The sequence below is a fragment of the Primulina eburnea genome, chromosome 4 (assembly GCF_022965805.1).
Source record: "Primulina eburnea isolate SZY01 chromosome 4, ASM2296580v1, whole genome shotgun sequence".
NCBI classification, from domain to species: domain Eukaryota; kingdom Viridiplantae; phylum Streptophyta; class Magnoliopsida; order Lamiales; family Gesneriaceae; genus Primulina; species Primulina eburnea.
The window spans coordinates 6,612,769-6,756,947 of NC_133104.1; the positions used below are offsets into that span (position 1 = coordinate 6,612,769).

At 37.7% G+C, this 144,179-nt stretch overlaps 2 protein-coding genes and 1 long non-coding RNA gene across 4 annotated transcripts in view; all 3 read right to left on the bottom strand.

Annotated features, from left to right (window-relative positions):
• LOC140830030 (uncharacterized) overlaps positions 1–1,628 on the bottom strand; it is a 1,716-nt gene extending 88 nt beyond the window's left edge. Inside the window, exon 1 of the mRNA XM_073193309.1 lies at positions 1–1,628. This exon is cut by the window's left edge and continues 88 nt beyond it. Coding sequence (XP_073049410.1) covers positions 1–1,628 — 1,628 coding nt within the window.
• A 3,901-nt stretch (positions 1,629–5,529) lies between these two features.
• LOC140830806 (uncharacterized) lies at positions 5,530–101,431 on the bottom strand. Its single transcript, XM_073194296.1, is given in 66 exon segments — positions 5,530–6,256; positions 6,513–6,800; positions 7,165–7,323; positions 18,467–18,823; positions 19,449–19,670; positions 20,044–20,170; positions 20,404–20,551; positions 20,631–20,803; positions 20,962–21,193; positions 21,196–21,497; positions 22,394–22,523; positions 22,526–22,577; positions 22,672–22,824; positions 23,524–23,610; positions 23,715–24,168; positions 24,997–25,073; positions 25,199–26,014; positions 26,176–26,682; positions 26,777–26,892; positions 27,336–27,390; positions 33,314–33,520; positions 33,622–33,891; positions 33,979–34,159; positions 34,245–34,408; positions 34,501–34,659; positions 34,773–35,091; positions 35,196–35,903; positions 36,220–36,304; positions 36,459–36,754; positions 38,382–38,485; positions 43,553–43,768; positions 44,126–44,731; positions 44,817–45,092; positions 52,596–52,739; positions 52,815–52,923; positions 53,487–53,671; positions 54,917–55,030; positions 55,123–55,254; positions 55,429–55,752; positions 55,852–56,262; positions 77,878–77,946; positions 78,146–78,289; positions 78,372–78,470; positions 79,494–79,590; positions 82,214–82,323; positions 82,450–82,677; positions 82,767–82,976; positions 83,051–83,171; positions 84,978–85,045; positions 85,179–85,274; positions 86,452–86,565; positions 86,725–86,865; positions 86,867–87,074; positions 87,330–87,422; positions 87,727–87,882; positions 91,896–92,053; positions 92,723–92,923; positions 93,054–93,155; positions 93,490–93,607; positions 93,750–93,853; positions 94,451–94,501; positions 95,142–95,189; positions 95,296–95,391; positions 96,295–96,398; positions 99,810–99,891; positions 101,176–101,431. Coding segments are annotated over 66 exon segments (12,654 nt in total). The 5' UTR covers positions 101,191–101,431; the 3' UTR covers positions 5,530–6,100.
• Positions 101,432–107,696: 6,265 nt separating this feature from the next.
• Positions 107,697–109,554, bottom strand: LOC140829744 (uncharacterized). Of its 2 annotated transcripts, XR_012117511.1 has the most exons (4): positions 109,106–109,554; positions 108,996–109,019; positions 108,691–108,757; positions 107,697–108,085 (listed from the first exon to the last, which is right to left on the bottom strand). It is a non-coding gene; the product is annotated as an uncharacterized lncRNA (long non-coding RNA). The 2 variants fall into 2 exon arrangements; XR_012117510.1 differs by lacking the exon at positions 107,697–108,085 and having other exon boundaries at positions 108,361–108,757.
• Between the last annotated feature and the right edge of the window lie 34,625 nt (positions 109,555–144,179).

The window sequence follows — 144,179 nt, forward strand, 5'->3', positions numbered from 1 at the left end:
GGGACATGCCCAAGCTCCCCAATCCTAGAGTTTACCGTTCTCGAAATCGGTCTGCCTGCTTCCAGATAAAGCATGTATTCCTTAATATCCTCATTCTCCAACTCTCCTGAACATGAATCAGTCAAACAAACCTCCAAAGGATCTTCACCTATCAGTACCTGCAAACTACACTCAACAAGCTCGTTAGTAGCATCAATTCTAAAACAATCAGATATATCATTAGGATATTTGATGGACTGAAAAACATTAAACACCAAACTCTCATCATTCAGTCTCAACACCAACTCACCCTTTTGTACATCTATCAGAGCTTTCCCAGTGGCTAAAAATAGTCTTCCTAAAATTAGAGGAATCTCACGATCCTCTTCCATGTCTAACACAACAAAATCCACTGGAAAAATAAACTTGTCAACTTTCACCAACACATCCTCTACAACTCCCCTAGGAAATTTAATTGATCTATCAGCTAACTGCAGAGAAATTGTAGTTGGTTTCACTTCACCTATCCCTAGCTTCTCAAAACATGAATAAGGCATCAAGTTAATGCTTGTACCTAAGTCACACAAAGCTTTATTAAAATTTGAAGTTCCAATAGTGCAAGGGATAGAAAAACTACCTGGATCCTTAAGCTTCGGAGGGAGTTTATTTTGTAAAATCGCAGAACACTCCTCCGAAAGCTTAACTGTCTCAAAGTCAACCAATTTCCTCTTATTTGATAAGATCTCTTTAAGAAATTTTGCATATGAGGGCATTTGAGTTAAAGCTTCTGCAAATGGGATATTTATATGCAGTTTTTTGAAAATCTCCAGAAATTTCGAAAATTGAGTATCCAATTGCAGTTGCTTAGCTCTTTGGGGAAAAGGGAGTGAATTAATATCAATATTGGAGTTCAAGTTTAGGGACTTACCTTTCTCCTTTGTGTCATTGGATCCTTGCTTTGATGACTCCTTCTCCTTCGCATAGTTATCGACATCAACCACCTCTTGCTTTATGGGAGACGTCACCGTGACTGCATTGACACCTTTAGGATTCTTTTCCGTGTCACTAGGTAGTGAACCCGGAGCTCGTGTAGCCATCTGTGTCGCTAGCTGCCCTAGTTGAGTCTCCACTCTTTGCATCATGGCATCATGATTTTGCCATCTCATCTCATTCCCTGCTATGTACTTTGCAAGCATGTCCTCAAGGTTTGACTTGCCATCTTGTGGCTTGAAACCGGGTGGCATAGAGGGTCCAACACCTTGTGGAGGCTTAGGTGGTTGTTGAGGGGGCTTTTGCTGCATAGGATGTTGTGGAGGATTAAACTGTAATGGCACAACAGCATTTTCTGACGGTCTCCATCCGAAATTTGGATGATTCCTCCAGCCTGGATTATACGAGAAACTGTATGGATTGTTTTGCTGACGCCCCTGGTTTCCCAAATAATTTACTGAATCTCCTCCAAAACACTGTATTTCCTCACAAGGCATATCCGGCATGAATGGCATGTCACAAGGTGGACCACCAACTATTTCAGCATTTCCTTGGATCTGATTCACTGACTTGACTGGTATTGACTTCTGCGCTTGTAACTGTGCCATCTGATGTGTCAATCCATCAAGTTTCGCTGTAATCGCTGTCAAAGCATCCATCTCAAGGAATCAGACCTTCTTCTCCCTTCGGTTATCTTGCCAACCCACATTGCTTTCCGCCATATTAGAAATGATTTCAAGTGCTGCGGTTGGCGTTTTCCTGTATAAACTCCCATTTGCTGCCGCATCAAGCATAGATCTCACAGAAGGATCTACCCCATAGTAAAATGTCTCCACCTGCTGGCCTACCGAAAAACCATGTCTCGGGCACATTCTCAACATCTTTTTAAACCTCGCCCATGCTGAATTCAGTGATTCCCCATCTCTCTGTCTAAATGAAGTGATTTCATTTCGCAGTTGTGTAATCTTAGTAGGGGGAAAATACCTGTGCATGAAGAACTCAACTAGCCCATCCCAAGTAGTGATAGAACCAGCTGGAAGGTCGCGAAGCCACTCCATAGCTTCTCCTTGCAAGGAGAATGGAAATAGTCTGAGTCGAATGGCATCAGTACTCACCCCATTGCACTTAATCGTATCGCAGATTGACAGAAAATTCTCCAGATGTGCATCGGGGTCTTCAGATGGTGCTCCACCAAACTTTACTTGCATTTGGATCATCTGGATGATGCCTGGCTTCAGCTCGAATGTATTTGCCTGAATCGTAGGGCGGATTATACTAGACCCATAACCTTCGAATGCTGGTCGATGAAGCTCCATCAATGTACGGTTATCCTCTTCTCCGGCCATTTCCTCAACTTCTGGTTTACGATCTATTTCAGATTCTGCTTCAGATTCAAATTCCAGAGTCAAGTTGTTGTTCCTTCGGGCTCTGCGGATACTGCGGAGAGTGCTTTCAATCTCAAGATCAAGTGGCACTAGATTCCTGACGTCTTGAGCACGGCTCATATAACACGAGCTAACCCCTGAAATCAAAAATTTAAGTGTACGATTTAAGTTCCACAAGAGTATAAAAGCTGAAATAAAATTAATTAGAATGCTAAAGAAAGAATAATAATAATAAAAAAATTTAAAACTAAGAACAAAAGCCTAAGCATCAAACAAATAATTTATCCTAATATCAAATAAATAGTCCCCGGCAACGGCGCCAAAAACTTGACCGACGAATTCGGTTGGGATTAATTCTAGCAAGCGGACTAGGTCAAGTTATAGTAAATGGACAGACGTCCAAGTATCGATCACACAGAGACTATTATTTAATCACTAAGATTCAATTATTTTATTTAATCTGGGCAAATAATAATGAGTGATTTGATTTTTATTTCAACTACGTGGATTTTAAACTAAGTTATGCTAATTTAATGACTAGATCAAATATCAGAGAAGTTGGGACTTGGGATTTTCAAATTTAAATAAAATGACCGGGAATACACGACGGTAACAAACTTTAATTATTATCATGCACTGGAATTATTTAACCACAAATTATTCGATATCACGATGCAATTCCCTAATTTAATCATAAATCTATTTCTAGAATTTATAATCCTATTTTTATTTAACAGTCCAATGATTTCTAATTGAATTTAATTAAACAAAAACGCATTTATCAATGAAGGAATTACAGCTGTCGCCTGAAATCGCACACTGAAACCGAATACTATTTCTAGTCGGTTTAACCGCGTGTTGATTAATATTTTCGAAGCTAAATTCAATCTATTCTCTTTCGAGTCAAGATTTAACAACAAACATGCAATTAATTGGCCAAATTAAAAGCAATAAAATTACGCAAATATTAATCAATAACAAGAACTAATTTCATAAATCAAACAATTCAATGAATAAACAAAAATCAATCGTTTGTTCCTATCGTGGTCCCGATCATAAAAGAAAACTACTCCATAAATTCAAAACTAAAATCAAATTTAATAATTGAATTCATGTTTGACAATGAGAAAATAAAAGGGAAGAGAAATCTCAATGACGGTGTGCGGATCTTGCATGTAAATTACGCTGTCTTGTCCTCTCGTTTTTCCCCAGTCGTCGCCGTCTTCCCAAAGTTTCAAAGCTTGCGCCTTTTCTCCCTAAAAGTCGCTGCCGTCTCCAATATTCAACCCCCTCCTCCTGTTAGGTTTTTTTTTTCCTTTTTATATCTCCAAACTCACGAACAAAATCTTTGCCAAATTCTCGATCTGATATTGCGTACACGGACCCCGTGCTTGCATCCGGGAAAGGGTCCGTGTAGACTCTGCCTCAAAATTCTTCCGGAACACTGGGCACGGACCCCGTGTAGGGGTCCGTCTCTGGGTCCGTGTACCTACTGGATTTTTCTTCCTTCGGATGCAAGTGGACACGGACCCCGTGCATGGGTCCGTCAAGGGGTCCGTTGAGCTTCTGTAAATTGTGTCTCGGAAAATGGCTGGCACGGATCTGTCTCCGGGGTCCGTGCCTGGGTCCGTTGAGGCTCTGTATTTGGTGTCTTGGCAATTGAAAGGCACGGACCCGTCTCCGGGGTCCGTGTCTGGGTCCGTGCTTCCTCGGCTGAATTCTTCTCTTATTGTTGAATGACACGGACCCGTCTCTGGGGTCCGTGTTTGGGCCTTTGTCTCCAAAACTTTTGTGTTTGCTCCTATTTTTTCGGGTATTTCTGATGTGGCGTTGCGAGGCTTGACTTTTCTTTCATTTCTTTGGTTTTCACCCTCTTTTGGTCAAATCTGCAAATAGCCATAATGAGACGAAATAAGCGCAAAACTCGGAATAAAAAATGCCAGATAAGCACGAATACGACAAAATAAGATCCCTAAAATGCTATATAATTCGTGCTTATCAATCACATTCTCAAATTTTGCAAATCTCTTATTTTTGGACAGAATTTGCTGGAAGAATTTCTAGTACCCAGTAATCTACTACAGAAGTTTAACAAAAGAGATGCTGTTTGAAACTTCAAATTTCTTACGTAAATCTTCCAAAAATATTTTCTTAAATTTCTTGATATGAAAACAATTATTTTCAAGGCAGAGGTATCACGGCTCTGATACCAAATGTTAGAATTTCTCTCAAAAATCATGTTTTTACGTATATATAAACATAATAAATAATATGTGTAAGCAGATCAAGCATTACCTCCAACCATCGAAAGATTTGTAATTTTTCTGATTTCTTCCGATTGATGCCTGCTAAGCACTCAATACACTCTGCAGATGATGTATATTTTTCTTATGAGGTATGTACTTAAGGACCTCAATCACCTCTATTTATAGACGTTTTTCATGTCATCAACGAGAAACTTCGGGGTCTGAATGTCAAAAGAAGAGGTGCATGCAGCCTCAAATGTCAAAAATTTAATCAACTTCTTTCAAAATTTGAAATGACAGAAATTGAAAAGTTACAACAATTTAAAGTTGGAAACGCTTAAAATGTTAATATGTCTACAAGACTGATTTGCGGCAAAAAAAAAAAAAAAACAGACCTCCAAAACCATAGATGATTTTGCAGGCTCAAGTTCCGAAAAAGATCCCGAGTATTCCAAATATATTTTAACAAATCGTGATGGATTTTAAATATTTAATATAGAGATCAAGATTTCATTTATATTTATCTTTTCATAAGATGTACTTTATCAACTCAAGGTACTTAATAAAAACAATTTTTTTCTACCATCTGAAAAATATATCCATATTAGCTTCGAGCTAGGGCGGTGACCATCTCTGATCTCCAATTTTCTTTTGTTAGCGCGAGATGTTCTTTTTTCATGCTTCGACTTTCGCCAACGCGCACTGGGACAATCAAAAAGTACCACCCTAGCACACTTCCTTCTGCCCTAACAATCCAACATCAATCAATAACCTGAAACCGGTTCGATCTGGCTCGGAACCGGTCCATTCACTACCGATATGCGTAGTGGATGAGATTGGCTTCAAGGTAAATACCTTGGAACTGGAACCGCTTCAGAACTGGACCGGTTTTCACCGGTGAACCGCTAAACATGCCTAAATCCCTGCACTAACAGTACTAATGTTTGCCAAAAAATTTATATAGTATCATTACAGATGCACTGATCCTCATATATATCATCGATATCCAGGTGCTTGCCGGGTGTCCGAACAAAAGTATATATACACAACAATTGGTATTCTCATCTTCAAAAACCGAAGTGAAAGAACTTTACCACAGCAAAATACAATAAAGATGATAGATATCTGCACGCTTGCACGGGGCCTCAGCATACATCACTAAAGGAAAAGATTTTGTTCCGCCGGGTCGCCAACATTTCCCATTCAGGAATGCTTGAGATCTGTCATTTCAACTTTCTAGATACCCATCCACAAATTTTCAAACATGTCTGCTTGAAACGGTGGAAGAGTTCGGTGGGAAAGAAGCATGATATCAAATATACTGGACATATTCATGCGCTGCTGTCTGTCTATTCGTGGTGGAGCTAGAGAAACATGACACATTTGATCTGCAAGCTCGTTGACGGAAGTACCTTCATATTTTGCATCCCTCATAATTGGTTAACAATAATGCTTACCAGTTACCACACTTAATAGCAGAGCTAATATGTGTCCTATATGTCAATCATTGTTCACCGCTCCAAGAGTAGAATTTAAAGTAACAGATGAAGGCATCTGGTGGGTAGATAAGATGTAAACTCCCTTGTTGTTAACTTCAGAGCTAGCCTCGTCAATCACAGGGGAATATGGTTTCGTCACTTTCTTCTTCAGCAAGGCCTGGCACAACGCAGTCAGGCTAAAGCAATAAGCAAAACACGGCTTCTCAAAGTTTAGAAACAATCAAGTTGTAGAGGTGTATTCGCTTGTTAACTTGTGATGCTAACTTATCCTCATCAATTCTTTTTTAGCATAAAAAAAACCTTTACTCTTTTAATCCCCTACTTTTTTAAATAAGTTTCATCATAAGAAAAATTACAAGGAAGAAAAAAACATTGAATTGAAAGAGAGATGATAAGATAGTTCAAGACCCAACCGTTAATTGTGCTGATCCATAAGCACATCTTGCTTGTTCTATCGAAGAATAAACTTCAAATGCTTGATTAGAATCACGGTCACACTTAATTATTCGAAATTGATCCTTTGCATCAAATGATCTACTCTGTAAATATAGAATAATACGTGAAGGTGGACCATTTGGATGGTCTTTCTTTCCGTGAATCAATTCCATTGTCACTAAGTCATCCCACACAACATCCCATAGCACTGAACATGGATCTCTGGCTGGGTTGAATTTTTTCTGTGCGATGAGGTTAGATGGTTGCTGAAAACAATATACAAGGAACTGTGAGTCCGAGTGCTATAAAATGAGTGGAAATTGCATTTACCACCTTTATGAAATATCGAAAAACCATAAAATCTGTATGTAAAATTAAAGATCTTTCCAAAACCTATGTTTTTAAAAGTCGGCACATCTGCCCCATTTGCATGAGGTTTTACGCCTATTTTTTTATAGAGACAGGTTTCTAAAATATCATTAATATCATGTAGGAAGTAATGTGTTTTTTTGGGTTTTCATAGAAGGCTAAATATATCTGCCTTATAAGATCACTAGCATGAAGACAATTTGTTAGGCTCGTCCCTTTTAACAAAGGAATTATGTTCCTAGTCAAATTTAACCAACTCACTTGCAACAATACGACTCTCCGATGAGTAACCAAAATGATTTTTCCCTTAGGAAGAGCAAAGTGGTCTTCATAGGCATCTGTTAAGGCATATTTCCCACGTACTTTGAACAGATCAACTTGAATAAAGAATGATCCAGATTCTGCCAATTGCAGTATAATCTTCATAATGGATAGACAAGTAACAACAGTTGTCAGTGCAGTTCTAGCAAGCATAGCGCTATAATCGAGAGCAAAATTAACAATAAAAAAAATATAATAACACTGGCAACGAAATCATGACATTTTTTAACACCACATCGAAACTGAAAGGAGGGACTAACTAACATTTTCAGTATTTAATTAATCATTACTTGTATAGACAAACATATTTTATTTTCTTCTATTTCATGTAAGGTAGTATTTGAATTGATGGATTTGATTTGGGCAGAAGGATTTGATTTAAGAAAGGATTAAGCATGGAATGACATCCAACATAGATTAATTTAAAATTCATCACAATTACTGTTGAAAATGCTTAAATTGATATAGATTCAATTTGAAATTCACTTGAATTTAATCAATTCAAACAAGTCAAAAAATTTGAATTCAAAGATTTAAAATCTATACGGGAATTACATGACTAACACATTTTTTGGGACACTAGTCTAGGAAAGTTCCCTCTAACTACAGCTCTACATAAAACATGACAATAGCGAGTTTGCTTACTAACTTGTCAAAAAAGTTTTTGAGGTACTCTTTCAGTGACAACATCTGCAATATGTTATCTAGTAGGAATATAAAGAACATAAATCAGTCCCGTTACAAGTTTTTCCTTGATAAAATGGTTATTAACTTTCAAGTGCTTTGTTCTATCGCAAAGAGAACGGATTAGGAGCAATAGAGATAGCTACCCTATTATCACATTAAATCTTTATGAGATATGGATTTGAGATTTTTAGTTCTTCCAATATACTTCCATTAACTTCCTAAATTCCATGAGCCATTGATCTAAACTCTGCTTCAGCACAATTCCCAGACACCAAGTTTGTTTTTTGCTTTGCCGCGACAAGGTTACCTCCAATGGATGTGTAGTAGCCAGAGGTCCAGCGCCTAACCACTCCCCACCCAATCTACATTAGTATAAGCTTCAACTTGTAGGTGATCACATTTTTCAATAACAACCCTCTTATAGGAGTCCCCTTCAATCATCTTAGAATCTTAAATACAACATCAAATTGCTCTGGTCCAGGTGCCTGCATAAATTGGGTGATCATGCTTACATCAAAAGCTAAGTTCGTATGAGTGTGAGATAGGTAAATTAATCTTACAATGAGTCTTTGAAATTGTTCTCTATTGATTACTTCATTGCCCTATGTGAATGCCCTACGAGAGTTTTTTGTAATAGAGATATTCGGCAATTGCGTGATTAGGAAATTTGTACGTGTTCAGGAACCTTTTCTAATTAAAAGAATATCACAATATGACGGCGCATTGGAGACAGACACAAAAGGTGGATAAGTAGTCAAAGGATCTTGTAAGAGTAGAAGCACCTATGTGAATCTATGCCCCAGTTGCAGAAGATGTAGATTGATCAGGTCCTTGAATCAAATACGGCGGTTGACTACTTCGACGGAATTTTTCGTACTATACACATGAAGCTAAGTGTTAAGATTTCCTGGATTGATGTGCAGTGTCTCCCCCATTGTAGAATCAACAAAATTTGGCACCGTTTGACCATAATTTCCATTATTTTCCTGATTTTGTGTTTTGGGAACAATGATAGCATAAATTGCTGCTCGGTGTAGTTAAAATTGTATTTGGTAAAGGAACACCGTCCTACAAGTAAATTCTCTATTTCATACTAACAAAAACTTTCTATGTTTGAGGATTGAAATATTATATCCTTTCTATTTGGTGCATACACTATGAAAAATACATTTTTCGGATCGAGGATCAAGTATCAATTTAAGATTGTAAGGAATATGAAATGACAGCAACTGAAAATTTTGAGGGAAATCAGAATTCAGTGATATACAAAAAACTATTTATGAAGTGTGCCAAAGGAATGCTATATTTAAAAATTTGTAGGCAGTCTATTAATCAAATAGAAGGCTGTCAAATAGCTTCACCCTAGATACATTTGGCAACATTTACTTGAAACATTAAAGCAAAAACAACTTCAAAATGTTTATTTTTTCTTTCAGCAATACAATTTTCTGGCGGGTGCCCACACAAATAGGTTGAATATGAACATCATGTTTTTTTGGAAAATGCCCAGATCTTATTAAAATGTCAAGTTCCATACTCAGGAAGAAGGATATTGATCTTATCTGAGACAGAGTTGAACCATTATGTAAAAACCTTTGATCAAACTTGCAACCTCGGATATTTCATTCACAAAAAAATTCAGCATAAACAAGTACGATCAAGTTCTAAAATGCAAAATTCTAGTTCATCCTTTAGCATACCCTTTTTTGTTTTGGGTACAAACAAACAGGATGTCTAGTGCTCTTGTTCCTCAATTCACGAACCATCAATAATTGATCTAGAGTGTCACGCCCAGAGTCCGAGCCCGAGCCCATACAAACACGATCGTACAATGAGCTCCTATAGCAATTTCGTATCTGTCATCACTCTACGAAAAATGGTTAACTCAAGTTTCTATAAGAGTACATTGTACCTTTTACAAACTATGTTAAACTTTCATTTTCAACCAAGAAAGAACAAGGTATTACAATCATTCCTCCTTCAAAACGCTATGTCCTCGTCTCAATTGACCCGTTGATCCACCAAAGTCGGGAATCAAGAGGTGGCTCTTTAGGCTTAAGAGGTGGCTCCTGTGAATATAACACTTTGTCCCGCATCAAAAGGTGACTCTCATACACGCAACACGTTTTCCCACATAGCTATTACTTCCCGGAATTCCTACTAGTGACCGTTTACAATACCATTTAATTTGTTACGCCTCGATCTCGGGCCAGCGCTTACACCACCGAACCATGGGCCCCTAAAACAACTATTTCCTATCCGTCCCCATTTTAAGAAATTTCAAGTTGCTATAGAATTATATTATAAAATTTCAAAAATGCTCTCTCCCTCCATGAGCCCGAATCCAGTCGGATTTTTCTTCAGCTTACCCAAAACCTTCATCGCCTAAGTCTCGTCGGCAGAGTTCTACCACTTTCACCGGCGACGGCCGTCGGCCGTCGGCGGTCATATCTACTCAACCACACAGCTTCAAATTTCAAATTTCAAATTTTCAAATTTCCAATTTCTTATTCTCAGCGCGAATCCTATCTTTATGTTTCGCATCACTTTCTCCGTCGATCGATATTAACTGTCGATCGGTACCCGTGACCGGCTGCCGACTCTTCTTCCACCGTTTTATTACAATTACCACCGGTAGTCTCGTCGACTCGGATTCGTTTGGCTACCGTCTTCAGGAATCGCATAATATGAATATTGGTACTGATTTGAAGCCGAACTTCACAGGGAACAAGCGGCACGTTTCACTTGATCCACAGGTTCGAAAATGGGAAGAAACGGTTAAGATCGAGTTCAAAATTTTCTCATTAAGGTTAGGGAATGTGGGTAGATCGATTTGGTGGTCTGAGAGAACAAGGAAATCATGCTATATGATGGACTTCGACTTCGACGAGGCTCGTTGGATCGGCCATAGGTTTAAGGATTATCTTCAATCGAATCATACAGGGTCCGAGTTCCATCGATACAGAGGAAGGAATGCAGTTTTTACAACTTAGATTTTCCATAACAAACGAGGTAGATTCTTAGAGCTGTCAAAATATAACAACCAGGGTAGAAGAAATATTACAATTGTACCTAGCGGGTACAAGTCAGAGGGGTGGATCAAAATTTCAAATGCATTGGATAAGCTGTTGACAGGGAATTTCCAAAGGAGGAATACAAATCTCAAGTGTGATCAAGGAGCTGCCCAGGCAATGCCAAAGATAAATCAGAAGGTTGAGAGTGGTTTGGGGAAGAATTATAATAGTGGGATGACTAGAATTTCGGAAGAATGTAATAAGGCCAGATCGATGAAGACATGGACTGAATCAATCATTGTTACCAGAGATAGAGTTAATTCTTCATGGGAGCTAATCGAAAGAGCGCTTGGGAAAGCAACAAACCGGAAAATTGAGTTAATTCCATTTCAAGCCAATAGAGCCTTATGGTGGCCCTACAATTCGACAGAGTTCGATTTTTATGTTAGAAAAGGGGATTTTTTGATTTCGGAGTAGCACGGGAATTTGAAGGTTGGTCACAAGATATCAACATGATGGAGTCGGTAGAAAGTTGCTGCAACAGTTGGATACGGATTAGTGGTTTACCTTGGGACCTGTGGACGCCGGCTACATTTAAATTGATCGGCGAGCATTGTGGAGGCTTGTTGGCCATTAGTGTTGACACTCTACACTTTCGAGTACTCGAGGCTGCCAAGATTAAGGTGAAGGGGATCGAGGGAGGTTTCTTAAAAACAAAGATGGTGATTTTGCTGGAAGGGAGGAAATTGGAAATCAGAATTAGGGTTGAATCCTTCGATAATAAGGGTTACGAGCAGTATGAAAAGCAGACCTATGCTCAAGTGGTAGTGAATGGGAATAAAATCTTGGCGGGTTGGGGTAATAACAACATCTATAAGGCAATATCAACGATGGAGGATCAACTCAGAAAACCCGCTGATGGCAATTCTATACAGGAAGTAATACATGGACAAGAGAATAAGGAGACAGACCTAAGAGTACAACGAGGATCAGAAAATTCAGGAGGGAAGTTCGATGAAACAAGCGCATCAAAAAGAGTATATGAACATCAACAATTAGGAGGACAAAAAACAGCATCCTTGAGTCAAACGAAGGGTGCAAAGGTGATCAAGATATTGAGCAAAGTTGATCCAAAAGACGAATCAAAATTCAGAACAAACTCCATTCAATCCATGAATAACATGCAGAATGAGGGCCAGTGTACCACGGCTGAAATCGAGAGGAATCACAAAGATGATAATAGATTTTGGAATACATATTGCCGAAGAAGCAAAATGAAAGGACGGAAGGAGGAAATGGAAGCTCAACTCTGCAGGAATATGGAAAAAACAAATGCCAAAAGCAACGGGATGATCGGGGATTTCGAAGATGTTCTGTCGGAAGACTTAGAGGACATGGAAGTTGACGATTCTCAAGATGAATTCAGAGATGTGGAGTTTGTGTCTACGGAATCTGAAAGCATTGGTTCGGTCAGTAATGATGATTCTGTTACAGCTGAAGATGAATCAATGGATCTGAACGGGCTTTTCGACTCGACGGTTGGAAAAAACTCCTGCCACTTTCTGTCAGATAATTCGACACCTAATGTGGGACAGGTATTTAAAGGTACTCAATCAAACAACCCTTCAAATTCTTTCTCGCTTAATGCAACTTCTCCTTCATCCTTCTCTGAGTTGGTTTTGTCTAGTGGTCTGTTGGGAGGGGGGTTAGGTAGGGTTGATGGAAAGCGTGGTTGTGACAGAGATACAAGTACAGGGGCTGGGGAGGAAGGAGTGATGGGTCAGGTTGGGAAAGGGGATGGTCAGAATATAGATGTGAAATGTCCAGGAGGGGAGACAGTGACAGACGATCTTTCAAATAAGGAAAATATCAGGAGTAATAGTGGAAGAAGTAATGACATAGGCAACAATCTGAAGGGCACCAGCATGGTCTTATGAAAGTGCTGTCTTGGAATATTAGAGGTGGAGGGGCAGCGAGGAGAAGACAATTGGTAAAGACAGTTATTCGACAAGCACAACCGGACATTGTGGTTCTTTTAGAAACAAAAAAAGAAATAATGGATCGGAAATTCATTGCCAGCGTGTGGAAGGCAAGATTTGTTGAATGGGTGTGTCTTCCGTCGATTGGAAGGTCAGGGGGGATACTTGTCATGTGGGATCCCCGACAGGTATTAGTCACTAAAAACTTGATTGGGGAATTTTCTGTCAATTGAAATTAGTCGGAGTGATGGGACAGCTTGGTGGTTCTCAGCTATTTATGGACCTGTTAGGCCGCGGATTAGGGAATTATTTTGGGATGAATTAGCGGGGTTGAAGACGATCTGTGGGGAAAATTGGTGTTTAGCAGGGGACTTTAATGTGGTAAAGAATTTGGGGGAAAAAGTGAATAGCCAATCATTATGTTACGTTCTCGAGCAAAGGATCGTGTAATAGGCCTTTCGATGGTGAAATCCGACGAATTCAGATTCCACTTGGGTTTATTGGATTTTCTTCCTTGTCGCCCAATTGTGCACGTTGTGGTAAGGCTCGAAAGAGAGAACCTTGCGATCTCGTTACTTGTAAATTTGAAAGATTTTTGATATCCTTTTATTCAACCAACCATCCATATAAATACAAAAGAGTCCTATATCACTTATCTCTAAAAGCGATAACATGAAGTTGGAAAGATAAGTCAGAATCCTAAAGATCAAATCCTAACAGCAACCAAATCCTAAATCTGATAAACAACCAAATCCTAACTACTAAATCTGATAAGGGCAGGAACCCTAATCGCGATGCTTGAATATGCCGTGTGTGTGCCTTTTGTACACCTTGATATCTGGGCCCGATGATGGGCTCGTGACACATTAACTGCAAGTATGTGTTGCTTCGATGGTTTGATAGAAGAGTTGGAATTACTCGATCCACCACTTCTCAATGCAAAATTCACTTGAACAAATTTCAGAGAGGTGCCTATTTGCTCTAGGCTTGACAGATTCCTTTTCTCGGGGGGTTAGGGAAGTTTGTTTCCCACAATAAGACAAATTGTTTTACCAAGAATCACATCGGATCATTGTCCGATATTGCTTGATACAAATAAGCTGAAATGAGGACCTACTCCTTTTCGTTTTGAAAACGCTTTGTTGTCACATCGAGATTTCCGAGACCAAGTAAGAACATGGTGGGCAGTTGGGGATTTCCAGGGGTGGGAAGGCTATAAATTCATGAAAAAGCTGAGGTATACCAAGAAAAATGTCATTATCTGGAATAAACAAGTGTTTGGACATGTGGGTGTCAGATTACAAGAATTGGGAAGCAAGATTCAGCGGCCGGATGGGATCGAGGCAGGAGGTCTTTGGTCAGATGAGTTAAATCAAGAAAGAAGGGAACTGAGGTGCGAGTTGGAAACTTTGAATTTCAGAAATTTTCAAATACAAAACCAAAAAGCAAGAGTGAAGTGGCTACAAGAAGGAGACCAAAACTCAAAATTCTTTCACAGGTTACTAACTCATAGAAGAAACAGATCAATGATAGACCGAGTGGAAATTGAAGATGGTTGCGTTGTCACTGATGAAAAACAAATCGAACAAGAGATATTAAAATTTTATGGGAACTTGTTTAAGAGGTCGACAGGTGATGGTGAGAGCAATGAAGAATTAGGGGTGGGTCTTAATGGGTTGAATTGGTGTCCCATAACGAATGTTGACTCAGAGGAATTGGAGAGACCTTTTGAAGAAGAGGAAATCAAAAGAGTGATTCAGGACAGTGATGGTTCTAAAGCTCCTGGGCCGGATGGGTTCACAATGGCTTTTTTTCAAGCTAATTGGGAAACGCTGAAATTGGATTTGTTGAGAGTGTTTGCTGAATTTTTCCAAGACGGGATTATTAATGGGATTACCAATGAGACTTACATATGTCTTATTCCAAAGAAAGAGGATGCGAGTAAGATCAACGACTTTAGACCAATTAGTTTGATTACGAGTTTATACAAGATATTGGCTAAGGTGTTGGCAAATAGATTGAAGAAAATTTTGTGCAAAACAGTGGCGGAGAACCAATGCGCTTTTATTAAGGGGAGGCAGATTTTGGATTGTTGCCTCATAGCAAACGAGGTGGTGGAAGAATATCGTCGAAAGAAAAAAAAGGGCTTCGTGCTTAAAATAGATTTGGAAAAGGCTTATGACAAGGTCGATTGGAAGTTTCTTGATCATGTTTTACGCAAGAAAGGTTTTGGGGAGAGATGGAGAAGATGGATTTGGGGTTGTGTATCTAATGTGTCATTCTCCATCATTATTAATGGAAAACCATGTGGGAAAATCTTAGGGGAAAGAGGCTTAAGACAAGGGGATCCTTTATCACCCTTTCTTTTCAATTTAGTGGCTGATGTGTTGGGAAGGTTGGTGGATAGGTCAAGGGAGGCTAATGAACTTAAGGGGTTTGAAGTCGGGAAAGATAAATTGGAAATATCACACTTACAATTCGCTGATGACACTTTGTTCTTCGCAAACTCAGAAAATGATGTGGTGGTATTGCTGGACATAATCAATCGGTTTGGCAATGTCTCTGGGTTGAAAATTAATTTGGGGAAAAGTGTGGTGTTGGGATTGAATTGCGAGGATGAGGAGGTTAGAGAGTTGGCAGTAACTATTGGGGCAGAAAAGAGAATTGGCCTATCAAATATCTCGGGCTATCTTTGGGAGGTAATCCCCACAAATTGGAATTCTGGGAAACCGTTTTATCGAAAATGTCCAAGAAACTAGCAAGCTGGAAAAAAGGATTTTTATCGAGGGGCGGCCGAACCATCTTGATTAAATCTGTTCTGTGTGCTTTACCATCTTACTACATGTCGATCTTCAAAGTTCCGGTCAAGGTGGCAACAATGATGGAGAAATTGATGAGGGATTTTTTGTGGGATGGAGCTGATGGGGAGAAACACTACGTGGTTGGATGGAAACAAGTTATTAAGCCTAAGGATAAAGGTGGTTTAGGTTTGGGGGATATTTGTCTCCGTAATAAAGCTTTGCTGGGTAAATGGTGGTGGAGAGGGTCGGTGGAAAGGGGGTCCATGTGGATTAAGATTATCAAGAGCATTTATGGAATACACGAAAACGGTTGGGACTTGGGTCGGGCGGATAGAGTGACATCCAGAAGTCCTTGGAAGTTCATTTCTCGATCTTACCAGGCTTTCCATCAACTAATTAGGGTTGTGCCTAAGCAGGGTAATCTGGTTCGTTTTTGGGAGGATATTTGGGAGGGAGAGGTCTCATTTAGGTTTAGATTTCCCTCATTATTTCGTATTTCTGTTTTCGTCAATAAACCTATCAGTCAGTTCATAGAAGTTGTCAATGGGGAGGGAGGTTCATCTTTCAATTGGGATGTCAGGTTTAGAAGAGATCTTACGGAGAGTGAGTTGGGGGAATTTACAATTTTATCGGGTGTACTTCACAATACAACATTGGATATGAGTGTTGAGGATTATAGAGTTTGGTTGGGAGATCAGTGGTTGTTTTCTGTTAACTCTTTTTATAATTCTTTTTTCAGTCTTTCCAATTCCATTGCTTTTACCAGTTTCGATAATATCTGGAAAATAAATGTCCCACAAAAGATTAAGATTTTCTCGTGGATTGTGGCATTGGGGAAGCTTCCTACGTCCGACTCGATACAAATAAGGTGGAAGAATTGTTCTATGTGCCCACAGTGGTGTTGTTTATTCAGACATGCAGAGGAGAACCAGGATCATTTGTTGTTGCACTGCTCATTTGCTACTGGTATTTGGTACAGAGTTTTACAAGAGTTGGGATTTCAGTGGGCTGTTCCGAGGCAAGCAAGAGATCTATTCAACACAATTTCTGGAAACATGTGATGACAAGCCAGGTCATAACAATAGAATATTTTGCATCCCATGATTTTTTATTCAGGTCGAATGCTGGTGCCTTTATATTGCTAGTAAGATAAAGGAAAAATGAGAAAAACATAAAAAATATCATCATTTTAGATGAATAGTTATGATCTGAACATAATGAGAATCATTGTTCGACTGATTTTTATGGAAGTTGCAGACTCGGTGTGAAACAACAAACATGTTGGGCAAAGAATTTGTCAACGGATGTTACATTTTTTGAGTCTCAAATATACTTTAATACTCCTCTTCAGGGGGAGCATAGACTAGAAGACTCATTACTCGATATGAAAATTTCAAACTTTGTACCCCTTGATTGTTTAGAAATGGAAGCTATTAAAACTCAACCTAATGAGTTGCCAATAGTTGATATTAATGTTAACACTAGTAACGATACTTGAGTTGATACTGGACGATTTGGGTAAGTCTATGTAAGGAGACGTTTTCCAAGTGAAAAGGACACCACACTCCTGCACCACCATGATCCTGACCCAAAAACAGATATGCTTCCTACATATGTTTCGAATCCAGGTAACAAATCTGATCCTCCAAATGAATCAAATTCTTCAAAATCTTTGGATCTACTTATAGCCCTTAGGAAAGGTACTAGATCATGTACGCAACACCCTCTATCTAACAATTTATCATATAAGAATATGTCTAACTCTTGTTCTTGTTTTATCTCAAAGTTGTGTAGTGTGGACGTTCCTAAGAATGTATAGGAAACTCTAAAGGTTCTGGAATGGAGGATGGTTGTTCTCGAGGTGCATCGGAAAATATCGAACATGGGAAATCATGTACACACCAAATGGGAAACAGACAGTGGGTTGCAAATGGGTATTCACTGTGAAGTTTTATTCAGATGGGACATTAGAATGTTACATAGAATGTTACAAAGAAAAGCTTGTTGCAAAATGGTTCACACAGAACTACGATATTGATTATCAAGAGACCTTTGCTCCAGTAGCAAAGCTGAACATAGTAAAGATACTACTAATCTAGAGGTTGAAGTATGTATGGATGCTCCCTAATTACATTACTATGAAACAGGAGTTACAAATCTGTAGGTATTACACAAGAATTAATGATTATATCAATCCCAAAATATCTCCGAACTGTATACATGATTTCCCAATATAGGAAAACAAATATCTCACACATAATCTCCTAATATTCACTAATAATTCACCAAATGTTCCAACAACTTATTATATGGCTCAGGTAGGAAGCAAAGAAATTAAAATCGATGTCATGCACCACACACATTAGGTCAATATAGCTGATCTTAATCAGAATGCCAACTATTTTTTGACTTGGGAAATTGATGAAAACATAATATTCACTAGCAAAATAACAATTTTCTTATTTGTTAGCACTATTTTGAACGTCTTGATTGTTAAGTTCAATATTTCAAGTTAGAAACTGGAAAATTGTGGCCAGGGAATCATATAGGTTACAGCAGAGATCAGAATTTGTCGTCACAAATAAATCCGAAATGTAAGATATCCACCACAATTTCAAGAGACAGAAAAACTTGGAGAATACTTATCCATGACATCAAAATCAATGGGTATCCAACCAATAGAGATTATGACCAACCAACCTGGAATAATACAGCAACGGAGAGTAGAAATTTAAAGGCATAGTGTAATGAAATATTGTACCTGTCCCTGCGCTTTGTACTCATCATAAGGCCTGAGTAAATTGTCACCACTAATAACTCGCGGTAGTCTCTTGCGAAGGAGTTGATCCTCAGAAGCAATTGCAGATGCTATCTTCATCCTCATTGCATTTGCACCTTCAGTAGTTTTTGACAAGAGATCTAAAACCCCACTAACAGGCTGTGCAGCAGCACCTATCAAACCCTTCCCAACACCCTGAACGAAACCCTCAACACCAGATGCTTTTGCACCTTCAAGAGGCTTTGTTAAAATGCCAGTGACACCTCGGAATAGACCTTTTGCAAAGGCCCCGCCCCCTTCTCGAATGGCATCACCAAAGTCCTCTACACCTTTGTTCTCCTGCAAGAAAGAAACTGCATTACTATAAAAAGACATGCAGCATTTAGTCAGCTTAATTGCACATGTAAGGTAAAAAAGAAGCTATGCAATGGGAAAAACATGACACGATTGAGTATTATTGAAGTAGAGAATATAGAAGGGATATCCACAAAATTTTGGCTGTCACAAAGATATTTGAGCTTAAGTTCCTCAAAGTTCGAAAAAAATTTATTCTCTTTTGAAAACCTTTAGGCAGAAGTGGAAAAACAGAGAATATAGGCGTACCCAAGTTTTATAAGAAATTAATCAAACTGCAATCTGAAAGTTTGAGTGAAACTTAAGTAGAATCATACGTCCACTATAAGAACTATGCATTCAAAGGTGACATCTTAAGAGTATGCACGAGGCTGCCTAGTCAATGGAAAGATAGCACACAAAATAAATAGGTAGCAGACAGGTGCGCTTACAACAAGAAACATGCTTCCAGCACTTGAAGCTCAATAAAATCTTTATTTATAATAGAAAGAAAATCAAGAAAGGTTTTCGGCACAACCCATTAATATCTTTATTTTAGATACAACTCTGAAAAGGCAACTAACAATAGCATGACGTATAAATCATAAAAGTTGAGAATCTTTGCAGAAACCTGTCTTTGGCGACTTTGCATAAATTTCTTATCCATTGACAAGGCAGCAACACCTTTGCTCATATGTCCAAGTGCACTACTAGCATTGCCCAAAATATCAACTCCAGAAAGCAGCTGAAGAGGTTGACTGAGAATATCCTTTTTTATGTTTGAGAGAGCATTACTGACAAGAACACTATGTCTCATAGAAACATTTTCCAGAAATCTCTGATTGATCCGGACCTGATTAATCATATCATATAGTACTACAAATCACACCACCAAGACTTGTGATAATACAATAATATTTATCTGGTAAAAAGGACTAGAATCAAAGGGATCACTAAGATTTAACTAGATGAAATCTATCAGGGTACTCAATAGCCAAATTGGGTTCAGCTAGTGACCAGAAGAATTCAATGAAATACCAATGACTGATCATCAGTGTTTAGTTAGGGACTTGTGGAAGTGCATTTTGGCTGGACAAATGACCCTTCATTTGTCTTTCCCAGAAAACTTACCCACTGTATCCCATATTAGTATTTGAAATCAAATTTCAGGTGAAACATTTAAATCAACAGTATAGTCTACAGAATAAATACTGAGTATTGCTTACGGGCATGTTTTCAGTATTTCCAAGTGCAGTCATTAAGCTTGCCCAAAATCCAAGGACACCCACTGGCCGTTGAGTAGGGGACATAGCCATGGTAACTTTGAAACGAATCTCTGAAAGATTGAAAACACTGCCAAAGCAAGAGTACCATTCATTAACACAAATTTCTGAAAAGAAGGCAGATGGATAATGCTAAAGGTTTCATTCAATGTATCGTACATCGATATTTACATAAATTATATCTTGAGATTTTGTATTCAATATATGACGAGATTTTGACAAATTTAATTTTTCTATTGATTTTTTATGACGTAAGATTTGATACACATGTCGCATCACTTTAAACAAATAGGCAATGCATACCCAATCTGCATGATGGGATCAACCGAAACTGAAGTGGTCTGTGAACTAAACATTCTGGAAATATTTGTCTGCTGGATCAACCCATGAAGGCGCCAAATGATGGGTTCATGGATGTTAATCAAAAATGCAGTATTTTCAGGGTCCCTAACAGAATATAATTTAGATATTTCTCAGCATTAAATATAAAAACCTAATGAAGTAAAACACATTTGCTATACTCACTTGCAAACCTATATAAGGATATACACATAGATCTAAAGAACCGGTTGATTGCTGTGTGACAGAAAGCTTCAAAATATAATCAGTCTCCTCCCCAGCTCTTTGGGGCCGAAACAGAACCGGCATTGGAGTCAAAGGCAACTGATTATCCACCTGAATTGCCCCCATTCTAACTTTTAACCTGAATCACAAAACCCATAATTCACAAGTGAAATACATTATCAAGTGGTTAAATTGAGTGAAAATTAAAGTAATAATTAAAAGTTACAACTTCCATACAGACTACTTAAGACAAGCAATTGATGGTCCACTCCTTAGTTATGTAAATAAGAATATTACCGACTAATTCCCGAGCCCAATCCAAGTGAGTGTGAGAGCAAAAAATTTTGCAATGAACAATACAGTATCTCTTCAGGTGTATGATCAATAATGGATAATCCAAGGTCTGCAACCTCGACAATGAGATGAAATTCACCATATGAGGAGCATGTTGACTGTTTAGATCGATATTTATTGTCAGAGATTTGTAGTAAAGAAGAAAGACTTCGATTCAAAAGTCTAGGAGCTTCTCATCTGGCATCCAATCGCTGATTTGGACAACATTTACTTTCTCTTCCCTAAGTATGGTGACTCGTAAAGGCCTCCCAGGGTGTCCAGAAACCGGGATGGGTTGATGATCATTAATCTCATCTATATCATATATCTGTGATGTCGAAGGGTCGTCACCGTCTATCAGTAGTTCCAAATATCGTTGTCTACCAAGATCTTCCCATGAAAAAGGAGCAGCAGCATTTGGAAGTAGAGACCTCCAAGAGTCCTTTGAACCATTGACTTGCCGATATTGTATTGGAAGAAACAAAGAGCGATTTTCAATCCTGAAATTGCTTTCATTAGAAATATAGACAGTGGGGATGCAAAAAGAGAAGTGAAAGCTAGTACACAAAAAACGGCTTTTGAAAAGAATATATAACAGAAATCTTAGCCAACCATGATCACCTTCGGAAGACAAAATAGTCACTCATTCTTAGCTAGTGATTTATATTCTTTCTAAGTCCACATGACCAACTTCGTAAGGCTCATAAAATAGTCACTCATCAAACCTAGTGACGATTTTTGACACATAGCTTAGGTGACAATCTATCAACTATCAGTCTGCCAATTCAGTAGAAGATTTCTAAGCTTATATAATCAAAATCACAACTATCCTACACTCATGTAGACATTTCAAATTTTGGAGCATCTTAGTAACATGTGAAAACTTTTATTGCATCAAGTACTTCTAGGTTCTGGCAAAATCAAGAGAAGTCAAGAGAAGCATAAGAGCAAGGCTAACATGCCTCCCTAGTTTTGAAAAGGTGATGACAGATTATTAGCAGACCAAAGAGAGAGAAAGAAGAGAGAAACAATCTGTAGAACTGTGTGCTATATAACACACGTATAGAGAGATCTAGAGAGAACATAAATCAAGAGAGTTTGTGCAATTGAAGCAGAGTTAACTTTTGTATAAAACAATTTTGTAAGCTATCATATGAAAGAATCAAATAGTGACAAAGGTGTACTAGACAAGGACAAAAGAAAGCAATAACAAAAGTCATTATGATAACGTGGATCACAGAAGAAACCCTTTCTGGATAAAAACCCTTGCTTCTCCAACAAATCATCGCATATTATTATTACATTCTCTATGTTAGATTTCGATACCAAGGTGAGACTAGTTGACCAATTGCCAAGGAAAAGAAAATCATATAAGAGAGCATGATCCTACAATCACCTGTAGGGACTCGAAACAGATTTGGGACGGAATATAACTTCATAGCGAGAGGTTTTAGTTCCACCTCTTACTTCAACTGAAATATGCATTTGATCACTTCCTGATTCATGCCTCAAGCAAATAGACATAAACCTTCTGTACCTATTGTGAATGGTGCGCTCCATTGGTACCCATCCATTTGCAACTTAAGTTGGGCACACAAGATGGATAAAGAAAGTCATAAATCTTTTCAGAAAATATATGCATCGTTGGAAAATGGGTGAACTTATGACACAAACCTTAAGCAACTCAGCTTTTCCAGACTGCCATCCAAAACGTTTGGGAGGATCAGCTGGATGAAGCCATTCCATCATTTGAGTGTCACACTGTCGCATGCATATGCTAGAGCCAGCTCTGTTAATGAACATTGTTTGTGGTTGAAAATGCACAACCTACAGATACACGTGGGCCTGATTCAGTCATCCATTTACATGATAGAATTCATTTCACGTCAAAACCACTCAAGATATTGGAAATTTCTTTCCCATACCAAGACGGCAAAAGAATAAGAAATAATGATCCCACATCTCCTTAGTTGAAAATTTCAGTAGCTTATATTCTGAATGTGAGAAAGGCAACTGACAGAGAGGAACAATATGACAATCTTTTACACAATATGAAAATCTTTTACCAGCAAAAGCAACACTTTATCAACTTCCGACAAAAACTAACATGCTTAAAGAGAAACTATAACCTTAAAAATTGCTATTGTCAAGAGCATAGATGTACTTTTCCCTTATTTATAGAGGATACAGGTAAAATTCTCTCGCATTAAACCAACCCAAGTGATTATCGGAAATCTATACTCCCCTCCGCTTAATAGAAACCCAGGTACACAAAAACATATGCACAAACAAGTGGTATTTGTAAACTTCACATTTTAGCCAATCAATTTATCTCTATGCTGCAACTTACCCTATACCTAGGCCACTATAGGTGATTTTCAGACTCTTCTGCTCATATTCCATATTCATTCTCGGAATGAATCATGTTAGTCAGATATTACATAGGAAAGAATAAGTAGAATGAAAGATTAAAGATATAAATTTATAAAACAAGTGAAACTGCAATTACAAGACTTCAGTGAATACCTTCGTTCTATCTGAAGTCATGTGTAGCACAGCTGAAAGCTTATAATAAGTTCCATCCGAATTGAAAGCTACAACATCAACTCGTTGCTGAAGAGAAGTCAAGTTCAGGCATATTCAAAATTGTAAGTCTCATATACATAACGTGAAAGTCTTACATCATCATACACAATGTATTAAACTCTCCATATTACCTTTTTCTCCAGCTCAAGAAGTGATACTCCAGGACTGAAATGTTCAGAACCTTGAATAGCAACAGCAATGCCCACCCTGGGTGACAGATACGCATCATTCCGTGAAGAAAATAGCATCACACCACCACGGCCAATATAGTCTTGTGGAGAAAGCATACTAGGTATTGGACTAGTATCTTCAATAGCTTCAAGTACTTGAATGTTTTTCCTTCCACCAACCTGTCCTCCAACTAATGGAGTAGAAGGATATTTCGAGGCTGATTTTGCAGATTTCACTGCTTTCGAGACTAGAAGAGAATCCACAGAGTTGGTATCCAGTGGTTCAATTTCCACAACTTTATATGCCAATGGCAGGACGGTATCATTATTTATCCAGTAGGGAACAAAAAACCTAATGGTTTTTGGAGCAGCTGCAGTCCCTCCCATGTCACGCTCAACACTGACCCTTAACCTCCTGAGTTAAAGGCATCATGAGTTAAAGGCATCATCAAGAAATAAAACAAAATAAAATCGGTCAAGCAAATTAATAATTGTCAATGCCAGAGCATAGCCCCTTTTCTTAATCAGTATACAAGTACAAATTTTGCGGCACAAGGGATGAAATGAACCACCCTTAGGTTGATCTTAATTGCCATTGCAACAAGCCTGGCAGCCTAGGGAGAATACATTGGGGTGATAATGTTTGAATCAAGATTCCTATATTTTTCAGAATTTGAAGAGATCCAGATATCAACCAACAGGTTCATTCTATTTCACATGGCAGAAAATATCTTAATAAGGCAGGCAAATCCACCTTGGGAACATAGGCGCACTTCCCCTCATGATGCTACAGTATATGCATTATCTCTTCAACAGAGTCAGTTATGAAGATGAAATAGCAATTTGCCATCAACTCGACAGTTATGAACATTCCTCTCACCCTCTTTCTTATTGTCAGTTCCTTAGCATCATGAATGATTTGAAACTTTACTATATTGCCTGTTGCCATTACATGAATGACTTGAGGGCAAATATATTAAATTATGCCAATGATATTTTGGTGGCTGAATCAGATGCAGACAAGGGTACATGGTGCATAACCGTCTGTGGAATCTATTACAAATACAAATATCAGAACTGTAGAAGCCATTACATTCTAGGCAATAAAGACTTCACGAATCAAGACAACTCATGCCAATTATAGTTAATTTCGCACATCAAAAGCAATGAGGAAGAAGGGACAGCTTATAGACAAAGAAAAAACAAGAAATATCCGAATACGTAAAGAATCTGAGACTTTTACCTTTTTCTCTGCTGGTGAAGCATCCAAAATGATGAAACGTGATTACCATTTGTCAGATCCAAAATAAGAACTGGATCCTGTTTCACCAAGAGCCAAAAAAAGGATGAAATAATTAAAATTTATTTGAAATAACTATTTCCATGCACATTTTTATACAAAACATGCATGTACTTCTCATGCATACTCAAACTGACAATTTTACCTTATCCATAGCCCAACCACCTTGAACAACTAACATGACATATATAGGATTTCGAATATCAGCAGAATATATGTGAACAGTTTCACGTGATGATACATAGCCATGATGTCGTTCTATGTTTTTACCATCTTTCATTCTTTCCCAGATTTTGAATTCTGCAGCACACGGAAGTCTGTTCTCCAACTTCAATGGAGAGCTGATGGATATTTTCCAATCATAAACGGGGGTATTAAGATCTGTATGAAGAATTGATGTGTCTGTACCAATGGTGAGCCAAAATAGCCAACCATTAGAACCAGGGCAACACCAAAGAAGATCCATCTTCTCCAACTTATTCAAACTAAGTGGAGAAATAGGAGTCTTACTCCCTTGCTTCAAGGTATTTTGACGAGAAAGTATCCCCGGATCAACAGATAATGGATCCTTCTCCACGGAAACTGGACGTCCCCAAGCATAACAAATTTGAGAATGATCACCGGATGGACGGATTCGTAGACATTGAGTAGAATCCTTAGACATGCTTCCCCACGGTAAAACCGTAGAGCGACCAGGATTTATGATAGTGTCAAGATAGTTTTTATCTGTTATAGACATTGCAACACACTCATCAACTTGTTGCCTTGTGCGGGTCCAGCGTCTTCGACGAACTGCATCACGAGTTGATTTGGTTCCTGATTTGGAAGAATTTGGGGGCCATTTTACACTTTGATAGTCAGGACCACAAGCCCAGCCATTAGCATCAACAAAGTGAGATTTATCAACAGTCCATGATGATGCCCACATCCATCCAGGTGGGAGAGGAGGTTCAAAAAATTCCTTCAAGGAATTTAAATGGGTACAATTGTAAAATCTCATAGATGTTAAAACCAAGATAAATGTATTCTAAATATTTGAAAATTTAAATGGGTACAATTGTAAAATCTCATAGATGTTAAAATTACGATAAATGTACTCTAAATATTTGAAGAAATACTCACTTTGGATGAATATGAGAAGTCTCTGGTACTCCAATGTCCTGGATCCTCATCTCGTGAACCAGATTCATTGTTACACCAACCAGAGACCGGATGATATTTTTCATTTTCAAAAACCTCTTCAATAACACAGTTATTACTGAGTAATGTGGAAGTGGCTTCCTGGCCATGAATCATCGAAACAGGGCATGTTGAGATATTTAATTTGATGTCTGAATCATTTGTTACAGTCGCAAGACTTCTGAAGAGTGCATGCTTCTTGCCATTTTTCATAGAAACTTCTAAAGCCACAAAATCATCTTTCAATTTCTTGGTATTCACTGATAGTGGAAGTAACGAGCGAAAACCATCCCATGGACCTTCTGGACCAACTGAAACCCAGAAACCCACGTCAGCACCAGCACCTTTTCCATCTCCTCGACCACTTTCGAAGTCAGAAACCATGCTCTTCTCAATGTAAGAAGTGGAAATGAATAGGCAACCACGAGGATGCACTTCATCAGTGTGCCCCTGAAAATTATAACATCAGCGGCATAACATCAAAAGAACAGAAATTTCAATCATATGTGTCAAAAAGACATAATTAATCCCTAATTACACATACTCTACTTTTCAAGGGATCCACATCCAATGTTTGATAGAGCTTTTCAAGTGAAGCTATCTTTTTCAACATGCTTGAACCATGCTCGATGGAGAAGGAACATGCACCTACAACCTCACCTAATAATTAATCGAATCGAAATGTTAGATAAATAAAAGAAAAAAATCAAACATGAGAATGACACGTATCTTCCAAATGCAGCAAAGCGGTGCGCCAGGTCAAATTATCCCCATATTAGAATCATAAGCATCAGCCAAAAGGCCATTTGACCAAACAGTATAAAACTTTCTCGGATGAGAAAGGTCGAGGGTTCAACCCTCCAAAATCCCCTCCCTCAATGCTCCAAAAAAGAAAACAATTATAAATATTAGAAAACATAAACACAACATTTCAACACGTAGAGGCTTGGGTCCTTTTGCACTATACATACATGCAACAATATGTTGACGTCAGTACTATGTTGTAATGCACCTTTAAATGCTGAAAGAAAATGATCAAAGTGAACCAGGTACTCTGTATTAGTGTGCATGCGGGGGCGGGGGGGTAAGATCAGTGTTAGCACCTTTTCCGGCTTTTGCAGCAAGGTTTGTCACTTCCACTTCCAATTTAGCCACTCCCTGCAATAAGGACGTGCAGATAATTTATAATGGGAGGAAGAATTTTGCACATGAGCTTAAGGATTATCTTGTAACGCCTTCTTGAAGTTGCCTGATCCCTTACGATCACAAGTCATGTACCAAATGTTTATTGTGGTGAATCAATCCTCAGCACAACCTACCTATAAACCAACTTCCCTAAAAAAATTTGGGTTCGGAACTCCTCTAAACTCCATACATAAATACCTTCGGAACCTAAACGTACTACACACCCTACAACCAAAAATATTTGGTTGCACCGTGTTCATTCATAATACCACTCCTACCCATAGAAACTTGATTTAAAAGACTTCAACTGTATTTACTTTCCCACTCAAAAAGCTATATTTGTTATTTCCCTGTGTTTCTATAGGTGTCACATTCTTCGAGTCTCAAAATATATTTCCAATGTCCTATCCTAGGGCACTGCAACAAAACATGCCAATTTTTTTTATCTAATTAATTATTTATCTGGCCTTTAAAATTTTGCTAATTTGTAGGAATTGTGAATATTTGTTTTCATTCTCCAACAAAGTGCCTTCATTATTTTGGTTAAAAAAATTATTTTAGCATTTCTGGAATCAAATGATGATGAAACTTTATCCAGAAAATGTTTTATATATCGAATATGTTTATAGACTAACTAAGATTACATTACTTGTTTAATAATTCGAAAATAGACCCATAAAGATTTTAATATTTAAGTTAATATTTAAAATGTATTTATTCAATACTTTCGTTTTTTTAATCAAAAGCTAGTTTTTTGAAACTAGAAAACTTTTATGTTAACTTTTCTATAAAAATATATCTAATGAAGGGTTCCTATATTATTTTGTTCAAATTATTTTATTCTGATACTCTTGGAATCAAAATATTAATGAAACTTTATCAAGAAAATCCTCAAGTTCATGTGAATAATTACTTATGTTTTAATTATGTGAAAGTAGTTACAAAAGATTTAAATATTTATGATATTTTTAAATATATTTATTCAATATATTTTGTTATCAAAAGTTAGTCTTTTAAAAAATTTCAAATGGTTTATGTTGAAAATGTTAAAGTTTTAAACCTTAAAAAAAAGTTTTTAAAAAAGATGTATACAAAAATATCCCTTCATTTTTTTGTTTCAAAATTTATTCTAATATTTTTTTAAATCAAAGTAATAATGAAACTCTTAATTTATACATATTGAACAAGATTAGTTTTTAACTTAATATCAAATTATTATTCATTTAATAATCTGTAAACAGTCCCATAAAGATTATAAAGAAATATGTTATCTTTAAAATATATTTATTCAACATAGTCCAATACATGTTTTAAAAAAATAGATGAAAAATATATAAAAAAATATATATATCAAAAGAATATGTTGAATAAACTTTTCCATGATTAGAGAATGGAATAAATATTTTACAATCCCTAAAAATTAGCAAAATTTTAAAGGCTAAGTAAATAACTAATTATAATAAATTTTGACCTCAGTCAAAATTCAATTGGTGTAGGAAATATAGTGTACTTTGTGCAGCAGAGGATTTGAGGTCTGTAACGACAATATAAAGGAGACCTAGAGTTTGATGTAAAACCAATTATAACTAGAGAGATCCTCACCATACAAGATACAAAATGATACTGATATAATAGTAGATTTGAACATTTCCGTTGCTTGCAGAAAAAATTATCTTATCACAAGTTGTGAAAGGAATATCAAGCATATGTGACAAAATCAATTGGAGAAAAGATCCCACAAGTTATCCTGGAAGCCTTAAAGGATCCCATGCACTCAACTACAGTTATGAACGAAATGCAAGTATCGGAAACAATGATACATGGCATAAGGTCAAAATGGGTAGACATAAGAAATTAGTTGGTGCAAGGGCATATTTACCTTAATGTTTAATTCCGTGAGGTTAGTGGCTAGGGTTATGCCCACAAATATGGAATTGATTATGAGAATCATCAGCACTAGTAACCAAGTTGAACTCTATTTGAATCTGTGAGATTGTGTTGATATTAGTGTGATTTGATTTAATCTTGCATTATGGAAATATAAATCTTGCAGATTATTTAGTTATATATTGAATATTTTATCCCATATTTTGTAGGGATCATATTACCATATTGAGTTTGAAGATTAGTACTCTCAATAATAGTACAAACAACCTGATGTGACCTTGAACTCTGATCATTAACAAGAGTCTCAGTCATATGACGTCGTTCAAATCCTCTCTCAATAATACTTCTTAATTTATTATATATGTTGAAATGGGTACACCTGTCATATTTTCTACAACAACCATTCCCTTTGAGTCTTTCTTGAAGTCCAATTTCAAGCGCTTTGCATTCTTTGGCTGTAGAAGATCTATGAAAGCATCTTGATATAGTTCAACCATATACGCCTTCAACGTAAATGTAAACTTGTCATCATCCCGCTTCAGAATATTAAGGAGTTCAGATATAGCTCATGGTGTGAATCCATATTTGCTCTTGGATCCATGAATTGTAAATGTCTTTCTAGATCTGGAGAGGATCTGAACGTCATACGACTGGAACTCTTATGAATGAACAAAGTTCAAGGTCACGACTGGTACTCTCTGTTATTATTGAGAATTCTAATCTTCAAACTCAAAATGGTTGTCGATGGATATTTACCGTCAAATATAAATCAAATGGTAGAATTGAACAGTATAAGATGAGTAGGTTGGTGTATACTCAACTAGAAATAAATTAGATGCAGAAGATCAAAGAGGATGTGTAATGCCTGAATTTTAAAAAAAAAATTAAAAAAGTTATTGTTCATGAGTTACTGTTATTTTAAAAGTTATTTTAAAAAGTTATTGTTCAAGCGCAGAGGCGCTACTATAGGCGTTCGAGCTGCGGCAATTGTGGTGTTGAGGCGCTGTAAAGTGGTGCTGAGGTGCTACAGACGCGAAAAATCAATATGTAAGCCCACCTTCATCTCCACCAATCATTTTCCTCCTCCTTCACGCAAACCCTCATCCATCTCCTCTCCATTTTCGAACTTATTTCTCATTTTTTGGGTGATTCACTCAAGAAAAAATATGAAATGAAAGTAGATTTATGATCCTCTCATCACGGGCTTCAAGATGATGTAAGTATTTCCCAATTTTAATCAAGTTTGGAAATAGGTTGAAATTGAGAATTTATATTTGAGATATTAATATTTTGAAGATGTTGTATTTGAGTTGGTTTGAATTTAAACATGATATGAGAATGGTTTCTTGTTTAGTGCAAAGAACAGTTTTTACACTTGTATTTCGTGTATATGGGATAGCTGTGTTTGGATTTTGGAGTTAGGGTCCTTCGTCAAACTTGTAGATCGTCGAGTTAGCTTCGATTTGATTCTTGAATCACTCAATTCTAGGAAGAATTGAAAGAGATACGTGATTTTTACTAAAACTTGGTATGGAATTCCGAGTTAGTGCGGATTTGTGTACATGTCTTCTGTTTATTTGAATTCTGGGATTTATTATTTGTGATTCATGGATTTGATGTTCCAATGAAAGTTATAGAACATTGTCTTGTCTTCGAAATGATACCAAATTCGCTTGATTCCATTGGATATTGAGGAAGTTATGCTCAAAATACTAAAATGTGCCAGAAATGTATTGACGCAGAATTCGTGGGAATTATGTTGGATGTTTCAGATTATGAACGACTGGGTAAATCACTTTATTTGAAAAAAATTTGTGAAGAATAATTGTTGGGTTTTGAGTTTTCTTGCATATCCAATTTGCGGGATCTTGATTCGAAACAATATTGAATTAATTATGAATTTTATACAAAAACTAGTCTGTTTTGATAAATGATCCGAATTCTTGAGTTATGGTAGACTTCAGAGGTTCAAGACTTCTCAACTACACATTTCGATCTCCTTTTGGTAATATTTGAAAGGTATGTTAGGTCAGTAACATACGAAGTAAAAGTATCATTTTTATTTCAAACTGAAAATTCTATAGCTCGATGAATTAATCGTGATTTGATGATAATTGTTGTCTTGAGATTAGTTTATTGTGATATTGAGATGATGATATTGATTTGCATAATTACATTGCATATTGATCCACTTTTTCATATTTGATATGGCGGAAGTCGCCTTGATTTATTGATTTGTTGGACGTATGGGGCTATATTTGAGTTGGCATGGTGTACGCGGAGGTCGCTGCTATGGCCTGAACACTCTCTATAGGTGCACTATAGTCCTGGGATTGTAGAACAGAGCAACCCACCCCGAGCGGATGAGTCGGTGGATGTTGTTGGGGATTCTCTTCTTTTGGGTATCCTATGATCAGATGATTCACTTGATCTTGAGATTTATTGATAGGCCACAACTTCTGATCATGCATCGCATTATGTTGCATCTTTATAGATTTTATATGAACTAGTTGTCATTTTAATTCTCATATGTTATTGTTTGTACCATATTGGGTGTATACTCACCGGCACATCGGTTACCTCTTGTTTTCATTTGCTTGAACTTTGAAGGTAGGTGAGGCGAGGCTTGGAATGCCAGAGTCCAGCTCCAGGCAAGGAGATGCGAGTTAGATTGGGATTCTCGGGTCTTAGGAGCTATTTGATGGTGTTTGGATTACTTTGGCTCACTAGTTATTTTGACATGTTAAAACTAATATTTCAAACATTTGAGACCTTTAAATTATTTTGACGATGTTTATGTCGAGTTGTGAACCACAGATTATGTGTTTTACTAAATCGTTTGGTTTGTTACATTTATAATTATTAATATTAGATGTCGGACCCGGGGCCCCACATGATGACCCTCCGGTGGACGGAGAAATGTATTAGAGAGTCCATCGGGCAAGTTGATATACTTGTCACTTACTAAGCCTGATATCACATATATGTAATTATTGTTGAACTGTTTACGCATTCTCTCAATAAAAGCACTTAGGAGCGGTACATTAGATTCTTTGATACTTAAAAGGTTCTCTGATAGAAATCTGTTGTTTATGAGGACTTAAAACAAATATGTCGAAGGATTTTTGATGTAGATTGGATAGAATAAGTCGAAAATACAAAGTCAACTACTGGCTACTAATAGAAAGTCGAGAGAAATATACTCACACAGAAAAGTAAGAGCAAAGTGTAGCTTGGAAAAGTAGTGTTGACGCTAAATACAGAGCTATTCCTGAATGGATGCGTGAATCAATTTGGATAGAAAGATTTTTCAAGGATATTAGATCCTGTGGCCCATGAAACTTCATAGTGATAGCAAGTCTACTTTATTGAAGATTGAAATTGAGCCAAACATAGTGATAGCAAGTCTACTTTATTGAAGATTGAAATTGAGCCAAATGTTAGCAAGATGGGAATGTACAAAATTCATTCACCAACTTCAAAGAGAGTATGGAAAATCGACTTCAAATCCCCATAATTATGTAATTAGGACACAATTGGAATTATTGAAGATGATAATTGAGTCCAATGTTAGCATGATGGGAATGCACGACATTCATTCACCAACTTCACAGGGAGTGTGAGAAATCCACCTAAAATCCCAATAATTAAGTAATTAGGAGAAAATCATTCCAATAAATATGTTGTGTTATTATTTGTATTTTTTTCCTTTTATATATTATATATAGATTATATTTGGTTATTAGCAAAGATTGGGCCTGTTGTTACTGTTACATGTTAAAACCCTTGTTTTGCTTGCATAGATATAACAAGATTACTTATTTATCTGTTTACATATGCATATGTTTTATATATATTACCATCCCATTTCAATTGATGGCTATCCCCCATTCACAAACTGCATCCTTCTTTCTTCATTTTTCAGTTACTGAGTGCATGTTGGAATGTTTGGTTTCTATAATTTCTTTCAGGAGTGGGAGTTAGTGGCAGGGTTTTCAGCATTGCATACCTTCCGAGGAACTTCAAAAATGAAGAGTTCATTCCACTTAGCTGTGCCTTCATCCAAATCGTTCGCCCTAGAAGTTGATGGCTTAACACATCTTGTTCTCGCACTCTGAGGAAAAAGCTTTTGCTGATTTGCATCCTGATTCTCGACAAGCAATCGCAAGGCACAGAAAAATTTGTGACTATTTCCATCATCAACAAGAGGTAAACCCTACATGGTACATAGAAAAAAAATGAAAAATTAAACAGTATTTTACATTACCCTGAAGTGAAACAGTGATAAAAATGGACAATTAGAAAATGGATAATAACCTTTGCTTCAACAATATGAATTCCAACATAACATCGAGGTTCCCTTGATTCATCCGCAACATTTAACCTGTCAGAATACCTTGGAGGTGGGACCCTCAAGGAGATACAATCACCATGAGGCAGCGAGCTGACAGTATCAAAATTATGCTCATTTTTTTTCAGGTATATATCACACCCAAGATTATTTTCCACTATCACAGTCTGAAATTCATCTTCATCCAATGCCAGGTGAGTAGATTTTTTGTCAGGTGCATCAGGACTTGTAGCTTCCTGTGGAAACTTATAAGTTGTGAGGAGGAACAAAACAAGATAAGAATCTGGAGTGCATTTATAGAAAAGATAAAGATTCTCTTTAACCTGCATTAGCATGAAAGCTTTCTCTTCAAGTTCCCTGAGCTTACTCCATGAATCCATGGCTTGTGCTACGGTATCCATGTTCGCTGCACTCAGATTTATATTCAGAATGCTGGTGGCGGCAATTCGCATTCGTTTACCTACTCTTGACAGTTGGGGTAAATTGGTATCATATGTTTCAAGCCTTCCAACGGGAAAAGAGTTGAATCAATCATAATGTCAACTATATCATAAGACATATTAAAGTGGTGGAGACCTAAATTTCTTACTTGAGTATCCCATCAAAAGGCTCAATAAGTGGTTCCCAAGATTCTAAATGAATATTAAACGTTGATGCTGCAAAAGAAGAAATCAACACAGCGTTCAATGCCTCAAGTCGACCATGTGTTGCTAACTTGATGTTGGTAATTGTTGCATCAAAAAGTGGAGTCATCTGTAAAGGAAACACAGAAAACATAAACATAAAATCAACAATAAAAAGTATTAGTCATAGTGGAGGGGAATATTTTCCAATAAGGTGTTAACCATTCCACCCAAGCTGTCCAAAACTGTCAGAGAAAAGCATCTTAATTTCATCTCTGCTGCTATGTTGTCCCTTGTCTTTGGCTTCACTAAGTCTCCAATAGAAAATGCTAGTCTGCTTGATGGCTTTTTAAGGTCTGAACGAGCAAGGAATGTACATGCCTAAATAAACAAGGAAGTAAAGTTTAAATAAACTTGATACTCATCTATACAAATACAAGGTGACCAAAATGCAGTGACAAATAATCAAATTTAACGCCTTTTATTAATTTGACCTGATTCTCAACTTTCCAAATACTCCAGCACTGAGATGATTTCAAATTTGAAGATCTTGAGATTGGTATCTCAGCAATGTTAGCTTGGCTAACTAAATCCATCCTTGGGCAGCAAAAAGATTCCACGCAAGGTGCTTCATCTTGTCGGGTTACTACACATCCCAAGGAAGCATAACCAGGGGGGGCAATGGGATACCAGAAAAAAGCTTCTTCCAGACCTTTCTTCCCAATATGTGCAACTTTTGTAAATTGGACAGGTTTCGCAGAAATTTCAGGGTCATTAGCCTTGAAAATGATGCCCAGTGGAGGAGGTTCCATGCTGTGAAAAATTAGGACAAGTTACACGATGAAAAATAGCAATAAAACAGTACAAAACATTTATTGAAAAAATTACACAAACAAGAAACCAGGGAAGATTCCAACCCATCTGTAATGCAGTCACCCAAAACAGCATATCCAGAACGAGGTATGGGTCTCCATATTGAAAATGACCGGCGAAGATCACCACCTCTGTCCCACCAGATTCTCTCAAAGCTTGGGATTGACATACAACATGAGGTTGCTTTAGAAATCGACCTTAAAACATCCCAACCAGAAGATGTTGCACTCTCATTACTAGTCTTAGGGCATTCATTTTTCAGTTCAGTACTCATATCCAAAACGGATTGACTTGATAAAGACTGACGCTGGCTTGAGTTCAAAAGAAGAATATGATTTAGGTCAAAGCAACACTCTTTGGAAGGGTAGTCAATAGATGGCTGCACATAAAATGATCCTATGCAGTTGTCCAAACGCCATATACTAAATCCATATTCAAATGAAAGATTACTAGAAGTATTGAGTATACACTCTAAATACATGGCAGACGTCACCAAATCAGAACGAAGACAGTGAACAATGTGATTTGGAGGTGGTTGACTTCCGATATGAGCAACACACCCTAGTGCCAAGTAGCCAGTAGGTGCAATGGGAAGCCAAAGAGAACAATCACTATCAATGTTTGAACAGACTCCTTTGTTCTCTCGTCCTCCAATGCAAGAAAAGAACCCAATGAGCTTAAAACCAAGGGGCTTCCTTACTCGACCATATGTATTGCTCACAGAGAAGACTGATTGTGAAGGAGGATTTGGCCTGAAAATGCATGAAAATAAAACTACCAGTGCATAAATTAGCATATCTAAAGAGAAAAGCAATACCCACAAGTAATAAGTCAAAGAAAAACACTTGCAAATGAAAAAGAATCTTTATTATGCAGCGGAAAGTCCACTGTGCTCACCAACATCAGAAGAATCATAAACAGAGACTAAAATATGCATCACTTTGGTTAATAAGTTACACTAAAGAGCACGAGGAAGAACAATGCAACAAATTGTTCTAAAACGTTTCCAATAAGAAATCGTGAGCTAATGAAGTCAGAGGTAAGAATGCATTTGTATTCTACAGTTACCTTGATGTCACACAATCTCCCAGAACAACATAGTTGGATGGAGCTCTAGGCCTCCAAAATGTGAAATTGCTGAGACGCCCATTTTCTACAACAAATTGGTACACAAATTGCCCAAGTTTAATTGAACTCTATTAATAGAGGAGCGGGAATCAAAACATAAACAATGTCCATTTGTTTGTGGGGGTGGGGGGGGGGGTGTGGAAGACCAAACTAATGAAACTATAGAAGATAACAAATACCTTTAGGTGACACCCAGATTCGATCAAAATTCGAACATGGGGACAGGGGGTCAGCATTTCCAAATAGCATTGTTGTAGATAACTGAGTTTGCAGATTAAGCAAAAGGGAAATAACACCCAGTGAAAGATGTGCATATATATCCGTAGACATGAGTGATATGTTCGTTTTATCTTTCACGGAGGTATATCCGCCAGAAATATCCACCGGATCGAGAACAACAAGACCTGAACCAGCCTCCACAGTCAGATCCTTGAAAAGACCTCTTATCCATCGATCATCTTCTTTAGATGCATACCTATTGAACACAAATGAATGATAACTATTATGATGATGATGAAAAAATGGAAATCAAGAGGACTGTTTCTTAAAATTTGATTGGTATTTACTTGTGGAATTTACTTGACACGTTGACCACAAAGATAAAGAATCTTTACAGGCAGAGATATTTAAATCTATAACAAAAAACAAATATGAAACCCTAACATTATCAGCAAGACTCTAATTGTGTCTGACAACTTTAGGACCATACATCTTTGTGCTGGAATTATATCTCCACCAACACTTACCTCAAACTAAAGCATGGAAATATCATTAGTTTCAGCTACCTTGGGTAAATATTATAAAACAAAATCAATGTGGAATTGTTACGTCTTGCAAGAATGTAACTCAATTCAACATATGATGAAGAATAATAAAACAAAAATGTAGATTATGCTCAATTAAGAAAGTGAATCTGTACACCCTCAAGATTTCTTCCTAGCAAGATAAGCTAGTAACTCCCTCAACAAGAAAACAAATATCAATGCATCATCACTAACTACCCCCCCCCCCCCCCCCCCTGCATACATGTTATATCCTCCCTCACGTGTTTTCTCCCTTTTTTTCTAGAATATACAAATATAATCTTAGCCTTTTTATTTTCTTTATTAACTGTGCCCACTAGGCTTGGGCCCGTTGGGCTTGGGTGGCTTTGGTTCATAACAGGAACTACTCCCTCCAATAAATTGTTTATGTTCTCCTGAGCACAAGTATCATACTCTTCATTTAGTCTACTACCCCTAGCATTGATATCCCAAATTGACCACCCCATGGAACGTTTGGTCAAATAGGTTGTATAGTAAATTTAACTGATGCTACATGTCGGTCATCAAAATAGACCACCGCCCACAATTAATACTAGCTACTTAATCATATATTATTTATTCAGTTCATTACAGATTGTCAATTATTCAACATTCAATCCTGCCAAAAAAATTATAAATTTTGTTATTCTCCACCATCTTTCGATGCTGGTTATAATCTTCAACACTTTTCCATTCAAAATCGTTGATGAACAAATTCAAGTCTTGCCATATGCCTTTCAGGCTATTGAAATATCTCGTCACACTATTCCCCCTCACTGAATCTCTCCAAGACGCAACTGCAACTCATAAATCTGTGACTGGTTGCCAATATCAGAATACATCCAATAGATATTATACCAAAGCTCTTTGGCAGTGGGGGAACACATGTTTTTTGTAGGTGCTTTGGTTTCACCAGTGAGATATCCGATCTTTCTACTCCCACAAATGTACATCCTAACTGATTGAAACCACCTCAAAAAATTACCTTCATTTGAGTCGGATTGTGTTTTTATGAACATGATGAGAATCCATATGAGAATTCTTGTTTCAATGATTTTAGAATTAATTGCAGGAGAGGTTCACAGTAAAAGAGAACTTCTATAGAGCAAAACCAACACCCTTATGTACATAGTACATATATAAAATTCTATATCCAATTCAAAAAGTAAATTCCAAATCACTCGAACAAAAAAAGAAGAGAGATACTGGTGAATCGATTCAATAGAAATTGTCCACCATAAACTTTTAAGTTCCACATAAAGAAAAAAAAACACTAAGTAAAAAGAAGCCACGACTTACATGAAGCTAAAATCTGTTTTCGCACGTAGAAGCTTTTCGCCAAGTGCGGAATCATCTAGGGATGATTTACCGCTGTCATAAAAGGTAAATTCAGGAGAAACCACCTATCAAGAGTAAGAAATTAACCAAGTGAGATTACACATGCTCGTGGTAAAGAAAAGCGGTGTCCAACTATTAAAGAGAATTGACGAATTAAAAAGAAACAAAACAAATTTAAACTCTTTTACCAAAATGGTGGAGATATTAAACATTGTTTGTTATCATGTCAGGCAATTTAGAAGTGCAAAAACGCATCATGTTTGGAAATTACAAAAGCGCATCCTGTTCTTGGAATGCGGACTGCACAAAAAATCCCCAACCCCTCTTGTTAGAGACCCTTTTTTGCGATAATATTGAGTTTCCAAACTTTTCGGGTCGGATGGGAATGAAGGCACATATTTCTACCTTCTATTTTGTCGTAAATAGTCTCCATAGCATCCTCCCACTCATTGTAGTGGAGGTGCAGTTTAAATATCTAAATTATATTATTAAGCGATCAGAGTGAATAAATTTATTACTTTTAAGTGTGCTCACAACAATATCCTTTCACTTTATGAATAAAGAATTATGAGAAAAATCTTTAATAATAAATTATTCAAATTTATTCATTTATCTTACAAACCTCGGACTACTCATACAGCAATTATCTCATTCTCTATCACTTCAATATTATAAATAGCTTATTCACCAAATGTTTACAACCACAATTTATTTTAACACTGAATTGATGGAATAAAACAAAATAAGGAATATACTCAAAAAAAAAATTAAGGAATTGAACCAATGAGGTTTAGTTTAAGAAATATAGTCCTAACCCTAATTGGCTTTCAAGAAAGTAAACCGATTACTGAGTACGCCGACAAACTTCAAAATCTTTGACAGGAACTTGATCACTATCAGGTCATTGTGATGAACTGTCCAGAAGATGCCTCAACTCTAAAACAATTCATTGATAAGGACAGAGTTTATGATTTCTCGGCGGGATTGAACACAGAATTCGATAACTAAGGGTCCAAATTAAAGGAAAAGATGAGATACCATCTTTGGAAGAAACAATCTCTTTGATTCAGGCTGAAGAAAGTCGGAGAAGTGTGATGCTTGAGCCTCAAAATTCAGAGGGGTCGGTGATGATCGCGAAGAACCCAGAACAACGTCAAGTTAAGGAGTATGGAAGGGTAGAAATATCAAAGTTGAAGGCCGAAAGAGTAAGAAAGATTTATGGTGCATTTATTGTAGGAAGACTGGACATACTAAGGACAGGTGCCGGAAATTAATGGCACAGATAAGGACGGCAATGAATGATGGGGACAGACCAAAAACATAAACCAAGCCAACTTTATTGTTACCCAGCCCAAGCCATGAAGGTGACCCAAGACTGAATGAATTCAATAAAGAAAAGGTCGAGAAACTTCGAAAACTCCTTGAAAATGAATAGAAGAACAGTGGTATTTGTTCCTTAGTCCATTCAGGTAAGTCTCTTATCTCTCTAGGATTAAATGCCTCAGATATTGCTGTTAGAAATTTGTGGATTGTCGATTCAGGAGCCATGGAAAATGACTTATTCCTCACTTAATACAATTATTACTCACCTTGTCCAAGAAACCGAAAGATAACAATTGCTGATGGTTTTCTTACCAATGTTGTTGGGATAGGCAATATCCAAATCAGAGCCACAATTACCCTTCACGATGTTCTTCGCGTGCCAATTTATCCACCAGCTTAATATCTATCAAAAAGCATACCTCTGACTTGAAATGTAATGTGCTTTTTTATCCATGTCATTTTGTATTTCTGGACTAGGATTCGGGGAGGAAGATTGGACTTGATAGGGAAGAAAACGGGCTATATTTTCTTGAGGATATTGGCGACTACAACAACGTTAGGAATAAGTGTCTTCGTCTTTTTTGTCATCTTCAAATAAGGACAGCATTTGGCTTCACCATTTTCGATTACGTCATCCATCTTTTGGAGTTTTAAAATCTATGTTTCCGTTGTTGTTTGTGGGGTTAGGAAATGAACGTCTTCATTGTGATGTTTGTAAGTTGGCAAAACATAAACCTGTAAACTTTCCAATAAACAATAAGAGATGTGCAACTCTTTTTTATCTAATTTATAGTGATGTTTGGGGCCCTCGATTACTCCTAATATATATGGACCTCGATGGTTTGTCTCATTTATTGATGATTGCACTCAGATTTCATGGATATTTCTTCTCAAAAATAAGTTCGATGTCAGTACCGTGTTCCAAAATTTTCATTCTATGATCTAGAATCAATTTGGAGAAAAAATTAAAAAATTTAGATCCGATAACTCAAAAGAATATTTCAGTCACACCTTGTCTCCCTATTTTGAAAAGGAGATAATTATCCATGAATCATCTTGAACCTATACCCCACAACAAAACGTAGTGGCGGAGAGGAAATGGTAATTTACTATCTACAGCTCGAGCTCTTCTTTTCCGTAAAAATGTTCCAAAAAATTATTGGGAAGAAGCCGTACTAACAACGAAATACATCATAAACCGCCTCCCTCAAAAACGTTAGGTTTTAGGAAGTACAATACAGGTATGGTCTGAATTTTTCCCTTTACCTTGACAAGAATTCTGACCTCAACCCGAAAAGTTTTGATTGCAGTGCATTTGTTCATAACAATGGAAAATTATTTATAGATCTTAAGTGTATCTTTGTTCGGTATTCATCAACCCAAAAAGGCTACAAGTGTTTCATCCTCCTACCAAAAAATTGTCTGTTCTACGGACGTTACTTTTGATGAAGATGAATCATACTTTACCCAACCATATCTTCACGAGGAAGCAGTACCCGTTCTCGAAGATAAGGATAGAGGTTCCTTCTTACTTGAGTTACCTTCAGCCACTCTGGCAGCCCCAACTCCTTTCCTTCCAGCCTCTGTAGAGCCGAGTCACTCTTCGAATAAGTCTCCTAACAGCAAGCAATTTGACCATGTATACTCAAGAAGAAAAATGCCCGAAGCTGCCCATGAGCAAATTCAAGAATCCAAATATAATTTTGAAAATGAGGTACGTCCAGAAATGTTATATTTTGTTATTATTTGCCTATTGCTGCTCGAAAAGGAACAAGGGAATGCACTAAAAATCTCTTTATCCAATAGCCAATTTTGTAAGTTTTCAAAATCTCTGTCACATAGAGCTTTTCTAGTAAATTTAAACAGCATTCACGTTCATAATACTTTATTTGAGGTATTATCTAATGAGAATTGGATAGTTCTGAAAATTGAAATGCTGACGTTGGAATAGAACAAAACATGGGAAACTATTTATCACCCATCAGGAAAGAAGGTTGTGGGTTGCAAATGGGTGCTTATAATAAAGTACAAATCTGATGGCTCACTGGAGAGGTACGAGGCCAGATTTGTTGCAAAGTATACACAAACCTACGGTCTTCATTATCAAGAGACATTCAGTCCAGTTGCCAAGATGAATACATTCTAAATCCTATTGTCTTTAGCAACCAACTTTAACTAGAATTTAGAGCAGTTTGATGTAAAGAATCCATTCCTTAACGGCGGCCTAGAAGATGAAATATACATGGATGTTCCCCTCTAGGATTCGATAAAGATTTTGTAGGATCTAAAGTTTGCATATTAAAGAAGGCACTACATGGCCTCAATCAATCACCAAGGATCTGGTTTCGGAGGTTCACCTAAGCAATGGTTGTTTATGGATACAGACAAAGCCAAGGAGACCATACTTTGTTCTTTAAACATTCCGACTCAGGGGGAGTCACAATCTTATTGATACATGTGGATGATATAATCGTGACTGGAAATAATGAGAAGGAAAAGTAAGCTTTGAGGAGCCATTTGGCAAAGAGTTTGCGATGAAAGAACTTGGGAGATTGAAGTATTTTCTTGGAACAGAAGCAGCTCATTCCAAGAAAGGGACCTTTATCTTACAACAAAAGTATGTCACGGACCTACTAACTAAAACTGGAATGCTAGCTTGCAAATCAGCCCCTACACCAATTGATGCTACCTACAAACTTGGTGATGGCAATGATGGACCCATGGTCGACAAAGAGAGGTGTCAAAGGCCGGTTGGTATGCTTATCTATCTTTCTAATATAAAACACCGGATATTGCATACATTGTGGGGGTTATAAGTCAATTTATGCATGATCCCAAAGAAGTACACCTACAGGCAGTCTATAGGGTACTAACACTGATTAAGCAGGTTCTCTTGTTGATAAAAGATCAACTTCAGGATATTGAACTTTTCTATGAGGCAATCTAGTGACATGGAGAAGCAAGAAGCAAGTTGTTGTGGCTCGATCGAACCGAGTTTAGCCAATAGCAATATGTGAACTTTTATGGATCAAGATAATTTTGGATGACTTGAAAATTAAAAAAGAACGAGCGATAAGATTATTTTACGACAATAAATATTCCATAAATATTGCTCATGATCCGGTTCTACATGACAAAACAAAGTATGTTGAAGTGGATAGACAGTTCATAAAGGAGAAGCTAGATAATGGATTGATTTGTACTCCATTTTTTCATTCGAATAGCCAACTTGCTGATGTGCTTACGAAAGGACTCCGGAGTATAGTATTGCAAAAGATTGTTTCCATGCTGGAATGGAAGATGTCTACTTGCCAACTTAAGGGGATTGTTAAAACAGATGATATTGCTATTATGTTGGAAGATTGTATAAATAATATCTTGGAAATCTTTAATTGATATAGGTATATATTTGGTTTCCTTAAGTGAGATGATTGCTAGGATTAAGATCTAGGGTTTTCATTTTAAATAGCTTTGTATGTTGTATAAATACCATGTAGCTATTGGAAAATAATACAATGAAATTATTCTATGATCTCTGACATCAATCATGTAAAAATGCAGGCCAGGAGGGAGGGGAAGGAAGAGAGTTTGTGTGTGCTCAATTCAAGCAATTACTCAAATCTAGTTCTCCAAAAATTAGGATACGAAACAAGGTTCCCAAAAGAAGGATGATAATTTGAAGTTGATATGTACTCTATAAAAAAAGAAATTCATATTAAAAAGAGATGATATATCCTAGCCATCATCAAGTGAACAGAACATAGAGTCAGTACCGGTGCAAAAGGTCAACAAAAAGTAAGACATTTAACCTGAGCTTCGAAACTGAAACCTGGCATTCTACTTGATTCATGTTGAGCAGAAGTGGAAGCAAGTGAGCTAACTGGTAACTCTTCAAAGTGATCCAAGTCTCTACTGTTTCGATGAGAATTATTGTCCAGGAAAGAAATTTCAACTCCATCTTCTGGGGACATTGAATAACAGCTATCATTGCTCAAATATGTATATCTCCTCATAAGAGAGCCATTCTTCAGAACATGCAAATAAAGAACCAAAAATCAGATCGAAAAATTGGTTGGATATGCCAAGATCAAAGGTACTTCAACATAGCCAAACATTTGGGAATGGTCCCCAAAGGAATGAGCAAGAAAGTAGTCCATGTGAAGGATAAGCACTCAAAAATCATAATAGGTGAAAAACATCAATCTTACTCCAATAAAAATTTTGTACGTTGCATAAAGGAATACAACTAGAAGAGAACATGAATATCGAGAAGCTGTTTTGCATAAAAATTTCGTTCGACGATAAATTATTACATATGCCTAAAAAACATTAAATTATAATAAAGAACTGACAATTGAAAGAGGGGTGAAATATAATGGTACCTCGAATTTCACATTCATAAACCTCAATCTTTTACCCCTCCCGATGATGATGATAGGATTATGGAGCTCTTTCACTTCCTTCTCATAACTAAGACAGATTGTTTTACCACAACCATCATATACATATTCATCAACACCAACAGCGTCTGCCACAAGTTGCCTAATGGGAGATAATTGCACGATATCTTCACTTTGTTTATATAGAGGAGCAGATAAGACTATGCTGTTGTTTTTAAAAATTGGGTCATTCTTGGGATCCATTAATTCATCCCTGCCAGTTATAGTCCCCAAGGCTGGCACAAAAAACTCGCATACAGCTATAAGAAAATCTGGAACTACAAGTATGCGAGGCTGCTGCACCCGTACTACAAACGACTGGGAAGACAGTCGCCATCTTCCATCCATCAAAAACATGATTGAAATTGGTAAGTCGACCATGCGTTCTGGAGACATCTGCTTTGTGAAGTCAGAGCATGAGCCAAGCAACAGATGCATTTCAGGCTTCGTATTGGGACGAATATCTAAAATTGAGAACTTAGGGATAGTAATGTAGAGGTCAGCTTCCGATAAAGACGTCATCCGGTAAGAAACCCAAAGGCCCTCCAGCTGCCATAAAAAAAGGATAGAGAGTAAGTTGCCATACAAAAAGAAACAGAACAAACACATATGTACAGAAACACATCATACTCACAATAACATGAGCCAAAGGCGATTCCTCATCAGCCCCATTGCACAGTTCTAGCAATGCATAGTCAAGTTCAACAGCTATTATAGTAACTGTGCGCGATAGAAGGACCTGACTGTTCATGTTCACCTTATCCGCTAGTAGCTTGATTGTATCTTTTGTAGCAGACTTGTTGCGACGAAAACTAAGGGGAAGCCTTGGTTGTTCACACAAGTTCGTGTAGAAACAATCAAGGATTATACTATATTCCTTATTTGACATCACAGCATGTAACAAACCCACCTGTTCCAAATAAATGAATATTGATTATTAGGATGAAATACAGAGGGTGTTAAGGCATTACAGTTACATAAACAGTCACCAGAAACATAACAGTTTCTTTAATTGATAAATTGGCTACATTATTTTTACATATATCAATGAGGTATTTATACGAAGTACATACAACTTGATGTAGAAAAGGGAATTTATACAATATATTAGAATCAATCAAAAACACTATTATCCTGATTCTAATACATCAAATTCTATGCAGAAATTAAATGAAATATAATAAAGAACATTTTGCAACGTGTACACACTAACTCTCCCCTCAAGCTCGCGCAAAAATATCAAATGCAGAACTGAACAGTGCAGTACAAAATGGCCAACTGGGAACAAGAGTCAATACCAACTAGCTGCTCTGCACTCTGAAGTAAGGAACCTCTATCCTGCCAGAATCTCAGCTTGACTGGGTAATAGCTTGTAAGCTCCAATGATGATGATGCATTATTACTATTTTACCCTCTATACTTAAATATAAAATTAAAGTCAAATTCTCGATATTCTTTGTTTTTATACTATAGTTCGCTACTGATTAGAAAATGATAAATTATGGTTAAATGAAAAATCGAGAAAATTAGGTTTAATTAAAAATTATAAAATGAATGTTTATTTGAGAAAATATAATTGTACACATTTAAAAAAATAGCGGAGTCTATTTAGAAGAAATAATACTATTAAAAAGAATAACAATATGAAAAATCGAGAAAATTAGGTTTAATTAAAAATTATAAAATGAATGTTTATTTGAGAAAATATAATTGTACACATTTAAAAAAAAATAGCGGAGTCTATTTAGAAGAAATAATAGTATTAAAAAGAATAACAATAATAAATATATTTATCATTTATTTATTATTCCTGTTATTTATTATTATTATTACCAATACAGTTATTCTATTATTATTGATTCGTTTCTCATTGTTCTTATTATTTTATTAATTTACTTGTTATTATTAATATTGCTAGTCTTATTATTCGTCATCAATAGATTTAATATTAATGTCTTTTTTCTTATTATTTGATATGGTTTTCATCATCAATATTACTATTTTTGTTGTTACTACTATTAAATTATTTCTTATTATTATTGTTATTACTATTAATTTATTTTCTATCATTTATTTATTATTTATTATATAATTAAGTAATCATATTAACATATTGAGGGTATTTTGGTCACTGTAAGGTGATACACAAAATAATCCTATTAGATTCTCTCTCATAAAGTGGATATTGATCGAGCTTTGGAAAGAGAAATACCACTATTGATCAAATAGATTTTTTGGGATGAGCAAAAGTGAAGTAACGAGCCCTGAGGATGCCACGAAGACTGCATTCCAAACGCCTAAGGGGCACTTTTCTAACAAAGTTATGTCATTTAGGTTAAGGAGCTACATATCAGCGAGCCATAACCACCATATTCCAAGACATGATGTACAAAGAGATCGAGGTGTTATAATCATACCAAACACCATATTTTTAATAATTTTCCAAATGGAAAGAAGACTATAAGAGAGATGAGTGAAAGTAAAACAGAGGACACAGTGTGTCGGAGAAATACGATGTTCCCAACCCCTGAAAAGGGAAACTTAATTGAAATAATAGTTGAAAACATTAGAATATTGAGTATCAAGAGGTTACTAGTCATATGACTAGTTGCCCCGACTCAATAATACAAGACCTTTCCTTCCTGTCACATATGCCTTCTTCCTTCTTCCAGCAACATGCGTCTCCATAATTTGAGACCAACAAGATTTAGGACCATCCAATTTGATCGAATTAGTTAGAAAGCAAAGTCACCATGGATAGCTTTATGATGTAAGATAATTTCATATCTGATTTTTCCAAACATGTTCGACCTAGAGCCTAGACCACCCAGGCGAGGACTAGGCAACGTTATACGGATTTCACGGTATCAAGAGACATGTAATGATTCTTAAAATAAAATTCAACCCAAGCTTTGTTAAAATCCAATTGACACTTGGTTCTCGTTCCTCCTGCTTCTTCTGCTTAAGGTGGTCAGGATCAAAATAAAGAAAAAAATTACCTTTAAGATCTAGTTTGATTATCTTATGAGTGCAGAAGTAAGTAGACAGAAGATGAGAGTAACGTGTTAGGACAAGCGCAAGCCAACAAATAGTGATTTTAATTGGGCTTTCAATCCCAAAAAATTAAAAATAGAAACCTATAATTTTTTCTTATGTCATGGTTTAATTATGTTTAAAAATTAAAAGCCAAAAAAAATTTCCCCAAAAAACTCTTAACGCTTAGGACCGTCTAGGCGCCCATGCTGCCAAGCCCATTTTTAGCGTGGTCGGGCGGCGCCCAACGCCTCTTAGCCCAAGTTTTAGAACACCGGTAATTGTCAAATTTCAAATCCTATCTAAAAAGAAAATAAAATAATGCTAAATATATTTTTTTGACAAGAAACGACATTATATTGATTAATAAAAAATTTAAAGAAAGCGAACCAGAGATCTGCACAAACGAAGTGAGATTCATAGTCAAAATAGATTAACATAATACTAGACCTCGATTCTTATATAAATCTGATAACGAGAACGATTTGAACTATACAATCCCCGAAAACCAGCATGAAACCTTGAATTAAATCTTGTCTCATCACTCATCAATCGAGTCTTCTTGATCTTCCACACGGACTAGCTCAAACAGTTATCCATCATATTCCAAAAAATTATGTCGCTCCTCCCCATATCCCATCCGAGATCCGCCTCGAATAAATCTCATATTGATCTCGGAGATACCCAAATCAAGCCAAACTCTACCAAAGCTCTAAACCAAAGACAACGTGAAAATGGACAATGGATGATCGAATGGCCATGAGTCTCCACCTCTTGCCGACATGACACACCAATTTGGACGAAGAAAACAAGAAGGAAACTTTTTTTGCAACATCTCAGACAATGGTAATTTCCCAAGTATTGCAATCCTTAATACGAATACTTGCACCATGGATGGGATAGAGCTTTCCAAATTGCTTTATAAAGAGCAAAAAAAGATAATTATAATCTGAAAAAAAGACTCGACGAAAATTTTATTGAAGATTACTCTAAAGAATCCCAAACCCATTCCCTCTTGTCTTTTGCACCTTCGATCAATCTGACCCTATCTAAAGACTCGATCAAAGAACCTAACTCACTTGTCTCCTCATCCTTGACATCCCGCCGAAAATAAAAATTTTAAGAAATAGTAGAAAGGGTGGATGAAGAATTGAAATGTGCAAAGTAAGGAATAGGATAATGATGGACCACCGTAAAAATCTGGAGTAAAGATAGGTAAAGATCCTGAGAAGAAAAATTCGCCCACCACCTATCTTCCCAAAACCTAATATTATCTCTCCATTGACCACCGATCTCACTGACCGAAGAAAAGATAGATAGATTCTGGAGATATCCATGAACTTCTGAAGGTAACACTTCTTGCAATACTCGTGTCTCACCTGTTAATTTGTGTCCCATATTCGCTAACCACAATCTTTTTTTTTTTTTTTTGAGAGGAAACAAAATTTTATTGAAAATTTAATAAAAATTACATAACGGATAAGCAATCCGCAAGCTTAAATAAAGTAGAGCAAAACTTAAAATTATGACATCAATACATAATTCCAATCCCTAACCAAATCCGCTATTCGGAGGTCTTTATAATCTTTGAGCACAGTCGTCCAAGTAGCAACCGAGAATTTTATCTTTTCCCACACTTGAGGAATTTGTTCCGATTTTTCTTCAAAAATTCTTGAGTTTCTTTCCTTCCAAATTGTCCAAAAAACGCAATGAACAATCATGTACCAGAATTTCAAATGTTTTCTCCCAGCACTCCAACCCGGTTCGTAGTAGAACATATCTTTTGCCTTCTGCGGAAATGACCACATGAAACCCAGTTCATTGATCACAAGCAGCCATATACTGTGGGAGAATGAGCAGTGTAGAAGTAGGTGGTCCTGTTCCTCTTCATTATCCCTACAAAGACAGCACCAATTCGGCCGCAGGTAGCAGCCAGGCCATCTACGTTGCATCGAGTCACAAGTTTGCAGTTTTTCCAGCGCCACTATCCACGAAAACACTTGTACCTTTGAAGGTACAGGTACTTCCCAGATATATCGAGTAAAAGAAAAGGGCAAAGGCCTCGCAAGTGTGAAGAAAGAGTTATAGAAAGAGCAAACAGAAAACAAACCCGAAGACTCCCCCACCCACCTCCTATAATCCCCAACACCTCGCTGAATTCTAACTGACTGAAGAATACCCATAAGATCTATAAATTCCCCAATTTCCAACTCACTCAAGTTTCTTCTAAATCTAATATCCCAAGAGGATACCGAATTGGTACCGGCCGACAGCTCCCCTATGAAGAAAACAATCGGTTTATTGGTATGAACAGACACAAGAAATAGAGATGGGAATCTAACACTAAAAGGGATGTCCCCCACCCACACGTCCTCCCAAAAGCGAATGATATTTCCTTCCCTGAAAACTCCCCTAACCAAGTGTTGAAAAGCCGGGAAAGAACGGGAAATGCACTTCCAAGGACTTCTGAACGTTGTATTTTCCGCTAACCCCAAGTCCCAACCATTCTCATGAAGGCCATATAGACTAACAATTACCTTTTTCCATAATGTGCCTCTTTCCACCGACCCTCGCCACCACCATTTCCCAAGAAGCGCTTTGTTTCTCAAACAAATCTTACCCATTCCCAATCCTCCTCTATCCCTTGGTTTACAAACTTGCTTCCACCCCACGACATGGCATTGTTTTCCACCATCCGCTCCATCCCAAAGAAAATTCCTCATGATTTTTTCCATCTTAATAGCTACTGTGTTAGGCACTATGAACAGTGACATGAAATATGAAGGCATAGCACACAAAACCGCTTTAATCAAGGTTAGCCGACCCCCCCTTGAAAGAAAAGATTTTTTCCAACTCGCCAATTTTTTGGACATCTTTGAGAGTACCGGGTCCCAAAATCCCATAGTCCTCGGGTTCCCTCCCAAGGGAATTCCCAAATATTTAATCGGCCAAGTTCCCGATTTACAGCCAATGATTCCTGCAAGTTCAGTAGCTTCCTCAACCGATCTGTTCAAATCCAGCAACTCACTTTTATCCCAATTTATCCTCAATCCCGAGTGAAGGCCGAATTTTTTGAGAATGTCCACCAATACCAGTAATTGCTGCTTCGATTGTGTGAAGAACAAGGTATCGTCAGCGAATTGTATGTGGGAAATTTGAATTTTTTGTCCGCCAACCACAATCTTCTTCCATAATGGCTCCTGTTCACTAGAAAATCTCCACCACCATTTCCCTAGTAAAGTCTTGTTCCTCAAACAAATATTACAAATACCCAACCCCATTGCTCCTTTGGTTTACAAACTTTATCCCAAGCCACCCAGTGACATGGCGATCCTCATCTGCTCCATTCTAGAAAAAATCTTTCATAATCTTCTCTATGGCTTCCATTACGCCTCGGGACACCTTAAGAAGTGATATGAAATATATTGGCAACGGATTCAACGCCGCTGAAATCAAAGTCAATCTTCTACCTCTAGATAAGAAAGCTTTTTTCCAACTTGCCAACTTCTTAGTCCTCTTAAAAAAGATTGGCTCCAAAAAAAAAAAACCTTCAAAATATTCCAGCCCAAAAGAACCCCTGAATATCTTATGGGCCCAGACTCCTTCCCACAACCAATTTCATATGCTAACCTGTCCACATCCTCTCCTTCGGATTGATACCAATAAAGCATTTTTTTTCAAATTGATCTTTAACCCTTACATCTCATAGACATAGTGTAAAATCTTAGTCATAAATCTCATATGATCTCATTCTTCATAAAAAAAAACAATGTTTCATCCCCAAACTGAATATGAGAAATTTTCACCCTCTCTCTATCTGCTTCCCAACCCCTACAAGGTCCTACTCCTTTGCCTTGTCGACCAGTCTGCCCAAACACATCCACCACCAAATTAAAGAGGGAGGATAATAATAGGTCTCCCTCCTAAGTTTCACCCTTGAATTTACCCCTAGACCTGCCATTAATAAAAATCGAAAAAGATACACTTGAAAGGTATCCCTTAAACCATTTCTGTCATTGCTCCCCAAAATCTTTCTTGAACACAAAATCCAAGAAGAGCCCAAGCAACATTATTGTAAACTTTCTCAAAATCGGCCTTAAAGACCCATCTGCTCCTTTTCTTCAGCCTATATTCCTCCACCAACTCATTTGCAATTAGACAATAGTCTAGAATTTGCCTACTCTCAATAAAAGAATTCCGAGAATTTCCTACTGTGATAGGTATTACCTTCTTTAATCTTAGTGACAAACTTTAGCAATGATATTGTAAAGACTAGTGACAAGACTGATGGGCCGAAAATCCTTCATTTGAACCAATTCTTGTTCTTTTTATCAAACAAATGTAGGTCTTGTTATCCACTAACAATTCCCCGATCAAAAAATTCACTAAACAACTTCATTAGATCTCATTTGATCGTATCACATCACTGTTGGTAAACTGCCATTGTGAACCCATACGGGCCCGGTGCTTTTGTTTCATCACTGTCAACGACGCTCTCAAAATCTCTTCCTCTAAAAAAGGTTTCTACAATTCTGTCCTAGAAACATTGTCAATGAAGCTCCATTCCACTCCTTCTATTCCTCACCCTCTCCCGTCAGTTTTACTATATAACTTTTGAAAGAACTCTATTAGATGATAGTTTCGTCTTCAAGCATTAGGTTTATTTTTTTTTTAGAAATATCTTCAAGAACTATGTTGTTACAATAAGAAGGTGATTTAAGAAAAGTTAAGATTTATACCAATCATAAACCCACGTATCATTTTTCTTTTGAAACAAATTTATTAATTCACAACTTCATCATACACATGCCCTGAGCATTTAACTTATCCATAAGATATCAAATTCCAAGAAGTCACCCTTTTGAACATTATATAATATTCGACAACTACGGAGAAGCAAAGCAAAATTCCACCCTTATGGATTATGCAATCTAGAGACCTGAGCAATATATTTCGACCATGACAAAATATTTCAGGTCAGTTATTGCAGCAAAGAAGTGCAGATGTGTTGAACTATAGAGTCACCGGGTATATCCAGGTTCTCAGATTTCAATCATATAAGGTGACATAGTCATGACCTACTGATTACACAAATGCATACGGATTAATGGTTTCTTATTTATTCGTAAAACAAATATATAGAAAACCTACCTGATCTCCATTTGATGCTTCCCCTAAAATTTGGATAACCAAACATGTACAGTGAATGAAAGAGCGGTGAAACAGTATCTTACATTTAACAAATTTTCAGTGTAAAGTTGAATTTGGGGAAGGAGGAATGAAAGATGAGAACAATGAAAGCTTCTCTTTAAGTATACTGCTAACAGAAGATGAGAATAGCAGACAAGCACAGAATGAAAAAAGAGTAAAGAAAATTTACTTTAACTTCTACAGAGAATGTTGGCACTTTGCGAAAGACGTCTCTTAAACTGCGCCTAACACAAACATGAACTTCTCTGCCTTCCCGAATCATTGGTTTGCCAATGCACCCGTTGATTCCAACAGCCATATTGATTCCTAATATCTGTATTTGTGCAACTGTGTCAGATGAAGGATTTTTGTCAGACTAATTTGGAAAACAATGGAAAACATTTGCAACCTCAGCATCAAGAACATCAAGATGGACTGCAGAAGGGTCCCTCTCAGGACATCCATGCCATGTGAAGTCATTTTTTATCCGTAGGTAGCCAAGATCAAGTTGCATGAAACTGTAAACAGATACGAAAAAGATAACATTTCACTCAAGGAAATAGGGACTGCTTGAAGGGAAAAAGTAAAGATTCTTAACTTACAGATACTTCTAACAAGAAAATAATGAATCAAGTGCAATTTTCAGATTAAAAAATTCTTGTAATTGTGAAGATCGATACAATGTTTTTGCAGATATGAGGAGATTGAGGACTTGGAGCTAACTACATGACGGGGATCTATAAAGCTCATCATTTGTGGAAATTTATTTTATCTTCTGAAAATTTAGAGAACTAATGAGGATCTGAAGATATTTAATTAATAATGCCAAAATAACCACAATAAACAGATTTTCTAGTTGAGTGTGATATAAAAATGAAAACAAAAAAATAATTAGAGAGCAAGACCATAAGCACTCAAAATGGTTTCCTGCCATCCTAAAATTCCAGAAGGATACTAAGCAAATAATTATATGAGAGTAGAAATACCATCAGAAGCATCCATCGCACACGCATTCCCAGAATTAAAATGAAACATGAGAGCTACAAATCAATCAAAACCGAAAGCGGTAGGAAAAACTAACTCGTTGCTTTTTGAGTTTCGTGGAACTATTATTATTGGAGTATCAAGTGAAAGGTCCAGCTTTACAGCAGATGCTCCATCAACCTCATATTTCTGTATCAACCATTCTATCCCTCCGACTTTATCAACAAGTTTTATTGCTTCTTCAGTATGCGGGGTGGCGAGCTCCATGAAGTAAGCAGTTATCTGCAGATAAATACATTTACCTGATATTTCAGATATTAATAATCCAAGCAAATGAAATTAAATTCTAAGTGACCAGCGAGATCCACGTGTTATACATCTAACCCTTCACCATGACTAACAAAGAGAATCACCATGCATCAAACAAGTGATAAAAACTACTATTATCTCTGTAGATTCCATTCTTTGAGAAACACCAAATAACATCATCCAATTAGAATCCACATCTTAGCAGAAGCTTCAATAAATGCAGATTGCAACTTTCATCGAAGTGACTGTCCCACTGTGCATAGATAAGACTAATGAGCAATGAATGCTTCTTGTTCTTTTTCCACACGTATACATGATTTGGTCAAGTAATGTAGTCCATACTGCTTTTGCATAGTGCCTTACATGGTAATATGATATTGAACTTCGATTGAAAAAATATGGAAAACAAGGTGTTTAGAAACAAAACATTGCTCCAGTTTATCAATACAAACTGATTAACGATAAAGCCTAAGAAAAAACAGGAGGATTCCTGGAAATCCAACCATGAAAGACAGAACCAGACTGGATTTTCTCATAGGTAGAGGGGGCAAGTTATTTTGTCTTCTTTAGGCAGGCAGTCTTCACATAGACTTTTTATTTCTTTTACTCACCCAAGAATTAAGTAATGTTACAGGCATGATTTAATTCAGCATAAAAATAGTCCACTTTCAGTCAATTGTGAACATAATTTTTCAAGAAGATAACGACAGTTTCACAATTTTATTCACTCTTTCATGTTCTAGCAACTGATAGCTCAAGCAAAGTCAAACATTTGGTTTAGATAGGGTTAATTTAATCACTGATTAGAGGTGCTAACGAATTCAAATATTCACCATGGAGTTCAGTTTGTATGAAGCTGCCAGCAAAACCATGGAATTAAACAGCACTAAATTATCTAGATAAGATGTGATACTGCATGTAACTGTCATGACCAACAGCAAGTTAGTCAGCTAAATTATCTACAGAAAAAGTCCATTCAATGGACTGAATTGCACATAAGAACCTCCGTATCTTCAAAGTAAAGTCAGCCGCTGAGTGGAATAAAATGTAGCAGCGGCAGGTTAGAGTCAAATCTTACATGCTGTCTGGATAAGATGAGAATGAATTCATACAAGACCTCTGGAATGTATCAAGAAAGCTCAAAGGACAAATGATTGCAAATTGACTGACTGATAGAATGTATGCAATTAGTTAATTGCATAAAAAGCAAAACAGTACCTCCTGGACAAATCTATAGAGGAAAACAATGCGAACAGCAGAAAGTCGGCCAGTCAAACTGTAATCATATCCTTCATAGTCATCATCTTCAATGCTATAAGAGTTGAATGTAAACTGGAGAATGGGAAAGAAAGAATGAAAGTGACTCTGACTACAATCTAGTGAAATAAAAGAATTAAAATCTTTCCTGCAAAATGCTCAAGTACCTGTATAAGGGACACAGCTTCTTGGTCGCGTAGATCACAAAGCCAACCCCAGCAATGATCAGACCGAAGTGATAGATCACATAGCCTGAAGTTTCCTAAGGTGCCTTCTATGGAAATTGAACTAGGATGAACCTTAACAAAAGTAAGAATTATATACAATTATTAAGCACCACAACATAGCAAATGCAGGACACTGGAATGAATAGTTGTGATTATTCAATTGATGACCACAAAATGCAATAGCATTTACATAAAGTAATCAGGATCCCCGTATAATTTCCACACATGGAAAAGGTATTCTAGTACCTTGATATCCAAAAGAAAACTTTCTTGCACGAACATTGCAAGCTGAGAATCATCCTCCTCGTTGAGAAATATTGTGACACTGTCGACATTCATATTCAAATAAAATACAACTCGGCCTTTCCCATAACCCAGCAATCCCTTGACCGATGCATGATCAGGTTCTTCTGTCTTGTGTTTGTTTGCAAAAGGCTCGTTGTCTGTATTTTTACTGTTTGTCTCAGCAACCTGACTATTTGCTGAGCTTAGATCAAACCCAAAGTCAATTAAAGCAACAAGAGTGGGTCGGTTGCAATAAAATTCCATTTTTGACATTCTTATGCTCATCTGAAAAATAAATATACAAATGATTAGGGAGAAAATCCTGGAGTAAATTTCTAAATGCATTTTTCCATGCTCTTAAAATGTTCTCCTTCAGAAGATTACCTGTGCATCTATACCATCATAATCAGGGGAACTAGGATCCCTAGTCGAGAATGTAACAGACACAAAATCAGAGTCATCAGAGCCTAGGGCCTCATAAAATACATCACCCGGAACAATTTTTCCCTTTGACGGATCCTTCTCACGGATACCCACTTCAGAAGTGTCTGATGAAGTCAGGAAATCTTGCAAGGCATCCTTGAAGATATCATCCTCTTCAACTGTCACAGCAGGCAGGTCTTTGCCCTGAGATTCTATATTAGTAGGACAGCTAAGCAAATGGTGATCTGTTATAACGGAACGGGCTAAATATTGTGAATGTGAAGATAGGGAACCCTGAAGTTCATCCATGATTTTCAAAGAATGCAACTTCATTTTTACTGTCAGATCACTTGAGCAGCACGATACATGAACCTGTAAATAATCAAAATCATTTCCATTAGATGACAAAACAAAGAAACATGCAGAATGGGGCTCCAATAGAGAAATATCAGAGCATTCATAGCAAGTTCACTAATTTCAGTATTTGAAGGAAAAATTAAACCCAGCAGTTATATTAGCTGTTGACGTATAAATGTAAACTAAAACATTCTCCAATCAAGATTACCAAACAGAGGTAGTAATCACATAGTCCAAAAAATTGTTGATCAACTAGCATTCACCAGACACTTAACTTCTAGTAAAAGCTTGTGCGAGTATGAAACTATCCAAATGCCAAGGGCACGGATGCATAAACAACATTCCTTGATGAGAGTTACTTGTACAAGTGCAAAAGCAAAAGTCAACCGCATGTTTACTGTAAAAAATTCTTGAGGTTTCAACATGATAAAAGTAATTGCTTCACAGTTACTCAACAAAATTAGTATTTAGGAGACTTTCACTTATTAAAATAAACATCAATAGAGAACCTCAGAGTCCTGGAAATTAATAAATTGAAGGACTTTGCATATTTGTAGAATATTATACTTTCAACATTATAGATGCTTTCACCAATAGTATACTTGAACCAAGATTAGCTACTCCATATGTAGACGAAAAAGGATGTTATTTCAAAAAGCGAAAACAAAATGGTTCAAGGAAGGAGATCAAAATACAAAATTCTTCCACTCCTTACTTAATCACAGAAAAAGCAGAGCAATGATTACTAAACTGGAAATTGATGATGGTTCGGTGGTAGAGGATGAGGATCAGATTGTCAAAACAATTGTTGATTATTTCCAGCAACTGTACAGTAAACGAGATGGGAGGAGCTTTGGGATTGAAGGAGTGGATTGGAGACCTATTGATGATGACATGAGGTTTGAGCTTGAGAAACCGTTCATGGAAGAAGAAGTTAAGAAGGCGGTGTTTGAGTGTGATAGATGCAAAGCGCCAGGGCCCGATGGTTACACTATGGCACTTTATCAGGATTGTTGGGATATTGTCAAAGGTGATTTGATGAATGTTTTGGTGGAATTTTACGAAGGGGGAGTCATAAATGGTTTGACTAATGAATCGTATATTTGTTTGATCCCAAAGAAAAACGATTCATTAAAGGTAAAAGATTTTAGACCCATTAGTCTCATCACGAGTTTATATAAGATAATTGCAAAAGTGTTGGCTACAAGAATGAAAAAGGTTTTGTCTCATACATTATCAGAATCTCAAAATGCATTTATTGAGGGGAGACAAATTTTGGATTGTTGCTTGATTGAGAATGAGGCGGTGGAGGAAGGAAAAAAATCGAATAAAAATGGGTGGGTATTGAAAATTGACTTTGAGAAAGCATATGACAATGTCGACTGGAATTTTTTGGATTTCGTATTACAAAAAAAAGGCTTTGGGGCTAGGTGGAGAGGTTGGATGAGAGGTTGTGTATCTAATGTATCGTTTTCCATCATGATCAACGGGAGACCAAGAGGGAAATTTAAGTCATATAGGGGGATTAGACAGGGAGATCCCTTATCACCTTTTCTTTTCAACATGGTAGTGGATGTGTTGGGCAATTTGATCGATAAAGCAAAAGAGACAAATTTAATCAGTGGGCTTGAGGTGGGACGAGAAAAGGTGGAAGTGTCACATATACAATTTGCGGATGATACATTGTTTTTTGTTAAAACTGAGGAACACATTAGCTTTTTGGTGCAAGTGGTCAAGCTATTCTGTGACATGTCAGGTTTAAGGATCAATTGGGATAAGAGTGCTTTATTGGGATTAAACCAAGATGAAGCACTTGAGGTCGACATAGCACACACGATTGGTTGTCGTAGGGAACAATGGCCGATGAAATACTTGGGAGTTCCTCTAGGGGGCAATTCACTTAAAGCATCTTTTTGGGAACCTATTACGGTTAAATTAACCAGAAAATTGGCAACTTGGAAAAAGGCTTTCTTGTCCAAGGGAGGGAGATTAACATTGATCGTTGCGGTACTAAATGCTTTGCCAATTTATTTCTTGTCTCTTTTCAAAGTACCAAAAGGAGTGGCAGCGGGATGGGAGAAAACAATGCGTGATTTTTTGTGGGATGGACATGAGGGCGAAACACATTGCCATATGGTTGGATGGAAAAATGTTTGTAGACCGAAAGAGCGTGGTGGGTTAGGTGTAGGGAATATTTGTTTGAGAAATATTGCTTTATTGGGAAAATGGTGGTGGAGGTTTAGTGTTGAAAATGACACGTTGTGGAGAAGAATAATTAGGAGTAAGTATGGACTACAAGAAAATGGTTGGGATGCGGGGTTGGCGAAAAATGTCACTTTCAGATGTCCGTGGAAATTCATCTCTAGATCTTACCCGATTTATCACCGACTTTTGCGATTAGAGGTTCGAGGGGGAACTAAAATCAGATTTTGGGAGGACATTTGGTGGGGGGAATCATCTTTCCGGGACATGTTTCCTTCATTATATCTCATTTCACAGGGTCGTAACTTACCCATATCTCATTTTGTCTCTTTTCATAACTCGTCAACTGCTCTATCATGGAATCTACATTTTCGTAGATCACTTCGAGACGAAGAGATCAATCAATTGTCTGTGTTCCTAGGTATTTTGGATAGGGTAATAATGGTGGAAGGGGTTGATGATTTCCGGGTATGGGAGGGGGATCCATCGGGGAAGTTTTCAGTCAAATCTATGTTCAATTCTTTCTTCAACGTTAATAATTCTGCACTACAATTCAGCTTCTTCGATATCATTTGGAAAACACCTATTCCAACAAAAATTCAAATCTTCTCTTGGACGGCAATTCTAGGCAAATTACCAACATCCGAGGTGATTCAAAAAGATGGCCTACTTGTGCTCTTTCTCCAAACTGGTGTGTGTTGTGTCGTAAGGATGCGGAAACACAAGATCATTTGCTTGTTCATTGCAATTTCAGTAGTGCACTGTGGGGTAGGGCTTTGGAAGAACTGAGACTGGTTTGGGTTACTCCGAAAACATCGAAGGACTTGTTTGCTACGGACCTTGGACAGTTGCTTGGCAAAAAAGGAAAATCTTTTGGAGAGTGGTGATGCACGGAATATGTTGGGCAATATGGCTAGAGAGAAATAGAAGAATCTTTCAAGAGACTGAAGGAACAGAAGATGATTGCTGGGAGAAAATCAAGATCAACATAGCAAACTGGATTCGATCAGTCAAAGATTTCAAGGGTTTATCGATTTCTGATTTATTTCGAGATTGGTCTTACATCTATTGTTAGACGTTTTGGTTTCTTTTCATTAGTAGTGGACTTCTAGTCCACTTCCTGTAATGGACATTAACATATATTAATAATAATTAATTGTTTCTTATCAAAAAAAAAGATTAGCTACTCCATAAACATCAAAGGATAATGAAAAGCTCTACCTACTGTTGAAGATAAGGAATAATATCAAAATTGATTTAGTTGATTTAGTATGTCTCTATAATTGAGGATATTGTTATTGTTCATTAGAAAATCCCATAATTTATGGCATTGTATATTTTGGTATATATAGTCTAGGGTTGTCTATAAATTAGATTTTTATTGATTATAATTATCATTATGAAAGAACGGAATATATGTATTTTTACTCCCAAAGTGTTATGTTATCTTCCTCCAACATGGAATCAGAGCCGTATGTCCTGGTCCATGAGGAACTCGTCTCTTTTTTCTTCAAATTTTCTGCCTAAGTTGCTGTACTTTTCTACCATTTATTTCTACAAGCAACGATGGGAGAAAAATCCAAGACCTCTCAAATATACCAATGAGCCAGTGCAACCAGCTATGGGTGAATTGCAGCAGCTTCATTCTGCATATCGCTTAAATGGAAAAATTATCTGAAGTGGTCCCATTTAGTCCGAGCAACGTTGGAGGGGAAAGGCAAACTTAGCCATCTCATTGGTCTGCGCTCAACAAGGGTGGTAACCCTAAGTTTGTAGCTTGAGACGAAGAAGACTCTCCTCATGGCGTGGCTATGGAATTCCATGATGCCAGATATTAGCGATACCTGCATGTTCTTAAGCACTGCGAAGGAGATATGGGAAACTTTGAGATAAACATATTTTAAGAAGGGAGATTCTGCCCGTATTTAATATGCTAAGAACTTAAGAATTTATGGCAAGAAATCGATCATTATCATTTCTTTGAGACAAAGTGCCTCGAGGATGCAACTATATTAAAAAATTTCATTGAAAAAGATAGTGTCTAAGATTCCCTTGTAGGCCCTCAATGCAGAATTCGATCAAGTTCACATCGAAATTCATGGAAAGGACCAGATTCCGTCTCTGAATAAGCCATAATCCGATCAGAAGAAAGCAGGAGAGGAGTTATGCTTAAACCCCAAACTGTGGAAAGCACTGCCATGATTGCGAACAAGTATAGTGGACTGAATCCTGATAATCCAAAGCTTATTGCTTCAGGAAGTCTGCCTCCAGGATCCAAAGATGAATTATGGTGTCCCAAGTGTTGAAAAACAAACCATACTCTATGTCGATGTTGGAAAATTCATGGAAAAACTCCACGCATAGAAAAGGGAAATAAAGGGAAGCAGCAAAAAGGTTGGGGCTACGCACATGTGTCTACCCAATAACCCATTGAAAATCCAGATTCTTCACAACACAAAGAATTCAATGAGGAGACAGAGCAACTGAGGGCATTCTTGGACACCCTTGGAAAGACAACAGGTATATGCTCATTGACATATTCCGGTAAGTTCCCTATTAGACGAATGGTTCAAACAGTCCTTTATTCAACTCCTGGGTGCAGTTCTGGAGCAACCGATCACATGACACATTCATCACAGAACTTCAGTACCTACTCTCCTTGTCCCGGCGCTAGAAAAATCACCACCACCAATGGCTCTTTGATCACTGTTGCAGGTTTAGGAGATATACCAATCAACTTTTCCCTTGCCTTAGAGGAAGTTCAGCATGTACCCAGGAAATTAACTCAAGACCTGAATTGTACAGTGATTTTTTGTTCTAATTATTGTGAATTTCAGGACCAAGCATCGAGGAGGACGATCGTCATGCCAAGGGATGGAATCTACTACCTTGACTCACCAAACAATCTCAATTTAGTTCAAAGTCATGCCTTCCATTCTGCCTTATCGTCAAATAAGTCGTGTTTACTAACCTATTTAGAGGATTAGATGTTGAGTCTTTATCATGTGCTGTATGTGAATTTGCGAAACATAAGTGTATTTTTTCCACAAAGCAATTAAAGATGTTCTACTCTTTTTTATCTAGTCCATAGTGATGTGTGGGGTCCCTCTAATGTTACAAACATTTCTGGAGCATGCTGGTTCATCTCTTTAATTGATGTGTTGGATTTATTTGCTCAAAATAAATCCGATGTCAGTTCTATTATTCATACCATGATTCAAAACCAATTTGGGGTCAAAATCAACCGGTTTAGGTCCAACAACGCAAAGGATTATTTCAATTTCTACTTTATATTCATATTTTCAAAAGGAATGAATAATCCATGAATATTCTTGTATTCATACCCCACAACAAGATGGACTTGCTGGAAGGAATAATGGCCACTTTCTTAACATTACCCATGCTTTTCTTTTTCAACACCATTTACCTAAATCCTATTGGGGGGATGTTTTAACGGCAGCTCATCTTATGAATAGATTCCTTTCTGGAGTCTTAGGCAATAAAAGTCCTCTTGACATACTGTCAGATATATTTCCCAATCTGCACACTAATCAAGTGCAACCAAAAGTGTCTGGGTGTGTCTGTTTTGTTCATGTTCGTAGTCCAAGTAGGGGTAAGTTTGATCCTCGAGCACTTAAATGTGTATTTGTGGGGTATTCTCCTGCCCAGAAGACTATAAGTGATATCATCTACCATCTAAGAAAGTGTTTGTTTCTGATGATGTTACCTTCCATGAACTCAATCCTACTTCTCAGCCCCTCATCTTCATGGGAGCTTTCTATTGAAGATGAGGATCCATTTACCCATCCATTCCTAAGTAGTAGCACTTCCCCAACTGCTACCTATCATCCAGCCCCTCAAGAAACCAACTCAGCCCCTCAAGAACCCAATCCTCCTCGGACTAATATGAGATTGTTTGGTCAGGTATATTCAGGCGGACAGCTCCTTCATCCCTGAACCGGTGCAAGACCGAGACTCTGAACCAAGTGATGGAACTGAGGTAACTATTGAGAACTCCACTACACTCGATGAACATGCACTTGATATACCTATTGCACTTTGCAAAGGAACAAGAGAATGCACTAAAAACCCATGCTACCCACTTTCCAATGTTGTCACTCTTTGACAATTTCTTTTTTTTTGATAAGAAACAAATTTTATTAATGTAGGAATTAGTTACATCAAAGATGCGGATGAGCAATCCGCATCAATCTTAAATTACAGTACTACAACTATCCGGTTTAATCGCACCGGACACATAACTCAAGACCATATTAGTTTCCAATCCCTGCACAAATCCGATACACGTAAATGATCATATTTAAGAAGGTTGACAGTCCAAGTGGCGACCCTCAATTTTATTCTCTCCCACACTTGATCAGCTGACTCAGAAACATCTTCAAACATCCTTTTGTTCCTCTCCAACCAAATTGTCCACAATATGCCATCAATGATAGTAAACCAAACCTCACTCAATTTTTTCTTGAAAGGATACCACGAGTTGTCATGAAACAGATCTTTTGCTTGTCTTGGCACAGCCCATTGAAATTCCAGCTCTCTTAGCACTTTAGCCCAAATATCTGCAGCGAATGAACAATGTAACAGTATGTGATCTTGACTTTCTTCGTGTTTTCGACATAGACAACACCACTGTGGTCTTAAAGCACAATCTTTCCACCTTTTCTGCACGTAATCACAAGTCGGCAACCTCCCCAAGATAACGATCCATGAGAAAATCCTGATCTTCTGTGGGACAGGAACTTTCCAAATGCTTGTTTGGAAATGAAAAAATGTTGAATTTGAATTTGAAAAGAACGAGTCATAAAAAGAGCTAACCGAGAAAATCCCCGAAACGTCCCCCAGCCACACTCTAATGTCTTGAACCCCTTTCTGCAATTTTACTCTATCTAAAACTGTCATCAAGGTAGTAAACTCAAGAAGCTCACCCTCTGTAAAATCTCTTCTAAATTTACATTCCAAATAAAATTCGAAGTACCCCCAACATTGACAATTTCTACGAATTCACTAATTGGTTTGTTAACAAGAGATGAAATTCGAAACAAGGATGGAAAACGAATTTTAAAAGATAATTCACCCTCCCAAACATCCTCCCAAAACCGAATTAAATTACCTTGTTTAGGCACCCCCCTAACTAGTTGATGGAAAGCCTGGTAGGATCGAGATATACACTTCCAAGGACTTCTGAATGTTCCTTTCTCCGCCAAACCCAAATCCCAGCCGTTATCCTGTAACCCATAAATACTCCTAATCACTTTTTTCCACAAAGAATCTTTTTCCACCGAACCCCTCCACCACCACTTACCAAGTAAAGCCCTATTCCTGAGACAAACATTTCCCATTCCCAACCCTCCTTTTTCCTTTGGTTTGCACACTTGCTCCCATCTGACCAAATGGTAATGGTTTTCACCGTCAGCACCATCCCAAAGAAAGTCCCTCATGATTTTTTCCATTGAATTTGCCACACTGTTCGGTACCTTAAACAATGACATGAAGTATGAAGGCATCGCGCATAAGACCGACTTTATCAAAATGAACCGTCCCCCCCGTGATAGGAATGATTTTTTCCAGCTTGCTAGTTTGTTATTCATTTTCGAAAGAACCGGTTCCCAAAAATTCAGCTTTGTGGGGTTTCCTCCCAAAGGTAGTCCAAGATATTTGATTGGCCAAGTTTCTTTTTTACACCCACAATTTAATGCCATATCCTCTACTTCATCATCCAAGCAATTCAATCCCAAAACCACACTTTTTCCCAAATTTATTTTCAGCCCTGAATTGGTTCCAAACAATTTTATTAAATCCACAATGATCATCACATCTTCTCTGGCTTTTGCGAAGAAAAGGGTGTCGTCCGCGAATTGTAAGTGTGATATTTCAATTTTATCTTTCCCAACTTCAAGCCCCCTGACCTTTTTATCCACCCTTGCCTTATCTATGATCCTCCCCAACACATCCATAACAATATTGAACAGAAATGGTGATAAGGGATCACCTTGTCGTAAACCTCTTTCTCCTTTAATTTTCCCACATGGTTTTCCATTGATGAAAATTGAAAAGTTCACATTAGATACACATCCTCTTATCCACCTCCTCCATCTATCTCCGAATCCTTTTTTAAACAACACAAAATCTAAAAATCGTGTGTCGACGTTGTCGTAAGCTTTCTCCAAGTCAATTTTGATTATCCAACCCTTCTTTTTTTTTCTTCGATATTCCTCAACAATTTCATTTGCTATGAGGCAACAATCCAAAATTTGTCTACCTTTAATGAAAGCAGACTGATTCTCCGCAATTGTGTCGCACATTACCTTTTTCAGTCGCGTAGTCAAGACCTTAGCCAAAATCTTGTACAAACTCGTAATCAAGCTAATTGGTCTGAAGTCTTTGATCCGTCTTGCATCTTTTATTTTTGGGATGAGACATATGTATGTTTCATTCGTAATTCCATTGACAATCCCTTTAGTATAAAATTCAGCAAACACCTTTAGCACGTCCTCCCTCACTGTATCCCAATTTTTCTGGAAAAATGCCATTGTGAATCCATCCGGTCCCGGAGCTTTATTTCCATCGCATTCGAACACAGCTTCTTAATTTCTGCCTCGTCAAATTGCTTTTCCAACTCATCTGCGTGTGTCCTCTGTATAGGAGTCCAGTCTATTCCGTGAAGACCTCTGCATTCGTCCTCAAAATTGGCTCCATCACTTCCCATCTTCCTGAACAAAGCCTCATAAAATTCCAAAATTTCTTGTTCAATTTGTCCTCTGTCCGTAACCACTCTGCCGTCATTCAATTCCAATCTCTCTATCAGTGCTCTGTTCCTTCTTTTATTAAGTAAAGAGTGGAAGAAGTTGGAATTCTGGTCCCCATCTTTCAGCCATAGACATTTTGCTTTTTGGCTGTTGAGTTGAAATTGTTTAAAAGACAAACATTCCAGCTCACACTTTGCTTCCTTCCTTTCGGCGTGTAACTCTTCCGACCATGGTCTCTCTGCCTCACACCTGTCCAGTTGTTCCATCTTGTCGCTTAATTGTTGAATTCTCACACCCACGTCCCCAAACACTTGTTTATTCCATTTGGAGACCTCAGCCTTTAACACCTTTAGTTTGTGCATGAATTTGTACCCTTCCCACCCTTGTATTTCCTCTTTGTTCCACCAAACCTTCACAAGTTTTTTGAAATGTGGGTGTGTCATCCACGCATTTTCAAATCTGAAAGGTGTTGGTCCCCAACGTGTTTTAGCGGTATCAAGCACAATAGGACAGTGGTCAGACGTGATTCTTGCTAGCACATTTTGTCTGAAATGAGGGAATATAGACGACCAGCCCCTGGAGAATAGAAATCTATCCAACCGACAACAAATCGGTTCCATTCTACAGTTAGACCATGTGACTTTAGCGTTCAGCAGTGGAGGATCAGCGAGTTCCAGGTCTTCTATCAAAGCATCAAAACATGCCATGCTTGTATTTGATGATTGACTGTTAATTTTTTCTCCCACATTCCTTACAACATTGAAATCTCCTCCTAAACACCAATTATCCCCGCAGATCGATTTCAAGCCCGCTAATTCATCCCAAAATAACTCTCTGTCTCTTGGTTTAACCGGTCCGTATATTGCCGAAAACCACCAAGTTGTGTCTTCATTCAACTTTATTTCAATTGACACCGAAAATTCCCCAATTAGGTTATTGTTAACTGTAACTTGTCGTGGATCCCACATCACAAGAATTCCCCCGGATCTGCCCAATGATGGTAAACAAACCCAATCGACGAATCTTGACTTCCACATACTTGCCACGAATTTTCTGTCCACCATCTCAACTTTCGTTTCCTGGAATATAACAATATCAGGTTTTTCCTTGCGTATAATCATTCTTACCAACTGTCTTCTTCGCGCAGCCCCTCCACCTCGTATATTCCAAGAAAGAATTTTCATCGAAACACTCTAGAACCCTTCGAAGAAGAACCTCTTTCGTAATTTATACCACATTGAAGTCTGTACATTTTCTTCTTTAAATTACCGTTTGACATCTTCGTCCCTCTACCACAAGTGACAACTCTATCATTTGCCACCTCCTGTCCTGCTTCCACCATCCTTTCCTCCGTCACATTCCTTGTAGGTATACATGTCCCATTACCTGGCTTTCCACCAACTCTTCCTAAACCCCCTCCTATAAAACCTCTAGACAAACCCAAATAAGTAAAAGGTGATTGTAAAAGAACAGTTAAAGACGAGGAGTGGAATGTAAAGATAGAATGATTTTGTGCAAGAATCTGTCCCACTGAAGGTGCTGGATTTTCTGATGAATTGGAAACTGTGAAAGTTTTTTTTCCTTTTGGTGATGAGAACAATTTGTCCAAGTCTGTTACCACATCTTCATCATTTTCTGGATCTTCCGAACTGATGTATCCCATACTACCCGTGTCTGAGGATTCAAATTCCTCTTCAATTAATTCATCTTGTGAATCTTCAATTGAGATTTCCTCTGATCCTTCGGCGTCATAAATTTCCATCTTCCCACGAATTCCCCTATCATGAATGTCTGTTCCAAAATGCCCCCATAATTTACTTCCTTCAGTATCTCCTGTAGCAGCCTTATTTCTTTTTCTGTCGTAAGTTTTCCAAAGCTTGCTTCCTAGTAAACTTAAATAATATTCCTATCCCTTTTGCCTTATCTGAAGATCGTCCAATAAAAACTGGAAACAAGCCATGAATGAGGAAATGAAAGCATTAGGGAAAAATAAAACTTGGGAGATCATTGATTTACCTGTGGGAAAACATACAGTGGGGTGTAAATTGGTATAAATGGTGAAATATAGATCGGATGGTACATTGGAAAGATATAAGGCAAGATTAGTTGCCAAAAGGTACACACAAGTATGGTGTTGATTATCAGAAAATATTTGCCCCAATTGCAAAAATGAATACAACGGTTTAATGTGAAAAATGTCTTATTACATGGAATCTTGAGCAAGAAATCTATATGGACGTTTGTTAGGGACCCAAACACATTGGGCCCAGTAACTACTGACCCAACTACATTGGGCCCAGTGACTACTGAATTGGCAAACCCAATAGATGAAGGGATAAACAAAGTCAGGCCCAAGATTGTAAATGTATACATTAGAAAAGGGAAGGGAAAGGCACGTGAGAAAGAGGTATAAAAAGAGAGGGGGGGGTGTTGGCTTGAGAGGCATTCAGTTATTATTCAGTGAGTGAGTCACTAACTATTTGTTAGTGTGAGAGAGAGTGATTGTAACAAGATTCTGTTATTTCCTTTTGCAATATATATTCTCATTTTCTGTTGAGTAATCGGAGGTCTTGTCAGAGGTCATAACATTGGTCCAACCTGCCGGATCCGAGAGAGCGACGGGAAACAATGGCCAGCACACGATCAGAAGCCAAGATAGAGAGCATGGAGAAGGCGTTGATGGGAGTGCAAGATAACATGTTGCAAGTGCAAGGAAGACTGGATAAGATCGACAAAGCTGTGGAAGGATTGCTAAGTCTGAGAGAAATGATGGAGCATGTGATCAAGGCACGGGGGGGAGCAACGGTAAGAAGCAATGAAGGGGGAGGACAGCTAGGGGAGGGAAGCACAGTGCACGGTAAGGATGAGGGTGTAGTGCGACAGGGGGGAGGGAGAGAAGAAGCGACAGAGGAGGTAAGAATGGCACTGAAAAAAAATTGAACTACCTGTTTTTGAAGGAGAAGATCCATTGGGATGGCTGGGAAAAATGGAGCAATACTTCGAAGTCCACGAATCTCCACCCGAATGCAGGCTCAAGTTAGCTTACATTTGTATGCAAGGTACTACTGTCCATTGGTTCCGATGGATGAAAGTAAGAATCCCAAACATGAGTTGGGATAGATTGGCTGAAGAACTGATCAAACGTTACAGTGGGTTTGATGCCAATCCGTTTGAACTCATGGCATCGTTGAATCAAGAACAGCAATCGGTAGACGCTTATATAGAGCGTTTTGAGATGTTGATTGCGCAGCTGGGCGAGGTACAGGAGGATCAGGGGCTAGGTTATTTTATGAGTGGGTTGAGGGAGGAGATACGGCGGAGAATGATTGTTCATGCACCTCGAACGGTGGATCGTGCGATGATGTTAGCAAGAGGGCTGGAGCGAGAATTGTATAGGACGGCGGTGGATCGGGGAAGAAGTAAGGTTGGGTTGGGCTTGGGGTATACATCTAAACCGGTAACTAATATGGGCTGGGCCACTCAGGCTTCTGCCCATGATAGAGACCGGAGCAAGAATTACCCACCACCCAATAACTATATGCGGACGTGGAGTCCAGGCGAGCAGAGAACACGAAGTCCAATCACACCGCAATCGTACAGTGGTGGACCTCGGAATCATTCAGGAGGAGGTCGGGGAGGAGCGACGAGGTCACCAGATCAAAAAACTATGACAGGGTGGTATCCCATCAAGAGTTTTTACACAGGCGTTAGAAGGGACTGTGCTTTAAGTGTGGTGACCCCTACCATCCAATGCACCGATGCGCCAATAAAAGCATGAGAGTGACGATTCTAGCGGAAGAGGAAGGGGAGGATGCTGAGTGGGAGCAAGTCGAATTAGAAGAAAAAAATGAGGAGGCAAGGCGGGACGTAGAGGAGGCAGGGGAAACCAACGTGGAGTACAACACCCTGGAGTTACCGTTATATTCTGTCAACGGCATAAACCAACCACAAACCTTAAAAATGAGGGTGAAGGTGGCTGGAAAGGAGGTAGTGGCGATGGTGGACAGTGGCGCTAGTCACAATTTCGTTTAAAAATAATAATAACCGAATTGGGGCTCGAAATTGACAGGAGCGTGTTCTTTGGGGTGTGTCTTGGGGACGGATGTCGGGTGTCATGTCAGGGGGTGTGCCGAGAGTTGGAGGTGGATTTGGGGCAATGCCAAATTCAGATTGAAGGATATTTGTTTGAGTTAGGGGGTATAGACCTTATTTTGGGAGTTGATTGGCTTCGTACGTTGGGGGATGTGCTGTTGAATTGGAATAGAATGGAGATGCGATTTAGCTGGTGTGAGCACACTGTTATTCTAAAAGGTCATCCATCCCTCAGCAGATCACTGGTATCATTCAAAGGGATAGCCAAAGTAAGTGAGGTTGTATTTTATGGGGCCGTATTATTAAAGTGGAAGGGAGGAGAGGAGTGGGGCAAGAAATGGAGGAGGGGGAGAAGTAATGAGCAACATGTTGGCTAAATATGAGAAGGTGTTCCAAGAACCTTGCGGGTTACCTCCAAATCGGAGCCAAAATCATGTTATAAGTATAAAGGAGGGTTGTGGGCGGGTATCGGTAAGGCCTTATCGGTATGCTCACCGTCAGAAGATGAAATCGAAAAGATGGTGAGCGAAATGCTCACCTCGGGAGTCATACAAATCAGCAATAGTCCATATTCAAGCCCAGCAATACTAGTAAAAAAAAGGATGGGAGTTGGCGTTTTTGTGTTGACTACCGAGCTTTAAACGATATTACCATTGCTGACAAGTACCCTATTCCAGTGGTGGAGGAGTTGTTTGATGAGCTGCATGGAGCAACCCATTTTACCAAGCTGGACCTCAAATCTGGGTACCACCAGATTCGAGTTCGAGCTGCCGATGTCCATAAAACAGCGTTCAGGACGCATGAGGGCCACTACGAGTTCCTAGTTATGCCTTTTGGGCTTAAAAACGCACCAGCAACGTTCCAAGCTACCATGAATGAGGTATTCCGCCCTTATTTGCGAAAATTTGTATTAGTTTTCTTTGATGATGTTTTGATTTACAGTAAGGGTTGGGAAGATCATGTACAACATGTGGAAGTTGTGCTGAAATTATTACAGCAACATCAACTCGTCTTGAATAAAAAAAAATGTCAGTTTGGATTAGAACAGGTTGAGTATTTGGGGCATGTCATCACTGCCCAAGGAGTAGCAGTGGACCAGAAGAAAGTTGAAAGTGTGGTGCATTGGCCACAACCACAGAATACGAAAAGAGTGAGGGCATTTCTGGGGTTAACAGGATATTACCGAAAGTTTATTAAGGACTACGGTAAGATTGCAAGGCCACTCACCGAGCAACTGAAAAAGAATCAATTCGGGTGGGAGGAGAAAGCCCAAGGAGCTTTCGAAAGACTTAAGCAAGCTATGGTTACTGCCCCCGTATTGCGAATGCCTGACTTTGCTAAAGAATTTGTGATAGAATGCGATGCTTCAGGAGTGGGCATAGGGGCAGTGTTGAACCAGGAGGGCCAGCCAATTGCTTTTTACAGTAAGGCGCTAGCAGATCGAGAATTGTCTAAATCGACATACGAGAGAGAATTAATGGCCTTAGTTTTGGCAATCCAACATTGGCGTCATTACCTACTGGGACGCTAGTTTGTCGTGATAACTGATCATAAGCCTTTGAAGATTCTTTTGCAACAACGAATAACTACGCCAGACCAGCAATACTGGTTGGCTAAGCTGCTGGGGTATGAGTTCGAAATAAAGCACCGAGCGGGGGCAGACAATGGAGCAGCAGATGCACTATCTAGAAGGGAGGGCATGGGAGGACTGAATGCTTTAACAAAAACCGAATGGGCGGGGGTGGAAGCGCTTCAAGAGGCAGTAAAAAATGACCCCGGACTTAAAAACATCATAGAAAAATTGAGGATGGCGCCTGACAGCAGCAAACACTATTCTCTAATTAATGGATGTTTACTCTTTAAAGGCAGATTAGTTGTTCCTCCGGAATCATCATGGGTCTCCAAATTGTTGAGTGAATTTCACGCTACTCCTATTGGGGGACACTCCGGAGCTTTTCGAATGTATAAAAGAATTGCAAGCAATTTCTTTTGGCCAAAGATGAAGAAGGATATCTACAAATTTGTGTCCTGAGTGTGGGGTCTGTCAAAGACAGAAATATGAAGCAATGACCCCTGCAGGGTTGCTGCAGCCTTTACCGATTCCAGAAGCTATATAGGAAGACCTGGCCATGGATTTCATTACAGGGCTGCCGAAATCACAAGGTTATGAAGTGATATTAATGGTGATTGACAGGTTATCAAAGTACGGACACTTTCTACTCCTTAAAAGGCCATACACTGCCACGTCAGTAGCAGAAGTTTTCACACAAAATGTGATCAAACTACATGGGGTTCCCAGAACGATTGTCAGTGACAGAGATGCGGTGTTTATGAGTTTATTCTGGTCGGAGTTGTTTCGACTACAAGGAACCCAACTCAAGATGAGCACGGCCTATCATCCGGAGACAGATGGACAAAGCGAAGCCTTGAATAAATGTGTGGAAACATATCTGCGTTGTTTCTGCTCCGAACAACCAAAGAGTTGGTCACAATGGTTACATTGGGCCGAATATTGGTACAACACTTCATATCAAACTGCTGCTGGAATGACTCCCTTTGAGGTGGTGTATGGTAGAAAACCCCTTACTGTAACTAAATTTCTACCAGGAGAAACAAAGGTGTCTGCTGTATCACAGGCCTTGGTGGACAGGGATGAACTCTTGAGACAGCTCAAATATAATTTGGAGCGAGCTCAACAAAGGATGACCAAATATGCCAACAAAAAAAGTAGAGAGGTTCAATTTCAAGAAGGCGATGTGGTGTATTTGAAGCTACGACCAAACCGCCAAAATTCAGTATCTACGAGGGTGTTTCAGAAGCTGGCAGCAAGATACTATGGGCCTTATCAAGTGTTGAAGAAAGTGGGACAAGTGGCTTATCGTTTAAAGCTTCCCGAAGGGTCCACGATACATCTTGTTTTTCATGTGTCATGTTTAAAAAAAGCTGTGGGTAAAGAGCCTAATGAAGTTAAATTGCCCAGTGAAGTAGACGCTGATTTATTTATCTCCTTCGAGCCTGAAGGGATCTTGGATGAAAGGAATAAACGAGTACAAGGAAGATAGTCCAACAGTTGTTGGTCCAGTGGAAAGGAAGACCAGTGGAGGAAGCAACGTGGGAAGACAAGGAAAGCTTCTCAACACAGTTCCCTGATTTTCGCCTTGAGGACAAGGCGAATTTTGATGAGGCAAGGCATGTTAAGGACCCAAACACATTGGGCCCAGTAACTACTGACCCAAAAACGTTGGGCCCAGTGGCTACTGAATTGGCAAACCCAATAGATGAAGGGATAAACAAAGCCAGGCCCAAGGTTGTAAATGTATACGTTAGAAAAGGGAAGGGAAAGGCACGTGAGAAAGAGGTATAAAAAGAGAGGGGGGGTTGGCTTGAGAGGCATTCAGTTATTATTCAGTGAGTGAGTCATTAACTATTTGTTAGTGTGAGAAAGAGTGATTGTAACAAGATTCTGTTATTTCTTTTTGCAATATATATTCTCATTTTCTGTTGAGTAATCGGAGGTCTTGTCAGAGGTCATAACAACGTTCCACCCGGATATGAAAAGAATCTAAGAAGGGACAAGTGTGTAGATTGAAGAAAGCTCTATATGGACTCAAACAGTCCCCAAGAGGTCATGCAATCTATCAGGATTCGGGTACAAACAAAGCCAAGGTGACCATACTTTTTTTGTGAAACATTCGAATCAGGGTTAGTCAGTATATTACTTGTCTATGTTGACGACATTATTATTACAGGCGATGAAAAGGAGAAACAGGGCCTTAGACAGCGATTAACAGCAGAATTTAGATCAAAGCTCTCGGAAGGTTGAAGTAATTCCTTGGTATAGAAGTAGCATAATTAAAACAATGAATCTTTATCTCCCAATAGAAATACATCAGTGATTTACTTCGAGAGACACGAAATTTAGCTTGTAAGCCTATGAGACCCATAGAGTTCAATCACAAGCTTGGGAATCAAATCAAATCGCAATCTCCTCCTGAATGGTAAGATTTGGTTTGAGCTTCCCTATAGATAGCAGTCACTTCCTCTTTTCATTCTCACTTTCTCCTCAGAATTACCCCTACGATACATTCTATAATCCCCCTTCGTTTACACCTCATCCCTCCCACAACCGACCACCACCTCGCCGAGTGTCGCCTACGCCCTACCCCACGCGCACGCTCGCTGCTAGTCACTGCCACACGCTCAGGAGCCCCCACGCTCGCCCCTGCCGAGCCGCACCGCCGCGCATGCCCAGCCGCACGCTCGCCCTGCCGAGTCGCACCGCCACGCACTCTCGCCCCTGCCGAGCCCTGCTGCACGCTCGTCCCCGCCGAGCCCCATCGCACGCTCGCCTTGCCGAGTGCTCGCCCCTGCCGAGCCGCGCTGCACGCTCGCCCCTGCCGAGCCCTGCTGCACGCTCGCCCCTGTCGAGCGCCTCGCCCCGTCGAGCCCTGCTACACGCTCGCCCCTGCCGAGCCTCATCGCATGCTCGCCTTGCTGAGTGCTCGCCCCTGCCGAGCCGCGCTGCACGCTCGCCCCTGCCGAGCGCCTCGCCCCGCCAAGCCCTGCTGCACGCTCACCCCCGCCGAGCCCCATCGCACGCTCGCCTACCGGACGTTCGCCCTCGCCGAGTGCCCAGCGCGCACGCTCGCCCAGCGCCAGCGCCTCGCCCCTCTCTTGCTCACCCTCGCCGAGCTCGCCCTCTGCCACGAGCTCGCCAAGCGCCCGCCCAGCCGCGCGCACACACCCTGCCACGAGCTCGCCCCGGCGTCCCACGCTCGCCCGAGCGCCCTACGCCGCGTGCTCGCCCACGCCGTGCCACGCTCGCCCTAGGCTCAACACTTGTTCATCCTTGCGGCCCTACATCTCGAGTACTCTTTCACGTCTCACCCGGGTCAGTTCTCTCTTTTTGCTGTTTGATTATCCATAACCCTTATATCTTCTTCCGATTCTGAGTCTAGTTCCTCGAGCGATTTTGAGAGATCTGGCTGGTCTAGCGAGTCTAGCAAGTCTAACAGGTCCAGGGAGTCTAGCCAGGGTAGGACTTCCCTAGCCGATCCTGATTTTACCCTCGATTCCCATGAGGAGGAAGTCACCACTCACAATCGTCCTGGTAAGGAAGTCCGTCACGTAATCCAACAAATGAATATATCTGAAGCAGATAACCTATGGTATGGTCCCTTGTCATCCCACATCCCTCCTGATAGCGAGTCAAAACTTAGGACTCTATGGCACATTCCTTCCTCTAACCAGATCATCATTCCTAGCCCAGAGGACCGGCCCTATCTAGCCCCTAAGGGCTATTATACCTTCTTTCAGCATCATTTTGATGCAGGTCTCCGTTTCCCTTTGTGCGATTTCTTCCAAGAATTAAGCAAGTACTACCAGGTGCATTTAGGTTTACTCACGCCCAATGCTCTCCGTTTAATAAGTTGTTTCGCCGTGTTACTCAGGGCCTTAGACCTCCCTTTAAATTGCACCACCTTCTCCTACTTCTTAGTTCTTTCCAAATCAAAAGATGGACCTTTTTATGTAACCTCCCGGTCTAGCCACAAACTTTTTTACGGGGCCCCCAGTCACGTGAAGGACTGGAAAAAATATTACCTCTTTATCCAGCCTCCTAAAGAATTAACTTGCTTCATGGATTGGTATCCTACCTTCACCAAGCCCGACCTTTCCAAAAGTTACAAAAAAGATAAGGAGTACCTGCGGATCATGAGTGTACTAGGAGACCGATGCTTTAACATTCCCAAACTTCTATCCGAAGATCTTCTGTGTCACGTCGGGTCAAGTCCCACGAACATTAAGCTGAAGAAGAGTGCTGGTAGATACTCACTTTTCATGTTTCTCGTCTTTTTTATTATTATTACTATGTTACTCGATAACATTCTTATCTGATTCACTGTTTCTGCTTGCAGGTACTAGAGTCATGAATGCCCTATTTCTCCGTGAACTTTCCAAGAAGAAGGCCGAGGGTTCCTCATCAGCACCCCAGAAGTCAGTTATTCCGGCTGTCACGACGGGCACAAAGGGAGATTGCAATGCTGCTGAGAAGAAGAAGAAGTGTTTCTCGTCTTTTTTATTATTATTACTATGTTACTCGATAACATTCTTATCTGATTCACTGTTTCTGCTTGCAGGTACTAGAGTCATGAATGCCCTATTTCTCCGTGAACTTTCCAAGAAGAAGGCCGAGGGTTCCTCATCAGCACCCCAGAAGTCAGTTATTCCGGCTGTCACGACGGGCACAAAGGGAGATTGCAATGCTGCTGAGAAGAAGAAGAAGAAGACAGGTTCTTGCTCCACTACTGCAAAGAGGCCTGCTAGCTCCCATACTGCTGCGAAGAAGAAGCCCTGCTCATCCTCCTCCGCCCCAAAGCGAGCCTCCTCTCCACCTCGAGCCAAATCCCCTCCTCCGTCTAGCAAGAAGAAGGTGCCTACTGATCCCAGCCCGTCTGTCCCGCATCCCGGTAAGCGCAAGATTTCTGAGATCTCAGTCGTATCGGTCTCTTCTCCAGAAGGGTCCGAGCCCGATGAGGGGCCTTCCACTGAATCGGCAGTACATCCTCTATACACTTTGGATTCGGCTCTCGTGGGACGGGGTCCTACTCATCTGGCTCAGAAGATAATGTATCAGCTTCCTTCCGACGTAGACGCAGCGTTCATGACTTCATTGGGGTGGTCTAACCTAACCCGCCGGACATATACTTCTCCTTCTAGTCTTTAGATTGATGTTCAATATATGTTTTATTTTCTTGTTGTCTTTTCACCCTCGTCTACTCATTTATCTCTCTCACACAATACCTGACATAGCCTACTCTGTGAATGTGATTAGCCAAATCATGCATAGCCCGAAGGAAGTGCATTGGCATGCAGTTGACACAATACTTCGATACCTCAAAGAGAGTCCAGGAAAAGGAATTTTGTTTAAAAAAGGTTACGTAATGGTACTTGAAGCCTACACAGATGCAAATTATGTTGGGTCAATCAGTGACAGGAAATCGACTACGGGATATTGCACCTCTCTTGGAGGAAATCTATGCTTTGGTTGAAGATCATCCTGGAAGATCTAAAGGTGAAGTGGAATGGGCCTAAGAGACTTTATTGTGACAACAAGTCAGCAAGCAACATTGCTTATGATCCAGTGCAGCATGATCGAACAAAACATACTAAGATTGACACACACTTCATTAAGAAAAGTTGGATATTGGCTTAATTTGTACACTGTATGTCTCTACAGACCATCAGCTATCAAACATATTTACCAAAGTATTGAATGGCCCACCATTTCATGAGATTGTTTCCAAAATAGGAATGAGATTTTTTTTTCGAAAACTATGATTTTACTATAATAATAGAGAAGTTTACAAAGATAGTGGATGAGCGATCCACAAGACACCACACAATTCAGGGAACTACAATATCATTAGTAACAATTAAATTTCCAATCCCTAGTTAAGTCCGATATTAACAGGTGATTAAAATGTGGCATCTTAGTCGTCCAACTCGCAACTCTGAATTTAATCTTCTCTCATATTTCATCCGACGAAATATTCTACTGTTGCGATCCAACCAAATCGACCAAAAGATACAATGAAATATGAAGTACCAAAAGTTCCTAATGTTTTTCCCGATAAAAAATCTCGGCTCCCTGAGAAACATGTCTTGTGATCTGCTCGGAAAAGCCCATTCAAAACCCAACTCTTGCACAACTTTAATCCAAATACGAGCGTGAAGGAACAATGCAACAATAGATTGTCTTGATTCTCCTCACGTTACTTGCATAAGCTACACCATTGTGGGCATAAAGCAGAGTCGGGCCAACGTTTTTGCAAAACATCACAAGTCTGCAATTTCCTCAAAGCCATGATTCACGAGAAAACTTGAACCTTATGTGAAATAGGTACTTGCTAAATGTTAGAGTAGTAGATGAATAAAGGAAAATTGGTATCCGGAAAGAAGGAAGTGTATAGAGAACTAACAGAAAAAACACTAGAAGGCTCCCCCAACCAAACCCGAATGTCCTCCGTGCCCAAACCCAACCTAACTGAATATAAGACCCGCTTGAGAGGGAGTAACGAAGATAAGGGATAAAATCAAAATGGATTTAGTGTATCTATTTAATTCAGGATATTGATATTGTTAATTAGGAAATTCCCTAATTTAAGGGATTGTATATTATGTTTTTATATAGTCTAGAGTTGTCTATAAATTAGACTATTATCTATTGAAATTATCATTAAGAAATAATGGAATATACATATTTTTACTCCCAAAGTATTATGTTCTCTTTCTCCCACAGCTACCATGTGGCACATCCTAACTTTGATACAATACAAAAAATACTGTTCCTCAAAGGTAAAAAACCAGCTGATATTTCCAAATTACCATCTCAGTTTAACACTTTAACTTTTATCAATAATGTAGGTAGTTTTGTACATCAGTAACCCTGGACTCCTCTCACTCGTGTTCTTTTCTTTACACAAAACAACTGTTCAGCATAAGCAGTGAATAAAATTGAAAATTCAACAGATCAAGTGTTGTTGAGGTAAAACCAATCACAAGTACAAACCTTTCCTCCACCAGCAAGAACTTCGAGGATGAGTTGCTCACCAATCTTCTCGCCATCCATGTCTCCAAACTGCAAATAGAGAAAGGAACAATGACAAGCTGATACAGTGAAATACTTATATTTGGGAAGGCAGAATAATAATAATAGGCGAAACTAAAGGATTGACAGATGCAAAATAACTACTTGCAATTTGAAACCATGAAAAAATCATCAAATGCCAACCCAAGAAATCACAAACCGATAAAAGAAAGCCCCACCAAAGACCAACCTTTCCATATAACGACAATTTTGTTTCTACCAATGTTCCATTGACAACAAGATCAGCTGCTTTTGTAATATTGGCACGAGATTCGGTGAACTCCACGGCATCATCTTCTCTAAGTTCTCCAAGTATATCAACTGAAGGAGGAGTCTGAACATAGGAAGAGAAAGATTACATGTTGAATAATAACGCCAAAGAAGAAGATAGTTAACAAGGTCAACGGCTATCTTACAGAAGCTCGATATGTAGTTTGTACAATTCCACGAAACCATGTTGTCTTCTCATCCTCACTTCGAAATTGTACTATCAGAGTACTAAACGACTCCAGAGCCTTGTGTGTAAATAAACAAAAGTTAGATGTACATAGGTCAACTGCTCAGGAAGTTCTGCTAATTTGACTTAGGTCTAACTTCATTATGCCTGGACCTCAGTGGTCCACTTTTTGTAATTATAATCTTTTGATCAATATAATATAGTTTCATATAAAAAAAGGTACGTGGTTTGCTGTTAGGGACAAAATGAGGATTAACGTGGTTTGCTGTTAGGGACAAAATGAGGATTAAGAAGAACACTGAATTAATAAGATTAGAGGAGAATTTATATTGAAATAAACTGTAATGTTGCTAAAATAAATAGAAAACTCTCTGAGAGAAGCTCTGTACACGGTGCCATATCCCTAGCAAAAGCTAGTAAGCACGCCTAAGGAAAGTCATGTCTTTTCCTTATTTTAAAAAAAAACAATTGAGGCTTAGTTTACTAAAATATTTGAAAATTATATATACATAGCAGCTATAAACTAGGATCTAAATTGTCAATCAGCCTTCAACTAGAATCTGAAATGATTGAGTGGACAAATTAGAGGAGAAATTCCTACACTTACTATGGTAAGAAAGAAAATGAAAGTAAAGAAAAAAATAGAATGACATTGAAACTTGGTTTTTTTTTATTTTTTGATAGGAAACAATAATTTTATATATTAATAAGGTCAATCAGACAGTCAGAATGCCATCAAAGACTATGTAACACTTGGAAGCATGTGTCTTAAACAACACAAGCTAGGTCATTTGCTTTTCCAGTTGTAACAGTTCACCAACATATTATCTACATTTTAAAAAAAAAATTCTTATTTGTTATCACCTTAGAGCTAAACTCATTCACAACAAGCAAGGAGAGCAGGTGATCGTATTACTTTCAAAACAAGAGTATCTAATCAAATCCATGTAGACAATCTTAAAAAATATTCAACAGTATCAAACAACTTTTGAAGCATGTTAAAGATAAAGCATGTATAATCACAGATTAAGAGTGTCAAAAAGATTATGCTGTTAAAATCTCACCAGCAAACATTACCTACCTTTTGGATATCCATGCCACTGGTGCTCACCGCAATACAATAAGGCGAACCACCAACATTTCTCGGGGGAACTTCATACACTTGTTTACCAGCCATGCTACAGTGACAGAACAAGAAAGAGGATTACATCGTATCATTGTCAATTAAGTACTTGGTGAAACTCAATCCATGGATGAAACAAAAACATTTATAACGTCCATATATTCCTGTGTTTCAAAAGAATATAACTTTTTTTTTTTGATAAGAATTCAAAAGAATATAACTAACAATGATAAGAAATGGATTAAGACCTAAAGCATATACACTCACGAATTTTGTGAAGAACAGGGGGAAAATTTTCAAATTTGAGATGCAGAGGAATGGTTGGATCATATTTTTTTCCTACTGCATTGGAAAGGGATAAAATTCTTAATAGAGGCCCATACATGATTCTTGGTAAGCATGTGTTTCTTAAGATGCTGCTCAGGTGCTTCTTATCAAAGCAGAGGATATGAATTTCATTCTCATCTGGTCAAAGTGTATGGACTCGCACCTGATTGCTGGACCAACAAAGTACTCAGCTGTATGGCCTCGGTTATGGGTAAGCCTCTCCATACTGATAAATTAACTCGAACGAAATGTATGCTGATTGAAGTCAATGCCCCAAAAACCCGAGTAAATGAGCTAGATAATCTTGCTGCATATAGGGGAATACACAAAGCTGGAATTTATCTATGAATATGAAGCAAAGCATTGTGTGGATTGTAGACATTGGGTCATCTACTGTCGTTGTAACGAGAAAAATAGTAACACTAAATTGGGAGACTTGGGCACCAGAATTGCTGGAATGCATGCACAGATATGACCTCTGAGGATGTCAACCATGGGGATTTTCATAAAGAACCGGCAACTGAAAAAACCGAAGATGTGAACCATCAATCTAGACAGAGTGAGGGAATGGTTCCAAAAACTCTTAGAGAGTGCGGAAAGTAGTGAAGATAGTGATGGAGGTAATACGTCACAAACAAAGACTCAAGATCCCTTAGACCAACAATCTTATGAAAGTCTAAGTGAAACTGAATGGATAAGAGTTATCCACGATAAGAAGAAAAGGGCAAAGGAAACACAGAAAGAGATAGCAAAAAGAAAGATTTTGAGAGACAACGACTCCACAATCGCCTCCGTTATTAGATGAAGGCTGCTTGCTGGAACATAAGAGGCCTTAATGAGCCTCGTAAACAGAAATGTGTGCAGTCCATGTTGCGTAAGTATGACTTGGGCATATTCCGCCTAGTTGAGATTAAGATGGATTTGGCTGGGATTAAGAAGTTTTTGGGATTTTATTGCTCTGGTTTTAAGCACTTACGTAATTGCTCAGGTAATGGTAAAGGTAGAATTCTTCTTTTATGGAATGAAAATCGTGTAAATGTGGTGTTGGATGATATGAATTTGCAATATATCAATGTTAAGGCGAACATACATTGTTTGTGCGGCATTCAAAAACAGAGGGATTGACTGCGTTACTGGTATACGTAGATAATATCATAGTAACTAGGAATGCTGCCGAAGAAATGCAAAGACAGAGACAGTGCTTAGAAAAGGAATTTGACATCAAGGATCTTGGTAAACTAAAGTATTTTCTAGGAATTGAAGTGGTTCATTCGAAGCGGGGAATCTTTATATCACAACAGAAAAACGATGTGGATTTAGACAAAAAGTGGGATGTTGGGATGTAAGCCAGCTGAGACGCCAATCGAGGCTAACCACGTGTTAGATGCACCAAAAGATGCACTAGTAGATAAGATTTCCTACCAAAGACTTGTAGGAAGGTTGATTTATTTAACTCACACAAGACCCGATATTACTTATGTTGTAAATATATCCAGTCAGTTCATGCATACTCCAAAATAAATGCATCTCAAATTTGTTAACAGAATTCTACGTTACACTGGGAAAGGACTTTTGTTCAAGAAAGGATAAAACATGACAGTGGAAGCCTACACAAACGCAGACTATACGAGTTCTCTAGTTAATCAAATCAAGCCTACACATTTCTGGGTGGCAATATTGTAACATGGAAGAATAAAAAACAGGATGTAGTAGCAAGGTCAAGTTGCGGAGTCCGAATTTAGATCAATGGTGCTTAGGATATGTGAGCTGTTATGGTTAAAAATAATCTTGGATGATTTACGAATCAAGTGGATAGGTCCTATGAGATTATATTGTGATGACAAGTCAGCGATTAGCCATGCACATAACCCCATTCCACATTATCGAACCATACATATTGAAGTGGACATACACTTTATAAAGGATAAGTTGGATAAAGGATTGATTTGCCCACCGTTCATCTCATCTAAGGATCAATTGGCATATATACTTACAAAAGGGCAACCGAGTAACATATTCCAACAAATGATTAGCAAGCTTGGAATGGACGATATCCATTTCCCTGCTTGAGGTGGAGTTCCAAGACATGGATTTGTTGGAAAGAATATTAATACAGATTTTGTGGGATTAGATTGATTGTAATCCTAACTTGCATAAATTTTACCATAGCCGTATTAATTCTTGATTAGGATAGTTTCCTTATCTTTTAAGGGTGATATTCTTAATTCTTGTATATAAACAAGGGTATGTTCATTTATCTAGATATGTGAAATATATATATTCTTCTCTGTTAAATTCACAATGACCTTTTCATGTCAAAAAAAAAAAGGAACAAAAACAAAACAAAGTACCTTGTGCAGCGTTGATAGGTTTGGGAGGTTTCAGACTCTAACACATAAAGGTATAATCCAGATAAGACAAGAAAAGAGGGTTGCCATGCAGCAACTGAATAACCAATACCCTGCATCAAGATAATATGATGATTTTTATTTTTTATTTTTTGAAAATTCAGATAATACGATGATTTGATCATATGCAATAGTGGATAAATAGTTGCGTATAAAAAATCTTGAAGTCCCAAACATGCCTTCCAGACAAGAATTCTAGCCTCAGTTGCGAGATCTGGTGGATTCCAAGGGACAAGTCCAGTTTGGAAGTTCTCCAAGCCATGCATCTCAGCATTAGGCATTGCACCATGGAATTGGTTCAACAAATCATTAAGTCTAAAATATCTAGCAGGCGAGAAATGTATCCCAAGTCTTGGCATTTGAACAGAGATTCGTGTTGACGGATGACTTGGATGAGGTACCTTAATCTTATTGTCAATCCAAGTATATATTAGTATAATAAATTTAACCCAATTAAATTAAAGACACAAATAGCACGATATGGCATAAAATATACCTGATCAACAACTACAGCCATTCCACACCTATCAATCAGAGAATAGAAGCTATCAACATCTTCAGAACCAGAAGACAAAGGAACTTGTTGTATCCCACTCCTAGACTGACTCTCAGAATCGGAACTTGTAAAGAAAGCTGCTATATCTCTTCCAGATATGTAAAAACGAGAATATAGACTCTGGAGCTGGTCGTGTAGCTGGCCATCCTCCTAAAAAGGAGATTAAAAGTCAAGTGCACAGAAGAACAAAAAGGCAAATTAAAAAATAATGAAAACTAACATACCTTTGTCTTCAAAGTAAAGTGACCAAAATCAAGTAGAAGATGGCAGTCAATTTCGACGGACGTACATGATCTAATAGGAACTCTAACTTTTGGAGCATCAAGATCAATGTCAAGAGCAAATCTGGGGAGACAAAAAAAGGGGTTAAGAATCTCCTAATGGCACATCTTAAAACTATAATTCCATTATGAGTCGCCAAAAAATGAAAATTTGCCTGGCCCCCAGAAATTGAGGTATTATAGGCCAATGATGCCCTTTAACGAACAAGGAAAAAATCGTGAATAAATTAACAATCAGTCAGAAAATATGTTCTCAACGAATATGTCCAGTACCAACAAACATTAGAAGATCTAACAAGCTTCGCGAGCTGCTTGCCCAGTCAGAAAGCTAGGACAAACATATACCCTAGCCAAAGGATAAAAACCTTAACACTATTGAATTTTATAATTGATTAAAATCTGCACACCATTACTTAAATTCCATGATGATAAATATTTAAGGCAAGGAGAAATTCAAATGAGATAGATTCGACTTAAATAAATTGGTGGCAACACAAAAAAACCAGAAGTGGATTTTCCTATCTTAGACGTAGGTCTTGAATTCAAGTCCAACTAGGTGTGTGTGTGTGTGTGTGTGTGTGTGTGTTGTGAATATAAATTATTGATTCATTCCAGAATGAAATTATAGCAAGACCCATGACAATACCACCCACTTGACCACTTAAGCCCCATGGAATTAAGTTCCTAACAGGCTGTAAGCAAATTCGCTTTCTCTATTTCTTCCACAGACATTTTCCAGATAATTGCATTTCATTAGCTCCATTGTGAAATCATATATTCATGTATTAATCAAAGATCTTTGGGTTCATATGAAAGCATCCCCTTCATTCCCATCAATGATCAACAAAAATAAACAAGATATGATGACATAGACCCAGAGTAATCCACTGCACAAGGGAATCCAACTACCCCCCCCCCCCCCAGCAAAAGCTAGTCTCCACACTAACACAAATTAACAGAACACGTTCTAATCTCTCTCCCCATTACATTTCATTTACCACTCACCACTCCCCAATTTCTAGATTCTTCCAAGACTCAAATCAAGCCCAGTATTTTTAAAGCCCAGAATAATATTCAAGTCCATAACAATTAGCCACAAAAGATTAGCATGTCTCTAGAATTAATTCATCAGAAAGTGCCAACGAATTCATGAAATCATCCACAGCATTGCAACAGATAGATTGTGTAACCAGATAAATATTGTGAAGACAAAAGTGATCTTAGAAAACAAAAGAAGGGTCTGCAGGCATCAGCATTGTGGCAAATATTAAATCGCTAAACATGGAGGTAGTGACGAGTAAAGATGGAGAATCCCATTGCATTGACTAAGAAAGAACTATATTCAATGATTTACAAAACTTCCATGACTTTGATCCCAACATATGCATGGAAAATACATATAGCATATATTTAAGTACTGTATTCATTAGTTATGGAGCCTAAATATCCCACAATTAAAAACGTCAAACTCTCCTTTGACCAAACGATTCTAGATGTTTTAGTGTTCAAACACTAAATTTTCAGTCCTGGGGAACAATTCACTTTGTTGCAGACCGAGTTCAAGGAACTTGTCTGTGTTTCTAACTTCTATGTAGCAATAAACAATCAGTTTTATGTGATCTAGAATGCATCTACACCATGTTAAATTCCTAAGTTTGATCTGTTAGCAATTAAAGCCATTTTTATGTTTTTAGTTCTTTCGGAAAAATGATATTTTTGTTCTATACAACAAATTAACCACCCAACTAAATTCTAATGATCATATAAGTCAGCATACTGGTTAACCAAGCAACTTAATAGGAGCAAACATAAAAAGCGGCATTGGAATAAAAGAACTGTTATTTCCGGTTAACAAATATGAGATGTTAACCTGCTCTGCTCTTCTAATACCATTTGAAATTGCTCCTGAGCTCGCCGAGTCACCTTTTCAATCTTGAGCTGCTCCACATATATTTTTTAAGGTTAGTTTCGACAAGTAAAGCATTTTGTATGAAATAATTGTTCAAATAGATAGACTTGTCATTAACAATAGCACAACACCAAAATCTTAAAGAATTACAAATAGCATTACTTGCAAAGCAGTTGCAGTTTCAAGTGCAACAGTAGGACTGACGGCGTTACTCCTCTTCACAAAATCTAAAAAGCGATTGTAACTTTCCATGAACACCTATAACATTCAGTCCACAGAAGAAATGGCATATGCATGAGCATCATTGAAGTTTAGCAGCAAAAAAACACAATAAAATGGAAAGGGGTAAAGGCTTCATCATATCTGGATATAATTGTTTCCCACTCTTACACATGAAAAGATTAGGATATTTTTTCTATCCTAGAAAGAGGTTTTCGCCAAAAAGTTAATCTAATGAAGACATTGGAAATATGAGTGGAAATGAAATGAGCTAGCTCACTTACATTTTGAGCTGGATGGAACACAATTTGATTCGAATATTATTGAATTTGAACCATACGAGAATATATTCAAATATATTTCAAACTCAAAATAAATCCAAATTATTTTGTCCAATGGCCAGCAAGAATTACTAATTACTATATCATTAACATTTTATAAATATATAAACTAAATGGGGTCACAAATTCTGCTTAATAGTGCCTGATAAATGAGCTAGAAACAAATCGAAATTTAATTCACACTCTTAACTCACACCAAACTCAGGCCCAAAATAGTTTAATTTTTAAGCTTCAAGCAGATTATTAAACTGGCTTAAAAGAATTTGAGCTCGAGGTCAAATGTGAAGACATGAGTGATATTCAACTTAAGTCGATTCATTTACTCTTTAAACTGGATAACACTGAAGAAAGGTTAAGGTTGTTAATCAATTCTTCATTTGTTTCACTTGATGTGTACAGTGTCCGATGATTATGAGAACTAATATCTTCAAAAAAAGAGAAGAATCAGTAATGCGATTAAAGAAGTAGAACAAAAAGGAAAAAAACAGGAACATATGAGCAATGGATATCCATACGTCTCAACTATTTCTTACACCCAGATGACCTAGATTCCAAAGATGTGGTAGGTGAATCCTAATCAAAAAACTTTTAGCAGCTTTACTATCGTATAACAGGAATTATAAGCCCATATTTGATCAACTTCTTTTCTCCCTTCATGCCATAAATATTACAAAACACTAGTCTATAACATGAGTCAGAAAGGACTGGAGTAGCTCAATTCTGAATTGCAAAAAAAAAAAGGCAAGCAAAGAGGCTTATCACAGAAAATTTTATTAGTTACTATTTCTATGGCAATCAAAATAACAAAGTGGGAAGGAGATAGGGAACGATCTGATTAATCAATCTAGAAAAAAGGAGAAGCTCTTGCTAATCACCGTTGCATGACATGGAGAAATTGTTGCTGAAAGGCTCCAATCTACGTTTTCTCCAGCTGGCGTATGCACAAAACTAGCTGCCAAAGCATTCATCTTTGCCTCACTACAAACACTCTGTGAGCACACACGAGTCAGATAAGAGACCCGAAAGCCTCACTTTGGGGCAACAACAAATTTAAGAAGATAATGATCCCGATAAAAATATGAGAAATCTGATTGGTTAATATGTCAAAAAAAAATTGAATGAAAAATACACAGCACACTAATACAAACCTGAGCTAGAGAACCTTCAGGCGCAGACAATCCATAATATCGCAAAGTTACATCGCAATGGGTGCTCCGATGTTTAAATTTAGTAGATACATGAAGATTCTCAAATCTACCACAGATAATCTCGGTATTATTAATATCGACTGATCCTTGCAGCCGCCTTACCTATAGATACAACAATCATGTATTGTATCATATTCTGCATATCCCTCCCAACACGAGCCAAATCCTCATCTGGCTGGTAGCTAAGCAGTTTATTTACTGCTTCCCATTCTTCTTTGGTTAATCTCTCCTCCACAGAACGTGAAACCTTTGATGTGTCCGTTTCAGAGTCATCTTCAGAAGAGCTTCGCCTGCACAACGAAGAAACTTAGAGGAAAGAATATATTGATAAAAAAATGTGGAGTACTCAAACATATCAAATTCGATGCTCCAAAGGAAGATAAGGTATAGAGATGTTGTTTTTCTCTAAATGGTTCGTGGTATGCTGGTGAACAATCAATAGTTGAAAAGTCGGAGAGAGCCCTTCAACCAACTCAGAAAGGACAATAGAAGAACAGAGAAAGAATCAAATTCAGAAAAATAATTGTAAGATAAACTAGACGAACCACTTCAGGGAAAACCAGCTTCTCTTTCTTAGCATCCTCTGTTCAGCTGCTTCCTTCGATTTGACAGATTCTACTTTCGCATGGGCAAGAAACCTAAATGTCCAGGCATCACAGTTCATTAATAATTCACGCAAACACGCATAGGAATTTCCATTGATAGGAAAGAACAGCAAAAAGCTCAATCTATAAATCAACAAAAATCAGCATCTTAACCGACTGAATTTATAAACCAACAGTGGTAAAAAAGTTAGTGTGATGCAGTATTATTTACATCCAATGTTTCCAAAAATATGCATAAAAATCAATGAAGGGTGATAGGAAAACCTAGAAAACTCAGCCCCATCATTTTGCCTTTACACTTTTAAACAAACAGGCAAGGTCAAATTCTGGAATATACCTCCATAGAAGGATAATTTTGGGATCGAGATCTTTTTCAATTTCCCTTAGTTCAGAATTATCCACGATTAATTGCTGCAATGAATCAGCATATAACTGCACATAACGTCTACGAAGATGACACAGATGCTGGATTTGCTCCCACGAAAATCGATAACTGTCAGGAAAACAAATAAATGTCAAGATAGTTAAGAGATAAAAAATTGAAAACATGCATTGAGTTAAAATTTGGAAAAATTTCAAATCCGTCACATTTAGGTGGTTTATAATAGCACTGAAATTTGCAGACCAAAAACTGAACGCGGACTTATCTAGTGTTTATCCTATGAACATTGAGAATAAGAAGACAGGGGATAGGATCCGGATCTGGCAACAAAGGGGAGAGGATGGAAGACGTGCAGGGTTCTGTGCCTCCGAAGGAACAACAAAAACTAGCAGAAGAAAAGGGCGCAACATCGGCACCCCCATTGGGGGGTAAGGTGATCAAGATCTTGAGGAAAGCCGTCCAAAAAAAGTCACAAAATTCAGAAGCTCACCCGTTCAATCCATGACTAACAGAGATGTCGAGGAGTAAGATAATAGGTTGGGTGCTACAAGCACTAATAAACTACTACCTACTTATGGGAAAATCTATAGTAGAAGACAAAAGAGAAGCATTATTGAGGACACGGCTGTCGACGACAATGGTGGAATACCAAATTCTGGCATCTTGAGCCCAGAGGACATTAGTAAGCTGGGGGAATTTGATTTGGATGACAGAGAAGAAATCGTGTTCACTGATACACAAGATGATGTGCTGGAGGAAGACTTCGACTCCTCTGAGTCTGATAGTCAGGCCTCTTACCAATCAGAGATTTCAGCTCATCCGAAGAAGAGGTAGCGGATCTTGAGGGGCTGTTCTCAACATCACAGGGTGCGAGATTAACTACGAGAAAGGCTCGACTTCGAGGGTCCCAATGCGTTGTTATGAAAATTTGCTCTTGGAATGTTACGGGTGGAGGGGCAGCAAGAAGGAGGGAACTAGTTTGCACTGTCATACGCAAGGAAAAACCGGATATCATGGTGCTTCTAGAAACTAAGAAACAATTGGTGGACAAACGTTTCGTTGCAAGCTTGTGGAAATCCAGAATTTTGGGTACATCTCTGTCGAACACCGCTTTTTTAATCTCTTCCTCCGAAAACGGGATCTCCAATTCCTCAGCTTCAAGCCTATCTAAAGGACTCAAGTCCAACCTGTCGAACCACCCTCCTCTTCACTATCCGATTTCCTATAAAGATTCATGTATCTTCAATCTGTCTCTTTTCCGTAACCACAGACCCATCGTTGTTGGATCCATCGCTGTCAAACACCGCCTTTTTAATCTCTTCCTCCGAAAACGGGATCTCCAATTCCTCAACTTCAAGCCTGTCTAAAGGACTCCAGTCCAACCTGTCGAACCACCCCCCTCTTTACCATCCGATTTCCTATAAAGATTTATGTATCTTCAATCTGTCTCTCCCCCATAACCACAAACCCATCCTCCATCAAAAATGTTGGGATACGGTCAAAACAGAATTAATGAAGGTGTTTGCTGAATATTTTGATGGAGGCATTGTTAATGGCACCACAAACGAAACTTACATTTGCCTAATCCCAAAGAAACAAGAAGCGATTAAGGTTAAAGAAATTAGACCAATTAGTTTGACAACAAGCATGTACAAGATTTTGGCCAAAGTCTTGACAAACAGGCTGAAGAAATTCTTGAGCAATACAATAGCGGAGAACCAGTGTACATTTATTAAAGGAAGACTTATTCTGGATTGTTGTCTTATCGTGAATGAAATAATAGAGGAGTACAGACGGAAAAAAAAGGATGGGTGCTTAAAGTTGATTTGGAAAAGGCGTACGATAACGCCAATTGGAGATTTCTGGATTTTGTATTACAAAAGAAAGGTTTGGGGCTAGATGGATGATGTGGATTAAAGAGTATGTTTCCAAAATCTTCTTTTCGATTTTTATCAACGGAGCGCCACGGGGGAAATTCAAAGGGGAGAGAAGCCTCAGACAAGGGGACCCATTATCCCTATCCTTTTTAATCTGGTGATCGATGGTTTGGGGCGGTTGGTAGACATGGCCAAGACAGAGAACGAAGTAAGAGAGCTGAAGTAGTGAGAGATGAAATAGAAACTTCTCACATGTCTTAAATCGGGTTTGAAAATCAATTTGGAAAAAGCGTTGTGTTGGGATTAAATTTCTCGGCAAAGGAAGTCGATGGTATGGCATTAGCAATTGGGTACAAAAAAGAGAATTGGCCGATTAAGTATCTCGGGATCTTTTGGAAGGCAATCCTAGGATTTTTTACTTTTGGGAACCCATGGTATCCAAAATGTCCAAGAGTTTCTCTCAATGGCGGGTCGACTTAAGGATTTCTTGTGGGACGGAGCCGATGGGGAGACGCATTGCCATGTCGTTGCATGGGATCAAGTTTGTAAACTGAAGGACAGGGGAGGTCTGGGATTGGGGAATATCTATCTGAGGAACAAGGTACTTCTAGGGACTTGGTGGTGGAGAGGTTCTGTGGAAAGGGAGTCCTTGTGGAAAAAAGTCATCAAGAGCATCTATGGTCTACAAGATAATGGGTGGGACGTGGGTTGGTTAGGAACTCGACTTTTAGAAGTCCTTGGAAATTTATCTATCGTTCTTACCAGGCTTTTCATCATTTGATTAGGGCGGTGCTAAAAAAGGGGATATCATTCGTTGATTAGGGCGGTGCTAAAAAGGGGGATATCATTCGTTTTTGGGAGGATTTTTATTTTTTTATTTTTTTGTTCATAGAGTGCTTTCCATCTTTGTTTCAGATTTCCACCTCAACTAACAAACCAATCCGTAATTTTATCAATGTCGTCGATCTCCGAGTCAATTCTAACTTTGACTGGGATGTGCGCTTCAGAAGAGGTTTAAATAAGGTCGAACTAGGTGAGTTCAGCACTCTTTTAGGGGTCTTAGATACAGTTAAGTTGGAGTTGGGCACAGAGGATTTTCGAGTTTGGTTGGGGGATTCTTCTGGGTTTTTTCTGTTCGTTCTTTCTACTACTATTTCTTCCCAATTTCCAACTTTCCTTTATTCTCGTATTACTCTAATATCTGGAAAGTACCTATCTCGCATAAGGCTCAAGTTTTCTCATGGATTGTGACTTTGGGGAAACTGCCGACTTTTGATTCGTTGCAAAAATGGTGGCATGTCTATGCCTTGTGCCCGCAATGGTGTAGCTTATGCCGGAAGCAAAAAAAGAATCAGGACTATCTATTGTTGCATTGCTCTTTCTCGAGTGGTATATGGATAAAAGTATTGCAAGAGTTGGGTTTCGAATAGACTTTTCCAAGAAAGGCATAGGACTTGTTTTTTATGGAGCCAAGCTTCTCCACCGGGAAAAGATCTAGAAGCTTTTGGTTTTTGGTAATTCATTGCATTTTTTAGTCGATTTGGTTGGAGAGGAACAAAAGAATTTTCACAGATTCATCAGAGTCTATGGACGAAGTCTGAGAGAAGATCAAATTCAGAATTGCAACTTGGACGACAACGTTGCCAGAATTTAATCGCGTGTTTATTTCAGATATAGTTAGGGATTGGAAATTTATATGTTCCTGACACTAATGTAGTAGTCGCTTTTCTTTTTCCTTTGTGAGGTGTATTGTGGATTACTCGTCCACTTCTCTTGTAACCCCTTCTATCATTATAATAAAGTTTAGTTTTAAATAAAATAAAATCCTATGAACATTGGATTTTCGACATACAAAACTAAACACAATCAATTATAAAAGATCCTAGTACTTCATTTATTTTGTGCGACCTTTTGATTAAACTGTTTACCACTGTTATTGTAGCAATTATTTATAACATTTTATCAAAACAATGGAGGTATTTGTATCTTCACAAGTTTTGTCTAATATGTTCGTTCTTATATTCTTACACACCAAACTATCAAGCCTGGCCCCAATCTCACAGGTCAAAATAGAATCAACTGAAGATCAATTTTTCACATTGTAGCCATTTAAAAAAATCTCATATATGCTACCAAACAAGCAGAATCTTACAATAGCTAATATCTTCAGTACTACATATTATCATGCTAGAACAAGTATTTCTAATCATGCATCAACCACCCATTTGCATTTATCATTAACATTACCACATCCTTTTTTGTTGCAAGGAAGCTTGAGAAGCATAACGCCACCATAAAGTAGCATCCTCTGAAACAGACACCAGGGGTCTTAAATGATAGACCTCAATATGAGTCCTATATCTGGATATGACCTCCATAAGTCTAATCCAATCATGATACTGAGCCTGAGACAGGAAGAGGAGGTTAAGTAAATGCCTTGCTCCAAGTTCAAATAAACAGAACTTCTGTTGAGCCATCCAAGGACCAAGATGTTAGAAAGAATTAACTGATGTTTAGGAAACAGAGATGATTATGGCAAAAACTGAAAGTTGGTTCATGAAGCATTGAACTTCGTTCAATATATACTAAACACATCCTCCAAGCACAAAAGAAAACAAATAATGTGATTGATGTAGCAGAACAGGAAAAACAGCTATTCGATATCTTATTGCTAAAAAATGGTGATCCTTAAACTAGACTAATGGCGAAAAATATGCCCGAACATCCTCCAAGCACAAAAGAAAAACAAATAATGTGATTGATGTAGCAGGACAGGAAAAACAGTTATTTGATATCTTATTGCTAAAAAATGGTGATACTTAAACTAGACTAATGGTGAAAAATATGCCCGAAAGGTCAATCACATGTTATATGTGATTCAGAAGTGTTTAGACTGATGTCAATAGACGCAGCGACGAGATATTTGCCTCACTCCATTTCCAGCATCTTTGACTTTATACCACTAATGTGTAAACCATTTTCATAAATCAGCTTCTCACATCAAGAGCAGCACTATCAAGGAAACATAAATAACATGCATGAAACAGATTTAACCATAAGTACAGATTCATCACCTCTGTGACTGTCAAAGAAACATCAGCAATGACAAAAGAAGCCTTCTCAAAAGCAATAGTTGGGTCATTTCTTTCTTGGTTCCCCAAGCGATCATACTTGAGAACCCCATTGATTGGTGAAACTAAATAGTTGCGGTCTCTAGCCCATGCAGAGACTGAAGCATTACCTTTGGATGATTCATTAATCCCATCTTCAAAGACCTGTTGCCATAAACAAAGATACAGAAAAAATGTGAATCTGTAAATTTTGAGGAAAGGGATAATATGTAAGACATAAATGAGATAGAATTACAAGGACAAAACCCTGAAATGCTTCAAACTGAGAATATACCTCAATCCATTCCTTAGGGCTAAGGTCCTCCCACCTTTTGTTCAACATCCAAGGATCATGGTTTGAATCGTGGTAAAAAGCAAGTCTTTGAAGTTGTAATGACTACAAAAAATAATGAAGGAGAAAACACAAGTTATTCTAGAAGTTCTACAACATGCGACATTTACTTGCAAAAGAAAACCCCATAGAAATTTAAAGAACGATGACAGAAACCAGGAAACAGTTAGTCCAAATGTTCTGAACTAAAGAGACCAAAGACTCCCACTTACACAAAAAAACTTTAATATACAACTAAGATTCATTCATGCTTCAATGTTGTAGACATTCCAAAAGCCCTAATTCAAATAACTTTACAAACTTCACGAGGAATTGGCAGAAATATAATCGAGTTTGGAAGGTAACAGATACAACTTACAAGAAATGACCAGAATTATACCTTGCGCAATTTATCTAAAGCACCGCTTGTGTCAAAGGTCTCATTTCCCTGTTCATCCATTGTAACAGCAGCAAGCTTTGCAAGTGTAACACCACAAGAAAATGGATGTCCTGCATTGCTGTAGAAACAGCACAAAAATTTAAGCAGAAAGAATATCATCTGGAGATATGACATAGACAAAATAGAGCACCATTATTTCTGATAGCAATTAAATTAAAAATCAAACATTGAAATTCAATAGCTCCATATGAAATGCCAACCTCACAGAATCTTCATATCTAATATGAACATTGCTAATTGAAATCTTGAGATTTCCAATAATTGTAGCAATTAATGAACCCAGCCAAGAAGTTCCAGCTGGTGTCTGCAAAAGGCAAATTAAGGAACATCATGGGATGCGATTCATGCGAATTAATCAGTTATACTGCAATCAAGAATTCAAATCTAAAAGCTGAGAAGGATATATGCCATGGAAAATCAAGAACTATAACACTTAACACTTCCATAGATTTGGGCCATTATTAATCATCAATAGTATTCAATAGATACGTTTATCCCTCAGCTTTTCTGAAGTTTCCTGTTTCTTTCTCTAAGTACAACCCGAATGCAGAAAGGGAACATCCTGTCTATAGAAGCTCCAACTCTAGAAAGACTGGTAAATAGTATATGGAGTCGACGAGCAATATGTATAAAAACTCCCGGAGAAAGAGAGAAAGGCAAAGCGTAAGTCATATGTAATGGTATAATGGTACTTGTTAAAATATACCCAATTTTTTCACTTTCAATTTAAATTCAATAAGAACTGATTAAACATATGTCGCCTAATTATGAGCTGAAGCATCAATCTAGTACTGATAGAACCACAACAATAGGAAAAAACTCAAGCCGTTGATAAAATTCATATAAACTACAAAATTGTCATGCACAGCATGCAGATAGAGTTATGGATTTTCCTGCATACATTTCCCGGCTTTGATCTCGATAATGCTTCAAGAGTTGCTGCTTCTGCTTCCTACAAAAAGCTAAATTATTAAATGCAAGCACCAAAAGGTGCAAGAAATAGTAAATTTAAAGGGAGAAATTTGCAATATTTTTAGTTCCAACAATGGCTTCCTCTTACAGACTAAATGATTCTGTATTGTACCTCAATTAAGGTCATAAAAATTTTGAAAAATATTAAGATCTTTGAATAAATAGATACGCAAAAGTGAGGTAATTAGAGGAAATATTTGTTTCCAGAATATCTAGCCGATAATATTCTGTATTGACCATGTTCGTCTCATCTTAATAAAGTTGTTGGCACTAGCTTGAAAGTTTACTCAGTTTCTGATTTAGAAACAAGGATACTGCTTGGAGTAGGATTTGAGGAATCGACGTGAAGTATTATGATTTTAATAATAATAATAATATAATAAAACGATAATTACTACAAAACATTAAGCACTTTTAAAACTCTGATTCAATTATCTGGATCGGGCACCTAAGGTTTTGTCCTATTTACCCACTCTTGCTCATTTATTAGTAATTGCCTGGCTACAGCAATTCCTGATTCAATCCCTCTACTTAAGCCATGCTCTCCCAAGATCGCATTGTGCTGTTTTAAGTGGTAATGATAACAGGAGAAAGCAAAAAAGAAATCAAAGGATACTTACATCAATCTGCTGTAGTTTGGCCTCAAAAAGCTTTTCCCGTTCCTCTTCCTTTTAGAGAAGAAATATAAATTGCGCAAGGGTGTATGCATATAAGATGAATTGTTTACTAATAGCACATTACATTTTAACAAGTGTGAAACGATAACATTCCAACCTTGAAAGACCCTCCATCAGGTGCAGGAGTAGCAAGAATAAACACTTGATCAATTAGAACAATGACCGGCTCCTTGCCAAGGCCTTTCCATGGAACCTAATTTGAAAACAAAATAATTCAACAAAAAAATCCATGTATTTTAATCTAACTATACTTTGGTGTTTGCCTTTAGTTCTAAGACTACTTTTTGGGGGGGAGAGGTTGGGGAGGTGACGTGGGTCAAGGAGGACCCCACTGAGATCTCTAAGTTTTAGTCTTTTACAGATGTCATTTTCTACCAAATCCAGACTAGGACAAGAGAGAATAAAAGTAATAGAACAAGGAATGAAAAGTTTCCAATTACAGCTGTGCCTAACAATTTGACTGAAGCATTAATATCAGGGTGTAAAATGGTCTGATGAAATGTGCACGCGATAGCACTGCAAGACAACAACGGAAATAGTTCAGATTGCTGAACTTCAATTTTTATGATACCTTTGCTTCTTAAGATATAATCCACACTTTAACCCTCACAATGTCAGAACAAAAAAGGACTACTCTTTCCACCATTATTAAAAATGTGAAATCCAAAGTATGAACTGAAGACCATACTTTCACAACGTCAACGATGTAAAGAAAAACCGGCATTCGGGCAAACCTTTCAAAAAAAATTAATTTCTTCCTTTTCCACTTCAGGATGACTAGTCACCACATAACTAAATAGAAGATTAATGTAACAACTAAATATTAACATGGAATAAAACCTCGGAGACCAAGCTGCATAATTTTCAAAAGTAGACATCTTTTAGGTTCGACAATTTCTCTCAGTTGTTATTTTAACAGCATATTTGTCTTATTGCATGTATAGGAAAAAGGGCCATAAATATAATCTTTTAACTGCTGCCAAATGAGAAAAAGGAGAAAAGATGGCAAAAGTGACGAAGATTAACAAATATACTTTTAGATCGTTATTCATCTGACATGTTAATGCACAAATAGCAACCCATGTCACAAAGTTACCTTCAAGGTTATAGTACCAAGGAAACCAGCTTTGACTGTGACAGGAAGCTTCAGGGAATTCAATGCCTCTGCTTTTAGTTTCAAATCCTTGAGAACCACATCACCTAAAGAAAACATAACATACCAAATCCACCATTAGCATGCATCTCAATCTTAGATGGCATAATAAGCAAATACATAGATCTGATTAATCAGCAAGCAAACCTTTTCAAAGCCCACCATATATGAAGAACATAAACGAGCAACAATTTGAGTGAATTACAAAGTTATCATTTTACAACATAGAAAGGTACATCATATGATGAGCTGAACTGAGACATAAATTTACAATGGCATACATCAACATCACCAAACTAAGGTGTGAAATTCTCCTAATTTCCTGCACTAAAGTTTTCTTGTGGCACACATCGCAATAGGTTTGATTTAATGTTTTCCTGTAGTTCATGAAACATTCTTAAATTCGATCTTTAAGCTCAGTTTCACATTCTCTTAGGAGAATCTTTGTATAATACTCCATCTGCAGACCTATCAAATTTTCAGTGTTAATTACTCCATAGCATCTGTCCCCCAGTTTCTTCCTTCTTTTTTTAGGAAACTATATTAATATTCATTAATTGGAAGCAATAATTACAGATAGCGGATATGTGATTCGCATAGAAAGAAATAAAAAAGACAAAAGCCCTGCACTAATCAACAACATATATAACTCAAAGTTCTCACTGAGTATGAAATTGTTAAGTTTTTAAGCTCTAAATGCTTCTCAATCCAGCTAGATGCTCGGATCTTAATCTTATCTCATCACCCTCCAATCGACTTTTCTAAGTTGTCAAAAATCTGTTAATTCAGGGAAAAATCATATTGACCAACAAATACAATAAACTATTACTATCCAAAAAATTATACCTCTTCTACCAAGATTGCATCCAAGATATGTCGCAAATAGCTCATGCGAAGATCTTGAAGCTACCCAAACCAAACCCATCTCCTCCAAAGCAATTAACCAAAGACAACTCGTGAAGAAACAATGAATAAGTAGATGATCTTAAGACACCACCTCATTCCGGCACAACACACACCAATTCGGACACGGAGCATACAAAAGTCATTTCTTTTGCATCATATCACAAATAGGCAGCTTACCCAGCACTGCGATCCACGAGAAAACTTGAACATTTGGTGCAATCAGGAATTTCCAAATGACGAGAGAGAAAGAAACACTCAAATGAGAAAACACCCGAAAGACCCCCGTCCCAAACCCTGATATCATCAACCTCCTCAACCAATCTGACCCTCTATAAAGTTCCTAACAAAAAGCTCAACTAGGTTAAGATTCACTGGCTATGGTACGAGGCTAGGGTTGGCTGGCTAGGGGACGTTCGCTAGGCTCACTGGCTATGGCTCTAGCTAGGGCTAGGGCTAGGGCTCACTTGCTAGGTTCGCTAGCTAGGGTTCGCGAGGCTAAGGTTCGTTGGCATGGTTCGAGGCTAGGGCTAGGGCTCGCTGGTAAGGTGTGAGGATAAGGCTACGGCATTAGCTAGGGCTCGCTAGCAAAGGTTCGGTTGATACGGTGCGAGGCCGGGGTTCGCTAGGCGAGGCTAGAATGCTTGTACCTGATATAAGACACTTTCACATTCATCATAAATAGCAACCAAACCCTTTTTGCACCATCAGATTTTGGATCAATCTTCAGAAGGTATTCAGCTGTTACCTAAGTTGTTCACCAGCCTCTTCTCTTTATTCAATTTATATTCGCAAAGGCACAAAATTATAGAGTATTTGTTTCCTCTATTTCGATATTGATCCTTATGTTAAGGAATTAAATAATAACTAAATATTAGCTTCATAACAAAATAAAACAAACTGAATGGCTCCTCTAAACATGCAAAAATTAAAAATGGCATAACAAACTACACGACAAAAGAACGAATAGCTTGGTGGCGGAACGTTTATTGGCCTTAGTTGAAGAAACATGTCGGACGAATCATTTAACATTGTCCGGTTTGCCAGAAAGCTAAAGGTTAAACAAAATACTGGCATTTATTTACTTTCGCCTATTCCAGAGACAAATTAGTAAGATTTGACGATGGGCTCGATTCTCGGTCTCCCAAGAACTAATTATGGCGTTGTTTCAATCCTTGTTGTGTTGACCGATTTTCTAAGATTGTTTTTTGCCTTGTAAGAAAGCCTCTAATGCATCTCATAGCTCAATTTTTCTGAAAATTAATCATTTGCATGGTGTTCCTCGTTCTCTAACTTCTAATAGAAATGTAAAAATTCCTCAGTCATGTTTTGAGGATATTGTAGAATTTTTTCGATATGTCAGTAATTACAGTAAGCACGAGGACAAGAAAATTGGTTGTTTGTTTTCAAGAAGATTGGTGATAATGCTTATAAACATGATAATCCAAGGGGCATGAAAATCTCCAATAAATTCAACGTCATTGATATTTCCCATACTTTCCAATTAATGAGTTAAGGAAATATGATGACAATTTTTCTACAAAAGGGGCTCATTGATGCATCACAAGTACAAAAAAATTTCTGTTCATGCGATTAGTTTCGTATTTTGCAATTTTGTAGAATTATTTCAAGTTAACTAATACCATTACAACCTTAATAGTATAAAAATTAGAAACCTTACTGCATTAGAATTTCTATTATAAAATTTCATTAGGGTATTATTAGTATTCCATTTAAGTCCATGATTTGTACTCAGATATTTATTCAAATTTTAGTGATATTGTCATAAACACCCCTAGTTTTTCCTTTCAGTTCAGGCTCTTAATTGTATCGATAAAAACACTCATTTCGCTGCACTAGTATATCTCTAAAACAGTCGACAAAGATTTGTGGTTAGAAAACTCTCTATTTCAACATTAACTGCTTAAACAATACAAGCGAACAACTCAAGAGTAAAACATAGAAATAGTTTCAAACATTTCCATGATAAAAGGTTGATGCTCGTTTCAATTTCAAGAAGAGAGAAGGTGTGAGTGATCTAGAAACATGACAAGTGCAACCAAACAACGAAAAAGAGTATATTTTTCACTAATATACCTGGTAATGGTACGGGTTTTAGCGCATGGTCTTACCAATATGTAACATCACAAATACTGTGATTACAAAAATTGATTATGGTCATATCCCAACAAGGTCAAGACAGAAAAATAACAAATCGCACAGAAGTGTAAATCCATGAAAAAAATGTGAAAAGCACAGCCGCTGCTATTCAAGTAAAATAGTGCAACTCATGGCATGAGCACTAAAACTTCCCAGAACAACATCCAAGGGTAAGGTACATGACTTTTAACTATGTGTTTAGTGTCCTGGATTAAAATACTCCCAAATTCAATCATCAATCTCAGATAATAAAGTAGAATAAGTTTGCACAAAGTAATAACAAAAGAAATTGATGATATAGGCACGTACAACTAAAATATATCGCCTGAAACAGCTAATAAATGTCAATTAAAGCATAAAATGTCAATGTAAAACAGATTAAACGGGAGAATAACCTTTCCACACGCTGATTCTAAGGGCTTCTGCTGACAGCCCATGTACATATTCACCTAAATATTTTCGAAGTAAATGCAGAACCTACAATAACATAAAGAAGAAAAGCTCAGTTATACAATTTGATGAATCACCTAAGGGTCTTCCACCATGATAATCAAAATCTCAATAAACCAGAAAATTTGATATTTGAGAAAAGATCTGCCAGATGAAGATATTTTAAAAGGATTCTGGAGAAAGCCGGTACCATTAGAGTGCACCGAGCAAAAAAGGATAGTCACATAAAGACTGGAATACATTAGCATGCCAAACACATGATGGTACAGATTATCAGAATATGTTTCATGGTACAAAACCTAAAAATTTTCCTCTAAGTGATAAATTCAAGCATCCCGTGACTGAATGCAAAAAAGAATAAAGAGTTTATGTTTCTACCTTAAAGAAAATTAATCCAATAGCATTACAGGCACCTCGAGATCTCTAGAAATATCTTCTGGAAAGTAAGTGCTAAGTCATTAATCATGGAAGACCATATGTTCACCTTTGAAAAGTTATTGCATGTCGCCGACAGTGAGACTGTCAGATGTGTTATAGGTTGTGCATACAGCTTTTATCAAACAAATACTTCTGTAGCTGAACCAGAAACATTTCACACGTTATTTTGTTTTTATTGTATCATAGATTTTCATTCACTGTTTAAGTATAAGCAAATGATGTGATTGGGGGAGGTAACTTCCAAGTATCCATTAAAAAAACAAGACGAAGAAACTTCATTCTTGTGGTTCTGGGGATTGCACTTCTCTTCATAATATAGTGCTTACACAGACTATCCTATTCCACTACATTAACAGTAACAGTAAGTTCATCCAAATTCTCCAATTCCACTAGAGCTACAATTAAAGATGATGTCCTTATTCAACCTTTTCGGCTTAATAACATTACTCTCACGACTTGCATTTCCACCTTAGAGTACAGAGAAATAATAAATTAATAAATAAATAAGACTGCAACCTTTACACGCATGCAAAAAAGAAAAGGCAAATAAACTCATGTTTCCTCCATGTGACAATCTCAGCAACTCTGTGCTTCTTTACATGCAATAAAGATGTTTAGAAAAAAAAAACATAGCATGACGAATATCATAGCATTTTCATGAAGTAATCAGAAGCCCGATTCACTAAAACTTTCCAAGAAAGACCAAAAAATTAAACATAAAACAATCTAAGTATCTAATAACTCTTCATCCACCCCTTCAACAGAATCACGAACAAAATAAAATCCCACGACTATCCGATTAAGAAGTACAAGAAAATTACTGCCAAACAAAAAAAAAAATCCCGGGAATGGTAAAAACTAGAAAATGCTCACATGCGCTTCAAACATGTCGAATTATGAAGCCGATCGTTCAAATCGATGTACTTCGCGATGCAAAATTATTCAAAACTAGTGATCGGTGCTGAAAACAGGCCATTAACGGGTACAGAGTCGATGAATTCAGTAGTAGCGTGGGGCGTCGTGAGATACTGAATTAATTGATTGATTAACTGGAAAATGGGGAAGAATTTTTTTCGTTTTCCTCCTCGTGTGAAACGGTGCTGGCAGTATCCAGGTTGCGAGTGAGAGAATAGACATGGAGCCGGATCCTTTAGGGGGATGTAGTGGGTCGGTTCGGGTACATTCGGGTCGGGTGACATTGTTTGACCCACAATCTTTTTTGTCCATTATTCAAGGGTCAATTTAGGACATACATGTGCAATTACAGATTTCTAACCAACTCGAATTAGAATTATTTTGTGGGATTCGAACCAAATTAATATTACCAATATATTATTTATTGGGGTTCGAACCAAATTAATATTAAAAATATTATCGATATAATTAAGAATATATGATTTTTAGAAAAGTGTTACCTTTTAATAAAGTGCTTAAGTAAATCCTGTTATAATATTTAACAAGTATTCTGAGCCATAGTTTGATACATGGGATAAAGGAATGATTGATAAATAATCTTCATTATCTCATGTTTGGTATCTTTTTAAAAACCTATTATATTATCATGAGCCCTTGATAAATAATTTTTTAGAAGGATAAAATGTCTCTTCTATTAGGTGTGATAATTTTAGTTTAATGGTAAAATACACTACAAATGACTTAATTACCCTCAATTTATAAATGATTTTTATAAATTTATGCTAGTAGGTAGAAATCAAAATCAAATAAATATTTTTAAATATTATATAATATGATAATTATATAAATGAATTCGAGATAATTATATAAATAATTTTTATAAATCTCTATAAAATTATTAGTATCACTCGATTAATCTTAAAATCATACCAGACATAAAATATAATATCCTACATTTTATTTATCCTTAACTTATCCTTATATTATATATCACATGTTTATCCTATCATGTGTAACAAACTATGCCTAATATTACTTCTTACAAGTATTTTCATACACAATTTATTAATTTTTGCATTATCATCGTGGCAATAATAATAATAATAATAATAATATAATATAAATATAGAAATTTGTACTGTTATATATTATATTATCAAATATTTTATTATTTATGTATAACAAGTTAGAGCCGCGCCAGTATGTACATGTCGTAATTTATCATTGGACGATGTGGTTAGAAAATTATTCATTCAACTTATCTATTTTATGTAGCGATGGACTAGTACGGTGGATTTAGTCGATTTTGTGTATAATATAGCTTGAGATGAGCCGACCTTCCATTTTGATAGTTGGAAAATTATCAACCCAACTCAAACATATATTTTGTATGATAGCCCAGTTAGACATACCTAGCATATTTTGACACATCTAGCACCAATCATTCGATAAACTATATTTTGTAAATAAATTATATATACATGCTTTATTAAATAGATATTACAATTATATGAACAAACAAATTGACTAAATTTTGTTATTATATCATAGTTAACAATATAAAATATCACGACTAACTCTATTCGTCATGTATCTCAGTAGATTTAATTCTAAGGGATTGGGAACATATACGAGCACTTGTCTTTATCATTCTTCCACCGGCCGAAGCTGGAAAACAAGATATAATATCAAAGTAATTTCGCATTTTAGCATGTACTTGACAAAATGTCCACATCCAATAAAAAAGTTCGTTAAATTATTGAATTTGATCGCTTGATTAAAACTGAAAATTGTGAAATTGAATATTCTTTGATTGGTAAAGCTAAAGTAACAATTTTAAAATTTGAGCTTACATATCCTTTTAATCCTAAAGTTAAAATTTGATTATTATTATCGGTAGATTTTCAAATGGACCTGAAACAACATAACATATAATATAGTAAATTTGTGATATGTAATTGAATAATAAAAAGATTGTCATTCTGATATACAGTTTGTGAAATATCTACTCATTTAAAATGTTATGATTTTTTTTTTAAAAAAAAGAAGCTAATGCTCGAAAATTACTTTTATGAATGCATGCAATACTACTGGAAAATGCGCCTTTGAAAAACCTCGTAATCAAATTATAATCAAAATACTGCAGTTTAAAATTTGCCAATCGGCCAACATAAATATGTATAAAGATAAACAAGTAAAAATCCTGGAAATCATCAACATGTCAATACCAACGTATAACAATATTCATGTCCACTCTAAACTCATAAAAACGTGATGTGCGGAAAATATAGTCATCGGGTCATGTGCGCATATCCAGCACTACCTACTCAGAATTCGACATCTCCAGCCTCCTCATCAACATGCTCACATGCATCATTCACACCTAGTGAGTCTAAAGACTCAACACACCTATAATATTAATAGAAAGAATATATACATAACATGCAACAGTGAAAAGTATTATAATAAAAATAAATTTAATGATCTTGCAAGATCGTATGCATAATCATGGTCTATTAAAGCATAAAAATTTCATAACATATAAACATATCACATATATGTGCTCGTTTTCTTAATTTAAATTACGTTCATCAGCTGTGACTTTAGTATCATTGTATTAGGAGATGGATACATCTACATATAATCCAGGTACCCGGCGGCGGGGACATCAGCGATAATATTACTCATCCATTGAGCATTGGCCTTACATATCATCGTATTAGTTACAAACAACTCTCTTCCTTCAAAAACATGTCATCATATTCAACACTTAAGAAAAGCATGCATATACGAAAATTTTTCTTGAAACCAAGCATGCAACATATTTTTTATATTTACAAAAAAAACATGTACCTGACACATAAACATTTAAAACGTGACAAATTTGTGCTCAGGACGCTGCCAGGACTAAAAACCCAACTCGGGTGCAAAATGACCATTTTGCCCCTGGGAACCCAAAAAGATCATTTTACCCATGGACCTATAACTTCGACCCGAAGCTTACCAAACTCTTTAAAACATTCTGAAACATTTTTATAAGCATTTCTTAGACGTAAACTCGAGTCTGTTTCAAAACTTAATTTATTCGTTTTAAAACTTGGACCAGGGTCCCGATTTTACCTGAATCAACCTAAAACTTAACCAAATTTTCCCTACTCGAACCTACATGATCAGCCTCTAAACTATTTATTTCAGCCTTTTTATAACCCACGAAACCAACTCAATCAAGACCATCGCGCTAAAACTAAATTTTAATGCCCCCCACACCAGTGCCTAAGCGCCAGAAGGGCAGTGCTGGTTAAGCGCCTAGGCGCTGCATCCCAATACCGCGGCACGGCCAAGTGCGAAGGTTCATTGCTGCGGCGCTCCAAGAGCAGCGCCGTGGCGATAAGCCTGCGACCATTATTCCATTTTTCTTTTCTTCATCCTACGAAGCTACAAGTCACCTCACCCTCGACCAAGCCAAACCACGCTCGAACCAACTCTTCCTAGCCCACGCCTAAGCCCTCCTGGACCAACCTAGCATGGTTCAGCCCTCCCACAGCCAAACCTACTCTACCCTTCACCAAAATGGTTCGAAACCCTAGCCTCCTCACTACAACCCCTCGGCCTACAACATACACCACCAAGTCTCGACTCCAGCCTAGTGACACCATACTCCTCAACCTATATAGCCTCTTAGGACCCTTGCTCGGCAGCCCCTTGCACCATGGTAACAAAAACGTGAGTTGTGAAAAGAATGTATGCAAAAATCAAAACAACTGAAGCCATAAACGGTTTAACATGCAAGGACCGAGCCAACTACATACATGGCATACATATCAGCAATAATACAGCATGAATGATGAAAATAAGAAGATATATGGCGTGCCTTATCGACTAAATGATCAAAAGCTTGATTATCTACGCGCGGGACGTGAACCAGACAGGCGAGGAGAGGTTGGTGAGAGTAAGATGTGTTTCCTTATTCTATATGTGCAGGATATATTTACTTGCAACCAATAAAATTGTTAGTTATATGAGGTGAAAAAATTTCTCTATAAAAACTTTGATATGAAGGATATTGATGATGCATCTTATGTCATTGGCATTAAGATACATAGAGAGGGGATTCGAGGTATTCTAGGTGTGGGGACCCAGACGCTAATCATGTTCTTAATCATCATTGGGACTAATTAATCAATTATAAAACAGGGTCTAAATTTTTTTTTAAAAATGCGGAACGTAGTGAAATAAAACGTATATACATCTCAGTATAAAGGTACAAGTGATGTATCACATACATTTATTCAACTAAGGTTCAACATCTAATATCAAGTGTCTAACCCTATCTCTAATCCAAGTCCGGAGCCTCCACTCTAATCATGATCTCTCTTCATCTCTTCAACCCTGAACCTGTCCCACCTGTTGTCATGCACACATACAAAACAAGACAACAGCCGGATAACTCCGGTGAGAATAAATCCCAGTATAAACAATGTATACATGCAATCATATAAAAACATATATAAAAGCATAATAACAAATATTCATAACATGTATCAAATCAGAAACATAACTCAATATCAAGCAATGAATCACACTCAGACTCAAACTCGACTCAAACAACGCGTCGTCTCAGACTCGACTCAACTCTAACCTAGGGATCCCGATGTCTGGATATTGAGAATTATATCGAATTTTCGTTGATAGGAATGACTCATCCCTAAACGGCATCGATATAATTCCTATATCCAGTGTCTGGACGAAACAACCGCAGAATTGACGAATCAGTCAAGAATTAAGCGAATCAGCCAATACTAGACGAATCAGCCAGTAATTAAGCGAATCAGCCAAAGTTTAGACGAATCAGTCGATAAATAGACAAATCAGTCAATAATTAAGCAAATCAGCCAATGTTTAGACGAATCAGTCGATAATTAGACGAATCAGTCAATAACCAGACGAATCAGTCGGTGACTAGGCGAATCAGCCAATGACTAAACGAATCAGTAGTCAATACATGCAGTGACTATAAATCAATAGACTACAAACATCAATCTCATCAATTACAATTATCAATGTAATAAACTAAGTATGTGATTTAGGGAGACTCGAGTCAAACCTCACTCGAGTTGTGCAATCCCAACTCAACATTAATTTATACCTTTCTTTCTGTTACTCTGACTCTGTCGAAGTCTCGAACTCCAAGCCTGTCAATACTCAGTCTGACAATAACGATATCGAGGGTACGGTATCAATACACCACTCAATTAATACTGGATATAATCAGAATTCAATCAAATTCTGTTTCAATAACATAACATCATAATTTCAATATATCCAGCACTACTATATCAGTTAGATATCAATCCTAACCCCTCATATTTGATATCCATTCAATTCTGATATCCAATCTTAATCAACTCAACTCCAAAAATCATAACCATTCTATATGGTGTCTATTCTTCAGTCCGGTTTCGATTATACGATGTCTAACATGTCAAGAACATCATATATGAATCCTATCAGATTCTGACAATACCATAATTTCAAAACATATCAAAACGTAGTAAAACTTACGTCCAAGTCGTAGCCTACGTCGATAGGAACTCAATACCGAAGTCGGATTCAAAATCAGACGGACAGATTTCTCACAAAAGGCGTAAGGATTTTTCACTCTTTTCCAGAAACCTTTTCTAGTTCTTCCCTTCGTTCTATTTCTGAAGATTGATATATATATCTATATATATATATATATATATATATATATATAAATATATATATATATATATATCCCACGTTGCATGTCTAAGAAACGTGTCTTCTTTTCCCCATTTCCAGGCGGCGCTCAGGCGGTAATATTCTACCGCTCGGTCGCCAAACGTTCTGCCCGAGACATATTTCTGTTGAACATTGGCGCTCGGGCGGTCAAAAACTACCGCTCGGGCGCCACTAGTTCTGTCCAATTTTGTATAATTCATACACTTTGCCCCGTTCAGTCTCGGAATAATGCATCTATAATCATATCAGATCCAAAATCAATAATCTCTAATCATTCCGAATTACAGTAATCAAAATCTTGGGCATTACATTTCTCCCCCCCTTAGATTTGATTTCGTCCCCGAAATCATAGGCAATCATTTCAAATATACCAGAAGAAATGTATAATAGAGTTTAATCAGAAAACTCATCTTAATGAATCCACTCTGAAATCAATCTCATATCAGATTCTGTCTTTTAGGTAGTCTCTTCGATGCCCTGATGATTGTACTGTACTTCCAACAGCGGAATATTCTTCATCCGGAAATATCTTTCTTTCACGAATCTCTGATTCCAAACTAGAGTAATTATTCAAAAAGTATAATCTCATAATACTATTCGAAATAATTTCTGATAGAATCAATCGCAAAGCACTGGTTATACAACCTCCGTATATACCAGTCGATAACTCATGATAAGGTAGTCTCATTGTGAGGGCCCGTTATCCTAATAACGATTTATTAACATGCAACCATGATTAATCAGTTAACAGCGGAAAAGTGAGTTAAAAATTTGCGGTTGGGCCTATAAAAATTTCGGCATGACCTTCCTGTAAATAGGACATACCAGAAAATCAAATACTCAAAATAAACAACATGTGCCCTCAATAAACACAACAGCATACACACGTGCCAGCCAGACACGATCATGACATATACAAATCAAAATATCATAGAGCCGACAAGGCTCGATAATACCATAATACAATCCTCCAAATATATACATATAGTATCTGGGAGACAGCAACACTACGCAGTACCTAAATACAACTGAGCCTACTCTCAAGGAGCTCTGGTACTTCCCGAGGCTTCCTCTCGAGCACCTGAGGTCGAACCACCTGTACCACCTGTCATGTCCACACACTAAAGACACGACAGCCCCCTCTCGGGGGTCAGTAACCCCAGTACGAGACATCAAGAAACCACGATATATGACATAGAAATGCAATGATGCCATGCATGAATGCAATGCATGAATAAGTGCAAGATATTAGGATATCAGGAGTCAAATGATCGATATCAACAATCATACATATATGCTCGAGCTGGTCCACGACTCAGCGGACCCGTCCACGACTCAGCGGACAGTGTCTGGGATATGGCTTCACACTTGATGCCAGCAACTACCTAAGCCGGACCGAATCAAGGTAGCCAAACATCTCCAGAACACCATATCATATCATATATATAACGGATCTCAACCGAAATATTACTGGATCTCAATAACAGATAGGCTCAATATGATATGTTCAGTGGTATTGATGTGTCTAACGAAAATAAAATATGTGTGAACCAAAGAAATATTTTATTTTATTTTGCACATCAATTACCAACTGATAATATGCAAGTCAGCATACAATATCACATAAATCAGCAAATAGCAAATAAATCATACACAGGATCATCAGATGTCTCTGTCAGACATCGTGAAAAATAACTGATCTCTACGTACCTCAACTAATTTACCAGTAACTTAAATCCTCAAGAAAGCCCTGGAATTGCCAACTCAGACAAATCACCTGAATATTAATTTAAATGGTCTTATTATCATATAAAAATTCGAGAACCATTTAAATTTACTAAAAAATCCAATTTCAACCATTTAGGCATTTTAAATTCCTAAAATTCCAATATTCGACTAAAATGCCTGAAATCAATCATTTCTATTTTATCGTCGCACTTATTCTTTTTAGCTTTAAATGACGCCAAAATAATATTTAAGCGACTGCGATAAATTCTAGGTTCACCAGATTATACCTCCAACTTGCACAATTCCGGAACCTACAACAATAGCCCAATAATTAATTAATAATGATACAATATTTGAGTCGAAATTAAATTAAATTCACATAGGCAACGATTCGCACCGATACCAGTTGTACTTCCAATAACAGTGGCTAAAATCGAGCCTAAACCGAAGCTCACCGGCAACAGGCGGCAACTCGCCGGAGAAGATGACCGGAATCACACAGAAAAACGAAGCCGACGGGTCGTTCTCGAAAATTTACAAAACTGGTATCAAAAGAAAGCTTACATCACAAGGAACAAAACCCCTCAATCAATTTTTAGTTTTGAGCGACGGAAGACGTCGATTTCAACGGCGAAACCGGCGGTGTTGTTAGACGGGTTTTCAGGAATCGCGATTTTACCTAACAAGGATGGTATCAATGGAAAGCTTACGTCGAGAGCTTTCCAACCGTATATTTAGTTTAATTTTTCGATGACCGGTGCGGCCACAATCGACGGTCAAAGCTGCGACGGTGGGTTGGAGATTTTGGAAATGGAGTTTACGGGGAGAGAGAAACGTTTGGATGATGATGATTATCATTATTCTATATATATATATATATATATATATATATATATATATGTATGTATGTACAAGTGTATGTTTATCTTTTCGGGGTTCGAAATTTGATCCGGACTATTTTATTTCAACTCTTGTGTGCTATAAAATTTAAATATGAATAAACACACAATTTAATTATTTGACTTAATTATTTTAAATTACTCAATTTAAAATAATTAATCCTAATTATCGCCAAATAACATATAATTAAATCGGGTCATTACACTCATCATCTTCTACAACATCTAGTAATCCCCGTTAAGATTATTATTTCCTATCAAAACTATTAATCCTCGTCAAGATTATATTCAATCTTCGGCCTCAAATACCAATAGTCATAGTCCGACATTGGCTTATTTAGTCTGTCTATTCTGAGCCGTATATTAAATCTCTGATCTTATCAGATTCAATCTCCACTATCATCGAGATATAATTTCCAAATAAAGGAAATTGGCAGAGATTACTGTACAAGATCTCGAATAATGCTATTTCAATACGCATTTGATAACTATCGTCGTATGAAATTTCATAAATGACAATCAATCATGTCAACTAGTGCTAAAATCTAGCACTACAATTCCTGGATATTCTCTAGTATCCGGATAATTCGCTCTGATTATCCGTCAATCTATAGACGATAGGTGAAAGAGTTTGTGATCTATTCTGCCAAAAATATAAAATCAACCCAAAAATCATGGTATGATATAATCAACTTCGGCATTCAGTACAGTCTAATCACTTTTCTAACATACTCTTGATCGTCTGATCTTATCTGTACATCATCCTGTACACATAATATATTCAGATTCAAGCATTCTATCGATTACAATCATAATCACAATACAGTCTTAGGGAGTTTTCAATAGTTCGTCATCAATCCATAGAAATGTACTCCCATTTCTATTTAAGTATCAATAACATGTAGAACCAATCTCCTGGTTTCTATCTTTCTGTGTTTATCTGTAAGTAATTAGACATTTCAGTACCAACTTTGCCACATATAATCTCATTCGTTTCTATCAAAACATTTTCTGCTATCAGGATGCCTACGGAATCAAGTATTGCACCCTTCTGACAATCTCTGTCATTTCAACTTCGAAATATGGTGCACCAACAAGTCAGTTATTAACATACAATACAGTATTACTTACCTGATTCAAACACGAATTCAGAACAACAACAATATTCAATCAGATTCAAAACATCACTCATCGATACTGATTTGCTACACTCATAAAACCGCAAATATCTGACACCGATATCCACCTCAGCCAACTAATTACGGTTTAATTCTGTTAAAATCAACAAATATATCATCTTCAGATATAACACATCCTGAATGCAATCTGTCTCAATCAAGATTCACCAATTCAACAGTTTCTAATACCAAATCAAGGCTAAAATCAATCTCTCTGACTGAAATCAGGTCTGAAGTCTTATCAGGGGACAACATCAATAACTTTCATATCATTGGTAGATCAGCCAATGATAGACTCAATTTCAGTAAATCAACTGAATACATAAGGAGTCCCTCTGCTTCTTTCTGTAATAATCGAGTCATAGATAGTACGAATTATCAAAGGAGTTCTCAATCTAGAATCCTTATCGTACAATACTCATCCATTGGCCATTTCAGGTCCAATTCTCACCATCTTCTGGAACGAATCTAGGGTAGCTCTGTACTTGGTCAGCATATCAATATCAGTAATGCAGTCCCAAAATCAGAGAACACCAGTACAATACCATCTACCACACAATCTAACTCGATCTCATTCTTATTCTACTGTAGTATACAAGATCTAACAGAAATTGCTGATACAAGATCTTTTCTCAAAGGAAAAGAAACAAATACTACAGTAAATAGGGACTCAATAGATAATGCATGCATCAATGCAAATCTTTCAGGAATAAAAATATGTGAAGCACCGGTATCCCTCAATACATATGCAGGATAATCAAACAAATTAGTTACCTGCAACATCATCATCTGGTGCTTCCTGAGCCTGCTCCTCGGTCAAAGAAAATACTCTGGCCTGCTGTCTAGGAGGCTGGCCAACTGTCTGGCTTCCTCCTGGCCTCTGCTGTGACTGAGATGGTGCTGGCTGAAAGAAATGAACAGCAGCTGATCGTCTACTCCCCTATGCTGCTGATCCAGATGGTTCGGCTCCCTGGGATCTTTGAGAACCCTTCTGTGGACACACTCTGGCAAAATGTCCCCGTTGTTTGCAGAAGTGGCAACTACCAAGTACTCCTTGGCATTGCTCAGTGGAATGTCTCCCTCCACAATTTTTTGCAGTAAGCCCCGGTATAACCATGCTGGGGACCACTGGAGCTAGACAAACTGCCGCCAGACTTCTTAAACTGCTTACCTCTAGCCTTCAGGAAATCTTTCTTTCCACCACTGCTACTGCCACTCTCAAATCGGGGAGGTGGTTGCTGTGGTCTCAATTCTAGAGAAACAGATGCAGCTCCTCTCTGCCTTATCAGGCCCGCTTCAGCGCCCTTTGCTCTATTCATGGTATCAGCAAAGTTATTTGGTCGCCCTGTGTTCACCAATGTAAATATATCGGGATTTAAGCCATTGATGAACTGATCGGCAACGGCTTCGTCATTTTCAGCCACATGTGGAGCAAACTTCAACAAGGTAGAGAACTTGGTCACATATTCTTCAATATTCAGCTGACCCTGTCTCAAATTGGCAAACTCCGCCCCCTTGTCTTTCCTATACGATACTGGGAAAAATCTCTGATAAAACTCAGTTTTAAATACATCCCAAGTAATAATCGTACCTCGTTGCTCCAAGGCCCTCTTCATCGTAATCCACCAGCTTTTTGCAACATCAAGCAACTGGTGCCCAATCAATTTAATTCGGCGCTCATCACTGTACTCCAGTGAATCAAACAGCATCTCAATGTTACCTAACCAACTCTCACACTCAACTGATGTCTCAGTACCCTTAAGAGTCGGTGGTTTGAATGACTGAAACCTCTTCAGCAAGGTTTCCATTGGAGTAGGTGTTACATCCATTGGAGGATTCGATGTACTACCCTGTTCTGGGATTCGTCTGGGAGGCATATCTGATATCAAAAGGATTAGTAACCCAATCCAATAAACCTGTTTCAATTCAGTCCCTCCTCCGATCATCTTACTGCTGATCTAGAATCGGTGCTGATCCATTCTCAATAAAACATATTACTATATCAAATCAGATAAGGAAGTAACATGTATTAAAGCAGTAAGACATGCTAGCATTCAAAAGCAGGAAAGAAAACCTCAATCTACCCCGCTCACTAGCCTCTTCTATCTCAATCTAAAGGATCTATCGCTCTGATACCACCTGTTGTGGGGACCCGGACGCTAATCATGTTCTTAATCATCATTGGGACTAATTAATCAATTATAAAACAGGGTCTAAATTTTTTTTTTAAAATGCGGAACGTAGTGAAATAAAACGTATATACATCTCAGTATAAAGGTACAAGTGATGTATCACATACATTTATTCAACTAAGGTTCAACATCTAATATCAAGTGTCTAACCCTATCTCTAATCCAAGTCCGGAGCCTCCACTCTAATCATGATCTCTCTTCATCTCTTCAACCCTGAACCTGTCCCACCTGTTGTCATGCACACATACAAAACAAGACAACAGCCGGATAACTCTGGTGAGAATAAATCCCAGTATAAACAATGTATACATGCAATCATATAAAAACATATATAAAAGCATAATAACAAATATTCATAACATGTATCAAATCAGAAACATAACTCAATATCAAGCAATGAATCACACTCAGACTCAAACTCGACTCAAACAACGCGTCGTCTCAGACTCGAATCGACTCTAACCTAGGGATCCCGATGTCTGGATATTGAGAATTATATCGAATTTCCGTTGATAGGAATGACTCAACCCTAAACGGCATCGATATAATTCCTATATCCAGTGTCTGGACGAAACAGCCGCAGAATTGACGAATCAGTCAAGAATTAAGCGAATCAGCCAATGCTAGACGAATCAGCCAGTAATTAAGCGAATCAGCCAAAGTTTAGACGAATCAGTCGATAAATAGACAAATCAGTCAATAATTAAGCAAATCAGCCAATGTTTAGACGAATCAGTCGATAATTAGACGAATCAGTCAATAACCAGACGAATCAGTCGGTGACTAGGCGAATCAGCCAATGACTAAACGAATCAGTGGTCAATACATGCAGTGACTATAAATCAATAGACTACAAACATCAATCTCATCAATTACAATTATCAATGTAATAAACTAAGTATGTGATTTAGGGAGACTCGAGTCAAACCTCACTCGAGTTGTGCAATCCCAACTCAACATTAATTTATACCTTTCTTTCTGTTACTCTGACTCTGTCGAAGTCTCGAACTCTAAGCCTGTCAATACTCAGTCTGACAATAACGATATCGAGGGTACGGTATCAATACACCACTCAATTAATACTGGATATAATCAGAATTCAATCAAATTCTGTTTCAATAACATAACATCATAATTTCAATATATCCAGCACTACTATATCAGTTAGATATCAATCCTAACCCCTCATATTTGATATCCATTCAATTCTGATATCCAATCTTAATCAACTCAACTCCAAAAATCATAACCATTCTATATGGTGTCTATTCTTTAGTCCGGTTTCGATTATACGATGTCTAACATGTCAAGAACATCATATATGAATCATATCAGATTCTGACAATACCATAATTTCAAAACATATCAAAACGTAGTAAAACTTACGTCCAGTCGTAGCCTACGTCGATAGGAACTCAATACCGAAGTCGGATTCAAAATCAGACGGACGGATTTCTCACAAAAGGCGTAAGGATTTTTCACTCTTTTCCAGAAACCTTTTCTCGTTCTTCCCTTCGTTCTATTTCTGAAGATTGATATATATGTATATATATATATCTATATATATATATATATATATATATATATATATCCCACGTTGCATGTCTAAGAAACGTGTCTTCTTTTCCCCATTTCCAGGCGGCGCTCGGGCGGTAAGAAAGTACCGCTCGGGCGCGGCACTTTCTGCCCGGATACTTGGCTTATCACACATTGGCGCTCGGGCGGTAATATTCTACCGCTCGGGCGCGGCACTTTCTGCCCGAGACATATTTTTGTTGAACATTGGCGCTCGGGCGGTAAAAAACTACCGCTCGGACGCCACTAGTTCTGTCCAATTTTGTATAATTCATACACTTTGCCCCGTTCAGTCTCGGAATAATGCATCTATAATCATATCAGATCCAAAATCAATAATCTCAAATCATTCCGAATTACAGTAATCAAAATCTGGGGCATTACACTAGGTCTATCTCAAGAAATTTATATCAACAAAGTTTTAGAGAGATATCAGATGAAAGATTGTTTACCAAGTGTAGATCCTATTGTGAAATGAGATAAGTTCAATTTAAGCCAATATTCAAAGAATGATCTAGAGCAGGAAGAAATGAAAAAAAATTCTTTATGCTTATGCTGTCGGAAGCTTGACATATGCTCAGGTTTGCACTAAACCTCACATTGCATTTGTTGTTGGGATGTTGGGAAGATATCAGAGTAAACTAGGCTTAGACCACCGGAAAGCTGCAAATAAAGTGATGAGGTACCTTCAAGGGACCAAAGATTATATGTTTATGTTCAGACAAACTGAGAATTTGGAAGTAATTGACAACTCTGATTCAGACTACGCTGGCTGCATTGATTTACGAAAATCCACTTCATGATATATTTTCATGCTCGTTGGTGGAGATGTATCTTGGAGAAGTTCAAAGCAGACATTAACTGTTACTTCTACTATGAAACTGAGTTCGTAGGTTATTTTGAGGCAACCTCACATGGTATATGGTTGAAGTGAAACGTCTACTCGTTTTAAAAGTTCGGAAATATTTTTTTTTAAAAGCTCGCAATTAGAAAATAACATTTAAAATAATCGTATTTATTTACCAACAAGAATGACGCAGTTTAAAAATAACTAACGTCATCCAAAATCAACGTAAACGTATAAAAATCGTAATATCATCAACATACAAAAATGTTTAACTCCTCTCAAAACTCGTAAATCAAAATGCGGAAAAACATGTGGTCCTCGGGTCGTGTCACCCCACCAGGTCTGTCTACTCAGTGTTCAGCACCTCCTGTCCTCACAATAACAAGCTCACCTGCATCACACACGCCTAGTGAGTCTAAAGACTCAACACACCTGTACCGTTAATAACAAGTACATATACATAACACACAACAGTGAAAAATATCATACTCAACATATATTTCATGAACTTAAAAGCATAACGTAAACGTATCGTATAAAAACATGTGTGTCAACTCATGTCGTCTCATATCATGTCATCTCATATCATCATATACGTGTCAAAACAGCTCATCATATCATCATAAACTTAAACATTTTCTTTTAATTGAATTCAGTTCATTAGTTGTGACTTTCGTATCAGCTCTATCGTATCAGCTCTATCGATGGATCCATCTATAAAAACCGTGGTACCCGGCGGCGGGGGACATCAGCGACAGCATTACCCGCCCACTGAGCCCGGGCCTCAGCTCATCATATCTCATATCATGTCAATGGAAATACGATCGTCGGGCTCCCTCTGGGGCCTTCTCCCGTAAACGGGCTCCCTCTGGGGCCTTTTCCCTCACGATATCTCCAATCATATCATCGTATACATATATCGTCAGTCACTACCAAATCACATCCTTCAAAAATATCATCATTTTCATCACTTAATAAAAACATGCATATACGTAACTTTTCCTTTAAACCAAGCATGCAACGTATTAATCAATATTGCGTAAAAATGGTAAACGTGATGCATAACATTTAAAATATCATAAATTTGTGCTCAGGGCGCTGCCAGGACCAACATCTCACCTCGGGTGCAAAATGACCATTTTGCCCCCGGAAACCCAAAAATTATCATTTCACCCCTGAACATCTAAAATTGACCCGAAGCTTACCAAACTCCTTAAATATCCCAAAACATTTTTAAAATATTCTTAGACGTAAATAAGATCCAAATTCAGAACCTAACCGATTCGTTTTAAAACTTGGACCGGGATCCCGATTCTAATCCGAATCGACTCAAAATTTAATCAAATCTCTTCCAACTTTTTACCCCATCTTATAAACACTAAAATGATCCTAAATTTATCATAACCAGCTCAAACTCTCGGCTAAAAAGAAAAGCTCCACCTTACCTTAACTCTCGGCCCTACCCTCATTAATTCCCTCATGTACCTCTTTCCCCACTACTACGCCAACAGCCAGACTCCACATTCCAGTCACGAGCCAGCCTGCTGGGGACCAAGACCAGGACCTATTGGACCTACTTGAACCACCCCTCGGCCCCATGCACATTGCAGAAACCCACCAGCGCTAAACCCCGAGACTTCACCCCGCGCTCCTACGATCTTCGATCATTCGACAGCTTACGATACCAGCGATGGTTGGGCCTCCTCGAGCCATGACTCAGACTCATGATGGTCTGGTATGGGCCTTGGATCCACCCTTGCACCGTTGTCCCAACCCCTAACACACGATCTACTCCAAACCCGAAGCAAACCCCTTACCATCCTCTCGGTTCTTAGCGTACAGAACACCAGCTCTCTACCCCTTACTGACAGTTCCCTCTCGATGAAGAAGACCCTTCAATAGCAACACTCAACAGCCCCCTTGCAACCATGATCAATGGAAACGTGAGAAAGAAAAAGAAGGAAAAATAAAACTTATGTCTACTACTTCCGATGGACAAACGGGTATAGATCGAAACATTTACATAATTATACAAATACTTCACACATATTATCAGCATATGCGATGCATAAAAAAAAAAGAACAAGAATGCCTGGATGATTGCTTTAGGAGGAACGATCGAGGATCACAGCCGGAGGAGGAAGCTTTTCGTTTGAAGTGCAAAGAATGGTGCACCGACAACTTGCAGCAGTAATACACTAGAGGGGGTTGTGAGTGGAAGAGGTGGGCGGTTTATTGAAACGTAATAAGGCTTAATGGGGATTTAAGGGAGGTAATTAGGTATAAATTATAATGTTTAGGATTAATTAAATGATATAAATTATAATGTTTAGGATTAATTAAATGGTTGAATAATAGATAATAGACCTAAATTTGATAATTAAAAGCTTAAAAAGTTAAATAAGTCTAATATGCTTAAAAGTAGGTCTATTAAATTTAATCATACTCCCGAAAAATATTTCATGTTGAAAAAGTTTTGAAAATAATATCCGGACCCTTCAAAAGTTCTCCGATTCGCTAAAATTTACGTACCGTTAAAAATAAAATCTTGCGTATAAAAATACCCAGAAAAATCTCATTTTTGAAAAGTAGCCTTAAAACACCTTATAATAATTAATAAAAATTAATCACCTAACAAAATAATTTTTCCTGAAAATTCTCCAGTCTTCATTCCTCGTTCGGGCGTAAAATGCACTTAGAAAACCCTAATGCATGAATTTCTAAAATTTCATGAATTAAATCCTATCATGCATGAATTATGCATAAAATGCATAAAAATAATTAAACACATAATTAATGAAATTAACATGCATTTACTGCTTCAAAACAATTTAATAAAATATCAAAGAAATTTACTAACTTGCATGCATGTGGTTCACGTGGACCTTCAAATTTTCGGGACATTACATGAAGAGTTTCATTTCATAGCTTAAATTATTATCTAGGCCACAAAGAATATATCGTGACAATTCAGCTGCTGTTTTTATGGCTAAAAATAACAAAAGTGGTATTCGAAGCAAGCACATCGACATTAAGTATTTAGCCACATGAGAACGTGTTAAATATAAGAAATTAATTATTGAGCACATTAGCACTGAATTGATTATTACAGATCATTTGACAAAAGGCATGCCACCATTAAAATTCAAGGATCATAGGATGAGAATTGGTTCCTTTATGTAATTTTGTTGTAAGAACAAATTAATGAAACTTTGATGTGATATTTCATCATATTTGTTATGCACACATTCATTGATTCGAGAAATATCAATAAAGTTGGATCTCAAATAAACATAATGTTATTCATTAAGTTATACAGACTTAAGATACATATTACATTGTATTATATGGAAGATAATCCTTGCTTTTAGAGAACATATCATCATGATTCATGTGTTTTGTTTTCTCCTATGATAAATGAGATATGTATGTGCCAAGTGGGAAAATGAAAGAAAAATGGCCCATATCAAAAGAAGAATAAATGTATAGGAAATAGCGACAACCATAAGCTTTCATTTTTTGACAAACAGTACATACGCAGCCTCAACTTTAGAAAAATTGAGACACACATGTGTCTCTTCTTTTGACTCTCGAGCTCCCGATCAACTCATTTGATAGTATGAGAGATGTTTCTAAATAGCGGTGATTGAGATCTCTAAGCACATACCTCATAAGAACAAAAATACATCATCTACAGAGAATTGGAATGCTTAGAAGGTTCAATCGGAGGAAAAAAATACTTGCAATTACAAATTTCTAACCAACTCGAAGTAGAATTATTTAGTGGGATTCGAACCAAATTGACATTACCTATATATTATTTAGTGGGATTCGAACCAAATCAATATTAAAAATATGGCAAAAACTTGTGTGAGACGGTCTCACGGGTCGTATTTGTGAGACGGATCTCTTAATTGGGTTACCCATGAAAAAGTATTACTTTTTATTCTAAGAGTGATACCTTTTATTATGAATATGAGTAGGGTTGACCCGTCTCACAGATTATGATCCGTGAGACGGTCTCACATGAAACTCACTCTAAAAATATATTATCGATATAATTAAGAATATATGATTGTGTTACCTTTTAGTAAAGTGCTTAAGTAAATCCCGTTATAATATTTAACAATTACTCTAATATTACTTCTTACAAGTATTTACATAACATAATTTATTAATTTTTGCATAATCATCGTGTCAATAATAATATAATATAAATATAAATATAGAAATTTGTACTATTATATATTATATTGTTAAATATTTTATTATTTATGTATAGCAAGTTAGAGGCGGGCAAGTATGTACATGTCGTAATTTATCAGTGGACGATGTGGGTTAGAAAATTATTCATTCAACTTATCTATTTTAGGTAGCGGGTGGACTAGTACGGTAGATTTAGTCGATTTTGTGTATAATCTGACTTGAGATGAGCCGGTCCGTCATTTTGATAGGTTGGAAAATTGTCAACCAAACTCAAGCACATATTTTGTATGATAGCCCGACAAGACATACCTAGTATATTTTGACACATCTAGCATCAATCATTCGATAAACTATATTTTTTAAATAAATTATGTATACATGTTTTATTAAATAGATATTATAATTATATGAACAAACAAATTGACTAACTTTGGTGGTTATGTCATAGTTAAGAACATAAATATCACGACTAGCTCTCATATATATCAGTAGATTTTAATTCCAAGGGATTGGGAACATATACGAGCACTTGTCTTTATCATTCTTCCATCGGCTGAAGTTGAAAAACAAGATATAATATCAAAGTAATTTCGCTTTTTTACATGTACTTGACAAAATGTCAACATCCAATAGAAAAGTTCATAAATTATTGAATTTGATCGCTTGATTAAAACTGAAAATTGTGAAATTAAATATTCTTTGATTGGTAAAACTAAAGTAACAATTTTAAAATTTGAGCTTATATATCCTTTAATCCTAAATTGAGTTTGATGTTATCTTTCGAATTCTACAACATAGTCAAAACCATATTATTTGATTATTGATGATATCCACGCGAATTGAGTGAGCAGGGTCGGAGCAATCCACCGGATCTGATAAAAGTTTTGTTTGGGAAGATGAGTAAAGAGATATAATTATTATTTTCGGTAGATTTTCAAATGGACCTCAAACAACATAACATGATTTGCTCACAATCGGAAATATGCCCCTTCCCGTCCATGGACTTCTGCATCTTGAGTAGAGAACTAGAAGAAAGAATTTTAGAGGAAGGGGGGAGGTCAATTAATGTAGACTTACTATAGGTTTAGGCGGAAAGATTAATAATGAGACATTGTAATTTATTATTAGTACATCTTTTGTGAAATAATTTAAAAGATGTAAATAATACTTTTGACATAAAAAATAAAAAAAAATTCATGTATGAAGTGTTTTATTATTTACACAAGTGATTTGAGTAAGGGTAAATATGGAACATGGCATGCTTATTTGTTAAGTTGAATTGTTGGAGGCCTATTAGGGCCGACGAAAAAAACTCGAAAATCCCGATCCAACTAGAATCACCCCCCGAAAAAAATAATGACCCATCTTTTTCTTGACCCGAGTGTTCAGTGATTTTTTTTCGTCCCGATTAATCGAGAGAAGGATCGAATATGATCTCCTCCCGACTTTCATAGAGTTTATATAGTCAAATGGTATCTATATTGACTTTTAAAACTCTATAAAAGTCTAGATGTATTCATAATTTCAATAGAATTTTAATAACTCTATCGAATTCATTAACATACAAATATTAAAGCATAAAATATAAATACAAAATTGTCAAAAATTGTCTTTGGTTCAATCCATATATTTAGATGGATCGTTAAAACTTATAACTCATACCCAAACTCTTTTTTCTCTACCACGCGTCAGATCATTTTTCTTCTCTTCTCTTCTATTTCAATCACTCTCTCTAATTTACAAATGTATCTCTATATACATTTTCTTTTTTCTTTTCATTTTTTTTTATTTTTTGGATGATTTTATTTTAATATTATATGAAATTTTGAATTCTTTAATTGATTTTGTGATTTTTTTAATTAATAATTTATACACATGAATATAATATTCAATAATAATAAAAGATAATCCAAAAAAATAATAGTCACTTAATTCTTAATAGTTGTATAGCCTTGCAATGAGCATGATAAAAAAAAACAAATAAAAATTAAGATTTTAAAATATAATTGATTAAAATTGAAAGTAATAGTATATTTTTTAATAAATATAATTACAAATTTTAAATAAATTTTTAACTAAAAATTTATTTTCACTTAACTATCATATTTTTATTAAAAAAATATTAACACAATGATAAATAATATTATTTTCATATGAATATATTATCAGTTCAAATATAATGTTTTTTATCGTATTTTTTATTTTTAAAATTCTTTGTTGGGCCAAATATATCTTCTTGCTCATTGGGAATCGGATTATCAGGTGGCATAAATTCGATAACAAAGAAGGTGTAAATTGATTAATTGACAGCCTAATCAGTAGTCTGTAAAGGGTCTTTTATTTTTAACATTAGAGTAGCAATGCTACTTGAACTTGGTGGTATTTTGAGCTTTTATGAAACCAAACTTCCAATTTTCCCACATCAATTTTCTTTTTTTCTTTTTAAGCCAAAAATGCAGTTTGTGTTGTGGTGGTTGGCTTTCCTGTTGAGTTGCTTTACATATCATAGATATGGAAATTTTAAGGTTATGATTCTTGACATTTATATTGGAAGCAGTTTACTTTTTTTCTCATATAGTGTAGTAGTGTCTTATTCACTAAAATGTGCGACTTTCTTTGATGAAATATTGTTAAATTGAGCCGGTGACTTTCTTGAATTTCATTGGGTAAGTTAGTGCTGCTTAATCATGTTTGTAATCTCATTGTTAATTTCTTCATTAAAATGGTGCTCAAGCGAGAGCTTTGGTTCAACAATTAGATTTATTATATGTTTTCTTTGCTCTTTTTGAAGAAAAAGCACGGATTTTGTGCATTGTTATTAGAAGTATGAATATCTTATAGCTAATCATAAATGAACGAAATACAAATATTAAAAGTGAGCATATCTCTTAACTACTATTAAGTAATAATAGAACAAATGTAAGAAAAATGATTCATATCTAATGAAGAATAAACGTGTAAGAAATGATGAAAACCTTAAGCTTGCATTTTTTGAGAAAATGGTATATATACCTCCTTAACTTTAAAAAAATTGAGACATGCGTGTCCTCTTCTTTTGACTCTCGAGCTCATGATCAACTCATTGATGGTATGAAAAATGCCTATAAATAGCGGTGATTGAGACCCCTAAGCATACATCTCATAAAAACAAAAATACACCATCTACAGAGAATTTGAGTGCTTAGAAGGCTTCAATCAAAGAAAAACAAAATACTTACAAATTATTTGATGGTCGGAGGTAACGTTCGATTCGCTTCCGCATATTGTTTAACATTTTCATAGATATGTAGCAACACGATTTTATTGAAAAACTCTAACATTTGGTATCAGCACAATAATATCTCTGCCTTGAATATATTTGTTTTCAATTTTCTGAAAAATCCAATATAAAGAACTTTTCGAAAAATTCATTACTAGAAGTTTGGGTAAGAAATAAGAAACTTGAAGCTCGAAGATCGGATATAATAATATTAAGAAATTTATCAGAGAATTTCTTATGAGTATAATAGGTTGCTCTTTGAAGTTCCCGTTTGAAATCTTGAAAATTGTAGATTTGTTTATGAATATTTTTTATAGGAGATGAGCAAACAATTTTGAAAGGATGATAAGGGTAGTAAATGAGACGTTGCTCAAAGTTGAAGATGAAGTTTTAATTGCTTCAAATAATGCATTCTGAATTGACTTCGCATTTAATGATTATTTCTATTTAAGACATGTGAAGTTTGGAGTTTGATATAAAATATAATGAACATGGCCCACTTGAAATGTAAGGCCTGTGAGTTATCGTTATAACCCGATATGAATTAATTGATGAATTGACGTGATTATGGAAGGAAAATCACGAGGAAGACGTTGGGAAAACATATAATTCATGTGTGAGGCCAGCAGACCTTGCGCATATGCGCGGAGATGAGGTCGCCATATGCACGAGCAGCCAATGCTGAGGCAGAAGACCTCGCGCATATGCGCAAGCAAGGTGTTTTCCTAAGCGCTAAGACAGTAGGTCTCGCGCATATGTGCGAGGACGGGGCGCGTATATGCGCGAGCAGATGAATGCTATGCTTCGAGATAGTAGGTCTCGCGCATATGCGCCGGTGTTGGACGCGCATATGCGCGAGACGTGCTGAATAAAGAAGTGAGCCACATGTCTCCCCATGCATTGAATATATAACAAAGTCTTCATTTCCCTCAGAATCCTCAGCCAAGAACCGTAAGCTCCATGGTTTTATTCTCAATTTTTCCTCCATAGCTTAGAAATTTGATTGTGCAAGATCCGGCCGTCCGATTTCAATCTGAGTTTAGTTCTGTGTTTCTCTCGTCAACGGCTTCAAAAGGATGTAAGTTTTCTTATGTTCTGTTTGATGTTGGAGGAATCGTGATTTGATTGATATTATGTGTTCTTGAGATTTTAGTAATCGTATAATCGAAAACGGATCGAAGAACGGACACCGTTTGAAATTGTTATCATTTTCCAGCTTATGTTTGATTGAGACTATGCAGATTTTGAGAATTCTAGCTTGTATTTGTTATTGGTTATGAGTTGTGATTGGGATCTATTGATATTGAGTTGCCGGTGTATCTCGAGATTGTGCCGTTATACTGTCGAAACGTACTTAGATTGAGATTTCTTGATTGAGTTGTATGTTGATAGTGGCTATTACAACATGTCATTCCCGATTGGTATTGAAGGCTTCGAACTCGAGAATTCAACTTCGAAATCAGTAAAAAACGAGCCAAAGCCAAACCTCGATAAAAGAAAGGTATAAATCAATGTTAACCTGCTGCAGGGACCCGGACCGCTAACTCATTTCTTAATCATCATTGGGATTAAATGGAATAAATAAGTAAACTAGGTTGAATTTTTTTTAAAGTTGAACACTTCATAACTAAGTGTACAAATGCTACAACAAGTAATATTCCATCTTATTCAATTTACAAGATTAAGTTTAATATCTACAACATGATCCAAGATAAAAACTTGTTCAAAACAAAGTCATAACAAACTAATGTCCTTCAACTACATATCATGTGTTAAAAACCAGCTCTACATCTAAGCCCGGATCACCACTCTAATCTCGATCTTTCATCCTCTTCTCGACCCTGATCATGTCCCTACCTGTTGTCATGCACACATACAAACACAACAATAGCCGTATAACTCCGGTGAGAAATATATTTCCGATTATAAACAATGTATACATGCATTTCATACAAGCATATACAAAAACATAAAACATGTGTCAAACATCATGTATCATATTCCAGAATATAGGAAAACATAAATCGATACAAACTTTAAATCAAACTCTTTAACTCTAAATCTTTGACTCGACTCTTATCTAGGGATCTCGATTTTAATAAGAACGTAACAAGTTTCCCACCTACTCTCCCCTTCTAGATGGTGGTACGTTCTTATTCCTGAACTTCCGTACACTATATCGAGTATCTACAATAGGAGTCGATCTTCTCCTAAGCGCATCGATATAACCAGACGTCCAGTGACTTGGCACCTCTGCCAAAGACTCTTTTACAATATCTATATCTTATTCTATGCTTTTCTATAACTCAATAGAACAAGCACTTACATTCAAAGAGTTCAAATATATCAAAACAATAAAAAGTAAGTATGTGGTTTTAGGAAACTCAAGTTATATCTTACTCGAGTTATCAATCCAGGTTGAACATTGATTTATACCTTTCTTTTATCGGGGTTTGGCTTTGGCTCGTTCTTCTACAGATTTCAAAGTTGAATTCTCGAGTTCTAAGCCTTCAATACCAATCTGGAATGACATGTTGTAATAGCCACTATCAACATACAACTCAATCAAGAAATCTCAATCTAAGTACGTTTCGACGGTATAACGATACAATCTCGGGATACCCCGACAACTCAATATCAATAGATCTCAATCACAACTCATAACCAATAACAAATACAAGCTAGAATCCTCAAAATCTGCATAGTCTCAATCAAACATAAGCTGGAAAATTATAACAATTTCATACGGTGTCTGTTCTTCGATCCGTTTTCGATTATACGATTACTAAAATATCAAGAACACATAATATCAATCAAATCATGATTCCTCCAACATCAAATTTTCGAACCATGCAAGAACATATGAAAACTTACATCCTTTTGAAGCCTTTGACGAAAGAAGCACGGAACTAAACTCGGATTGAAAATCGGACAGCCGGATCTTCCACAATAAAATTTCTAAGCTATGGAGAAAACTTGAGAATACAACCATGGAGCTTACGGTCCTTGGCTGCGGATTCTGAGGGAAATGAAGACTTTGTTATATATTCAATGCATGGGGAGACATGTGGCTCACTTCTTTATTCAGCACGTCTCGCGCATATGCGCGTTCAACACCGACGCATATGCGCGCCTCATCTCCGCGCATATGTGCGAGGTCTGCTGGCCTTACACATGAATTATATGTTTTCCCCACGTCTTCCTCGTGCTTTTCCTTCCATAATCACGTCAATTCATCAATTAATTAATCTCGGGTTATAATGATAACTCTCAGGCCTTACAATTCTCCCTCTCTAAGACATGATTTCGTTCTCGAAATCTCAGGAAATCAAATCACATAAAATAAGAATATATAACAGAGGCTAAATAAGAACTCACATCAATGAAATAACTCTGGAAATTTCTGTCTCATATATGATTCAGTCTCCCAGGTAGCTTCTTCAATGCCATAACGACTTCACTGAACTTTCACAAGCGGAATAGTCTTCGTTCCGAGTTGCTTTTCTTTACGATCAAGAATCTGAAGTGGATTTTCAAAATAAGAGTTTCATCGAGCTCGGCCTCATCAGGCTGAAGAACATGAAAAGCATCAGGAAGATATTTCCGTAACATAGAAACATGAAAGACGTCATGTATTCCAGATAGAGATTGAGGAATAGCGAGTCGATAGGCACGATCACCTATCTTCTCAAGAATCTCATACGGACCGATATAACGTGGAGATAACTTTCCTCGCTTGTCAAATCTGACAACGCCTCTGAAAGGAGAAATCTTAAAAAATACTCTGTCTCCTGCATCAAATTCTAACGGTCGACGTCGAATATTTGCATATTTGGCTAATGTCTATCCTGAGCTGTCTTCATTCTCTGCTGAATCAGCTTTACTTTCTCAGTCATATCTTGAATCATATCAGGTCTAAGTTCAGGTACCTCGGAGATATCATCCCAGTAAAGAGGAGATATGCATTTCTTGCCGTACAACGCTTCAAACGGAGACATCTCTATACTCGTCTGATAGCTGTTGTTGTATGAGAATTCACAAACTGGTAAGCAATATTGCCAACTAGTGCCAAAATCTAGCACTACAGCTCTAAGCATATCCTCCAATGTCTGGATAGTTCTTTCTGATTGTCCGTCAGTCTGAGGATGATATGATGTACTTAGATATTACTTCGTACCTAGAGCTTGTTGAAAACTGTGTCAAAAGTGCGAAGTGAATCGAGGATCATGATCTGATACAATGGACTTTGGCACTCCATGCAATCTAACCACTTCTCCGACATAAATTTCTGCCATGTGATCATGTCTGTATGTCATTCGGTAAGGAATAAAACATGCTGATTTGGTAATCTGTCAATAATGACCCAAATCGCATTACAACCTTGGGAGGATCTTGGTAGCTTCGTAACAAAATCCATGGAAATGTGATCTCATTTCCATTCTAGAATAGCTAAGCTTTGCAGTAGACCTCCTAGGTTTCTTTTTTTCTGCTTTCACATGTTGTAAATTCAAACATTTGGACACAAAATCTGCGATATCTGATTTAATTTGTTTCCACCAAAACTGTTTCTTCATATCATTGTACATCTTTCTGCCACCAGGGTGAATACTAAAACGACTACCATGTGCTTCTGTCAAAATCTGTTGTTTCAAGTCTGAAACATCTGGCACAACAAGACGATTATTCACATATAACACATTATCACGAACTTGATATTCTGATTGATGCCCTGATCGGACCATCGCAATAGAATTCGGAATATTTTGATCGACTTTCTGTGTTTATTTAATTCTGAAAATCAGCTCTGGTTCAACTTGAATAGTACACAGTCTCAGAGGCTTACAATCTGTTTCAAATACTAATCCAGAAAGACAGCAATCTTCAATCAAATTTGAAACACCAATCGTGGATAGGGATAAAGAACATACCTTTCGACTCAGTGCATCAGCTGCTGCATTTGATTTCCCCGGATAATATTTGATTTCACAATCAAAATCTTTCAGCAAATCAAGCCATCTATGTTGCATCATATTCAGTTCTGACTGTTAAAATAGATATTTCAAACTCTTGTGATCATAATAAATTTCAAAATTCTCACCATATAGATAGTCCAGATTTTCAAAGCAAATACAATATCAGCCAATTCAAGATCATGAATTGAGTAGTGAGTCTCATGTGGTTTTAATTGTCTCAAAACATAAGCAATAACATATTCTCGCTGCATCAGAACACAACCTAATCCCCTGTGAGAAGCATCACAATAGACAACAAAATCACCAGTACCTGACGGAATAGTCAACACTGGAGCACTGGTTAATCTATTTTTCAACTCCAGAAAACTGGATTCACACACCTCTAACCAAACAAAAGGGCATTCTTTTGGGTTAGCTGAGTAATCGGCTTAGCAATACTAGAGAAATCTTTGATGAATCGACGATAATAGCTCGCTAAACCCGTAAAATTGCGTATTTCTGGCACTGATTTCGGTCTAGGACAATTAATCACAGCTTCAACTTTGCTAGGATCAACAGAAATACCATTTCCAGATATAATGTGTCCAAAAAGTACAACTTGTTTCAACCAAAACTCACATTTCAATAGCTTTGCATACAGTTTCTCAGCCCTCAGAGTTCTCCATACAGTTCTTAAATGTTCAGCATGCTCAATCATATTCTTCGAATATATCAGAATATCATCAATAAAGATAATCACAAAGTCATCAAGATATTTCTGAAATATATGGTTCATCAAACCCATAAATACAGTTGGAGCATTCGTTAAACCAAACGGCATGACTATAAACTCATAATGGCCATACCTGGTTCTAAAAGCTATCTTCGATATATCAGAATCTCTGACTCTCAGCTAATGATATCCAGATCTCAGATCGATCTTAGAATAAACAGAAGAACCCTGCAACTGATCAAATAGATAAATAATACGAGGCAAAGGATATTTATTCTTTATCGTAGCCTTGTTCAATTGCCGATAATCCATGCAGAGTCTCATTGAACCGTCTTTCTTTCTGACAAACAATACTGGAGCACCCCAAGGAGAAAACACTCAGTCTGATGTAACCATTGGCTAATAAATCTTATAACTTGTCTTTCAATTCTTTCAATTCAATTTGTGTCATTCTGTATGGAGTTTTGGAAATAGGTATTGTACCTGGTATTAATTAAATGCTGAAATCTATTTCTCGGACTGGAGGCAAAGTTGGAATCTCATCTGGAAAAACATCAGAAAACTCACATACCACTTGGTAAATCTGTCAATGAAGGGCTCGACTTCAGTACATCTACTGAATACACAAGGAATCCCTCTGCTCCTTTCTGTAATAATCGAGTCATAGACAAAGCAGATATCAAAGGAATTCGAGCTCTGGAACCTTTACCGTAAAATTTCCATTCATCAGCCATCTCAGGTCTGAATCTTACAATTTTCTGGAAACAATATACGGTAGCTCTGTACTTGGTCATGCATATCAATACCAATAATGCAGTCAAAATCAGACAAACCAAGTACAATACAATCTAACTCTATCTCATTACTATCATACTGTAGCATACAATGTCTAATAGAATTCACTGATATAAGACCTTTCTCCAAAGGTGATGTAATGCCCAAGAATTGTTGTAGAATTGATCAGACAAGATTAATGAAATATCCCCAGACTTGTAGAATTGATCAGATAAGATTATGGGATGTTGCTCGGATCAAAAACTATAAATTTTAGAAGTTTGCGCGACCGCACCCGCGGTGCTAGCACGACCGCACCCGCGGTGCATGTGCAGAAAATGAAGTACAAATCCCGTAGACACACCGCACCCGCGGTATTAGACGGAGCGCACCCGCGCTGATGACACCGCACCCGCGGTCTTGCAAGAAGCGCACCCGCGGTCAAGCTTCGGGAAATCTGGATAAAGTCGACGAGACGGGACCGCACCCGCGGTGCATGTATGACCGCACCCGCGGTGCGACGTGCAACATGAAAAATGATGCCACGTTTTATGATTTGCATGCAGTATATATAGATGTTTGACACGTTATTTCTTCAGAAATTCAGAAGGGAATCGAAAGTTTGGGAGAGAAGTTGATTTCTTAAGTTAGAATTTGATTTACAAAGAATCCGTGTATCAGAATTCGAATCCGGAAGCAGTATCGTGCTCCTCGTGCTAAGAGCTACACAAGGACGTAAGTTTTGTTACGTTTTAAGATGTTTTGAAAATATGATGTTGCTAGAATTGCATGGGATTCAGATATGGTGTTTCTACTACCGTAGACATTGTAGAATTGAAGTCAAATTAAAGAACAGACTGTTTCTGTAATTGTTATGATTTTCAGAAGATATTGATTGAGATTAAACACTAGATTTGTATTGTTCTTGATTGAAGAATAGAGAGATGATTATTCTTGTATGTCTGGATAGATTATTCAGTAGATATGTGAAGTCAGATCGAAGAAAGAATACCGTATGTCTGTGTTTTGTATTTCAGCATCTCTGAAGATGTATTTGTTAGATATTCATATGCTGGAAACAGATTGATCAGATTCAGATATGATTTAGATTATATCGTGATATTGTTGATATGATCCGATTGTGTTTGGTTCAGATTGATCAGATTATGTACTGAGTGAGTATTGATCAGAACAGATTGTGAATTGAACTACACAGTGATACAATGTATTTGATTTTGTCATTTCAGATCGGATATGGACAGACTGGACTTCAAGACTTCGTCTTCCTCAGACGGGGACGACAAAGGTATAATTCATGTGATATTCGGGAAGAAACAACTCAATTGAGTTTACCATTTGAGTTGCCCAATAAATCACATACTATATTCTTGTTTATAGATTTGTTTATAGAACTTGTATGCAAATCTTGCTATGCTTTGTTTACAGATCATGTTGCATTGCATTAAGATGATTATGCTTGTTTACAGATTGTGTATTCATGCATTAAGATAGGAAAGTCTGCGAGATCATCCAGACTTCTAGATGTTCGGCGATATCTCAGCTTAGGGGAAGATCACCGCCCCTTTGTAGACGTGGATACAGATCAGGCCAAAGTCTAGGAATAAGACGGTCAGCACCTCGATTGGGAGGGTAGGTGACAGACAGTGCCGTCTTATTCACCCCGGGATCCCTAGAGTTATAGATCGAGTCGAGTCTAGACATGATTTGATTAGGACTTCATGCTTATATGGATGTGGCTCCTAGATCATGGGACCCATCGTTATTGCTTTCAGTTGTGCTAGCATGTTGTTATGATTTAGATTGTTTATATGCATGTTTATCTGATTTGAGTTGCATGCTTAATTTCATAGATTATGAAATATTATATTGTGTTTATACATGACGGCATGTTTTATGAATTAGTTTGTTTATATACATGCTTACCATGTTTTATACTGGGATTTATTCTCACCGGAGTTATCCGGCTGTTGTCTTGTTTTGTATGTGTGCATGACAACAGGTGGGGCTGGATCAGGGTCAAGAGGAGAAAGAGGCTGGACTAGATAGCGTGGTGATTCCGGACTTACTGTAGATTGGGTTTCATTACTAGAGCATATTAGTTGAACCTTAGATTAGTTAAAAGACTGTTGTATCTTTATACTGAATTGTAGTTTTATACAGATATGTATATTAATTAGATGCCATTACCTTCCGCACTTGTATTTTAAAAAGAAAAATTTTTAGACCCTGTTTTATCTTAATGGATAATTAAATCCCAACGATGATTAAGAAGATGATTAGCGTCGGGTCCCCACAACAGGTGGTATCAGAGCGATAGATCCTTTAGATTAAGATAGTCAGAACTGATAGATTCTTTAGATTGAGATAGAAGAGAATGAGCGGGGTAGATGAATTTTCTTTCCTTGCATGTGTGTGCTAGCATGAGATTGATTTAATGTTGATTGACATTATGTGCTAGCATGAGACTATGTGTTACTGCTTTAAGATACATGTTTACCTGATTATGTGATTGGAATCGGTATTATGTATTCTTAAGTATGAATCAGATCAGATTCATGATCAGCAGTAAGATGATCATGATCAGAGAAAGATTGGTACAGATTTGTAGTATGAGATTACTAATGTGTTTGGTAATCAGATGTACCGCCCAGAAGAATTCCAGAAAGAGGCAGTACTTCCTATGATCAGACATGTAGGTCAGAACCTCAGATAGACGTGTCAGAGATTCAGATGGAAACACAGCTACAGAGGTTCCAGTCGTTTCAGCCTCCGGTTCTGAAGGGAAATGAGACGTCAGCAGATTGTGAAAAGTGGCTTGAAGAAATAGAAATGTTATTTGAATTCCTAGATTTCACAGATGAGTGTAGAATTAGGCTTATGGAGAACCAGTTGCACGAAGCTGCCAGAAGATGGTGGTTACTCACCAAAGGAGCTTTAGAGCAGAGTCGTTCAGTGATTACATGGAAGATTTTCAAGGTTGAGTTCTACCAAAGATTCTTCCCCGTCTCATATAGAGAGGACAGAAGTGCTGAATTTGCAAACCTAAAACAGGGTCAGATGAGTATTGATGAATACTTAGCACAGTTCTTCACCTTGTTACGTTTTGCCCCTCTTATAGCTAGAACTGATCATGCTATATCTAGTCAGTTCATTCAGGGATTAAATCCAGAAATACGTACATTGGTGAATGTGAAGCAATCGAGTAGTTTTGCTGATACCTTGAACAGGGCCAAAAGAGCAGAAGCGGTTCTGATAGGACAACAGGGAGTCTCGTATGATCTTCCAACATCAAATCCACAGCAACTGCCTTCTAGAGTTGATATTGGCAGCAACAGTGATAGGAAGAAAGAACCATTGAAGATTCAAAAGAAACAGTTCAAGAAGTTAGGAAGTGATTCCTCTAGTTCTAGCAGTCCTAGTCCGAGCTATACCGGAGTGTATTGTAGGACGTGTGGAGGGTGACATTCCACAGAACAATGTCAAGGAGTGCTTGGTAAATGTAACGTTTGTAAGCAAACGGGACACTTTGCTAAGGTTTGTCCCCAGAAGAGTTCTCGAAGATTTTAAAGAGCAGAGTCATTGGTGGTAATGACTAAAGAACAGACCCAGAATTCGCAACAGGTACTATTTCTTTTATGATTATATGCATAGGTATTGATATGTCCTAATGCATTAATTATGAATACCTGTGATTGAGTAGCATGGAGATATGCTGTATCTGTTGGGTCTGTGTATACTGTAGTATTGATTCCTTGGTTGTTGAGGAATATGTGGATATCAGAAATGTCTGTGACATATGATATACTACGGTTAGATAAGACTGAGATTGAACTAGATTGCGATGTACTTGTGTTATATGATTCTGATTGCATTATTGACATGTATATGCTAAACAAGTACATAATTATCGTAGAATGTGTGCCAGAAATGGTAAGATTCAGACCAGATCTGGCTGATAAACGGAGATTTTCCGGTAAGGAGTCTAGATCCAGAATTCCTTAGATTATTGTACTGTTTATGACTCGATTATTACAAAAAGGAACAGATGGTATCCTTATGTATTCAATAGATCCATTGAAATCGAGTCTAGCAGTGACAGAGTTGCTAGTAATATAATAGTTGACTGGTGTTTGCCTAGATAAGATTTCAGATGTGTTTGATATCAGAAAGGTAGATTTCAGAATTGAATCAATACCGAGTATTGCTGGTATATTAGAACATAGTACAGAATGACTGACAGAATTGAGATAATTGACAGATAAAAGAACATTATCTGAGAAATCCAGTTGATTGAGTATTTCTCTGGAAGATATTTCAGTTCTGTTTCTAAATTGATAGCGTTTAGGTGCAGAAGTATTCTGAAAATTATGCTTGGTATATCTATGAATTATTGATATATTGCAGCATTTGATTGATTATATTGAATATTCGAAGATTGTGTAAAATATTCAGCGAACTATGATCATTGTATACAGAAATGGGTCAGGTATGAATCCGGTATGCAGTTATTGATACAGTGTTTATTCAGAATATGCAGTATCTGAAGATCGATTGATTTAGACAGTTAAGATAGAAAGATCAAGAATTCCAGAAATGTCAGAAATTTATTATCTGCAGAGTATCTTCTTCTCTTATTGTTATATATCTGCTGAGTATTGTTATTGTTCTACATCAGTATTTGCGATATCTTATATTGTTGGAAGCATATGTTATTTGCAGATAAGATATAGCAGTTGATCTGGGCAGTATGATGATTGGTCATATAGCCAGAATTTACAGATTGCCTGATTTTGTTATTTTATGAGTTTTCTTAAACTCACTAGATCTGTGTAGGTTCTTTCTGTTCTGAATCTGATGTGATATTACTGTTATTGTGAATCAGTGTTTGATACAGATTAGGGTAAACAGTCAGACATGTGATCAGAATGTTCAGAATTTGTTTGTAATAATCAGAACAGAGCATCAGTCAGAATAACAGATATTTGATTTTGTGTTATATGGGACTGATTATGTTATGATATCAGATGTTTCAGAATTGTTTACAGATTTTGATATTGATAGTCAGAGCCGAATACCAGGTGGGTATTTATTCTTTAATTTATGATTATTTACTGATTTGTTTATACAGGATAGTTCGAATCTGAACTCACAGATAGTGTCAGAACCGCATAGTAGTGGATTCAGTTGCCATTCAGATGATTGTGAATGTACGTTATTCGAACAGACAGTAGTGATATAAACAGATCAGATCAGTTATAACAGAATTGGTACAGAAATGTTGGCAGAAATTGTACTGATAAGTCAGAATTGCTAACAGAAGAAGCCAGAAAGATAGAAATCAGAAGACTATTACAGATTTTGTATATTTCTGAATAGAAATGGGAGTACGTTTCTATGGTTTTGTAATGACATTACTATCATTTTCTACAAATTGTGATATGATATGATTAAGATTGACAGATTGTTCAATCTATATCTATCAGTTTGTACCAGATAACATACAAACAGAACTAGATGACATAGATCGATGTCAAAGAAATAATGTAATGACCCGAATCTTTGTTTTCAATTAAGTATTAATTAAGAGATAATGATTTGTTAATTAAGTATTATTAAGGAATTGATAATCCGGGATTAAGCTGTTGGTATCCACCGAATTTAAAAAAAATGGATAATCCGATCTATCTCTGATTACATTATCTCGAGAAATCCAACTAGACCAATGAGGTTCTGACACGTGGCAGATAAGATTGTTTCGGATTTTGTGAACTAGTCCAGTTTCAGCCTATAAATGGAAGCCGATTCTTTTGTTTCCTTCACCGCATTTCTTCAGAGAGAGAGTTCTAGTTATCCTTAGGTTTTCTAGCCAGTATCGAGGGCACTTTGGTGTCGAGAAGTTTCGGAGCTAGTATCGACTCGAGGAGGGGTCGGTGAACTGAGATCGTGACATCATCAGCGGGCTAACGACGGACGCAGGTTCAGAGCTTTCTGTCAGATTGTTTTAGTGAGGTACGTGATGTACTGACTGAGATATCCAAGCGTAGTATACACACTTATATGCTGCATATTTATCTGTTGCATGATACATGTTTTACTGCTTTGGCATATTATGCATGACATATCATGTTGAGCCTTATATCGTTTGAGATATACCTCGTTTGTTGGGGCCGCTCAGCCCTATTCTGTATTGTGGACGATGGGGCATCGAGAGCTACAGTGTCCGACGGGACCCGTGGGCTCTGATGACCTGGACATTGCAGGTCCACGTCTTGATGATGAGTGTGGGAGCCAAAACATGCCTAGGGCAGATCAGAGACTACACACTCAGGCGCCTCTAGACTGAGCATGAGATTCTTGACTTGATCCTTGATATCCGAGCATATTGCATTTTGCATGCATCATATCAGTTTGTTTACTCGTACATTCTCGTATTGGGCGATTGTCGCTCACGTCCTTGTTTTCATCTTGGGCACCCCATTCCACGGGGCAGGTCTTAGGTTGGACGGTTCGGACGACCATGGCAGTGGCTAGAGCAGTTGGGTTTCGGTGGTGATCCAGTGGAGGTTTCCTGTGGTTTACTGTATTTTCGTTCAGGGTTATGTTTTGTATTTGTTATGGTTGTATTAACGTTTAAGACTGCTGTTATTGTTTTGTTTCCATTTGGGTTGTAAGATGATTAAGTATTTGGTTTCCGCTGTTTAATTGTTGGCATTAAGTTTAATGTTGCATGTTTATTAGTCTGTTTAGTAGTGGCTCGATTAAGGGCGCTACATTTGGTGGTATCAGAGCATGCAAAGATTTTTGGGACATTAGTAAATTTGTTTTGAGGATTTAGAGGTTGATTTTAGTTTCCTTTCAGATGTCAGGAGATGGAAGCAGTCACGGTAGTGTGGGACATGGCCGTTATGGCGACGATGAGGCTGGCCGAGAACATCGTCGTAGAGATCGTGACGGAAGGCGTCACCGAGATCATGATGAAAGGAGACGTAGGAACCGTGTCAACATTATGGATTTCATGAAGATTGGACCTCCACCGTTGACCGGAGATGAGAATGCTGATGTTGCTGAAGCTTGGGTTGATATCATGGAGCAGTGTTTTCGAGTGTTGCACTATGACGAGGATGAGAAGATGGAGGTAGCTGATTTCATGATCCAAGGAAAAGCTCGGAAATGGTGGAAACCTGTTTCTGCCATTCTAGTTCAGCAGCATGGGCGGATTCGTTGGGAACATTTCCGTCAGACCTTCATCAATCATCACTTTCCGCCAGCTCTTCGCCAAGCGAAGGAGATGGAACTGTTGAACATTAAGCAAGGAGATTCGAACATTGAGGATTATCAGAAGCGTTTTACGGATCTGTTGCCGTATGCTCCTCACATCAGTGAGAATTCTGCAGCAAAATATTCTCACTTTTTGAATGGTTTGAACCAGGAGATTTTTGATCGGGTTTCTGTCTGTGATGATCCTACTTCGTACGAAGGATTAGTGAATCGTTGTCGTCAAGCCGAGATCAGTATTGCTAGGAGGAAGGCTATGCAAGCTAGCAAAAGTTCTAGTTCGTTGGGACCAAGGGGTCAGTCTTTCAAGAAGTCTGCATCTTCTTCTTCTTCCGGTTCTGGAGGGGTGCACAGCTTTGGTAGGAAAAAGATGCAATGTGGCCACTGTGGAGGCAATCACCCGACGGAGAATTGTCGAAGAGCAACGGGTGCATGTTTCAATTGTGGTGGTTTTGGTCACATGAAGAGGGATTGCCCTAATTTGGAGAATCAGAGTGGAGGCAGAGGTTCTATGACAGGGTCTTATAGTGGAAAACAGTCTGAGGCCACTGTTCAACAGAAAGGTTTTCCTGCTCAAGGTTCTCGTCGTGGAGGAATATCGCAAGGATCTCAGCAACGCCCACGAGTTCAGGGGCAAGTGTTTGCCTTAAACCAAGAGCAAGCTGAGGAGCATAACGAGAGAGTCATTGCAGGTAATTTTCTTTTATGTGGTATTCCTGCATATGTATTGATTGACACTGGGGCATCGCATTCATTCATAGCATCAATGTTTGTTAAGAAGCATAAAATACCCTACGTGTCATTAGATGTTTTGTTGTCGGTGTCTACACCGATGGGACAAGAGGTTTTAGCTAAGCGACTTGTAGTAGACTGTTTGCTAGAGTTTGAAGGAAATTACTTGTCTGCCAATTTGATGATATTGGCTATGGAAGATTTCGATTGTATTATGGGAATCGACCTATTGACTAAGTATAGAGCGACGGTAGATTGTTATCAACGTCTCGTTCAGTTTCGTCCAGAAAGAGACGAGAATTGGTTCTTCTTTGGTGAGGGAGCTCGACCTCCAATGCCAGTAGTGTCTGCTGTAAAGGCACAACGGGCTTTAGTAAAAGGAGGAGAAGGATACCTCATTTATGCTATTGACGTATCGAAGGATGTAATCGATGTGAAGAACATTCCAGTTGTCGATGAATTTCCTGATGTTTTCCCCGATGAAATTCCTGGATTTCCTCCAGAGAGGGAAGTGGAAGCGGAGATAGAGTTGGTACCAGGAACCGCACCTATCTCCAGAGCGCCTTATAGATTGGCACCAACAGAGATGAAAGAGTTGAAACAACAGTTGCAAGATCTTCTGGACAAAGGGTACATTAGACCCAGTGTGTCTCCTTGGGGAGCACTAGTGTTGTTCGTTAAAAAGAAGGATGGGTCTATGCGGCTTTCCATAGATTATCGACAGTTGAACCGAGTAACAGTCAAGAATAAATATCCGTTACCACGGATTGATGATTTGTTCGATCAACTGCAAGGGACTTCAGTGTACTCGAAGATCGATTTACGGTCTGGATATCATCAACTTCGAGTTCATCAACGTGATATCCCTAAGACTGCATTTCGAACAAGGTATGGGCATTACGAGTTTCTAGTGATGCCGTTTGGTTTGACGAATGCTCCAGCAGTATTTATGGATTTGATGAACCGAGTATTCCAGGAGTATCTTGACAAGTTTGTCATTGTCTTTATTGATGACATACTGGTATACTCTCGTAGCCTTGAAGAGCATGCACAACATTTAAGGATTGTGTTGCTAACCTTAAGGAATCACCAACTGTATGCTAAGTTGAACAAGTGCGAGTTTTGGCTCGACAGAGTTGTCTTCTTGGGACATGTTATATCCAAAGATGGGATATCAGTGGATCCTAGCAAGATCGAAGCAGTGTTGAGTTGGGCACGACCGGAATCAGCTCAAGAGATAAGAAGTTTTCTAGGTTTGGCAGGTTATTACCGGAGATTCATTTCAGGATTTTCTCAGATTGCCAAACCATTGACTCAACTGACGTGTAAGAATGTGCAGTTCGAATGGACTCATGATTGTGAAAATAGTTTCAATGAACTGCGTCAACGTTTGACAACTGCACCAGTTTTAGCTCTGCCATCTGGATCAGGAGGGTACATTGTGTACACTGATGCATCACTTCAAGGACTTGGGTGCGTTTTAACCCAGAATGGTCATGTGATTGCATATGCATCCAGACAGTTGAAGAAGCATGAAGAGAATTATCCAGTTCATGATCTGGAATTGGCAGCGATTGTGTTTGCTTTGAAGATTTGGCGACATTATCTCTACGGAGAGAGATTTGAGATTTTTACGGATCACAAGAGTTTGAAGTATATCTTCACTCAAGCAGAGTTGAATATGCGCCAAAGAAGATGGATGGATTTGTTAAAGGATTATGATTGCGAAATCAAGTATCATCCAGGATCAGCAAATCTTACAGCTGATGCTCTTAGTCGCAAGGTGAGATTATCTGCACTTCAGACAAGTTTCATATCAAGTGTAATCCAAGATTGTTGTTCTCTGGGATTTCACTTCCGTCATAAGAAAGGAATGGAACACATTCGAGTATCGAGCATTTTATCTGAACCGATGTTGTATGCCAAAATCAGAGAAGCTCAGTTTTCTGATCCGAAGGTGGAAAAGTTAGCAAGGTTAGCTAACGGAGACAACACATCTGGCTTTGCGTTCCAAACAGATGGAACCTTGTGTCTGTCAGGAAGAATCGTAGTTCCAGAAGATTCTAAATTGAGAGACGAGATTCTATCTCAAGCTCATAGGAGTAAGTTGAGTATCCACCCTGGAAGCATGAAAATGTATAAGGATTTGAAGACCAAGTTTTGGTGGAAAGGTATGAAGAGAAGTGTTTACCAGTTTGTAGCCAAGTGTTTAGTTTGTCAGCAAGTGAAAGCTGAACATCGACGACCAGGAGGATTACTTCAGAATCTTCCTATCCCTGAGTGGAAGTGGGAGCATGTAACGATGGATTTTGTCACCCACTTGCCGATGTCTTCTAAGAATTGTGATGCAATTTGGGTTGTTGTGGACCGACTGACTAAGTCAGCACATTTCATTCCGTATAGTCGGGAATATAGTTTCGATCGCATGGCAAGACTATACATCCAAGAGGTTCTTAAATATCATGGTGTGCCAACAAGTATAGTCAGTGATAGAGATCCACGCTTTACCTCAAGGTTCTGGGGAAGTTTTCAAAAAGCGTTGGGAACGACATTGAGTCTGAGTACTGCCTATCATCCAGAGACCGATGGTCAGTCTGAGAGGACTATTCAGACACTCGAGGACATGTTGCGTGCTTGTGCTTTGGATTTTGGACCAGCATGGCATGATCATCTGCCGCTTGTAGAGTTTGCATATAACAATAGCTATCACAGCAGCATTGGTATGGCTCCGTTCGAAGCTTTGTATGGTAGACGTTGTCGTACTCCTTTGTTTTGGGACGAAGTAGGAGAACGACAAGTGCAAGGACCTGAATTAGTGCAGCAAGCGATTGATGTAGTGGAATTGATCAAGAAGAAGATTAAAACTGCACAAGATCGTCAATCGAGTTACGCAAATACCAAGCGTAGACCTCTACAGTTTCAGTCAGGGGAAAAAGTTTTCCTTAAAGTTTCACCGTTCCGCAGGGTGATGAGATTTGGACTCAAAGGAAAATTAGCCCCAAGATTCATCGGACCTTTTGAGATCTTGGAATGTGTTGGAAATTTGGCGTATCGATTGGCTTTACCGCCGTATCTGACCAGCATTCATAATGTCTTTCATGTATCGTTGCTACGACGATATGTAGCAGATGAGTCGCACGTTCTTAGTCCGACAGATGTTCAACTTGAAGAAGACTTGACTTATGTCGAGCAGCCGCTTTTAATCCTGGGTAGGAAAGAGAAGAAGCTCAGAAACAAGACCATTCCACTTGTTCTAGTGCAATGGCAACGCCGAGGTACTGCAGAAGCGACTTGGGAGTTAGAGAGTCGTATGCGCTCAGAGTATCCTCATTTGTTTTGAGTTGTATTTTATTCAGTTGTATTGTACTTCAGTTTTGATTTCGAGGACGAAATCTTTGTAAGGAGGGGAGGATGTAATGACCCGAATCTTTGTTTTCAATTAAGTATTAATTAAGAGATAATGATTTGTTAATTAAGTATTATTAAGGAATTGATAATCCGGGATTAAGCTGTTGGTATCCACCGAATTTAAAAAAAATGGATAATCCGATCTATCTCTGATTACATTATCTCGAGAAATCCAACTAGACCAATGAGGTTCTGACACGTGGCAGATAAGATTGTTTCGGATTTTGTGAACTAGTCCAGTTTCAGCCTATAAATGGAAGCCGATTCTTTTGTTTCCTTCACCGCATTTCTTCAGAGAGAGAGTTCTAGTTATCCTTAGGTTTTCTAGCCAGTATCGAGGGCACTTTGGTGTCGAGAAGTTTCGGAGCTAGTATCGACTCGAGGAGGGGTCGGTGAACTGAGATCGAGACATCATCAGCGGGCTAACGACGGACGCAGGTTCAGAGCTTTCTGTCAGATTGTTTTAGTGAGGTACGTGATGTACTGACTGAGATATCCAAGCGTAGTATACACACTTATATGCTGCATATTTATCTGTTGCATGATACATGTTTTACTGCTTTGGCATATTATGCATGACATATCATGTTGAGCCTGATATCGTTTGAGATATACCTCGTTTGTTGGGGCCGCTCAGCCCTATTCTGTATTGTGGACGATGGGGCATCGAGAGCTACAGTGTCCGACGGGACCCGCGGGCTCTGATGACCTGGACATTGCAGGTCCACGTCTTGATGATGAGTGTGGGAGCCAAAACATGCCTAGGGCAGATCAGAGACTACACACTCAGGCGCCTCTAGACTGAGCATGAGATTCTTGACTTGATCCTTGATATCCGAGCATATTGCATTTTGCATGCATCATATCAGTTTGTTTACTCGTACATTCTCGTATTGGGCGATTGTCGCTCACGTCCTTGTTTTCATCTTGGGCACCCCATTCCACGGGGCAGGTCTTAGGTTGGACGATTCGGACGACCAGGGCAGTGGCTAGAGCAGTTGGGTTTCGGTGGTGATCCAGTGGAGGTTTCCTGTGGTTTACTGTATTTTCGTTCAGGGTTATGTTTTGTATTTGTTATGGTTGTATTAACGTTTAAGACTGCTGTTATTGTTTTGTTTCCATTTGGGTTGTAAGATGATTAAGTATTTGGTTTCCGCTGTTTAATTGTTGGCATTAAGTTTAATGTTGCATGTTTATTAGTCTGTTTAGTAGTGGCTCGAGTAAGGGCGCTACAAAAAATCAGATGGATTAACGTATTGAATTAGATGATATCAGATTGTGATTTTGAGGGAGTTGTACTTATGATAAACTATATCATAAGCTCTCTTGTGCAGATTTAATTGCAGATTGACAGATTGTCAGAGTATATTACCAGATATTGACAGATAAATGTTGAGCTTTAGTACTGGATGTTTGTACTAGTTTATATGGATTATTGTCATTGTGTGACTTACTGTATGACAATAGTTATTGAGATAGTTCAGAATTGACAGATTTAAGAAACCAATGTCGGATGATGACGATTGGTATTGGAAGATGAAGATTGACTATGTCCTAAATTGGGATAGACTGATGGGATAACAACTACAGGTGGTGTTGTTTGGTTATAGACTGCAGATTGGCATATACGGATGTTGTATAGCCAGTCATGCGGGATTGATTCGGCTAGAACAAGTTGAAAAAGGATTATGATATTATAATTCTTGAATTTTGAATTCAGATTAGAATCAGAGATTGACCAAAGAAAGACACCACAGAATGATGTTAGTGAGATGAGTTTGGATGTTAAACTCTGTTATACATTTCTTCTGATATCTCTGAATTGATTGTATGAGTTCGAGGACGAACTCAGATCTAAGAGGGGGAGAAATGTAATGCCCAAGAATTGTTGTAGAATTGATCAGACAAGATTAATGAAATATCCCCAGACTTGTAGAATTGATCAGATAAGATTATGGGATGTTGCTCAGATCAAAAACTATAAATTTTAGAAGTTTGCGCGACCGCACCCGCGGTGCTAGCACGACCGCACCCGCGGTGCATGTGCAGAAAATGAAGTACAAATCCCGTAGACACAGCGCACCCGCGGTATTAGACGGAGCGCACCCGCGCTGATGACACCGCACCCGCGGTCTTGAAAGAAGCGCACCCGCGGTCAAGCTTCGGGAAATCTGGATAAAGTCGACGAGACGGGACCGCACCCGCGGTGCATGTATGACCGCACCCACGGTGCGACGTGCAACATGAAAAATGATGCCACGTTTTATGATTTGCATGCAGTATATATAGATGTTTGACACGTTATTTCTTCAGAAATTCAGAAGGGAATCGAAAGTTTGGGAGAGAAGTTGATTTCTTAAGTTATAATTTGATTTACAAAGAATCCGTGTATCAGAATTCGAATCCGGAAGCAGTATCGTGCTCCTCGTGCTAAGAGCTACACAAGGACGTAAGTTTTGTTACGTTTTAAGATGTTTTGAAAATATGATGTTGCTAGAATTGCATGGGATTCAGATATGGTGTTTCTACTACCGTAGACATTGTAGAATTGAAGTCAGATTAAAGAACAGACTGTAACAAACCGTATTCTACACTACTTAAAATTTTGCGGAAAAATTTTAAATTTTCTTAAATAAAAACATTCATACGGTCGTCACTCAACATTCATAAAAATAAATCTCACAATCATCCGTCACCAATAAAATTTTGTTAAAATAAACTGTCTCAAAACGTCTCACGTACAAATCAAAACATCAGAGTATTTTAAAAATTTGCATAAACATAAACTTGCGGTCCTCGGGTTTAGCCTGCCACTCAGCCCAAGCCTGCCCCTTGGTCATCACCTCCTGTCTCCTCAACATAGTCACCTGCATCGATCAAGTCTAGTGAGTCTAAAGACTCAACACGTATAAACTGGAAATAACGAGTAATACGTAATAAAACCACATGCAACTTGAAAATATGACATACATACTTGGAACTTGAACTTGCATAATAAACTTGAACATACGTACATACATACTTCGACGTGCCATAACTTAAACTTTTCATAAACATGCTGCATACTTGAACATACTTTAACATACATAACTTCATCATTTTGCGTAGAGGATGTTTCAAAGCAAGTGACCCGTAACATAAATGAGCCTGATCAGACTATACCACAGTACTGGGCTGACAGGGACGTATCCGCTGCCGCATACATAAGATCCCTGTTCATAATTTAACAGGCCAGTTGATCCACGTTCATAATTTAACGCTTCACAACCACGATCTAACCCGTTCATAATTTAACGGGCGGATTGGTCCCCGTTCATAATTTAACGCTTTCCAATCCTAACATAATTTGGTCACAAGACATTTAGCATACCTCAAAAACTAAAAAAATGTTTTCTTGCACGTCAACATACTTACTTGGCG